The sequence below is a fragment of the Pinus tabuliformis genome, chromosome X (assembly GCF_031772625.1).
Source record: "Pinus tabuliformis cultivar Carrire ecotype Pingquan chromosome X, CPIR1, whole genome shotgun sequence".
NCBI lineage: Eukaryota > Viridiplantae > Streptophyta > Pinopsida > Pinales > Pinaceae > Pinus > Pinus tabuliformis.
This window is the reverse complement of record NC_142308.1, coordinates 1675762532-1675906710: the sequence shown is the minus strand read 5'-3', so window position 1 is coordinate 1675906710 and position 144179 is coordinate 1675762532.

Below are 144179 nucleotides of genomic sequence, written 5' to 3'. Positions count from 1 at the left end.
AATCGTAGCAGAAGAAGGGGTAGGTCTTACTTCAGTTGGCATTCTGTTGTACATAAGGTTCAATCTTTTGTTGAAATCGGACAAAAGCTCACCATCTTCTCTCTGCAAGTTCCCAAATTCATCATGATAAATGACCAGATCTTCATTATTCCCCCAGTGCTTTAAAAACACATCATCTAAGGCCTCAATGTCCGCAATAGACCTAGGGGGTAAATTTCTAAACCATTTTCTAGCTTCCCCATCTAGGCTTTGGACAAAAACCCTCATCTAGACATCATTTTCATTAATATCTAGATTATCAACATAACAATAAAAAGATTCGAGATGCTCTTCAGCTGATACTCCTTCTGCACTAGTAAACTTAGGCATAAATTCTTGATAATCTCCTCCAGGCATGGCATTCAAAGGTGTAGGCAAGACTAAGGGTCCATACCTAGCAGAAACTATTCTTTCTATCTTTGTAAGAGCTTGCTAACTTGCCATGTCTCGGGTGCATGAAAGGATACTGGTGGGATGATTGGTATGAATCAATGAAGAGTATGACATAAATAGAGGAATATAACAGATAGCATGGATGTTTCTTTCAACTGACGTCCGAAAGGGAAATGAATAACAAGGAGCTGACTGAATCTCTGAAGGTGACTGTCACTAACAGAGATACACAGGACTTTCAAAGGCTTACCTAGTCCTGATGCTCCTTACTACGATATTCTCTTCTGTTTAATGGTCTTCTCAGGATCAGGCACTGGTCAACTACTAGTTTCTAAGGATTTCTATGAGCATGCCTCACCAACTGTGCCAGAACTTCAATGTGGAGCCGCCAAAGGATGTTCTTCCACCAGTGGAGTCACTAGATATATGATTACAACCAAAAACTATGTTCAAGCCTTGTCTATCATTAAAGCTTGAAACTGTGTCGTTCTCCTAGGGAAGCTGAGCTTCAATTCTCCTCTCCCCAACAACGACACCAATTAATGTTATCACCCCAAGAAACTCTCCTAGGTTGTATATCAGAGATGCTCAGGAACATTACAAACTCAACAAAATGTTGGATAAATGGTGGATGAATGAAATAAATGCTGCATATTCAAGCCAGATAACCACTTCTATTGTGCTTGAACCCAGACATGGGTGAACACCCCTAGAATATAAGGCTTTTAACCACCAATTACTCACAGTATTAAAGAAAATGTGATGATGGAGAACATTGATCACACTAGCAGATGCACAGGACCCTGTGATGGCCAGCTGAAGCCAATTAAACGGTCTGTAAATCTATTTCCTAATACACAGACAAGATGACAGCTCTCTGGCATTAAAACAACATAAACCTGCATACAAATTCAATGAAACTAACTAGATTCTAACACAGAGGTGGGATGATAGCCCCTCTAGTGCTAAACATCAGCAAATCATGAACAAATTCATAACAGGCACAACGTAGAACAGAGAAGAAGAAGTGGACAGTGAGAAATTAACAGCAAAAGAAGCTTGCATTAGCCGAAAATGAAGACCAGATATTGCAGGTATCACAACAGCCACAATCTCCAGAAGTTGAACCTTACAGCAAAATAACACTCATCAACCTATTACATTCTGTCTTCTGAGTATATATGTAGGTTGAATACAAAAATCTCTTCTATGCTAAGTGTGGAGGTGTCTTAATGGACCACCACCCACATTTACAAACTAAAATGGGCCTCTGCTGCAATCTCAGTGTCTTAATGAACAAATCGGCCTTCCTGATGCTCTGAAGTCCTTCTTTGAGCAGGCGGAGTAAATTATGGAACATGCTCCATGATTGATAAATGTTGTTGACTGCTCGAACTCTGCATTTTCCTCTTCAGCCATGCTTTTCTTTAAATGCAGTTGCTGAGATATTACTGTGCAGGTACATGTAATTGATGGTTGATGTCATTCACGAGCTCAAAACAGTCCAAGGAGTTGAGATTTCATGGTGGAAGTATGAGCAGAAGGAGAAAGATCAACCGTCGGATCACGTGGATCAATGGAAGAGATCAATCTGGAGACGTTATCGAGAGATGGATGATCGAGGTTAACGAGGGTTGTTGGATTGCCGTTGGGGATATCCGATGGTGATTGGGGGTGGAAGATGCGGGGTAGTTAACGCGTGGGAGAATGGCGGTATAGCAGACAGGAAGTTTCCTTGCACGTCCTTTGGGCTGCGGTGGTTTACGTACAGGATGGGTGCGATCGTGTTAAATTGTGCCACATGGCTAACAGTCGAGTGGTTTACGGGAGCGGGGGTTGCAATAACCGTTAGATCTTCGTGGGATAATTGACGACCCAGATTTAATATACATGTTTAGAGGTTGATGTGACAGGTAAATCCGCGGCGCGTTAAATGCCTATGGTCATGTGGATCTAAACCTTGCGCCCAAGGGTTAAAACAAAAAATAGGTTAATACGGGGACTTTAACAGGTTATTGGGTTTTTTAAAGGTTTTAAATAAAAAATCCTGGAGGCTGGGAAAAAAAGATTAGGCGGGGTTATTTATAAATTTAAGTGGAAAAGGGAGGAACGGGGAATTTAAGAGTGTAAGCGAGGGTTTAAGTAAATATGGGTTTACACCGAGCTTAGGAAGAAAACAGAGATTAAGGGGTTACGAGGGAGAACAAGGAGAATGAAGGGGAAGAAGAAATCCACTGCTGCGAACCTCTTGAAAGCACAACCAGCATTGCCAAACCTGCTTTTTGCCCATCAAATGCTGCAAACTATAGCAGAGATAACATTACCAACAACAAGAATTGCTAATTTCCAACAGTTTGAACACCTATTCCTTACTAGGTGGGAAGTGAAGAAAAATCCTTTACAAATATTGGCCGAAAATGAGAGCCTGAAAATAAATTCATGGGAGAGAGTTCAAGAATTCATAGCCATATTCAATAGGATTTAAAATTTGATCTTGTCGGAGATAAAACTACCTCATGGTTTGGCCTTGTTTCACTATCCTGATGTTTTTTATGTCGAATTAGTCTATTAGCTCAGAGAGAGGAATCCATCTACCTTAGAGGAAATACAGAGAAACTCAAATGGGGTAGAAGAAAATTTGTTGGCTAAGAAAGCGAAGATGAAGACTGAAAGAAGAGAGGTATTCAAGGGGGAATCATCTTCCTAACCAGATATGAAATTTGATGTGATGTTGAAGACAATGGAGAATCATAAAAATTGGAACATTGTATTTTTTTTCATCCATATCGATGTATTTGGAGAGGAAAAAGTGGAGGAATCAACTCATAGGACCCTTTTTACCAGCGTGACCCAATTTGGAAAAACGAGGTCTAAAACCTTCAGGGAGTGTTTTAAGGCATCAAATGATGTTTTTCGGGGGTAAAAATTTACCACTCTAGTGTAGCACTATTTAAGGCTATACTACACTCAGATATCTTTCCAATGGTGCAAGAAACACATAAATCAGAGTATTTGTGCAAAATTAATGCCACTCAGAAGTCGACCATTTTGTTTTCACACCTACAGTTCAGGAGGATGTCTCGTCAGCCCCATTATTCATGGAAAATGGGCTCGACACATGATTATGATGTAAAAGACTCTAGAAGAGTCTATATTATAACTCCAGTTAAGATTTGATGTAGTCAAAATTAACCACTAGTAGGTTATCAGGTTGTGTTATATTCAGGCCACTAGGAGGAAGAGGCATTCCATTCTTTCAAGAGAAATTTGTTCCATAGTTGAGCAAAGATTGCCAGAAAAGATAGGAGGTAGAGCACACATAGAGAATATGTACACTGTAGCATCTACATGTCACAGACATTACTTCTTTGTACCTTCAGCCATATTTCCAGACTGAAAAAGAGAGCAAAGAAACCTCACCTTCCAGTTGGGGTTTCTCCCAAAAAGGTTTAGCATAACCTGTGTCTTATGTGTGTGTGTGTGATTATTTTATCATTCTCTAATTTTATGCATAATTTCCATTTGCATGCATGCACTAATTACAGTAAAATATACATATCTAGAAATTAAATAAAATTATAATAGTGTAGAATCTCACATTTTTAATATAATCTTATTAGATCTGTTGTGATGAACTGACCAGTGGAATATCCACAGGTTTACGGATCATAGAACTTGGTTGATAAGCTGACCCCTCCCAAGAGTGAAACTCAACCTCAAGTGTGGAACCCAAATTTCAAGAGACCTCAAGGTTCTCAAAATCGTCGAAGAGAACGAAAAGGTCTTGAAGATTACCAGGCTATTATACCTCCTTTTCCAGAAAGCTTTGTTGATGAAGATGTTACTGGAGAAATAGATTAGCAGATTGGTTGTTTTGACGATAAAGAAATGAAAGTTTTTTCTACCAAGGAGGAGCATCATATTTTTGTTGGGTTCTCAGGAGAAAAAAGACATCATTCAAATTTGTGATTCAATAGTTTACTAGTAGGGTTAAAATAATGTAGTAGAAGATTTTTGTGTGAGATGGTTTTTGGTCCATGGTATTTTGTAGATCCGGTCTAGGGAGCTACGGTTATGTTCTAATCTAGAGTTAATGGATTGGGGTTTATGGATGCTTCGGCATGTATATATATGTATTGTAACATTGAAAGGAACATAATGAAACATCAATATAGAAGTCCCAATTTTGGGATCCAGGGGAAAATCTCTGTGTATATTTGTTTTATGTGGTATGCTCTCACCATTGTTTATTTTCTGTTTTTAGAATTCGTATGCAGGTAATTTTTGTACGAGGTTAAAACCTACATCCAACACAACAAACAACAGTAGAAAAAAAGTTGAACCAAGGAAGGAAATACTAAAAATACCAAAGGAGCCTAAAAAGGATAGTCCAAGAAAAGCAAAAGAAGCTAAGAAGGAAGCAAAAAAATTGGAGAAAGCACAATCAACATTCAATTTGGAGAGTGAAATTGGTAAACTGAAAATTCCTATTCTTTTTGCTGAACTTTTGAGAAATTAATAGTACAGGAAAATAATTTTTTCAATGGTTAAAATTTTAGAGAATAATCAAGTTAATATCAATTCACAAGATTCCCTAAATTTATATGATGAAGCCCCTGAGTTTGTTTTTGGTCCACGTGTAACTAGTATAAATGGTGATGTCCCCCCATTTTACATTAGCCTAAATATTCATGATATGATCCTTCATAATGCTATGTTGGATTATGGAGATTTGCACAATTTGATGCATAAGTCAGTCATTAACCATCTGGGACTTCATATCACTAGGTCCTATAAAGACTTATTTTCATTTGATTTGAGAAAGTTAAATGTTTAGGCTAATAAAAGATCTAGTTGTAACCTTGGCACAAATACCTACAAAGAGCGTGATGATGGACATAGTGGTGGCAGTTATTCTGGCAAGATTCAATATGCCATTGTCTCGGTCGTGGGAAGCAAGACTAGGAGGAACATTGCAAATGGACATGCCTTACAAATCAATTCCATTGTTTGGTGAGTTAAAGAGGTTATATAGAGAATTCAAGATGGCTTATATGGTAAGCAGTAGAACTCAACCAAAAAACCATCCCATTTATGCAGTAGACACAGAGGTTGGATCTTAGATTTTCTTTAAATAATTTTGTGATGATGGGGAAGTATCAAAACATGTTGAGGGCAATGTTTAGCAAGAAAAGATTCAAACATTTTTAGATGAAGGCATATGGAAATTATATTTTGATGGTTCTACTTGTGAGAAGCATTTTGGGGAAGGAATTTGGATTGTTCCACTAGACTGCACCAGTCAGCTACATTCATACAAATTATATTTTGACTGCACAAGCAATGTGGAAGAATATGAAGATTTATTATTGGGATGAATCTGTTAAGAGAGAAGAACATGAAGAAAGTTCATATTTTTAAAGACTCGGAGTTGATTGTGAAGCAGGTCAAAGGTATATATCATACCAGACACCCAAGGATGAGGGCTTACCAAAATGCGGTATGGGATATGTTTACTAATTTCTTTTATGAACGTGAAATTTCTCTTGTTCCTAGGGAAGAAAATGGAACTACGGATTCTTTGGCCACTGTTGCCAGCGATTTTAGAAGATATCAATGTGAGACACGGACCCTATATCCTAGACAATACTAAACATTGGCAGGTTTTTGAAGATGATCAACAAATCATAATATTTCTAGAGAGGACTGATGAATTTCTCAACGACCCAATTGATAAAAATGAGAATGAAACAACGGAATAAAATATTGAATCAATAGCCTTTTTAAATGTTATTTTTGGACAAGATATCATTCAGCTCAATAATAATATAATTCCTTGGGATTTAGTCCCTTTAGAAAGGTTGTTTGACACTAATGATGTGGCTGTAAAACCCAAAATTCTACCAAGTGATGGGGAGATGGAAGATTATAATTTAGGGACTGATTAAAGTCCAAAAATGGTCAAGGTTTCTAATACTTTAAAATAGAATAGAAACCACAAGATGTAGATTTGTTGAAGGAGTTTTCATATGTATTTTCTTGGAGATATGAGGATTTGAAATTTTATGATAAGACTGTCATTCAACACACCATTCCACTCACAGAAAATGAAAAACACTTCAAACACAAATTAAGAAGAATTAATCCTAAGCTGTTGTTAAAAGGTTGTTGGCTTCAAAGATCATTGTACCTCAAAGATTTTAAAATTGGATAGATAATATGGCCCCGATAAGAAAAATTGTGGGGAAATCAGGGTCTGCATTGATTTCAGAAATTTAAACAAAGTTTCTTTGAAGGATAACTACGCTCAGCCCAAGATGGACCATATTTTGTAGAAAGTAGTTGATCCTAAAAGGATTTCTATGCTCGATGGGTTCTCGAGATATAATTAGACTCTTGTCAATCCAAAAGATCAATATAAGATTGCCTTTACTACACCATGGGTACATTTATGTACTTGAAGATGACCTTTGGGCTCATGATTGTTGGGGCCACCTTCTAGAGGGCGATGGATATAATGTTCGTTGATGAAAGAGATAAGTTTGTTTTAATATACTTAGATGATATTACAGTTTTTTCAAGCTCTGAATCTGATCATCTCAAACATTTGAGGACAATTTTCATCAAGTGCAGAAAAGTTGGAGTTTCATTAAATCCAAAGAAGTCTTGTTTTTCCATGAAAGAAGGGAAGTTACTAGGCCATTTAGTATCAAAAGAAGGCAATGAGTTTCATCCTAGCAGAGTTAAATCTATACATAAGAATGAGCAACCAAGAAATAAGAAAGAAGTTCAGTCCTTCCTGGGTAAGGTAAGAAATTACACAAATTTATTCCTAATTTTGTCGAGATTTTGAAAGTTATAACAAATATGTTAAAGAAGGAAATGAGATCAAATTTACTAATTAGGCTAAGGAATATTTTGATGATATTAAAAAGGCTCTGAGTCAGGCTCCTTTACCTACTAGTGCTTATTTTTCTAAAGAATTAGTAACATTTTCCTTCACTTCCGAACAGACGATCTCTGGTGTTTTGCTTCATAAAAATGCAAAAGGTCATGAACATCCCATTTCCTTTTTCAGCAGAGCATTGAGATGTTGAGCTGAAATATGATATACAGGATAAAAAAGCATACGCATTGATAAAATCACTCAAGGATTTCACAGTTTTTGTACTTCACTCTCATATAATTGCCTACGTACCAGATGTTGTAGTAAAAAGTATTCTAATTCAACCTGATAGTGATGGTAGGATGGGGAAAATGGATTGCCAAAATGCTAGAATTCGATTTGGAAATCAAACTCACCAAATTAATAAAAGGACAAGGTTTAGCCAGATTGATGACTGAAGTGAATCTTGGAGCTTTTGGAATCAATCTGACTATGGAGTTATCAGACACAATAGGGGATGAATCAGTTATAGTAGTGGATGATCATTTTAAATATTCTTCATGGTATGGGGATATAGTTTACATCTTGCAAAATTTGCAGGCTCCACCAAGAACAAATAAAACTCGGGCTATATTTTTGAATCTTAAATCAGTTAAATATTGTATCCTATAAAATTATTTTCTTTGGAAAGATCCGCAAGGTACTCTATTGAATTGTTACTTGATGAAGCTAAGCAGATGATAAAATAATTTCACGAGGGAGCATGTGGGGGTCACCATTATTGAAAAGCCACTATTGACGAAATCTTGAGAGTGGGGTTTCATTGGCCTCCAATTCTTTCTTATGTTCGTAAGGAATTTGTATTATGTCATAAATGTCAATTGTTTGAGGGGAAATCTAAATTTATGTCTCCGCCTTTGAAACCTGTTTCTATAGAAGCACCATTTCAGCAATGGGGCCTTGATTTTATAGGTGAGATTCAACCAACATCTTCAACACAACATAAATTGATCTTGACCGGGACTGAATATTTTACCAAATGTATCGAGGCTCCCCCAAGCAAGAAAACTATTGATCTCATTGTCATAAATTTATTAGAAAATATTCTTTCCAGATTTGGTAGTCCAAAAAGAATCATAACTGATAATTCTCAATGTTTTAAATCCAAAATAATGATAAATTTTTGTGATGAGTATCATATAAATCTTAGCCACTCTACAACCTATTACCCTCAAGGTAATGGATTGGCTGAGTCATCAAACAAAAGCCTAATTAGAATCGTCAAGAAAATGTTAGAGGATAATAAGAAGGCCTAACATGCGAAGCTCAAATTTTCCTTGTGGGCAGATATGATCAATACAAAGAGTTGAATTGGTACTACTCCTTTTCAATTAGTATATGGTGTTGATGCAACTTTCCCAGTTTCAATTGGGATACTAGTTATGAGGTATTTACAAGAGCTAGGAGAGGAACCAACTCATCTTCAAAGAAGAACCAATCAGTTGATAAAGGTGCAGGAAAGTAGAGAAAGGGTATATGAGAAGTCTCAAAGTTTCCAGGATCAGATCAAGAAGGTATTTGACAAAAAGATAAAGGAAGATGACTTTAAATGCCTGGACCTAGTCTTGAAATGGGATGCTTGTATTGAAGATAAAGGTAAGCATGGGAATTTCGATAATATTTGGAAAATTCCATATAAAATTTCAGCTTTTCATGGAAAGAATAGCTTTATTTTGGAAGACTTTAAAGGAGAATTGTTCACTTGAGGTGCATTCAACGAGAGGTTTTTGAAGCATTATATCTCCTTAGAAACAACATCTCACTTTTTCATTGTATATATCCATTTTATTTTAAGAACTTGCAGTGTGGATAAGAATTTTAAAGAACTTGAAGCCCGAGTAGAAGGCCCTAAGGTTATGATAAGTGTCTATCAAAGAATATATTTTTTTTTAGTTCAACTATTTTATTTTTCAATTCCAATAGAGTCTGTAAAAAATAGTTTTGAAAAATGATTTCCTTTTTTAGACTCAGTCAAGGTAGTTTTTTAAGAAAAAATATTGTAATAAATAGGCTTTTGGTCTATGGGGTTCTTGTTGCCATCCGTGCTCAAAAACATCCTTGTGGAGCTAGCTGTTATCACATTTTTACTTTATAATTTTTAAAAGCGCTGACAACGGGAGTGTTAGTGCGAATTTGTTATAAATTGGTTAAATTGCTGATAATAAGAGTGTCAACATTAATGTCATTTTGGAAAATTTAAAATTGCACTGACAATCAGAGTATCGATGCCAAACAAAGAAATTCAAAATTTATCTTATATTGTGCTGGCATGATCCACATCATTGAAAAAGAAATCATTGATCCAACACACACTGATGATTTGGATGGTGAGGTCATTTGATTTGTTGATGGATAACGCTGCGGAGAGGTAAAATATGTTAGAGCTCATGATTATATGGTAAGAGTGTTTATAAATTAAGTGTCAGTTTGTTAATCATGATGTACTTCCTGAAATCATTTACCTAATTTGGTAATGTTTGTTTAACCCATCAGTTGATGATTGTATTTCTTATGCCTCATGAATATGATTTGTTAATCTTCCCTGGAGAACAAGTGATTGAATCGCGATCCCATTTCTTGTATTCTCATCTGGAAGTGAAGAAACATGGGAAGGAGTGGGAAAATCAACAAGAGTGAACCCAAGGATCCAGATGTACTCAAGGTGTATCTGGAGATTGATCTGAATTTGAAACTACTTGAAATTTGTTTGCAAGGTATTCAATTCAGAATTAAACATGTTTAAAAGATTTCCATGTCTTGCAGAAAGAAAACACATGAAATTTTCAGCTTTTCATGACCCATTTAAGCATAGCAAAGTTATTTCATTTTACTGTTTAACACATTAAAATGAATTTGATCTGAAAAATAAATCAACCACAAATGCAAAAGAAGTTGATAAAGCAGTTCACCCCCTCCAGGGCTACGTCTGTTGGGCCCAAAGCTCCCAACCGGGCTTGTCCTTGTTTTTATTAAATGCTCAAATTGAAAATACAGCTGAATAGAAGCATATACAGGTGAAATATATGGAAAACATGGATTCAAAACACTTGAATCCTTCAGGATTGACTATTGGATCACCTCCAACGGATACCTGCAACCCTATACAGTCTTCACAAAACTGGGCCCTTGTGGCTCCTAGAACTTTCACGGCTCCAAAACCTCTGCAAATGACCTCAGATGGCTGTAATACCTACACCAATCGCTTCAGAAGGTCGAAAATACCCAAAATATAAAAAAAAACCGTCCAAAACCGACTTTCCTAGCCAAAGTTATGGCCATTTAAAGTTTCTTCAGTTTGCCCCTAGAAAAACTCCAGCTAACTTTAGTTAACTCCAGTTAGCTCCGCCAATTATGGCGGGTCCACCAAATTTGGCGCTCCTGCCAAAATTCTGCCAACTTAACTGTAGTTAAATTTAATGTTTGGTGGTTGCCTCGGATTTCGTGCCCGGCGGAATATTCCTTTTTTAATTTTTTTTTGAAAAATTAAAATTTCTAATGTTATGGACAAATTCTTCTTTTTGCCATAACTTCCTCATATGGCGACCGTTTTTCGAACCGTTTGTGGCGCCGAAATCGGGAAGACGAGCACTTTCCAGTCATTCAACTTTGAACTAGTTCTAAGCACTTTAAATTTTGAGCATTTTACGACACTTAGGACATGAGCACCTGATCACGCCTCCCCATTGGGAAGCTTTTGGACCCCAAAAGCCTTCAACTACTTGTTAAAGAGGTGAGGGTACAACTCCCTCACTCTGTCCACCTCCATCCACTTTTCCTTATTCGTTTTGCTGCCTTTGAAACCAACCCGAACATAATCTACACTGCCCCTTCTTGAAGTGCGTGTCCTTCTGTCAAGGATTGTATCTTCTTTCAGCTCATCTAAGAATTATGGCGAGAAATATTCTATAGATGGCAGCTGAACAACACTTTCATGATCAACAAACAAAGGAGGTTCATACAAAAGTAAGTTCTCCACATTGACAACAGAATACATTTGCATGTAGGAAGGAAAATCTAATTGAAAAGAATTATTTCCAACCTTCTTGAGGATTTTGAATGGACCATAACGAATAGGCTTCAGCTTTTTACCTTCTCCTTGCATCCTTTCCTTACTAATGTATAGCCATACCTCATCTCCTTCTTGAAACTTGTGATCGACTCTATGCTTGTCGTGTCTTTCCTTGTACTTGCCTTGACTCTTCTCAAGCTGTTCTTGAATTTGCTGATGTATTTGCTGAATTATTTCAATGAATGAATGAGCTTTGTCAATGTCACTATGTCCCTCAATGGCAACATCTTTCTCAAGAATGAAATGAAGAGGTGATTTTGGCAAGTAACCAAAACAAGCTTCAAATGGTGAGGTGTTTGTGGAAGAGTGATTGGCACGATTGTAAGCATGTTGTATGTAGTGCAAATGTTCATCCCAAAGCTTGGGATTCTTGCTACAATAACCTCTCAAGAGGTGCACAATGGTTCTATTCACAACTTCGGTTTGTCCATCTGTTTGCGGATGGAAAGCAATACTTTTCTTCAACTTTGTGTCCATCATCTCCCATAGGTTGGACCAAAAATTCCCCACAAATCTGGAATCCCTGTCACTGATAATGGAAGTAGGCAAACCAAAGTGAATCCATACATGATGAAAAAATAATTCAGCAGTTTTTTCAGCAGTTATAGTTTTCTTACAAGGCATAAGTATACACATTTTGCTAAAACGATCAACTACTACATATAAATAATCATGTTGCTTTCGAGATTTTGGCAAACCTCCTACAAAATCCATAGAGATGCTCTCCCATGGTCTAGAAGGTACCGACAAAGGAGTATACAAACCAAGCTTCCTGTTGCTAGGCTTGCTTGTAGCACATAATGAACAACCTCTTATGAACCTTGAAACATAATCTACCATGCGAGGCATATAGCAATACCTCTGTAGATGTGCAACTGTGTTGCTCAAACCAAAATGGCCAGCAATAAGAGAAGAATGAGCTTCTCTTATGACATTTATCCTCTCCCCCTGTGGTATACACATCTTGCCCAAATGAAACAGCAAATTGTTATGCATGTGATAGTCATTTTCCTCTACATGATTTCCTTTACTCGAGTTAGCATACACATCTTTAAAGTCATCATCAGATGCATATTGTTCTATGTAACTATCATGTACAATGGAATCATTCTTAAGTAAAGTAACAACACCAATAATAGGCCTTGAAAGCATATCAGCAACCTTATTCAAAGTACCTTTCTTATACCTTATTACCAAATGGAACTGTTGCAAGAAGCCCATCCATCTGAAGTGTCGTGACTGTTGTAACTTGCTTTGTGATTGCAAGTACTGTAAGGGCTGATGGTCGGTATGTATAACAGTTTCTTTGCCCATCAAGTAGTGTTTCCACTTTTTGATGCTTTGTACCAACGCATACAACTCCTTATCATATGTAAGATAATTTACAACAGCACCATTAAAAGTTTCAGAATGAAAAGCAATAGGCTTACCATGTTGTAGAAGAACTGCACCCATAGCATAATCACTAGCATCAGTTTGTATCTCAAATGGCTGTCTCAAATCCGGTAATGCAAGGACTGGAGCTGAACTAATCTTCTCTTTCAAATATTCGAAAGCTTTTTGCTGCTTGCATCCCCATTGGAAAGCATGCTTCACACTTGTCACTGCATGCATAGGAGCTACTATAGAAGAGAAGTTAGAGATAAACTTCCTCCAATATTGAGTTGCACCCAAAAAACTTCTTACCTCTGTTATGGATTTGGGAGTAGGCCACTTCACAATAGCCTCAATCTTAGCAGGATCAATTCTAAAAAGCACCTCCTCCTACTATGTGTCCCAAATAAACCAAAGAAGTCTTTCCAAATTCACACTTTGAAATTTTAAGAAATAACTGATTATTCTTCAAAACATCAAGTACTTTCCTAACATGCATGACATGATCTTCTCTAGACTTGCTAAAAATTAAGATGTCATCTAAGTAGACAATAACGAAATCATCAAGAAAAGGACGCAAGACATCATCCATTACCCGCATGAAAGTTGCAGGTGCATTGCACAAACCAAACGGCATCACAAGCCACTGAAAAGGTCCTTGTTTGGTTTTAAAGGCTGTCTTCCAAATGTCACTTTCTTCAATTCTTACTTGATGATATCCACTGCAAAAGTCTAGCTTAGTGAAACATCGAGCATCTTTCAGCTGGTCTAGCAAATCATCTATCCTTGGGAATGGGTAACGATTCTTTACCGTTATCTTGTTCAAGGCCCTGAAATCAACACACATACGCCAAGTGCCATCTTTCTTTGGAATCAATACAATCGGTGACCCACATGGCGAAGTACTTGGACTTATGAAACCCTTGTTCAACAAGTCCTTGATTTTCTTCTTTATTTCAGCATTCTCCATAATAGACGTGCGGTACATGCCTATGTTTGGAAGAGGAAAATCTAGATGCAAATGGATTTCATGCTGAATCTCCCTCTTAGGAGGCAAACCTGTTGGCTCCTGAAACATCTCATGATATGCATCAACTACATCATACAGATCTGATTTAAGTTTTGGATCACAATTGTCAAATGACTCATGATTCACATCAACCTTGGGCTTAACCATAAGAAGAACAAAATTCTTACTTGAATTGACCAGCCTTTTTACCTGTCCTGCATTCACCATCGCTATATTTGTCTTCTTGTGATGAGCTCTAACAATGAACTCCTTGCCATCTTCGAACAGATGATATTTGTTTTCATGGCGATGAAAGATAGCTTTCCTGTCAAATGAGTAAGGACTTCCCAAAACAATTCCTGCTATATTAAAAGGTACCACATCAAGTTCAACTGTGTCAATAAAATATGCAGTAATTGCAAAGTGCAATGTGCACTTTCTTGGAACTTGTAAATTTGCATCCTTGCAAATCCATCCAAGTGGATATGGCTTCGGATGTGGAACGGTCTCAAGTTTAAGCTGCTTGACCAAGTCCTCTGATATAAGGTTTGCTTGTGACCCACTATCAAAAAGTGTGTCAATTTTAGTATGTTTTGAAATTACCCTCACATGAAACAATTCAATTCTTTCTTCCTCATTAGGAGCTTGTACATGGCAGTTTGAGGTACTAGTGCTGGCTTGAGTTTCAATTTATTTTTCCTTCAAGTTTTTCAAACCCATGGCTGTAATTTTGGTTTCATCACCTGAATCTTCCCCTAAATCTTGTGATGTGGATGTAGTAGCAGCAGTTTTCTGTTTCCCTTTGGATTTGTTAAATTGAGGTCTTTTTTCAGGATATAATTTCCAACAGTATTTCTCCTCATGACCTGGTTTAGAACAGTGTTTATAGATCACTTTCTCACTCTCCTATTTGACAGATGCATTCTTTTTGCAATTTCCCTTGGAGGTTTTCTCTTTTTTTTTCCCCTTGGGGGGCTTGTTTCTACCCTCTTCAAATGTGTTTTTTCCCCTTGCCTCTAAATGGGTAGCTTGGACACAAACCTCGTCTAGGCTAGTAGGGTTAAACATCAAGATGGTGTGTCTAAGGTAGCTATGCAAGCCACCGATGTATTTCAGCAAGGTTTCTTGGGTCTGTAAATCTACCCCTAACAAGAGAGCTCTTCTCCTGAATTCTTGGGTGTAGTCTTGGACACTCTGACCCTTAAGTTGTCTGAAATTTTGCCAATTCATAATGGTTTTCTGCATGTGAGCAAGAGGATAAAACTGTTTTCTAATGGCTAACATAAATTCAGGCCATGTTAAGGTAACCTTACCAAATTTCTTGATCTCCTCTTTAGTCTTGGCCTCCCACCAGACCAATGCTGCTCCATCCATTCTCAAAGAAGCCAACTGAATCTTTGTGGCATCATCATGCATATTTTGGATCCTCAAGTAAACTTCCAACTGCCTAATCCAGTTGTCAAGCTTTTCTGCATTCACTTCACCATTATACATAGGTAATTCGAATTTTACATCAAGCTTCAAAAAAGGACTTTTTCCAGAGGATCTATGCTTATGAATAGAAGAAGACGAAGATGAAGAGGAAGAAGGTGAAGATGGGGGTGGTGGATCACCATTTCCTCCATGTCCTTTCTTGGAATGATCATCATCCTTCTTACCTCCTGAAGAGCCCTCGCCTTCATGTGGATGTTTGGACCCTTCTCCAGCCAATTTCTCATTTCTTTCTTGGTACAATATCCTCACCATTTCAGTGAGGTCCAAGAAAGCCTTTCTGAAGACTATTTCTTCTTCTCTTAGATCTGTCTATGAAGGAATTTCTCCTTCATGTTCAGACATCCTTGAAGCTTCTGCTAAGACTCTTGAGGTTGAAATTGAAGGTGGAGGTGATGGCTCTATGGCCTTCCTTGACTAAGGATTCTCTCGTTCTCTAGTCAACTGTCCTTCCCCTCTTTTAAGTTTCAACCTGGTAAGCATCAATACTTTGCAAGACATTTAGAAGATCTTTGCACAAAACCCTGAGCTCTGATACCAACTTGATCTGAATTTGAAACTACTTGAAATTTGTTTGCAAGGTATTCAATTCAGAATTAAACATGTTTAAAAGATTTCCATGTCTTGCAGAAAGAAAACACATGAAATTTTCAGCTGTTCATGACCCATTTAAGCATAGAAAAGTTATTTCCTTTTACTGTTTAACACATTAAAATGAATTTGATCTGCAAAATAAATCAACCGCAAATGCAAAAGAAGTTGATAAAGCAGTTCACCCCCTCCAGGGCTACGTCTACTGGGTCCAAAGCTCCCAACCGGGCTTGTCCTTGTTTTTATTAAATGCTCAAATTGAAAATACAGCTGAATAGAAGCATCTACAGGTGAAATATATGGAAAAAATGGATTTAGAACACTTGAATCCTTTAGGATTGACTATTGGATCACCTCCAATGGATACCTGCAACCCTATACAGTCTTCACAAAACTGGGCCCTAGCGGCTGCTAGAACTTTCACGGCTCCAAAACCTCTGCAAATGACCTCAGATGGCTATAATACCTACACCAATCACTTCAGAAGGTTGAAAATACCCAAAATAAAAAAAAAAAATCATCCAAAACCGACTTTCCTACCCAAAGTTATGGCCATTTAAAGTTTCTCCAGTTTGCCCCTAGAAAAACTCCAGCTAACTTTAGTTAACTCCAGTTAGCTCCGCCAATTATGGCGGGTCCGCCAAATTTGGCGCTCCTCCCAAAATTCCGCCAACTTAACTGCAGTTACATTTAATGTTTGGTGGTTGCCTCGGATTTTGTGCCCGACGGAATATTCCTTTTTTAATCTTTTTTTGAAAAATTAAAATTTCTAATGTTATGGACAAATTCTTCTTTTTTCCATAACTTCCTCATACGACGACCGTTTTTCGAACTGTTTGCGGCGCCGGAATCGAGAAGACGAGAAATTTCCAGTCATTCAAATTTGTACCAGTTCTAAGCACTTTAAATTTTGAGCATTTTATGACACTTAGGACGTGAGCACCTGATCAGAGATCCAGCAACGGTTTTGGGCAGCAGAATGAGAGGAATTTTTCAATCGTTGCAGTAGTTTCCATGATGAGGTTTCCAGATCATTTTCTCAAGGATTCGATGGAAAACATGTAGTTGTTGGAGGAATTACCTTTCATGTAATAGAGGAGTTGATTCTTGAGGTTATAGGTATTCCCACAGATAGGTAAAGATCTTTCATAAGCCATGTCTTAGTTGGAGTTGATGTACCTTTCTTCCTGAAAGATGAATTTAAAGAAGAAAATTGGAGACTAGGGGTACAGAGATCTTGGCTAAAGGATGAATGTCAATTTCTCTTGCGAATAACCTAGACATATTTTACCTATGTGGTATGCTACAATCAGGTCAATTTGTACCACTTCAGATTTTTGGCTCATATTGCAGGTCAGTTGAGAATTAATACCCCTTATTTTCTGTTGGAAAGTTTAGAGCACATGTTTGCTAGTGTCTGAGCAAGAATAGATGCATCCTCCCATTTTATCTACCATAAGAGTTTAATAAAAAATTTTGAATTAAATTCAATTAACAAAAGTTGGGAGAACTTGGGAGAATTTTTTGTTTTGGGGAGGGTTTCAACCTCACCTTGCAAAATCAAGGATAGGTAAGAAAAAGGGAAGTCTAAAGAAATTGAGCAAACTCAGAACCATGAAGAAGTAACTTCATCTCAAAAAACCTCTTCTCTACTAACTAGGAGTCAGAAAAAAGGTAGAAATAGTTCCTCCTCTGGTTCCTCAATTATCCAAGGTTTATACTAGAAAAAGTGATAGGGTAAAGAAAACAAAGGATACCCCTCCTCCTACTGAAACCTTACCTTCAGGAAACCAACAGATAGAAAAAGATAAGGGCAAGATGATTGAACCCAAATCTAAACATACACCAGAAGAGAGAGAGCCCACTTTGGAAGAGGTGTTTAGAGGTGGAAAGAGACCCAACACCAGGCCATGGAACAAACTAAGGCTAAACATCAAATAAAGTAGATGCCTAAGCTAGCTAAGGAGGTCATAGACGTAGACAAGACTCCTAATAAGGACTTTATTATAAACAAAGAGAAGGACATTAGTTCAAAAAGACCAAAGAAAACCAAAGAAATGAAGAAAGAGGTTATTGTTGAGGGTCAAAAGAGTAAGAGACAAAGGAGGACGAATGCATATTTCCTACTACAGGTAGCTAGCACCCTCAGCTAGTTGGTTTTGACCACACAGGTTTGATGGCTTAGTTTTGATCTTCAGGTTGATAGTGCATCTATCAACAATTTTCATAGGAAAGGGAAAATAGGCACTAACAATTTCATTACCAATGCATTTTGGCAAGCAACATAGACAAAAGCACTAAAATTTGACTTGTCAACGAAATTGTTAGATTCTAGCTATAAAGGGATGACAACAATATTGTCAATGATATCAGGGAAGGGAGCCCGAAAGGAGGAGCTACTCAACAGAAGACCATTTTTGAAGGGATGACAGAGCACGATTTTCAGTGAAGGAGGCAGAAGATTGATCAACATTTTGGTTCCTAATTTTCAGCCAAATTTATAGCCAGTTGTTATGATGTAGATACAGATAGGCTTGGAGAAAGTTTTATATTCATGTATTTGATAAAGTACACTGTTATTTTTATATTTTTTAATTAAGATATGCTAGAAATACATTGTAAGTTGCAGTCTTTGCCATAAAGACTAGTTCTAAAGAATGAAACAAAGTTAGAAATTTTTGGCAGAACCTTGATATATTTTGTATACATTTTGAAATTAAGATAAACTACTATGACCGGTGTAATTTGTTCAGAATTGCAGAGATTCCCATGTTAGCCATATGTCTTCTACATTTTGGAAATTAAGTTATTAAAACTAAACTTTTTTTATCAACTCATATTTACCATTACCGAAGTGTTATATTTTTCCAGCTTAAATATCTTTAACAAAATTCATCATTTGGTCTGTTTTTTATAGTTACTTCTATCTGCTTCTATCATAGTTAAATGAGAAATTGTCTAAGAAATTTGTTGCTATGTTGTTGATATGAATTTAAATAGGAACACAACAAATTACTGATATAAACATAAGCAAAAAGATGCATAAGAAATAACACTTCATTTCATTAATATGAAATATTGAAAAATTCTTACAAATAGAATGGAAATAAGACTAGCTTGAGTGATGGTGGCTTATATATGAGAAGAGATGTGGTGGCTGCATGCCTCTTAATTGTGTTACAATGAGGCTTGAATGAATATTTATTATTGGGAAATAATGTAAAATTGTAAACATCCAAAAACCTAACCCTAGGAGATGAAGTGCCAAAACTATGGGCCTTGTTTGGGTAAATTGGTACATCAACTTCCCAAGGATGAAAATTTGGCATATAGTCACTGTTTGATGTGCATAATACCTTGTTAGAGAGACCTATCCAAGGAATACAACTTTTCAATGGCCACCATAGGAAGTTGAAGCATGTTTGCCCCCGTTTTCCCAAAAAACATCGTTTAGGGCCTAAAAAAGGCTCCAGAAGTTGAGGGCCTGAAAAACTACCAAAAATAATAAATTTTCCTCCAATTATGGAAAATGAAAATTTGAAAAAGATAGTGGTGGGGGTTGAAGTGGAATAGGCAGGTGACACCAATATCCACCTGGATCACTTGCCTTTGTATTTTTTTCATATATCCTGTAAGTAATAACTTCTTGTCAAGCAAACTCCATGCCCAATGGTTTTTCCTACCCTTTCCTTAGCAATTTTGTTTAAATCCAATCATATCTAGTAGATGTGATGAGTAGATAACTAGTCAGTTTTTATTTATAGAAGGGATCACCCTTCTAATTGAAATGACTAGCTTTCAATTCAAAAGAATGGTTAGAGGTTACCTTATAGTTTTTCCTTCAGCTAGGGTTTTCTCTAAGTGATAAAAATTTGCAAAAAAGGATAATCAAATTATAAATGGTTGTGGAAGTCATGTGGAAGTCATGATACATTATTTGTATGATTATATATTCTTAATCTTGTATTGAGTAAGATGTGGTAGGGGACGTGGTTATTTGCAAACAAATATGTTCAAATTATAAATGATTGTGGAAGTCATTTCTTCAAAACCAAAATGACTTCAGAATTTATGCATAATTATTGGTCTTGTAAAAAGACCTTACCAAGGACCATCAGATGGGTATGAGATCACAATCAATACCTTAAGATGAAGTGCATAGTTTCAAAGAAGAGTAGATGAGAAACCATGGAAATTAGGGCATAGAGGCCTAAATCCATGAAAGATAAATATGTGGAGTCTTAGATATATAATAAAAGGATTAGGGCATGGATTCCTAAATATTTAAAATATCAAGATGTGGAATTGGATCCTTGGAGTAGACCAGGGCACATAGTCTTCAATCTACTAAGGCACAAACATGCATGCGATAGGGATGTGGAATTACTATTCTCCGAAAGAAAAATTCCACTCATTGGTAGCTCAGGGATGAATTTCCTTAATAAATTTTCATTTATGACAATTCTGGAGTGATCTTCTAAAAATAGAAAGTCATTTTTAGCATCTCAAGTATGACTTTCCAAAAATAGTAAATCACCTTGCATCAATTGGTAATCAAGTATAGTCGAAGGAAAATCACTTAACTTATCACTAATCAATCATAATAGTTCAATTTTGACTTAATAATCAATTTTATTAATATTATTATTATCTTTTATGAGACTATGATATTATTGTTAAAAGGAATTACAAGTCACTTTCATCACCTCAATAAATTCACACCTCTCTCTTTGATGACTCTCATGGCTCTACATAACTCTCTCTATTAATGATACATTACACTCTATCTTGCACACTCATCAAAGACATGGTATATTCCTCTTACACTCATTAAACAAGTAATAAAATATTCATCTTATGCTCTCTTTAATGCATATGTTACACTCTCCTTAGCTAAGGGATGCATACCTCTCCTTAATGGCATGAGGTAAACTCCTCTAAATGGAATATGTTACTTTTTCTCAAGACATGCATGTTTCTCCTCTTTTATGACAAGAATTTGTTGCTCCTCCTATATATATGTCTCATGTTTTCTCACTTCGGGGGCGAAAGAGGTTCATTGTGATATCAAGAGTTGGAGAGATTTGAAGAATATTGTGAGAGATAGAGACATGGAGAGTAGCGAAATGCTAATATGAATTAATAAGTAGATCTACCTAATGGAGTTGAACATGAGTGGCATTGAGAGGAAGTGAAACTTATCTTCATCAGCTTTCCTTGTATACCTGATCTCTATATTGTTATAATTTGGTACTACTTATGAGCTCTTACAACTTAAGGGTTCCAGGGGAAGAAGTTCTCTCTGGATATGATTGTGTGGAAAACTGGATGGTTCAAGTGAGTCGGTTAAGGAATAAAAGATGGATCACATTATCAATGATTGGAGTTGAATATCTTATTAGGTGTAATTTTAATTTTTCTAAAATTGTAGTATAGCATTAGTTGATCCAGGTTCAGGTGTGATGAAGGACCCTTCCAAGACCTCTTACTTTCGTGATGTATTAAATTACATTTTTAAAAGAGCATAAATAAATACATCTACATGTTGTAAAGAAGAGGAACATGACAATCATCAACACATAAAAACATAAGCCATTGATAACGGAGTTCGTCGAGGAGGGATTAAGTCTTCAGGCCTCGATGTCAAGACGGTGTAGGCTGTTGCATTAAGTGTTTTCAATAGTGATGATGTACATAAGGGATGGTGTTGCTATCATACAAGGAAAATGCCCTCATGCAGGAGTGGCTCCAAGAGATGTTCCACTATGGGAACTCTCAGTAAAAAAGAATCCTATTAGTATGACATAAACTCATGCATGATGAGCATCCCGCCAACATGGCATAAAAAGGATCTCAATGCAAACATGCATGATGACAACATGAGTATCCCATCAACATAAAAAAAAGGGATCTCAAAACACAACATGACAAATCACGACAACAATTACATCACATAGATGATTCCGCATCACATCAAGCAGGAATCATGAAATCTAGTAAGAAACAAGATCCCACATCAAGCATCAAATAGGTATCTATGTAGCACAATGCATAGCAAAATAAGTACATGAACACTGCATATACCTCACATCCTGAGGCCATCTAAAGAAAAGCATGTCAAGCAGATGAAGCTGTTCGCACGTCAAATCTCACAGCATCGAATCGCATGGAAATGACTGTTCACACATGAATGTTGACACCTGCATTCCACTTAGAAAGGTGGCCGAAAAATAGAATGAGAAAATGGAAAATATGAATGCACCATCAGATTTATGGCATCAAATAGTGCAAAATTGACTATCAAATTTCTCAATTCTGAGAAAGTGAGACTCTGAGGCTCAAGGAATCTTTTAGATTCCCCCTAGATTCCTCAAAGATTCCCTCCTCCGGGTCCTCTATAAATCAGCTAATTATATCAGGAAACTAACTGTGCTATCGGGTTCGTGTCATTGAAAGGTGTAAGATCGACATAAAATTTGTCTAATTTGGATACTGCGAAAATTTCACCCTCCTGGAAATTTTGCTCAGTCATGGTTCCACCTGCATAAAAACTAATTAAAAAATGACTCTACCTCATTTTCCATGCCTACTCATGGTTCCTCCATCTGCCCTGATGCACTTACAAATGACGGGTTTATATAAGTTCTCCGGCGGATTTACCAACAAAGTAGTTTGGGTGGATTGGTATAAGGATCGAATAATAAGGAGGAGGTTGGGTGGTCAAACCCCGACCCCTCCATTTTAAAAAATATTTTGTTTTTTTAAAAACTGCATGTATTCGTTTTGGGGGTTGGGTCCGCCTTAGGGAGCCAGCCCCATAACCCTTTGTAACTCATGGAATTAATTGGGGCGCGTTTGTTTTGCTTTATTAATGTTGCATGGAGGTTGGTTTATGCCTCCATACAAGGCCGCCGAGTGGGGGCTGGCCCATGTGGACCGGGCGGGTTCAATCCCCGCTGGCCTCACATCACTCATGGAAACATAGTGTTAAGAGGGTTGGGGTGTTATGGAGAGGTGTGGGGTGGTGGGGGGGTGGCCCACCCCCCCCCTTGTTTTATATATTTTTAAAATTTTTTAATACTAAATAATCATTTTAGAAAATTTAAAAATTTGGCTGAAGGAGTCAAATTAAACAGGCAACAACTTCGCCTAGAATCTAGCCAAAGTTGGCTGGATTCCATTCGCCGGAAGAAGTCCAAATTGTGTCTCCATTAACTTGCCTAGTCAACAAAGGCCAACTAAAACTTTGACTGCCTCTATCTTCCCCATCCGGACTCGGATTGACGAATCGTTCACACCACCATGATCACGATGAAGAGATATTTAATATGAACCTAGTTTGAGCATAATCCAAGCACTTTGATTTTTGAGCTTTCATAAGCCCTCTTTGTCCTATGTGTGTCTTTGGAGCCACCTGGATCAATCCTCCCTACTGAGGAGCTTTTGGTCCTCCAAAAGCATGAAAAACAATCTGCAACTTTTCTGTACCTTGTCTACATCACAAGCATCCTAAAAGGCCTCGCTTCCATCTCCTTCAGCTTTTTTCTTCGGAGCCTTAAGCGACGAGTCGACACCTACAACCTCTGCAACCTATAATACATTGTTTTGCAAATTACATGCTTGACTTTCATGACCAAATAATGACCCAAGAATCCCACACTTTCCACGAGTTTATAACACATACTCGTTGGTAAAGTTTACAACAAGATGGATGCAATACCACAACTATGAAACAAAGGCCAACATATCATTGTTGCTTCAACAAGTGATGGAAAACACATCATCACTACAACACATGATTTACAATAAGAAGGCCAAACACTATTTTTTCTCTGATAAGTGATGGAAACACGACATCACTTTCATAGTTTATCATGCGACTCAACATAAGACTAGACATCATTGTTGCCTAACAAGTGATGGAAAACACATCATCACTTTTACATTTTAAAATGCAACAAATGATTTACAAAAGAATGACCATGACAAGCTAACGTATCTAGAAACCATTTTTCACTTATCAATGTGAATGGGTCACCTCCTTGTGGCGGTTTTGCTTATTGAACAATCGTTTCACCTGGTTCATGCACTGACACACTGTCTTTAAGGCATTGTTCTAGATGGAGCCTCCAATAATTGGCTCTTTGATGGCCACTTCTGTCACAATGACTGCAATACATCTTCTTTCTCCATATTTTTTTAGCCTACTATTGAGAGGGTCTTTCACACCTCATCCTTTTGTGTGCTGCCATTCTTTTCCAAGACTTAGAAAATGTATGGTTATGTAATCCACAAAAGGTACATGTTTTTCGATGTCTTGATTTATGCCCATCATTAAAAACATAATTATAATCAAAATGAACATTTGAATGTTGAGAGTGGTTATACCTTCCCTTGTTGTCTCTGATGTCAGTACAGTGATGAGAGCTTGCCTCAGCTCTCTCCCTACAATAGGCACTGCCATGGGATGATGGGGATGTGTTCCCATCATTCTCTTTCCTCGATGATTTGGACGATGTCTCGGAAGAATATGACACCTTTGAGAATTCTCCTTTGGTGTATCTCAAGCCTGCAAATTGAGGTCTCTACACAACCTCGAATGGTTGAGTTATGCATTGGTGATTAACACCAAATTTTTCTTCCTCCTTGTGCCTTGTCTTTGTAAGGAGCCTCATGTTTGTCTTTGTAATTGGGATCTCCAAATCTCCAACAGAAATCATACTATGTGATGATGAAACCGAAAGGAAATCAACATCTTTTACCTCCTCTGTTGATTTGGAAAGGACTGATGAGGGTTTCTCATCATCTGTTGTTCATGGTTCACTAGCTGTCTTGGTGCATTCCCCAACTTCTTTCCTGACATACCCAAGTCCTGTTCGATAGGGAAATTCTTCTACTTTGATGGGGTTGACAATTCCTTGTCCATTAATGCCCAAGCCTTTTCCTTCATACCCCATTTTCTTCAATAGTTTGGAGCCAATTCCTGTGGTATTATTTTCAAAAATAGCGAAATCATCATCATGACACAAACATGAATTCAGAGAATTACTTTTTACCTCACATGGGTCACGTTGCAACTTTTCCAAGGCCCTGTCCTTAGCTTGCAGTTGTCGTAGAAAACTTTGTTTCTCATCTTTCTCTTCATGTAGAAGCATCTTCAATTTAGCATTCTTTGTTTGAAGATTATGTTTGTTGTGCTTCAGTTCTTCTAGGGCCTCTTCCATGGCTCGCAACTGAAGCTGCAATTGCTCCTTTTCCTCTATCTCTTTTTGTAGGGTTTCATACATTATTTCCACTCTTTTAGAAATTTTGAGCATGGTCTCGTACATCTCTTTTCATCCTCTGTCGCTGCATGTTCCATTGTTCACGCTTGTAATTCACATCCACGCAAAGACTGCTCTGATACCACTTGATCCAGGTGTGGGTTTGATGAAGGACCCTTCCAAGACATTTTACTTTCGTGATGTGCTAAACTGGATTTTTAAAAGAACATAAATAAATACATCTGCATGTTGTAAAGAAGAGGAACATGACAATTATCAACACATAAAAATATAAGCCATTGATAACAGAGTTCATCCAGGAGGGACTACATCTCTGGGCCCCGATGTCAAGATGGTGTAAGCCGCTGCATTAAGTGTTGTCAATAGTGATGATGTACATAAGAGGAAATGTCATTATCATACAAGGAAAATTCCCTCACATAGGAGTGGCTCCAAGAGATGTTCCGCTACAGGAACTCTTAGTAAAAAAGAATCCTATCAGTATGACAAAAACTCATGCATGATGAGCATCCTGCCAACATGGCATAAAAAGGATCTCAATGCAAACATGCATGATGACAACATGAGTATCCCATCAACATACAACAAAGGGATCTCAAAACACAACATGACGAATCATGACAACAAGTACATCACATAGATGATTCCACATCACATCAAGCAGGAATCATGAAATCGAGTAAGAAACAAGATCCCACATCAAGCATCAAACGCAGATCTGTGTAGCACAATGCATAGCAAAGGAAGTACATGAACACTGCATATACCTCACATCCTTAGGTCATCTGAAGAAAATGATGTCAAGCTACTGAAGCTAGTCCCACGTTGAATCTCACGGCATTGAATCTCATGGAAATGATTGCTCACACATGAATGTTGTCACCTACATTCCACTTAGAAAAGTGGCCGAAAAATAGAATGAGAAAATGGAAAATCTGAATGCACCATCAGATTTGTGGCAACGAATAGTGAAAAATCAATTGTCAAAATTTTGAATTCTGTGAAAGTGAGAATCTGGGGCTCAAGGAATCTTTTAGATTCCCCCTAGATTCCTTAAAGATTCCCTCCTCTGGGTCCTATGAAAATTAGCTGCTCAGATCAGGAAATTGACTGCTCCGTCAGGTTTGTGTCGTTGAGACGTGTAAGGTCGACATTGTCCAATTTGGACACTGTGAAAATTTCACCCTTCTGGAAATTTTGCTCAGTCATGGTTCCACCTGCATAAAAATTAATTAAAAAATGACTCTGCCTCATTTTTCGTTCCCACTCCCAGTTCCTCCATCTGCCCCGGCGCATTGACAAATGACTGGTTTATATAAGTTCTTTGGCGGATTTACCAACAAAGTAGTTTGGGTGGATTGGTATAAGGCTCAAATAATAAGGAGGAGGTCAAACCCCGACCCCTCCATTTTAAAAACTCTTTTGTTTTTTTAAAAACCACATGTATTCATTTTGGGGGTCAAGTCCGCTTTGGGCAGCCCAGCCAATAACCCTCTGTAACTCATGGAATTAATTGGGGCACGTTTGTTTTGGTTTATTAATGGTGCACGAAGGTTGGTTTATGCCACCATATGGGGCCGACCGGTGGGGGCCAACCCACGTGGGCCAGGTGGGCTCGATCCCTGCCGGCCTGACATCACTCACAACAACATAGTGTTAAGAGGGTTGGGGTGTTGTGGAGAGGTGTGGGGTGGTGGGGGTGGTGGCCCACCACCCCCCTTTTTTATATATATTTTAAAATTTTTAATACTAAATAATAATTTTAAAGTTTCGAAATTTGGCTGAAGGAGTCAAATTAAATAGACGACAAGTTCGCCCAGAATCTAGCCAGAGTTGGCTATATTTTGTCCGCCAGAAAAATTCCAAACTGTGCCTCCATTCACCTGCCTAGTAAGCAAAATTCAACCAAAACTTTGACTGCATCTATCTTCCTCATTCGGACTTGGATTGACGAATCGTTCACACCACTGTGATCACGATGACGCGATCTTTAATATGAACCTAGTTTGAGCATAATCCAAACACTTTGATTTTTGAGCTTTCATAAGCCCTCTTTGTCCTGTGTGTGTCTCTGGAGCCACCTGGATCATTAGTATAAAAGAAAAAGTAGAAACTTCAATTGTTGTAAGCATCTAATTTTGGTTTAATCTTATGTTATATGGAATCTTATTGGCTAGTTGAAAATGAAGACTAAGAGCAGTCTATATGTATGGATGTTTAGATCTCAAGATTGGAATTATTATTGATGTAGTTTATGGTACTAACCTTGGTATTGTAGAATTTGGGAAAGGAAAGCTAGATATTGCTGAAGGTAATTGCAATAAGGAATTTCAAAAGGAATTGGGTAAGAGTTTCATGAGTTATGGTTTTGTTTCATTTTAATTGAAATAGGTAATTAGAGGCATGTTTTAGAAAGGGTTTTAGGATATGTTTCCAAGTGTTTGGAAAAATACCTGAATGGGAAATGCTATTTTTTTTAATTATTATGCATGAATAAGTGTTAACTTGTAGCCTACCAGAGAAGTATGAAATCGATGCATACCCAAAATATACCTGGAGGATTCACTAGATCAACCCTTAAAATAAAAATGCAGAAAATAATGGCAGCCAAGAGTTTCAAAGAAAATAATTGAGGTAATTTTTAGTCATTATGTGCTTGCAATCCTTGCAAATGTAGATAACAAGTAAGGATACATAATTCATTAAAAGAATCATCACTAGTTAAATCTTATTTTGGAGTGTTTCTCTATATGTATTACAATAGCTCAAGATGCTTGCCATGTGTTTGTAGGAATGATTAAATGAAAATAATGCTTGATGAATCACAAACCCTTCAATTCACTTACATTAGATGAGATGGTGTAAAAAATAATTTAGACAATGCATAAGTAATTATAGCTTAATTATATATTGTCATTCTTTATGCATGGTTGTATATTAAAGTTTGCATGCCATTTGTTTGAAAAAAATTGTAAATGAAATTCTAGAAGTCAGAATATTTGCTAGTTTAAAAAAATGCATTCATGGGTGGTTTCGTAATGATTCGGGACAACATCAGGGGGTATTTGTACCATATGAATATGTAACCTTTGATTTTATTCCAAAAAAAAAAACCTTTTAGAACTGGAATCGTAAATCTGGGTGATTTTGCATATTACTGATGCCAATTATGTGTGCTTGTTGTCGAGTTTTTAGTGAAAGAATAAGATGATTTAGTCCTTGTTTTAATATTCCAACATTTGAAGAATTGATTTATAAATCTTGTGTGCTAAATAGGTTAAGAAAGAATCTTATATTCATATCAAAATTGCATTAAGAGATTGTGGCTTCCAAGTGTTTGATAAAATGCCTCAATGGTTATAGATTGTATGCTTACAAAGTGTTTGAAAAATGTCTCATTGGTTGTAGATTGTATGCTTGCAAAGTGTTTGTCAAAATGCCTCAATGGATGTAGATTGCATGTTTGCAAAGTGTTTGTCAAATGCCTCAATGGTTATAGCTTTTGTGCATATAAATTGTTAGAGTAAATGTCTTACTGTAACTTTTATTTACTAGAAATTTATGAAGAGATTATTTAATGGATGTAGCTTCCTATGTTTGCAAGTTTTTGTATGAATGTGCAAATGAATTTAATAAGTTGTTGAAGTGTGAATAGTGAATAAGATAGTTGTTACTTTTATTATCTAAACTTATCATAAAAATTAATAGGGTTGTTATTGGAAACAATTTTATAGTGACCCATTTTATAGGATTTAATTAGTTGTGCAAGTGAGCATAATAAGTTGTGCGAGTTGCATGTATTCATGGGTGCAATCTTATGTTTCAATGGTTGTAGAAAAAAACTATTTGTGTCCAATTTTTGCAGGCCCATTGTTTTACTTGTTACATTTTGAAGAATAATATGCTTATGGGTGAAAGCATGAATATGGGTTACACTTTTGGGCTAAATGTGGTGATGAAATTTCAAGTTTTTCCTCTTTTATCGAATTGAATCCCTCAAAGTTCATATAAGCACTGTTAATTTTGATTCGGAGTAAGAATAAAAATTGTGGAGAATTTTGGTGTTGTCCTAATAATATTTTTTGCAAAAATATTTGGTGTCGCATAATATCTCAATTTTCCATTAAATGAAATTTTTGTCCACGCAAATGTTCACACATATTAAGAGGCATGTGTGTGTTCACATAACATAACTTAGTCTAAAATGTGTAATTTTTAAAAAACATATGTATGGGCATGATCTACATAGAGAGAGCTAAGTATTTCACATTAAAAAAAATTATGCAAAAAATATATTTTTTATTATTTTTCGAAGTTGGCGAAGTAATATTTCAATTGCATTTTGCAGACACGTGTTCATGTAAGGTTTTTTCAACTACTTGAATAAATTGAAAAACCACAAGTACTATTTTGTAGAGGACTTGTGAACGAAGATAGTGGTAATTTGTGAATTTTTTTCGTTGTGTATATTTTACAATATTGATTTTTTATTCAACCACTTAAAAAAAATTCAAAACAATTTCAAGCATTATGTTTCAAATAAATTAGATGAAAAATATCATATGAATTTGAAAATATCAAAGTCATATGCCATTGGATAGAGGATTCCTTCATAAATCCAATGTGAATAACCCTGCCACCTGAGGACAAACTTAGCCCTATGTTTGCGAGGGTACAAAATGGAGTTGCAGAAAATTTTGTAGAAGGGGTGCTAAAATTGTTGATTTTAGGACCTAAGAGGCTCGATCAAGTGCCTAAATTTGAAATTTAAATAGCCCAATTGAGGGTTTCGTAAACCCTCGATTGAGCCATTTACGTGGTTAACAGGATCTTGATTAAGCGCTATGTATCGATCTAGCTATGTAGCTTGATCAAGCCTTTATAAAAAAAAATTGAATAATCTAAAATTAAACTTTTACCTCATTTTAAAATTCCAAATCTTATTAGAATTTTTGTTATAATGTCATGTAAAAACATTATTAAATTTAATATTAATATTAAAAGAATATTATTTTTATTATATTAAATTAAATTAAATGATAAAAAATTATGTTAATATTAAAAAATTAATATTAATATATTTTAATATTAATATTAAATTTATTAATTTTGGATTAAAATAATATTATTAACTTTAATATAATATAAAATTTCTTATATTATAATATATACTACCACACCTAGATTAATAAATGTGGCCGATATACACCATAGGCATCAACAAAAGAGTCATTAACACAAAAAGAGTCATACAAGCTGACTTAATATATATGTTACTAATTTTATTTAACCTAATTTTTTTTATAAATCTAACATAAAAATATATATAATATTTTTTAAATCTTGAAGTAATCATAACCTAAAGTTACCTTTAAAGAGATAAAACCTTAACAGTTTCAATTGGAAGACATGCAACACTCTATGTATCTTTGATGGAGGTAGCTGAAACATTAGGAAAGTTCTAGATAATATTTCCATGGAAAATTATCATTTTCCCTCAAGGTGAATGTACAACACACATTTGAAATCTTTCATTTTAAATATGTATTATATAAAAAAATTAAATTGTTGTACAACATATATCTATATATATATATATATATATATATAGTCAAAGTATTTAAAGTTTTTTGAAATATAGAGTGAGAGAGAGTGGGAGAGAAGGATAAGAGAGAGAGAGGAGGGGGACATAAAGATAGAGAGAGGGAAAGTAGGAGAGAGTCTCCAAGAAAGAGAGGGAACTCAAGAGATGGAGTTGGAGGAAAATATACGGAAAGAAGAAGTTCAAGATATATATATATATATATATACATAGAGAGAGAGAGAGAGTATGTTTGGGGTCAGATAAAAAGATAAAGAACTCTAGATGGAGAGAAGGAGGAGAGAGAATGAGAGAGGGAGGGAGATAGTCAACAGGGTGGTAGGACAAAGCGAGAGAGAGAGAGAGAGAGAGAGAGAGAGAGAGAGAGAGAGAGAGTGATGTGGGGGAGAGACAAAGGGTCATGGGAGAGAAAGGAAGAGAGAGAGGACTTAAGAGGGAGGGAGAGAGAGAGAGATGGATTTGGAGTGGTAGAGGGAGGGAGGTAAGAAGAAAGGCATATAGAAAGAGAGAGTGGGAGTGACAATGGAGATGGGGAGAGAGGGAGAGAGGAGAGTAGAAGGCAAGAGAGATAGAAGGGAGTCAGAGGGAGAGAAAGGGAAGAGAGATAGAAGGGGAGTGTTGTAGTGACTACAAACACCCTCCAAAATTTTGCCTTAGCCTGTTTTGGAGCTTCCCTACCAGCCTTGCAAAACACTTTGTCTTGCTTTGTCAAGTACTCAAGCTTGATGAGTTTTCCTCGCACAAAGGAAGCTTGTTGATCATGGTTGATCCATTCCCCTCATAGGCTGCTCACTAGGACTTGGTCCAGTTGCAGGCTGAGCAGCTTCCCCTTAAAAATTGCGCATTCCTGGAGGGAAACTAGCCTTCCCTCTAGGAATTGTGTAATCCTCTCTGACAGCCTATTGGGGTCCATGATTGTGCAATCGTACTAGCCAACACTCCCAGCAGGATTTGCGCAAATTTTCCCAGAAGTAGGCTATTCAGCCTAGGATTTGCGCAAATCTTAGCAGAAGTCAGCTGCTCTGCTCAGACTCCACTGCTAGGACTCCTAGACCAAACGGTCTGAGGTATATTGGGGACTTCTTACTGGGGAGATCCCCTTGACATGTTGGCGGGTCCAACATCATCAACATTTCTAGTGCTAGAAGGATGGCCTAATGATAAGTTATGTCCTCTCATCCAGTTTTGAGCCGTTGCATATCTTTCATGGAATCTTGCACTCTTCTTCCCTCGAGGTGTTTTTCAAATAATGAAGATTTCTCCATCTAGGGGAAGCTTTTCAATCTCTTGTGCACTCACACGTATGATGGTGAAGGTGAAGTGGCCTAGCTTGAGCACTTAAATAACTTTATTTCCATGATTTATGAGGAAGATGAGTTTATTGGCGAACAAGCCGGTTTGTTGCTTACATACACACTTCGTGAATCTCAATTTCATTGGATGCTTAGCCTACCAGTTGACACCATGCACTCATGTGAGAAATTTTGTGATTTTATTGAAGACACGTTCTATCATTTTGATCGAGACCATCTTGGCCGAAAACTGTTACAACAACGGAGGGCTCCGCATGAATACATTATTGATTTTTGGCAGCACTTCCATGATTTGCAGTTTCAAGCTTCGAGGAGCTGGATGAAATTTTCTTACCTTTGGAACCGGTTCGAGTATTGTCTTAAGAAATCTGTCCGTCCCAAGAGAAATTTTCATATCAAGCCTCGCTTGAACTTCTTCAGTGATGGAACTATGCAATCTCATGTGGAAGTAGGCACTGTCCCAATTGATTTTCCGCCTTTCTCTTATTCAATAACTCCACCACTGCCCAGTAATGTCGAGGATCATGCTCACACACTTGTTCATCCTTCACACTCTCCCAACATCACTCCACTCAATTTTCACATAGATTTGGTTGTGAGTCCTTCAAGTCCTCATATGAATTATTTTCTACGACCTTCGTTTTCACACCTGGGTGTTCCTACGGATGATGTTGCCTTGTGTTCATCCTTTCTGGACTCTTCACTTTTTGTGAACGAGGAACAACCCACTGACAAAGTTGGTGTTGCACAACCAACATGCGCTGTCATTCATGAAGAGTATGAGTGGGATCTTGAACATCAAAACTTAACGAAGGATGACTCACTTCCATCCGAGCCCCCTCCGTTCTTTTCTAACATCGTTGGTGAACCTGCCATCCATGATTTCACATGTGTGTCTTCATCCACGGATGGACCCATTGTTGATCTATCACAAGACACACTGTATGTTAGCCCATCATCCAACAACGGAGAGGACAAATCATTCATTTAAAATCCACTTGATCTTTCATCTTCTCTTTCCAGAAACGTAGAGGGTGAACATCCTTCCTTATCATTTACCCCTTTGTGTGATTCATCAAATCACGAGGATGTTGATCAACATCCTCAATTTTCTGATCTTGGTTGTTCTGATCTCTTCACCTCATCATTTGATTATGATGTTGATTCACTTGTTATTAATCCGTCTAAGCCACTTGTATATGAATATCCATTTGTCAATGAAGTCGAAACCCCACAAACCATCAAGGCACTTCCGCTTGAGCTTATGGTTATGTCAGGCCCTCGCTGTCCTGAGGTTGGTTTCGCTTCTAATAAGGAAATTGTTCAAATGCTCAAGGCTCCTCATCACTCATTTGTATGTACTCAAGGTCAATCTCACTCCACTCGAATGCCATGATCCCATTTATCATGCATTGGAGGTGTCTTACATTGTGGGCACTCGTGCGCAACACAGGTTATCTTTGTTTCTTTCGTTTGCTTGCATGTCTCAGTCAAGAGTGTACTTATGCTTCAAAGTTGCACGTAGTGTTACACAACACCATGATAAGTCTATAGACTACCTGTCATGCACATGCACTAACCTATGTCCTATGGACACTTTGAAACATGAAGTGTAGTTTTATTCATTGTTATATCTTTCTTGGTTGCTAGTTCGAACAATTGGGTTGCTCGCGGACCATGCCTTTACCAACATGGGTCTACCAATGCACCGATGGTTGCATTGGAAGTATCACTTCACATGATCAGGTCCATGCACCATTAGTGTAGGGGTAGGATTAGTGCTTTCTTTTAGTTGTTTGCTTGCATGCTTGTTTGATTACATGCCTTGTTTGCTTACATGTTTGTTTACTTGCTTTGCTTTCATTTTTGCTTCTACTCTTGCTTTTCTTTTTTGATTGTTAGTTTGTTCACTTGTTTCGTTCGTAGGTTAGTTTGCATGAAACCATGTGTGACTCATGAAGCAAGCTGGGTAAAGTGTAAGAGGGCTTGTACAACTATCACTACTTGGTTATCTATCATCTTGCCTATGTATGATGAGCTTGTTAGTTTTAGTCCATGATACGTCGAAGGAAAATACGTACTATTGGAAGTGGACCTTGGTGAAAACACAACGCTTGCGTGCCAACTAGTGTCACCTTCTCTAGTCGATTGTTTTTTTTTGGGTTAAACTTTGTTAGCTTAGCACGTCAGAGATACAATAAACCACTTCTCTACTAGAACAACCTCTTCTACTCTCAATAAGTCAAGATCCCTCTTCTGCCTCTGAAATGAATAAGTGCTATGCGCAATGGAAAATGAAAAAAATGAAAAGTGAAAAAATGAAAAATGAAAAATGAAAAATGAATAAGGTGAAAGAAGAGAAAGGCTTCCTGTGGAGGGAGGTGATGTAAGTAAGTCTATCGGGGTACTAACCAGGCTCTCTCGCAGTGGAGCCATGCCTTTTTTCCTATGTGACTCCATCGGGGTACTGTCCAGGCCTGCTAGCAGTGGAGCAACACCATAGATGAAACTAAGACTCCAACGACTACACTGCTTGTGCACCTATATGCCCCTCAACCCCAATCGAAATAACTGTGTTGCCTTGGCTTGGAATGTGTGTCAATCGACCAAGAGTCGAGTGGATGTTACACCTTACATCAAGCTATTGTGAAGCCAAGTTGAGATGAGATCTGAACAATACTTCCGGAGGTGTTAGACATGCTTTTCATAAAAAAGGTCCACTTAGAGAGCTAGAGTTATACCACTGTGTTGCCAAGTGTTGTAGCAGATACAACCACCCTCCAAAATTTTGCCTTAGCCTATTTTGCAGCCTCCCTACCAACCTTGCACAACAATTTGTCATTCTTCATCAAGTACTCAAGATACATGAGTTTTCCTCGCAAAAAGGTAGCTTTTCGATCGCAGTTGATCCATTCCCCTCACAGGCTACTCATGAGGACTTGGTCCACCTACAGGCTGAGCAGCTTCCCCTTGAAACTTGTGCATTCTTGGAGGGAAACTAGCTTTCCCTCCAGGAATTGCTCAATCCTCTCTCACAACCTGTTGGGCTCCATGATTGTGAAATCCTGCCAACTAACCCTCCCAGCGCGATTTGTGCAAATTTTCCCAGTAGCAGGTTATTTAGACTAGGATTTGCACAAATCTGGGTAGCAGTCAGCTGCTCTACCCAGAAATTGTGCAAACCTCCTGGTCAGTCAGCCTAGCTCTTAGCCAGAAATGTGCATTTTCCTCCAGCAGTTGAGCAGTCTCTTGCATGTGCAGCTGAGTTGACTGATTCCCTCTGGGACTGAGCAAAACAAACTTGCATGCATGGGCTGCTACTCCGAGGTAGCATACAAAGGCATCTCTTGCTTCAGGGATCAATGTTTAGTAGTTGGAGGTTACATTCAAGGAGAAATTTAGAAACCTCCCACCAAGTGTTGCTTCCCCTAGATTTTTGGCATGCACGTCACAACCTCATTGTTATCAAAACTCATCAGCCAGATGCTGCAGAGCTCATTCCTCACACCAACCTTGTAGCTTTGACATCCCACATCACCTCTAGGAGTAGTCAGCACATTCAACTTAGCTATTTTGGGGTAATCTTGCTTCCCATGCCTTGTGCTGCATTTCTATCGGTTTTTGTGTCATTGCTTGTGGGAGTGTTGTTTGATTGATTTATTTGAACGCTTGTTGTCATTTACATATATACTAGATTTTCCTAGCTCTGTTTCAGTTTTCATTGCTATCTCACTATCGTCGCATGCATGAAACTGTTTTGCACTGACGTTTGCCCAACCAACGACTTGCCTCACCCACATGCATGTTGACATGTTTGTTGAATCTTTCATTCATGTTTTGCATGCACTGTCAATCACTTATGCTATCACTTAGTGTCGCCATGCATTTATTGTCTTAGTTGCTTTTAGTTTCCAGTCGGTGAGTCGGGCCAACCTTGGCTCAGAGTTTGCCTTCACCAAGGCTGCATTACACAATCTAGGGAAGGAAGGCTCACCTTCCTCTCTATATTTGCACATTCCTACACAACACTAGCCTCCAAAACTATTTTTCACATTTCTGGAGGACATTGGCTACTTGGCCAAAGAAAATTGCGCAAATCTATCCCTGGGCTAGCAGTCCTTCCCAATTGGAATTGCGTATTGCACAATCCCAGTAGTTAGCATCGAGACTAGACTGTGTATTGCGTAGTTCCGGTAGTCAGTCAATATCAAAGCAACCCAGACCATGCCTTGTGCAGTCTTAGCAGTCGGTCTCCTGACTTCCCGGCTGAAATTGTTCAACCTTCATGTTCATTCACCAAGGTATGTTGCAAGTCAATTCTCATGTTCATTTTGGCTTTTGACTCACAGATTTCTTGCCATGAGTGTTGCCATGTCTCTAGGTATCGTAGGTGTTCATCTACCTCTCAGCAGTACAGGTACAATGGTTTCTAGGAGAGCACAGAAGAAGACATCGTTCAGAGCACACTTGGGGATGTAGTCCATCAAGTGTCTATGGACTTGCCTACCCACAGAGACATCAAGTTGTTCCTAGACAAGGACATCAAGGTATACAACAACAACATCACATCGAGCAGAATCATGAACAACAACTGAAGATATCATACCAAATGCAACGAATGCAAGAGGAGGGTTGTTGACAACATGGAGGTAGAACAAGGTTGCAAGCTCAAGTAGGTCCACTGACGATTAAAGCAACTTTGGAGACTCCGGCTATGAAGTGACAATGCAACATGAAGATCGCATGAAGGTAGAAGATGGAACAAAGAAGGAGTTGCATGTGCTGAAGTAGAAACTCAGGAAGAACATGAAGCTGCACAGATAGACGAATGAGTTGCAATAGGAACATGAACAACAGTGGGTGCAACATGCACTCACGGATGAAACTATGCTCGTACAAGTTAAGGATCCATCCCAGTAGCTAACATAGAGAAGACATGGTGAGAAATGTTGTTGATCGCATGCAAGGGATTCAGAAGCATGCATGTCGTTGAGTGCACACATGCATCCAACCCATTCAACACAATCACCAAGGCGAAGACAAGAATCAAGTCCAACTGGGGTGGAACATGTACTTTGGAAAATTGATGCGCATGACCACCAACAGGCACTTGAAGATCAGCACAGACACTATGCATCAGTGTGTTTCTGGTTCAATCGTGCCTAAGAATACCATGCACATGTTAGCAGACGCGTTGGATGAAGGGGCCAAACCAATGAAACAGTTGCAATGGAGGCAAGAGTTCACTACAATAAGATGTCACCATGAGGTGCATGCACACCATCACAAACGACCAAGCATTGGCATCAACTCACCACCTTCACCATCAAAATCATGTCAAAGAGTTGGTCTCACCATAGTAGACCGAGTGTCAGTGATGTCTTGCAAGGCTTGCTCAAGCCATATTGTCTCACATGGGTACATGTGAATTGTAATGTTAAGTCATGTCAAGTGTAAGTCAAGTGTCAACAGTTGGATGTAACAGTCATAGAGTAGGTGAAGAGTCATGAGGGTACTTGAACTGTCACAAAGGGGAATGTCAAGAGTCACCCCACCCTTTGCTATAAATAGTTCCTCATAACTCATTGTATAGGCTTTTGTTCAGCCAAGGTTCTACTAAGACTATTGGCTTATTGGGCCCTGACCCAAGTTCGGAAGAGTTATTAGCCAAACAAATCCCGCAGCTACCAGCCCTTTCAGGAATAGCCCGCGGAGCATAGACTGAGGTCTCACCCGAGGCAGTAGGGGAGGGTGATGGAACTAGGTTTCTGAACCCTTGGGATGTCTTGATGTGGTCTAGAGGGTTTGCAAACTGTTTTGTGGCTTCGCGCTACTTTACTTCCATGTATATCCGGAACAAGGCACTTTTTTAAGAGTTATTATTTATGAGTTGGTTATAGATTAGATCTACTCTTTACCCTATTTAAGCAAACATTTAACCTTAAAACCCTGTGCGCATTATTATAAAGAAATATATAAATCCATATAATAGATCACGCATAAATTCAGAACATAAGCAACAGACAGATCCACAAGAAACCACACAATGATTCAGAAATTCTTATCTTTTTTGATCTTCTCTTCAGTACAACCAGATCTGCCCTGTGCACTCAGCTGCAGCGGCCCACACATATAGTTGCGAACTCTACCAGGCCTCTGCGCACACAGCTGTAGAGCCTCTATCTCTCTACCAACTCCCTTGAATTGGACTTACAGATGCTCCAAGACTTCTTGCCTCATAAACCCATTACATTCCAGATCAAAATAATACTTACCAAAAACTGACTTATAACCATAGAGCCTTGCTCTATTTATACATTCTCATGGTCCACGGACCATGGACAGACCAAGTTATTTTACATTATTTTTGGGTGGACAACCCTTTGAATTGACTCATTACACTTCGCGCTTCACGCATCTCGCGGAGTCTATACCATACCTTTACCCAAAATTACGGGCTTTGAGCCCCAAAACTGTTACACGAGGCCTTTGCCACCCAATAGTCCCCCAAAATAATCATCGTAACTCATCCGGAGTCACTTGGCTAGTGCGAAAATCTTCATGCGGAGGTCGGTCAACAACTTTTGTGCTTCGCTTGTACTTGCAACAAACTCTTCCGCCATCTACTGTACTATTCGACGCGGGTCGCCGACACCTCAATCTCTATTTCAGTTGCTTCACTGGGTACATATTCTGCCTGCATCTATGCCACCTTGCGCTCAAGGGCGGTGGAAACAGTGAATGCCTCGCCTTCCATCCTTGCCCTGCGGCAACGCAACCCCTTGTACATGGATGAGTTCTATGCATTTGACTAGCCTTGCACACCACAACCACATCGCGTAGCATTCTTGCAGCCTGTTTTATAGTCCCGCGTCCTCTTTCAACTGTGTGGAGTGATGAGACTAGGCCTCCTACAGATAATCAGGTGGTCGTACCCTTCGTGCGAGCCTTTCTCTTCCCTGCTAGCCTGAGCTACAGGCACCCTTCACGTTCCTTGGAGTCTGGTAGCGTATTGTGGTTCATGATCCCTTATGCCCTAGGGTGCAGTTGCAACCATGATAGTAGGATCACAACTTGTGCTAGTAGTGTAGGAGGATCAGCCAAGTCCAGTTCCCTTAGTGGCTCTTTCGCGCAACCCGTTTGTGTGACTCCGAATTTTATTTTGTCAATTTCTTCATCCAACCTCACACTTTTCCTCCTAAACCTGATCCCCGCTTCCTCTAACACGTGAAGTCTCATGTTTCCATGTTGAATGGCTTCCCACGACTGTCGGATCTCTTCGTCCAAGTATTCTTGTTCAGGTTGAATTGCAGTGACTGGGGAAATATTCCTAGGGCCCATGATTTAGCGTGTTTATTCACGGGTAGAGTTCTCTGCACACGGCCTGCTTGGTTTGTGGTTTTATCAGCCCAACAAACCTTTATGATGCGAAGATGCCATTGGGTCGATGGTTGCATTGCATACCGTTGTGGACTCCATTGTAGTCGGGTACTTGAACTGCTATATTGTGGCTGCCCTACTCGCCGGGGAAGTCCTCTAACCCGTAACCACCTTCTACATCTGTGCTCACTCCACCTCATCTTCCTACACCATACCGGTGTGCGCGGTGCTTCTTTCATCGCATTATACCGCTCTTGCTCTATGACTAAAGTGCCAGGGTTGACGGACTGCTCCACATTTTTTGTGTTGTTATCCGCTGGCCATTGTCTTATTTTAGTGTTCACGCGTTGTAATGATCTAATCATCATATCATAGTGGAGTGTTGTGACTTCATGCAATCAGTTCCGCCATTGTTCAAGTTCCTCATATGAATTCGATGTGCAAGAACTATTGCGCTCCAATGAGAGTCCTCTATCCACTGAGGGATTCACCCGATCCCGGTCTTGCGCCGTTATCTAGTAAATTCAATCTAATTCATCATCACTGTCTTTGTCATGCACCAGCTCGGTGTAGCACACTCCTTCAGCTAGGTCCAGTGGAACTATGACACAGAGTGACTTTTTCTCGAATGTCATTTTCCAACTTTTTAAGTTGATAACCCCATTCATGTCCGTGGCCCAATCTATTCCTAATAATGCCGGGTATGGATTACTGTCATCAACAATTTCTATTACCTAAAATTTGGTCTGGGTACTTACTCCTTCAATGTCCACTTTCACCCCTCGTAGTCATCCCATCAATAAGATATTTTGCTGATTAACCATTCGTAATTGAATAGGAGACCGTTGTAGTGCAGGCGGGCCTACCCATGCGCTCCCATGTTTGCTTACGCAACACATTTGCGTCTAACCTTAGATCTATAATGACCCGCTCCATCTTGTACACACTGATTTGTGCCGTCATTCACATCTCCCATCCAGTGCGCAGGGCATGTTTCCCTAGTTTTCAGACTATGCACAGTTCCCTTGATACTATGCACCTAGTGATCAGCTCTCGCAGTCCTTTAACTGCTCTATTGTCACGTAGCAACTTCATACATGTCTCTAAAAAGTTGGTAAGCATAGAGGGATCCATTCCTAGCTCAATTGGATCCCTATTACCTGGGGTAGAGACTTCCATGAAGCTCTTTTGAGCTTCTTTAGACGTTCCTTTCGCCTATTCTATTTCCAAGTCAAGTTCCTTTGTCAGATCATTGTGACCCTTCCCATCTTCTCTTGTTTGTTTCCTCGCATCTCCTCTGGGGGTTGTGCCACTCCTTAATACCATGTTTATGCTGGGGTCCTCTTCTCAGGGTTCCAACTTCATCATTTGGACATTTTGAGTTAGAGTGGGCTGCAATACCCCCTTTTCATGCATCTAGGCAATAAGCATTGGACAGTCTACTATTTCATGGTCAAATTTCTCACAGTATGAACAAGATATCCTCGTTGGCCCCGACCCTCCATAGTTATAACATATCAGCTGTTTGTGTTGTCGCCCAAGCCCCATTCCTCTTCCCTGTTCGGGTCCTTGGAATCCCCGTGTGGCCCGACAGCTGGGTTGAAACCTCGTGCTTTAGTTTGCACTCGATAGGCTGGGGTTCTTTCCATCATTAAATCGTAACTTCGACACGTTCGCAAGTCGTGACCCACCGATCTACAAAAGTTGCAATACAACTACTGCAGGGTCTAGGTATACTTCTGCAATAGGTGGTAGTTGTCTGTTGCATGCTTTGCCCCCACTTGAAAAATTGCGCACTAGAGCAGGGGTGCCGCACTTGGCCCTACTTGTACCTCCAGCTTTAATGGCATTAGCCCCCCTCCCGCCAGATAGTTTGCGAAGATGGGGTAGTGGTCCTTGTCGTGTCCTTGACCTTTTTACTTAATGCACCCTACCTCTATACGCGCATTCGGTTGGGGAGCCCTTTCTTGCTTCAAGCTTTGCATTTCTAAGCACAGATTTTGTAGTTTCACATGGAGTTGCTGAACTTCCAACCCCGGATCCTATATTGGAGTTTTGTGCAACCTCATTGTTGTCTCTAATGCTTTAGATTGGCTTGAGATCTTTTGCTGTGATAGTACCCTCCTCAGATATGGTGTCAAAGACGCCATAAACCATGCGCAGTGATGCGCCTTTGTTAATGTCATGTTAGCCTCGCGGATTGTGCTTTTCAATCTCTGGTCTAGATCCCATGGGGTTTCACCAGGTAACATTGCGATCTCCTTGAACCCAATGACTGATTTCGTCTCTGATTTTGGCCGACTAAATTCTCTATTCAATGCAGCTTAGATCACCGCTATTCTTGCATTCGGATGATCGCTTGAGTAATTTATATACCATGTCAATGCGCAGTCCTGCATCGTGCTAACCAGAGTAGCCTTTTTGATGTTATCATCCATTATGCCTTGGGCTTCCCATACAACCCTTACCACAAACTAGAACTGACCTGGTTCCTCATTTCCTACACCCTTAAATACCGGCAACTTTACTGCACTCGCCATCCCAACCTTCGGTGGTGGTGGAGGTGGGGTTGGTGAAGATGGATTTGATGTAGGTGAAGTAGGTGATGGTGTAGGCAGTGGTGGTATCAGTGGAATGCACTACTTAATCAATTGGACTACGCTTCTGGGAGAGAACCCTATGAGTTCTTCCTTTCTTTCTTGTGAAATAGAAATTAAATAACTATTCTGTAATCCATTGGTTCCTCAGTAGCCTCTTCTGCTCCGTGTTACACCAGACATAAATAAATACGCATAATCTCATTTTCACATAACAACATTTTAATCCAACTATTCAACGATTTAAAGTACTTACCCTGTGGTCCTTGGAGAAAATGCTTTCCTGCTTCACTATAACTCACAGTTGTGTCTATCACGAACTCAGTGATGAACCCTCCTATTATCCGAGCCAACCAGTGATCTAGTGCGCGTGCGATTTTATTTTCATATGCTTCTAGCCTGCTCACTAATTCTGGAGTCCACACAATGGGTTGATCTAGTCTACACCTTCCCACACTTTTAGCTAGCCTCGCGATCCACTCGTACAACTCTATCAAGAATGACGCATAGAAGATCTCGTGGATCTCTATGTATATGTAATGATCCAACCACCTTTCTTTTGATATCCATGAATTTCTGTTTTCCTAAAGCATGAACTCGTGAAGCTTCTGATCCAACCAATCTTCAAGCTCTTTCTTTGTAGGGTTCCAGTGTTTCGACATCAGACATCCCTTAAGCAAATCCAAGTCCTGGAAATGGAACCATTTGTTGGCTTATTGGGCCCTGACCCAGGTTCAGAAGAGTTATTAGCCAAACAAATCCTATAGCTACTGGCCCTTTCGGCAACAACCCATGGAGTGCGGACTGAGGTCTCACCTGAGGTAGCAGGGGAGGGTGCTGGAACCAGGTTTCCACACCCTTGGGATGTCTTGATGTGGTCTAGAGGGCTTGTGAACTATTCTGTGGCTTCGTGCTACTTTACTTCCTCGTAGATCCGAAACAAGGCACTTCTTTAAGAGTTATTATTTATGAGTTGGTTATAGATCATATCTACTCTTTACACTCTTGAAGCAAACATTTAACCTTAAAACCCTATTTGCACAATTATAAAAAAGATATAAACCCATATAATAGATCACACATAAATTCAGGACATAAGAAACAAACAGATCTGTAAGAAACCACACAATGATTCAAAAATTCTTATCTTTATTGATCTTCTCTTCAGTACAACTAGATCTTCCTTGTGCACTCAGCTGCAAGGGTCCACACACACAACTGTGAACTCTACCAACTCCCTTGACTCAGACTTACAGATTCTCCAAGACTTCTTGCCTCATAAACCCATTACATTCTAGATCAAAATAATAATTACCAAAAACTGACTTCTAACCATAGAGCCTTGCTCTATTTATACATTTCCATGGTCCATGGACAGACCGACTTATTTTACATTATTTTTGGGCGGACAACCCCTTGACTTGACTCATTACACTTCATGCTCTAGGCATCTCGCGAAGTCTTTACGATACCTTTACCCAAAATTCCGGGCTTTGAGCCCCAAAACCATTACGCGGGGCCTTCCCTACCCAACAAAGACTCTCTTGAAGAAGGCTTGGACAGTATTGTAACGCGCCTTGGCTTCTCCACTGCATGAAGCTAGTACATATATTTGGAGGAGTAGGCAGATGTGGCTGTAACATTTCACTATTGGGGCTATCAGGTTTACATGGATGTATTGTATGATTGTGACTTACACTTCTTTATATAATAAGAGCTTTATATAATAAGAGCCAACATGTTTTCATGAAAATGTTGTTATTGTAATTGGACTTCTCTGATTTCTTTAATGATATATGTTGTTTAGCATACATACTTGTGGATGAGCTGATTCACATGCAATTATATGAATCTTGATGTTAATGTGTTACATATGTGGTTAATGTTGTCACCATCCATGTCGATTGCTCTGTCATACATCAGATAGAAATTTCACTTGAACCTTGCTATAACAACCGTCACACTCGCCTCAGACTGATTCGTGGGTGATCTATGTGTTATCTTACCTTGTATGATGTGACTGCCGCATTCGAGTGGACTGCTCCGCCGAAAGCTGTGCATGTCCTTTGTGTTGTGTGTTCCTAGTCGAGTTGGGATTGATCCCTTTCAACCTGGAACTCACGTTCACCTCCTTCCCCTTTCGAAGTGTTGGAACCTCTCATACCCCTTCCTTGAATCACTGCATCAGTCACACCCTTGCTACTAACAGAGTTATCTTACTTTCCTCTATGCGACATCGCGGTCAAGGGATTACCTTACGATGCACTGCTGGGACTCCTACACCAAATGGTCTGAGGTCTAATTGGGACTTCTTACTGGGGATATCCCCTTGACATGTTGGCGGGTCCAACACTGTCAACAGGGTGACAGGGGGAGAGAAGGGGCAGAGAGAGAGAGAGAGGGAGAGGGAGAGGGAGAGAGATATAGATAGATATGGAGAAACAATGTGTATTTTTTCGGGGTGATATAGAGAGATGAAGAAGGAGAGATAGAGGGAGAGGGAGAGGGAGAGAGATATAGATAGATATGGAGAAACAATGTGCATTTTTGTGGGTTGATATAGAGAGATGAAGAAGGAGAGACAGAGGGAGATAGAGATATAGATGGAAGGGGGAGAGAGGGAAGAAGAGAAATTACCATCATATTTGAGTTTTTAAAAATTGAATATAACTTAAATTTCCATCATAAGGAATTGATTGAAATACTTGGATGACCACTTTTAACTTTAGGAAGGTTGATACCATTATATAAAATTATAGAAATGTTTCCATATATTGTTGTTTGACATTTATATTAAATTTCATTACAATTGACTTATATCATATAATGACTAAGCTCTTGTAGATAATCTCAAAATAAATAATGTTGAATAAAACCTATTTGTTGTTTACATGACATCTTTTAATATTAAAATTGAATAAAACTTATTTCAATCATATTTGTGTGTTGTAATTGAAACTTTAGATAATAAATTGAATGAAATACTTTAAAAATTTGTCCATGCAATGGTATTGGTGAGCCCTGGTATTGCACCAAGAATGTTGCAACTCCTAAGGGCTCCTCAACTCAAATTATCAACTCAGGGTTCATAAAAACTTTGAGGTGATAGTGCTATATGCATATTAGATAGGATTCCACTCATGCCACCCTCAGTTATGAAATTAGATCAAAAGTGCTCAAAGACCATTCCTCCTACTAAATTAGAATGAAAGCTTGTTGATAAAGGTACAATTGGAAATTACTTCTAGCTATGAAAGTGGAAGTTCCATTGAATCAGCTTGTAATTGCTAACTAATCAACTCATGAAAGGACAAAGGTTAATCTACTTGCAGAAATAAAGTTATTTTATCTTGCAAAATACATCAAAATACCAAATCTACTTGCACAAAGGAAACTATTTTTTCTTACATAATTCATCAAACTATCAAACAAAATTGCATGTACCATCTACCTAGTTCACACTTTCTTTTAAATCAGTAACCTACTTGCATGATAAAGAAACTAACTCTATTGTTCTTGCAATGAAGAAAAGGAAGGGTTCGAGTGGCCTAGGAGCTTTCCCATAACATAAAATCATAGTTGGGAGTCATTATGAATCTAGGCTAAGTCAAAGTTGCAGTGGGGATCAAAATTGATGAAGGAAAGTGATGTTACAGGTTTTCTATATGTGATTACTACAGGAGGCCTGTAATGTTACACGAGGGCTTGTAATGTTACATGAGGGTATTTGAGTGGTTTTTTAAGGTGAAAATGATGTCTTGAGGGTATGGAGAGATGGATGGAAGTGGGAGCAAATGGAGGGGGTTGGTTTGAGCCCCTAACCAAATTTAGGACCCCTTAGAGACCTGTCTTGCACTAGGATGAGTGCTCTCAATGCACTAGTAAAAATGACTTATAAAACAGGGTTTTGGGACAAAGTTTGGAGGTGGAAAGAGAAGATGAAGGAGCTCAAGAAAGAAGTGTTAAATATTCCCTTCCCTACAGATCGATTAGCCCTGCAATCGAACACATGCATGCATCCATTTATCATTAACAAAATGAAACAACTTAAGATGGAAAAGATGACTTGAATTAAAATAACATCTAATTTATGCCATAACACTTATCTAATCAATAAACTAACTTCTAAGGTAAAAAAATCAAATGTAAAACATGACAACTATCACTAATCTAATTCAATAAATCATAAACATAATATTTTTTACTGTGGTTGTGAATCCTTCCACTCATTATCCCACAAGAGAGGTGATATAGAGGTTGCAACCACATGATTTGATAGATTAATATCTACTAAAATGCAAGAAACTATGCACTGCTTGGAATTAAGAAGAAACATAAGGATAGGAAGAGGGACCAAAGCCTCTGTGCTGGGCCCAACCCCAAGGGTCTCAGTCCTCTAAAAATAACTTAGATGCATCTTAAAATCCAACTTCTCATTATCAAAATGTGTAAGTCTAATATATCACATAAAATTTTAAAGTAACCATGTCAAGCTTGAAGCTCAATAGCTACTCCTAGCTGAATAAAAACTTTCAATCCTAATGAACTCTTCTTCTAGTTTATTTATACAAAAGGGAAGCTGAAGAAACTCCCTTGAAAGTAGGAGTGGTTCCTTCCATGATCTCAGAAATGGTGGATCTTGTCCCTCTTGGTCTTCACATGGACTAGGAGTCACTCAGTTGCCAATGAATTTGAACTGTGAGAGAGGATATTGTGATCCCAAGCCAAATTTAGGGAGTTAAGGAGGTGGAAAACCCCCCTAGATTCTCTCATAGCTATCTCCATCAAGCCCCTGCATAGTAATATCCTAAAAAATCCTTCATTTTTTTGAAATTAAACCATATTATGCCACATACTATGAAAAACACCTTTTACTCCTCTTATTAATCATAATATAACAAAAAATGTGAATTAATGTAAGAGAGGGATAATTTTAAGGTTGGAGGATGGCATAATAATCTTCAAAATGTACCTATTGATGGGAATCATCAGTAGGTATCCCAAAATAGTGAAATATATCCCAAGGAATGTACATGGATACCAATGCAATCTCACATATCCCAAGGTAGTATCATGGATCCACTACAAGTACATAAATATCAAATCATATTACACATATCTCAAGGAAAGGATGTAGATTTTGATGTCAGTACATAGATCAAAATGTAGGGCGCCCACTCATAATTATCATTCAAGCCTCACTATACATGTCATTATGTAGTATACACCAGGTGATATCTTCTATCCACACCATAACATTTGTTTAATTTATATAATTTTCCTAAGCTTTTACCACGATGAGGACAACCTTAACCTTTATTAATTTTGAAAAGCTCAAAGACTAACAGGTATTTCCGAGGACACTAAGTTGGGAGAATTAATATGATGGAATATGATGTTTAAGGGAGGGAAAATTCATGAATTGACTTACATAGCCACATATGAGTTCCTTTAAAGATGTTCATCCAGATGAGTGTGCTTAAATTAGGAATGTCTTTAGCATTGAATTACAATTTCCTTGATATTGTTTCTTACTATCCCTTTTTTGCCTTTATCTTTATTTTACATAGTCCCTTTCTTTATATATGTATTGTGAAGCATAGGACATGGGGCATTGAACTCATAACAAGGTGGCATAGGTTAAGATTTATTATTTGGATTTTGTTTTAGTTTCTTTATTATCAAGCTTATAGCTCTTAAGATGATGATTTCCTCATGGGAATATTAAAGATAGACCTTGGTGTATGAAATATGACAAGACAACTGTATGTGGGATTATGATGAATGTGTATGGTATGAATAGCAAGATGGAAAGTGTTAAGTGTGATTTGGGGTATGAATGTGCTACACTTGTCTAGGTCTCTAGTAGTACAAATTGATTGAAGAGACGATGACACTTGTATAAAATAAAATTGTTTTCCACATGGTACAACGAGTGAAATAGTACATTTGGAAGTGCCATAATGTTTTTTTTCCCAAGGAAAAAAAGTAATTCATATTAAATTAGAATAAAAATTACAATTAGAAGGTGCCCTTAGCACTATCCAAGAAGGTCCTTCCAGAGAAAAGTAAGAAGTACCAAAAATAAAGCTAAACAAAAAATCAATTAATAGACATAATGGTTGTCATATCCAAATCCATAATTGACATATTACAAACAAGTTCATAACTATCGACTTTAGATACCTTAAAATCTACCTTATCAATTATATCATAGTAGATCATAATAGACAACATTAGATTAGGTCCATATTACACTACCTTATAGTAGCATAATAACCATCATGGCTTTTAGTAAAGACAAAGTGATTTTCCATTACATCCATGCCTTCTTTAGAGAGTTTGTTAGCAATTTATTTCTATTCTCTATATATATGGATGAACCACATATCTCGGAATGGTCTAGCAATAAGTATCAATTTCTCTGTTATCACAAGTAATCACACTCTTTTGAATATGCATCTACCCACACATCTCGTTAATAACTAATAAGGAGTAACTAAATACCTAGAGAGTTCTCATATCCTTGTCCATGGTGAGTTTCAGGATATAAAAGAGTGTCATTAATTATCCAATGTTTTTGGTCCCACTAACAAGATTTTCCTTGAATAGAAAGCACTATGAGTTAGAAAGAAAGAAAGTAACAAAAATACAAAATCATTTTTTTACCTTGATAAGCACCATCAAAACATACCCAAGGAACATATTTATCCACTTGAAGTTATCCTAACCCTCCAGTGACATTATGTTGGGGATCTCTTCGTAAAATGGTAATAAAACCCATCACATAATACAAGACTCCAATGGTTGGAATCTCAATGTATCTGGCAAAGAGAGATTCCTAGCAAGCTAAATTTCCCATGGAATCAGATAAGGCATTACTAAAAAAATTCAATTCTTTCCTTGAAAACCAAGATTGAAAAAAACTTCAATATTGAAATCATTCCATAGAGAGTCAAAACAAAGAAACCTATTCAACCTTTCTCTAAAACTGACAAAAATAAGTACATTGAAAAAATACATGGGAGTTAGATTCATCATGGAGTTTGCATAAGGGTAACCCACTAGGACCAACCTTTCCTCTTCTTTGTAATATATCCCAAGTTATGGCTTTTTTGAGAAGGCTAAGCATAGGAGAAATTTCCATTTAGGTGGCACCTTAACCTTCCATGCAACTTTCCAACACCACTAAACTTCCACCTCACCAACTAAGAACATAGCATGATACCCCATCTTCACACTATAGTAACCTAATTTCTTATTAAATCCACCAATAAGCTCATTAAAATTTTCACAAAGTTTGATGTAACCCTAATAACTTCAAATAAAAGAAGTTCCCAATGCCTTGTAAGCTCTCCATCTAGTCCTAGATCACTTGAGTTTAACCAACCTTGTTTCCACATTATATTTCTTGAAATGTAGGTTTTTCTCATAAATCTCTTAAATTTTGGACCAAGTCTCTAAAAGGAAAATATTCCTATTACAAATCATTATTTCATTTACCTGAATTTGTTCCATCTCCCAACCACTATGCCAGATGAAAGGCTATGATAATAAGTGTTATAATGTGTTATTAGGTCACTTCTAATGCTTTTCATAATGTCACAAGCATATAAGAAATAATATCAGTATGTCTAGCAAGAACCCATACATGAAACCATAGTAAAGAAACTAATGTGAAGAAATGGAATAAATCTCCATGACCATCTGTATGAAGGCATAACGTACCGTTTGCATGTGCATGTACTGTCTAAGGTGTGTGTGAAATGAGCTAGTATAAATGTGTCAATTAGGGTTGACTAGGAAATTCTATTATTAGATGAAACCATCATGTAGCAAAAGGTTGAATGATATCATCAATTTGAGCTCTAAATGACTAAGTAGGAGTGCTCAAATCAAGTGTGAATTGGAAAACAATACTACTAGAGAGGTGGCTTTGGTACCAGTTTCCCATATCTAATCACCATCTCTTCATACCATATGAAGGGGTAATAGGTCCTTCTCTAAACATGTCACAATTTCGTGGCTTTGTCTATAGACCTTACCTCCCATCTTAATTTTGAAGATAGTAACCATCATAGCTTAGTAGCCATGGCTTACATCCCCAAATTGCTTTTGATGTAGATAGGTCTACTGCACTCCATCATAGCACTTAGATATGTATATTTTCATTCAAATATAAGCATATAAGTATCACAAATTTCATAAGTTCTCCAATGTATTTTTGTTTAGGATTTTGTTTTCTTAAAATTTCCCTTTATTGTCCTTGATTTGTGTCTAAGAATTATATTTTTTGTAGTAATCAACAATTTGGATATTTCAAGACACACGTTTAGTGCCATTTTTTTGTTCTCTATTATTGTTGTTAAAATGTTTGAGTCTAAGTTTGCTGACCTAATAACTCCCCATAATTGTCACACCTACAAACTCAATATGCAACAATTCGATACTCAAAATATTTATGGAAAATGTTCGTCAAAGATCAACACACATTTACAAAGGAAATTGAAATATTTTCCTATAGGAAAAAACTTGATGAAGTCATTGGCTTGATTGGACCATATATTTCATACAATCTATTATTTAATATTTCTAAATGTACAACACCAAAACAAAGTTGACACAAATTGAATTCACCATTTATCAAAGTCAATGAATTTTGACCATTATAGTTGGAAGTTGAATTGTCATCCCTTGTACTAGATGAGCATATTTTTTTTTGAATATTTTCTTTCCAAATTCAATTTATTCCTATCATAGTTGAAAGGCTGTGGAAAAACTAAAATAAATGAAGAATATTTTTCTAATTTTTTCCAAGTTGAAAGGTCCTTTTCAGGAATGTTCCTTTACATTTTATGCCACAATGGAAGCACTGTTATAGCTCCAAATCTCACTCTTATGGTTTGTGATGCTGTACTCATGGCCTAGGGCAACCCCTCCTTCTAGACTTGGTCCTAAAATTTAAAAAACATCGTTTTATCCCTTATACGTGACATTGCCCTGAGTTAAACGCGTGTATACGCGGGTCTGTGTATACCCAACCGACGTATATGTATTAAAACACTTAAAAAAATATAAAATTCCTTATTTTCGGGCGGAGATCGCGGGTTTTACTTGTTGATCACCTGTTAGTGCCCGTGGCCCAACTATTCCCAACCAACTCCCAACTAAAAAACTACTTTGGGAGAGGTATAAAAAGACCTCAAAGGGAAAGCCTAAAGGAGGAGAGAGGAGAGAGAAAGGTTAGTATGCATCGATTTTAGGGACCTAAACAAAGCTTGTCTGAAAGATAATTACCCCACACCATTCATTGATCATATTATCGATGAGTGTGTGGGTAATGATATTTTTCCCTTGATGGATGGTTTTTCGGGTTATAATCAAATTTCTATCCGTCCTGAAGATCAACATAAGACAGCCTTTATATGTCCCTGTGGTACCTTTGCATATAGAAAGATGCCTTTTGGTCTTAAAAATGCTGGAGCCACTTTTCAGCGGGCCATGTCATATGATTTCCACGACATCAAACATGTCATCGAGGCTTACTTGGATGATCTCGCTACTCATTCTCGAAAGAGAATTGATCACCCTAGTCATCTTCGATTGGTTTTCGAGCGATGTGTTTTTTATAAAATCTAGTTGAATCCCAATAAATGAATTTTCGCGGTTACATCTGGTCGGTTGTTAGGGTTCATCGTGTTCAATGAAGGGATTCGGGTTGATCCCTTCAAGGTTGAGGCAATAGTTCAGTTGCCTCCCCCGTCCTCGATTCGACAACTTCAAAGTCTTCAAGGGAAGGCTAATTTCTTAAGATAGTTTATAGCAAACTATGCCGAGATCACTAAAGGGTTCATGTGTTTGCTCCGGAAAGGTGTTCCATTTGTATGGGATGACTTTGCGCAGCGATTTTTTGATGCTTTGAAAAAGGCATTAGTCTCTGCCCCGCTTTTGAGTCCACCGGATTATGGTAGAGACTTCTTTTTTATATCTCGTTGCAGCAGAATCAACCATTGGTATGGTTCTCGTTCAGGAGGATGATGCTCTCACTGAGCATGTGATTTATTATTTGATTTGAGGCTTAATAGGTCCTGAACTTTGCTATTCTCCAGTTGAGAAGTTGGCCTTGGTAGCTGTCCATGTTGTCCAGCGGCTCCATCATTATATCCTGCTACGCAATACTTTTGTCTTAGCGGCAGTCAATCCATTTCAATTTGTCCTCAGTAGGCGAGTGATTGGGGGCAAATATAATCGATGGATAGTCAATTTGCAAGAATTTGATCTCGAGTTCTTGTCTGGCAAGTCTAAGAAATCCATGGTTTTCACGGAGCTAATTTCTGAGCTACCTTGTGGAGAGGATACTGTTTATGAGGAAAATTTTCCTGACGAACATTTATTCCTCATCTCTCCACTCAACCCTTGGTATGGAGATATCATTGTTTATCTCTAGACTTCAAATTTTCCCTCTACTTTCTCCAAGGATGAACGTCGAAAATTACGTCACCTGGCTAAAAACTATGTTATCATCGGTGACACGCTATATCATCGAGGGGTTGATTCAATCCTTCGGCGCTGTTTAACCTTAGAGGAAGCAGAGTCTATGCTCAATGAATGCCACAGAGGAGCTTGTGGTGGTCATCTATCAGGGCTTGCTACAGCCCAGCGCATCTTACGTGCCGGCTGTTTTTGGCCTTCACTCTTTAAAGACTGTGTGGAAGCAGTCAAATGTTGTCACCCTTGTCAAATGTTTACTCGGAAGATGCACGCGCATCCAGCTCCTCTTTTTCCCGTTGTCACCATCGGTCCCTTTACTAAGTGGGGTATTGATTTTACGACTTGTAATCCACCTTCAGCGGCGAACCACAAGTACATTATCGTGGCTGTAGACTACTTTATGAAGTGGGCTGAGGCCATGCCTACTTATAAGAACGATAGTGACACGACAGATTTGTTTCTTTTCAATCAGGTTATCTCAAGATTCGGTATCCCGAGAGAGATTGTCACTGACCATGGCAGTCATTTTCAAAATCAACTGATGTCCGAATTGGCTCTCAAATTGGGTTTCCTCCAAGAGAATTCATCTCCTTATTATCCTCAGGCCAATCGACAGGTCAAGGCAGTCAATAAAACTCTTAAGACGATACTCCAATGGAAAATCGATAAAAATTGGTCCAATTGGCACGTTATGTTGTATTCGGCTCTTTGGGCATATTGAACCTCCATGAAAACGACTACTAGTTTTACACCTTTTAAGTTGGTTTATGGGATGGAATCTATCTTTCTGGTTGAATGTCAAATTCCATCTCTTAAATTGGCTATTGAACTCCTTCCAGAGACTTCGAGTCTCGAAGAGCACCTACTTCACTTGGAACATCTCGATGAGCAGCATCGAGATGCTGCCACGATGAATGAGGCTCATAAGAAAAGGGTTAAAACGTAGTATGATAAATCTGTCTATCCTCGAGTCTTTTCTGAAGGTGACCTTGTCCTGGTCTATGACCAAGATAAAGACACCTTGGGGGCAAGAAAATTTAAGCCTATGTGGTACGGTCCTTTCATTATTAAACGAGTTTTAGAAAAAGGGTTGTATGAGTTAATCGACTTTGAGGGAAACAAGCTGGCGGAGCCCCGAAACGGGCTCTACCTAAAGAAGTACTTTTCTTAGTTTTTGCTAGGAAATGGCTTCTTTGTACTTTATGTATATTTGTACATATATCATCGAGAGTTTTCTGATATCAGCACTTTTTGGCCTGCTGTGGTAGGTGTTGATGGATGATTTGGTCTATTTTGGGTTTGTCGATGGTGCTAGTCGGCACACTCGAAATCTTGCTTCCGCAGCTTGGGTACTCTATTATCCAACTGGTCAATTTATGGCATCAAGAGGCGTGTGTATCGGTCCCGCTTCAAACAATATGGCCGAGTATACTGCCGTTATTAATTTATTATCCGAGGCAATCTCTCATGGGATCGACTTGTTTGTAGTATATCTTGATTCTCAATTGATAGTGTCTCAATTAAATAACATTTATCGGGTACGGGATCCATCTTTATATTGCCAGTATTTAAGGGTGAGGTTGTTGCAAATATCATTTACTTATATTAATTATTTTCATATTCCAAGATCTCATAATTGGTTAGCTAATTCTATCGCTAATCAGGCATTAGACTGGCACACCAATCATTCATCATAATAAAATCAAGCATAAAAAAGTCAAACATATATATATATATATATATATATTGTAAAGCATCTCGAGTGTACATATGTGTGTCCAAAAATATACAAAATTGGGACTCAAATGCCCATAATCATGTCCGACATACCATCTGGTTGTACCGGCCCAATGTCTGGAACATGATCATTATATCAGTCATTTGAATCTCATAAAAAATATTTTTCAAAATGCATCATTATATTTGAAAAATCCAAAAAAGTCATAAAATTAAAAAATTCTTACCAATGTCGCCCCATGCTGCATTCGGTGGTAACACTAGATCAGGATCTCCTCGGAAATCCAGCCTAGCATAGGGGTAGTCATCCATGGCGATGATCTGCTGATCCCACCAGGTGAAGAAATCATCGTCGAAGGTAGTCCTTGGGACCTCCCCACCCCCCAGACGTTTCGTTAGATCAACCTACCAGCCCATGCGTGGATCGCGTGGGGTGCTGATGGAAACGGCTACCCTCGGGTGGAGTGTGGGAACCTTCTCGAAAAATAAAGTACACAGGATAGTCCCATATCCAAAGTTCTTGGTCTGTCCCCTGTTAGAAGTGAGCTGGCTCTTCATGTTGGCCAGAAGAGGAGTACACCAGTCAAACACAGTAGTGAGGCAATCAACTGCCACGCTCATGATGACCCATGATGCCTAATGCAGAGAGGATGATCCGTTCACTCGAGCTATGGTGAATAGGATTATCCTAAGTGACAAACTCGCCACATGTGTGATGGAAGTTTGGCTCCCAACCTTCTTGGGATGTCTCAGGCAGTATATTTGTACATAGTCCTCTATCGTGAGGCTACTCCGTGTCCTACCCCCGGGAATGTACTACCTCTCCCCTTCGGGAAAGGCCTGTGATAAAATAGATATCCTCCAGTTCTACCCTGAGCGGCATCTGATCGATCATAAAGGCTTCCTCCTCGACATCCCAATAATCAATGAGCATCTCAAGCAGACATGTGTTAGCTTTCATATTTGGCAGTTTGAAAAATTTAAGCAAATCGCATCCTCGTAGGGCATCTAATGCTTCTAGAATGTTCATAACTTCATTATCTACCGCTGCGTGCTCTCTTTCATGCCACGTGACAGGCATCCCGAGAAAAAATCAATTTATAACCGTTAGTTTTTGTGTAAAAATGGTTCGCGGCATATATGTGGGTCCCTGTGCACACAGTCGCATATAGGGCCCGCGTGTACGCGGGTTCAATATTATCAACCCGCGTATACGCCGCGGAGAAATTTTTGACAAAAGTTCAACGGTGAAACATCAATCAAAAATCTTAAAACCTGTCACAATCTATTGCAAGCTAAGTATAAGAGTTACCTGGAGGTCTTTGATGAATTTGAACAGTTGAATATGGCTGTGGGAAGTTTGCTCCTTTTGCTCCAAATCCTTTGCTCTCAAACTCAAATGGTAAAAATGGTGAGTCCAAAATGATTTTTATAAGTTTTGAAAATGCAAAATTTTTTCAAAACTTTATTTTGTTTGGCCTCATGTGACTTTTAACTTGGGAGCTTGGAATGTCGAGAATGGTTTGTTTTTCAGGACATTTTGGACGTTTTTCAGTTTCGTGACGGTTCCATGACTGCTGACCCGTCATGGCAGGTATTGTTTTCTCACTGGCATATAGGTTAGGGACACCATTTTTCCGTTGCATTATGCATACTAGCCTCCATTTTCCGATACATCTGCCATAGGGTCGATCCCATTGTGTTATGGTTCGTAAGCCATCTTCACTCGCCGATTCTCTAAATCATGACACGATGGTAGAGCCATCCTTTACATGGGCATTGTAGTTAGCACCTCACTGACATTTGTTTCCCATGCTACTCCATTGAGTAGGCTCGGGAGTCCTCTGTAGTCCCGCCATGACTTACGCGTTGAAGACTCATTCCTCTTAGCTTCTCCACTTTGTTCTGACCTTATACCCTAGAGGCCCCTTTGTGTTGAGTTGTACTACTGCATTGCATGTTGACCACTTGCACCTTTTGGCCTAGAGATGGCTTCACTTGGACTCGTGTTTAAGCCAACTTTTGACCATGACGACGGCAAAATCAACCTTGCATACCTTTGACTTCTGCAGCTTGACACACCTTGACCCGTGGAAGGAGCACACCTTTGAGTGTCACTGACCAGTTTTCACCTCCCTGCATTGAGCATAGGAATGTTCCATTCCCAGGAACTAGATCATCTGTTTCACCAACACTCATTCTTTCCACTGTACCATAGCATTCTTTTATTCTTTTTCCAGCTTAACAGAAAAAGATAAAAAAATTAAATATTCCAAAAAAAGAGCGGGAACGGGACAATATTTCCATTTATTGTTGGTAGCTAGAGTCAGTCGTGTCGCCCTTGAACAAAGCACTCAAAACAAAGTCTCCTCCGCATGGGTGGGATTTAGTTTGACTTAGGTACGCCATAACCTTGTTATTGAGTCAGTTCTCACCTGATTGGTTATCTCTTCCAATCATATGGAGGGTTCGTTCGTGCCTCCTACATGGCGAACTTATACAGAGTCATCATATGCTGCCACATAGTCACATTGAGTCGTGCTTTTGTTCAAGGGAAGTTAACCTGAGTCGGCCTCTCTGCGGTGTCCCTTGACTCATTTTTCAGTCAGCCATCCCTGGTTGTCAGTATCATGTCTATCATCACATCAGCTATATTGGTCCTTTACTCGTGCTGGTTTGAGAAGGTCCCCATTGACTTCTTGCTAGCGGGTCTTGTCCTTATCGACGATGACACCTTGCTCTGAGGACAGGCCTAGAGCTTCACCCTGGCCCTATTTTCATTATTGATAGGTCACCTTGTGCTCAACATCGATCAGTATCATGGGTCTTTGACTAAGTGGTTTGACTTGTGTTTGACATCAGCTTACATTATCACACATTGGGATTCGTGCAGTACCTTGGTTTCCATTTGACCCTATTGGAGGATACCTCGCCTCTGTGTCAGCTTTCATTATTGGTTGGTTCAGAGGGTTTCTGTTGTGCGCTAGCCACATCTTGTGTACGTCGGAAACGTACTTCGGTTGGGTTACTACATCTTTTTCGTCCGATTCCTTCCACATTATTGGCCTACGGGTTACACTCACGCTAGATTGATGAAGGATGCCTTAATGCCTTACTTCTAGCGGATCTTTCCCTATCGACTCCGACTCATTGCTCTGGGGCAAAGATCTAGAGTCCATTTGGCAGTACCTTGGGGTTTACAGTCATTAGTGGCAGATCCTTCGCTATCGACAGTGGGAAACCATCATTGTCTCCTGATCCATAGATTCTTACAGGTGTTCAACTCCAGCTCATCTATTCACACTTGTTAGATTGTACTGGGTACCTTGACGCTCATTATCATTATAGATGAGTAGTCTCGCGTTTGTTAACATTATACATCAATGACCAGTAATCAAATGATTTCTCACATGGTCGACTTCAGATCATTTATTCCCATGGTGTAGAAATGTACCACGGCGGTCTGTGAAGACCTCAGGTTGTATCAGCATTCATTGGTTCACTTGACAGTTTCTCCTATTGCTGCTAGTTGATACCACTCCACTTTATATGTTGCAGTCAGTTATGGCGACATTCTATATGCTGGCACCCGAGTTTACAGTGTAGTACCATCCTATTCCATCATGTTCAGTTGGTACCTTTTGGGATCAATATTTGATATCAATGATTCGTTGCATCTTTCAACATCATTGACAGTCTTATATGTGATATTCAGACATGTACTTGTTCATTATGATCAGATGATCCATTATGTATCTTTCAGTCATTTATACTTGTATACTTAGTGGATCCGCTTGTACTTGATATGCGGACATGCTTACTTTTTCTGAGCATGGGTATGCCCGCCTCAGACAGTGTTTCTTTCTGATCTCCTTTAGTGGCTTGGCAGGCTGAATTCTGGTGAAGTCCTCCTCGGTTTTTGACAGACTTCCTTTCCATGTACTCGCATAATATATTTCAGCCATCATGTACCCCTTCTGACCTCATATATTAGGGGGCATCTGTTATAGCTCCAAATCTCACTCTTATGGTTTGTGATGTTGTACTCATGGCCTAGGGAAACCCCTCCTTCCAGACCTGGTCCTAAAATTTAAAAAACAGTGTTTTATCCCTTATACGTGACATTGCCCTGAGTTAAATGCATGTATACGCGGGTTTGTGTATACCCAACCCGCGTATATGTATTAAAGCACTTAAAAGAATATAAAATTCCTTATTTTCGGGCGGAGATCGCGGGTTTTACCTGTTGATCACCTGTTAGTGCCCGTGGCCCAACTGTTCCCAACCAACTCCCAACTAAAAAACTACTTTGGGAGAGGTATAAAAAGACCTCAAAGGGAAAGCCTAAAGGAGGAGAGAGGAGAGAGAAAGGTTATTATGCTGAGATTTTTCCCTTGACCAGGTCTGAAGTCCCTTGTGCCTTCTGCAGTTCCCCCATTTGTCCAGGAAACCTTTGTTTCCTTGTGTGTTGATGTTCATCCACCATTTATGACATCATGGAGAGAGTCATGGAAGGAGTTTGTTAAAGGCTTCAGGCTGGAATGGATCTAGAAGGAAGCTTTGCTTGGAACCTGTTGAAGGTGACTCAGGTGAAAATATTCCTTTTATGTACTTTATTTGTCTATAATAAAAGAAACACATGTCTTGGTTCCCGAAATGAATCTTCTTTATGTTAATGATATTCATGTTTAGAATTCATATGTAGATGGTTGTTTGGATTTCATAACTAACTACCTTTATTTATAACATGAAGATGTTTTCTTTATAAGGTTTTGTCCATATACTATTGTGTTCTTTGGAATTGCTTGTTTTGCAGGACAAAAGAGAAGAAGGGAACTCCAAGAAGGGTTTGGACCCTAAGGGCCTTCTCGAACGTAGGACCTAAGGTACGTACCCTTTACAATAGAATTTGCTTATAATAGCATAATGGATGTGTGAATGTGTGCTTCTTTGAATAGACAACTTTCAGTCTGCTAGGGTTTCAACCCAGAAAGCCCTAGGGGAAGATTTCCCTCCATCAAGCACTTGTATCATAGTTTAAAATGTCATATTTTTAGCTTTTCTATGAAATTTTCACCTAGAAACAATCTAATATTGTGCAATTAGATGGTTTCTTTATGGATCTAAGAATCAAACATTTGTGGACTAAACCTCCAAAAGTAAGCATAGAGATTGACACAAATAGAAGATTGATCCTTCTCAAGCTAGTAAGTCTACTTCCAAGACTCATTTGATACAAGAATCCTTTATTTCTCTATCCTCCAAGACCATTGAATCTTCCTCCAAGGCAAAGTATCAAACCTATAGTTTTTGTAGCATATGTGGGCATGAAGAATCCAAACGCCAGAAAAAACTAGAAGCAATAAATAAAGGCATGCATTATTAAAAAATTTAAATGCCTAAACCTTTTTTTGGTAAACGACCTGCATTGTCTACTCAAGCCATATATGCATCTTAAGATAGCTATATACTTGACTTTGGCATGCCTCATCATATGACTCATTCTCATGATTTTATTCCTTCTTTTGAAAATGTACCTATGGTTGATCTTCATGAAATATTTATTTTCATTGTAAATTGAAAAATGAATTATTTTTCCTTCTAGCATGTTCTTCATGGTCAAAACAATTGTAAGAATTATTTTACATGGCATTGAAAGAAGGTGTTAGACCAAGCAGAAACTCCTCAAAAACAATTCATTGATGTTCATTCAGGTTGTTGTTTATTATATACATCAGGGAGAGACTGTTCATTTCATCTCCGAGTGACTATTCATATTTCTTATTATTTATTTACATCAATTTCAGTTATTCACCCAATCCTAATGATTAGGAGTCAACATTCCCCCCCTTAATCTGAAGGGATGTTGGTGAGTCCAAGCATCGTTTTGAATCTTTCAAGCTTTTCTCTTCCAAGCGCTTTGGTGAAGATGTCTGCAATTTTCTCATTAGTGGAACAATGGTGAAGATGGATTGTTTTGGCCTCAACATGATGTCAAATCAGATGATATTTAGTATTGATGCGCTTCGTTCGATCATGGAACTTTGGGTTTTTGGCCAACTTTATTGCCGAGGTATTGTCAATCATGAGTGGAGTCAATTGTACTTGTTTTACCTGCAAATCTTCAAGAATTTCCTGAGCCACACAATTTCTTCTGTTGCCTCAGCTGCTGCCCCATATTCTGCTTCTTTTGTGGAATCTACTAGAACTAATTTTTTGCGTGATCTCCAGGAGACAGCTCATGATCCAAGACTCATAGCATAACCTAAAGTATATACCCCAGTTTCTTTGTCTCCATCGAAGTCTGAATCAGAGTATCCAATCAAGCTGAAGTCATCCACTTGTGTATACTTGATTCCAAAGTCTTGAGTTCCCTTCAAGTACCTTAGAACTCTTTTTGCAGTAGACCAATGTCCCTAACAAGGATTTTGCATAAACCTGGAGAGGATTCCAACAGAAAATGAAATGTCTGGTCTGGTAGTAGTTAGGTAGTTGAGACTTTCTACAAGCTGTCTATACTTTGTTGCATCCTCAAATTCTTTTTCTTCAATGGATGTGAGCTTTAAGTTTTGTTCCATTGGAGTAGTAAGAGGATTGCATTCTGTCATGCCAAACTTGTTCAACAGATCTCCAATGTACTTCTTTCGAGAAAGGAATATGGACTTCGGATGTTGAGTTACTTCAATACCAAGATAGTAATGAACATAGCCCAAATCAGTCATTTCAAAACCTTTTCTCAATTCCTTCTTTATGGATGCAATGTATCTTTCATTGTTTCCTGTCATCAAAAGATCTTCTACATATACCACAAGATATACAACCTTTCTTCCAAATTTGTTGACAAATAGAGTTGCATAATCAAGATCAAAATGTTTGAAATTGAGTTTCAGAAGATGCTCAGTTAGTTTTTCATACCAGGCTCACAGTGCTTGTTTGAGGCCATACAAGGATTTCACAAGTATGCATACTTTATGTTCATGTCCTTTCACAACAAATCCTTTAGGCTGGTACATAAATACATTCTCTTTTAGATCTCCATTCAAGAAAGAATTTTTTACATCCATTTGATGGACTTTCCAACCATTCTGAGTTGCTAGGGCAAAGAGTGTCCAGATGGTAGCCCATTTTGCTGTGGGGGAAAAAGTCTCCTCATAATCAACCCATTACTTCTGTGCAAAATCTTTTGCCACAAGCCTGGCTTTGTGCTTGTCAAGTGAGCCATCTGATTTATACTTGTTCTTATAGACCCACTTGCACCCAATTGTTTTGGTTCCTAATGGAGGATCAACCAGCTTCCAAGTGCCATTCTCTATCAGGGAATCATACTCCTTTTGCATCGCTTCTTTCCATTCATCAGGAGAAGCAACTTCTTTGAAGGAAGTTGGTTTGAAATCTGTAGACAAATTTAATTCAAAATCATAAGAAACATCCATATCAATAGGTGAATCAAAGTCATATACATCACCTCCATTTTGCCGGTTTGAATTTCTAGTTCCTGTATTTCCAACCTCATCAGGATGAACACTTTCAAGTGTCTTTGTCAGCCACTTTGGGGGACCTTTCTCAGATGGTCTAGGCTTCTCCGTTGATTGAGTTGGGACTAAATCAAGATTGAGTCTCCCAATTCTATCAATCACATCACTTAAAGCATCATCTGTTGTTGGAGTTTCATGCGGGGGAGAGAGTTCTTCAGAAGAAGATTCCACATGTTGATCTAGTATAGGAATCCCCCTTCAAGATGTGGAATCTAATTATCAAATTCTTGAAATGATTTTTCATTTGCGAATCTATCCAAGCAATCAAATTTCCACTCAACAACATTGTCAGTTTTGGATGATTCAAGAAAGATTACATCTCTAGATACAACAAACTTTTTATTGACTTCATCATAGAGACGGTATCCTTTGGAGGTGTTTGAATACCCTAGGAAGATACACTTATGACTTCTTGCACCAAGTTTGTTTCTACGTACCTTTGGTATCAAGGGATAACAGGTGGAACCAAAGACCCTGAGATGCTTTACCGAAGGAACGTGCCCATACCACATTTCATATGGAGTCTTGTTTCTAATAGCGTTAGATGGACATCTATTCTTTATATATGTAACACATAGAACTGCAACAACCCAAAACATCAACTTTACATTTTTGAAAAACATCATGGAGAGTACCATATTTAAGATTGTCCTATTCATTCTTTCAGCTACACCATTATGTTGGAGATTATAAGGCACAGTTGTTTGATGTTTGATCCCATGTTGGTGAAGATAGTTTTCAAATTCATTTGAAGTATATTCTTTTCCATTATCAGTGCGAATAGATCCAATATGAGATTGTGCATCATTTCCAATCCATGTATGAAAGTTCTTTAATGTTTGAAAAGCATTAGATTAGTTCTTCAATAAATAAACCCAACACATTGTGGTGTAGTCATCAATAAATGTCATCATATATTTACTTCCATTTGCATAAGGAACAGGCATTGGACCACATAAATTTGAATGAATGAGTTCAAGTTTTCTATGTGCTCTTGAATTTGAATCATGAAAAGACTGTTTATTATGCTTTCCTAGAATACAAGCATCACATTACTTAAGTTTCCTAGGAATTGTAGGCAAACCAACAACACCATTTTTCTTCAACAAGTGGAGGTTGTCATAGTTCAAATGTCAAAATCTAGCATGCCATAATAAAAGTTGATGGAAGTGTACCTTCTTCATAATGAGAATTGTATGAGAAATGTTGTGCATGAGCAAAGTTACCTTGCAGCTTGAGAAGCCCTTGTTCTTCTATTCCCCTCATGACAAGTGAGTGGTCGGATGCTTTTCTCACCTCAAGCTTGCCATAAAAAATTTGAATGGAGTGAACTTGCTGGTGGATGTGGAATAAGGACAAAAAGTTTCTCTTCAGCTATGGGAGATATAGAACATGATGTAGAAGAAAGTCTGGAAGACCAGACAATTTAAGCATAATTGTGCCAAGCCCTGATGGCTTGATTTTTGATTCGTCTGCAAAGTATACTACTCCATCAACATTGTCAATAAATTCTTCAAAAAAATATTTTCTATGAGTCATGTGGCAAGTTGCTCCTGAATCATGCAACCAATCATTTTTCCAAGAAGCAACTGAAGCATTAAATAAATCTTCATTTACTCCGATATTACATTGTTCCACAACATAATGAGTGGAATCAGGTGCTTTACCTTTGTTTGTGTCATTAATTTTACCTTTCTATTGGTTTCTTTTTTGCTCAATTTTGTCCTAAGGTAGCCTGCATGTAGAGGCATCATGTGATCCATTCTTTTTGCAGCATATGTAGTGCAAATCTGACTTTTCTCCTTGAGAGTGTCTGCCCCCCTGCCTCTGAAATATCTTCCTCTTCTTCTCCAACCACCTCTTCCTCTCGAAGAATCTTGGGCAAGATTCTTTTCTTTATGAGCAAGGCACACAGCCTCTTCAGAAGATTCAGGGGTTGTCCTCTTTCCAAAAGCTTTCTCTCTTTTAGCAAATGTTTTCACAAGAGAGTCAAAGGTAATATCTTTGAGATTTCCATTTGCTTGCAATGACTCAAGATAATTGGAGTAAGTAGGATAAAGTGCCTTGAGAAAAGTGATAAGAGGAATATCTAATTCAACCTTAGTGGCTTTGATGCATTATAGATTTTACTTCGGATGCAAGATCAAGAGGATCATTATTTTGCAATTCAAGAGTGAAGAGTTTAATCATGAGTTGAACAACTTCAAGTGCAAAATGTGAGTCATAGAGTTCTTTCATCATTTGTAAGGCTTAGAAAGCAATTGAAAATGGAGAAAATGGTGACTCACCTCTTCACTTAGAGATGCTATAATTAATTCATAGGCTTTGTTGTTCTTATTTTCCCAAATGGCGAACTCTTTGAATGAGGTAGGTTATTCTGGCTCTTTGTCTCCGTCTCCAACACATACTCCTTTCCACAACTCATTGAAAATAAGGGTGTGTTTTATCATCCGGGACCATTCAGGATATTTCTCCTTGCTAGTGAGAACTATTCCCACAATGGATATGATTGAATGCATTGTAAAATCTATAAAAAAATACTTCTGCTAGAAAAAAAATCTGTACATTAAAATAATACATCCTTATTCTTCCTTCTTGATTAGGTAAGAAATTGATTTAATATACAAAGAGAAAAAATATATTCTATCCATATAGAATATCATCATTTGTATTTTCAACCTTATTTTATATGATATATCAAGCATTCATGCCCTTGACAAACGCAGAATGACTAATCAAATAAGGAAAAAATATTAAGCAAAATTGTTTCTTTCCAATATATTATCATGATCAACACATTTTTTTCTTTTTAGTAATACCGAGGCTTACAACAGTGATACCGAGGCTCTCGGGCAATCTCAGGTAATCTCATACCATGTCAAAATACCATGTCATCACACTGATAACAACTGCCTCCACCACCATTGTCATTGCCACCAGCACCATCTTGGGAAATCTCGGATAATTCAATGTTCCACTGTTCTTTATTACCCTCACTACCGAAGCAATTGGAATGTTACCACAGTTGAACACAACTGTGGGAATATTACCACAGTTCAACGCAGCTCCGGGATTATACACAGTTGTTGACATCAATATAGTGCAAACAATGGTCACTTATTGTAGAGAATTGCTTGAAGAGAGCTTGGAGACCGAGGCGATCTAGCTCTCATATGGAGCTTGGGTCAGCTTTAGCATCAATATTGATGTCAAGGAATCCAAATACTTGTAATGGAACGTGAGCAGACTGGTTAGCTGAGGTCTGGCAGCTTTCTTCCAGGAAGTGTCATACATTTTAGAGAGTAAGGGAATGCGTGAGGCTGGCTTCACAGAGCAGAAATGGAATGTTGGCCAACTTGGGAGCCAAACACAGTGGTGATGTCTCAGGCTGCATTGGATGGTTTAGTGGACACTACTGGGTCAAGGTTGATACCAACTGTCACTACAACGGATACAACAATGAAATCCTCACCACTAAACGGAATTCTCAACAACGGAACTACACCAGATTCTCGAGTTGGTCTAAGGCACATATATGACAGTGGGTCCAGGCCTCAGGTGCATGGATTCAGATTAAGGTTCTAGTCTGGTGCATGGCTTCATATGCCATAGCTGTCACTACGATTTCAGCGAAGCAGGCGACTTCTCAAAGGAAATATAAAAATTCATATGACACTGTATGGATGGCAGACTGTTCAAAAATGTATATGACATTGTATGGAGCATGCTTCAGGAAACTGACACCAGGCAGAGGTGTGAGTTCTACAAAATAGGCAGAACATGGGCAGGAAACTGACACCAGGAGTTATACAAAAGCTAATTTTGGGAGCTGGCTCCGATACCATGTCAGACCAGGTAGTAACTCCTCAAAAATAATTCATTGATGTTCATTCAGGTTGGTGTTTATTATATACAACAGGGAGAGACTATTCATTTTAACTCCTGGTGACTATTCACATTTTTATTATTTATTTACATCAATTTCAGTTATTCACCCAATCCTGATGATTAGGTGTCAACAGAAGGAAAAATTATATTTTGTAATTTACAAAGGCTTCATTAGTACAAGTCGACCCTTATAGATAGTGAAGTTGACTTTCCCTCAATGGCATCCATTTGGATCACCTTAATGACTATATAAAGAGGCTACTCACTCGCATTTCTATGCCCTCGCCTCTCAAGAATAATCTATTCATCCTAATCAAGCTAAGATGTTTTAAGGAGAAAACTACTATCTATTCAAGCAAGAAATTTCTCTCTCTTTCGTTCTCTCTCTCTCTCTCTCACTCACACACACATGCACACTCACACACACACACACACACACCATCTCTCTCTCTCTCTCTCTCTCTCACACACACACACACACACACACAGACAAAGGTCTAATTCATTAATCAAGTGCTCATTATTTAGCTCAAAAATAAAAGTTATTAGAATCACTCAAAACCTAAACAAACACGTCCATCTCGACGAAATGATCCCAACGAAACTCATTTCACTGAAAACCAAGTTTATATGAGGAAGATATCACGTTCTGTTCACTTTGCCAAACAGAGGAATTTTTGAAAAAAAATGTATAGTCACTGCACAATTAGCAGTCCGTACTGCTGATGTGGTAGATGACTGGGTAGGGTCAAAGGTTGGTCAACATCCAATCAAATTATGCCAAGTGTCAAGTTTTGGTTGGTTTGCAGTTGTGGTGACTTGTCATGTTTCTATTGGTTGGAAATGGACTAATGAGGAGGGGACAAGTGGTAAGCCCGGAGGCCGTCACCTGTCCCTCCCCAAAGGACCACATATATCAACGCACAATAAAATTTTATGGTAGGCCAGTGGGTCGAACCTAGGACCTACGCCATACAAACCACATGACATACCGTTAGACCATTGCATTGTGAATTAACTGTTATAGGTCACTACGTATATTTATTGTTTAATGTATTTGTGGTTGGGGGTTAGGAGGGAGCCAGCCCGCAGGCTACCCCCCTCCCATGTGAACACAACAAAGTAACTCCGATGGTAATGGCTAATGATTACAATAGAATAGACGGCCAACATAAGCTATAATCGCCAAAAGAAACGGCTCTCATGTGACTCGACCACCTAAAATATTGATTAACAGTTACCATAACCACGCTTAATGCGCTAACTATGGATTAGTCCATAATTAACTCAGCTTAACGTTAATTAACCTCCAGTTTAATTTGGCGGAAATTTCGGCGGTACCTCCAATTTCGGCACTGACTCCATTTTTAGTGGAACTAATTGGAGTTCCTCCAATTTTAGAGGAAGTTTACTAGGGAAAACTATTTTGACCATAACTTGGGAAAAATTCAACCAAATTAGGATCAGGAAAAGGTGTTCCTAGCTGATTTGGATATTTTGAGCACATTGAAGTAGGTTTCAGGAACATTAGAGAATTGTAAACATCATTTTTTTCCATATTGAGCTAATATATAGGCCCAAGCCATCAAAGCTGGACCAAGGAGATGTAGCCCAGGGGGTGAACTCCTTCATCAAAACACTGTGTTAAATATTCAAATTGATGGTTTGCTATACATTTTGATTTTTGTTGTTAAACACTTGTTTTTCATGTTATTTTTCTCATGAACTTAACTTAAAACTTGATAAAATTACTTGTTTTAATTCACAAACACCGTAAGGGAACCTATGCACATGAAGCAATTGACAAGCATTTATTTATACATCTGAAGTTGAAATTAGCACAACAAAACTAACATTCAATAAAAATAATTCATTGTGTGGCACCTATAGCAATGATCTGAGAGTTTTATTTGAAGCTCTTTAGCATATATTTGAATTTTGGTGGCTTGATCTAAAATTTTTTGGTTGCAGATCTGACTTCTGGTGGCTTGATCTAAAAATTTGTGGTATAGATTTGATTTTTGGTGGTATATCTGAGTTTTGTGCTAGTAGATCCAAACTATGTGACATATATCCAAGATTTGTGGTGGCATATCTAAAATTTGTGACATATATTTCAACTCTATGGTGGCATATCGAAGCTTTGTGACATAGATTCCAGCTCTAAGGTGGCAGATGCTATCTATGTGACATAGATCTAAGCTTTGTGGTGGAAAATATGAGCTCTATGGTTGCAAATATGAGCTCTGTGACAAAGATCTAAGTTCTATAGTGGCATATCCAATATCTATGGTGGAAACTTCGAATGGTTACTCTCTAATCAATCCGAGATCTATTATTGGTTGAAGTCTGAGCTCAAGGACGTGTACATTTTATTCTTGTGGGAGAATTAACCTCTCCTTTATGATCTTTGTTAGACATTCAATTGTGGAAACCTTTCAATTGTGGAAGTCTTCTTGGGTCAGTATAGCCCTTGTCTTGATGTATTTTGAAGGATTTTTCTAAGAAGGATTTGTTGGGTTTTCCCCTTGTGGGGTTTTTCCCTAGTCTTGGACCTAATTTTTGGTGTCTCTTACTGTGCATTAGGATCTTTGATTTCTCTTTATCACTGTTGGTTAATTTATAAAATATATTTGTTTTTTGATGGAAGAATAAATTTAAAAATAGCACTAGTAACCTAAAAAATAATTATCTTAAGTTCAAAAAATATTGATTGTACTGCATTGTACTTGAATTTCTAATATGGTATCAAAGCTGGAGTAAGGGAAGAAGGTTGGAGATTGCTTCTTAGAAGAAGCCCTTGAAAATAGCTCTTGAAATGAAGCTCCTGGAAAATTCCTTGAGAGAAGCCTGAAAGGTATTATTTCTACCCTAGCTTGAGGATGCTCTTGTTATATGGCTCTCCTCTACAAAAGTAAAATATTCATCATAAATGTTATGGGGGATTTATGACTATGGACATAAATATCTCCCCTAGGTCTGGTGGACTAGCCTAGATAAATAGAAAGATAAATGACCCAATGTTTTCCTTAAAGTAAGTAGATGAGGGGATGAAAGATACTTGGAATATGTCGTATGTTTCACTCCTTCTTTAGCTTGAATGCTCCAATCCTAGATCAAGCTACCAAAATTAGAACCTACACAACCAGAAAACACAATCCAAGAAACTACGAGATCTATGTAGCATCATCTATCTACTTTACTCAACATATCAACATCGGATTGAAATACATGAAATAACCACATCACATATAGGAAAACAAAGAAAACTTTGTATTGATATAAATGGAGTGAGTTACAACCATAAATAGGTGTTGATCTTGTAGAAGAGCTCCTCCAAGTTGTTGACTTTTCCTTTCTTTGTCACAAAATCCACCTCCAATCACCTTAAATGCATGAAAAGATAACTTTCACAGCAACAACATAAGGGAAGAATTACTCTCCAAAAGCCAACCCCTTGCATATGGAAGGTTGTAAATATATAAAGGAGTGAGGTAAGTTGGGAGTTCTTATCCTCTTACTATTCTTGGGATTGAGATCCACGCTTGATGGGAGGATGAGATATAAGGATAAGGGATGGAAACTACAGGATAGGATGTGTGTTATAGACATTTTTGTGCCTTACAGCTCTAAGCATGAAATGCCCATAAACCAAGGGATCCTAAGTCCCTAAAAGTGTTGTTCTGACCCCTAAAGGAACAGGGTCAACAAATTACAGCTTCTCCCAGAAGTTCTCCACCAGAAACTGCTCAGAATCAGTCAAATCAGGATCATTTCAGCTGCTCCACTGGCTAGCTGCGTTGCATAGCACCCAAATACACTAGCTAGGTGCATTGCAACGCACCTAAATACACTACCAGGGTGCGTTGAGCGGGAAATGACAAATGGCAGTGTCATTCCACGAGGTGGACAGACAATGGAAGCTTCCATAATCTTCCCCAATGACACTTTCCTCACTGAGTTCGACCAAGGATGAGTAAGAGGCTCTTAGTCTCCAAGTGGAAGCAAGAACTGACAGAGAGAAGACACTAGTCAAATCATAAGCTGACTCATCCTCTTTGCATACATCTATATATGGATCCCTCATCCCAGAGATCCAGAGGCTGGAATTTTGTACATTGCAGAGAATTGCTGTTGGTTTTGAGATAGATATCAGAGTATTGGGTGATTTATGCTTTGTAGGAGGTGAAGAGGGGCTTCTTTGCTGGGAGGTTGATGCTGGATCATGAATCATTGGTTGTAACTCCTCCTGGATCTTCTTGCTATATCAATAAAACTATTTGAGTTTCTCCTACATGCTTGTGTATCATTGATGTTTGTTACATTTGTATGTTTAGCTTAAATATGATCCTAAGCTATTTATGAATATAAATCCATGTCTTTGTGTAGTTTTCTTCTTCTGTGATCTTACAGGAACTTGGTGAAGCTGGGCAAGTAAGGGAGCAGGTAGCTGGAAGCTGTCAATGGGGAGAGAGATTGGATCAAAGGACTAGCGCAAGACACAGGTTGGTTCATCCTATTCCTCTTCATTTATAGTTCATAAATAAGAATACGAAAGTAGTTTTCTCTGTTTGTTTCTAAGGTCACCGTCACACCTTAGTGGGATAGGGTCGTTCTGAATAGGCACTTTTCCCGTTAACAAAATGGCGACTCCACTGGGGATCATGTCTAATTAGTTTGTTTGTGTTTCTCTTGTTGTTTGTTTCATAAACTTAGAAGTAGCAATCGAACTGCATTTGCCATTAACAAATGCCAAGTAGACATCTGCTACTTCAATCCATTCACTGGATCTGTTTATGATTTGAACAGCTGATTCAAAAATGATCTTATTACCCTTTGTGATAGCTCTTAGACCACCTTTAAATTTACCCTCTGATTATGCATTGCTGAGTGCTTTTACTCGTGCAAAAACCATAGATTAAACTGCAAACCGTGACCCAGAACCCGGATAGAATTCTCATTTCTGCCCTAGCGCAGGCTTTGTGAAGAGGTCCTGTATTTCAACGCAGTTCTCGAGAGGGCTACCTCCGCTGCAATCCAGTTTCTCTGTGTAATAGGTGTGCTGATCAGCCTAGCCCTGTGCAACTTAAGTTCTTTGCTTCATTTTTTCAGTTTTGTCTCTGATTTTTGCAGCCTGTGATCAGTATATGTGTCTGTTTAAAAAACCCATTTTCTTTGCCTTAATTCTGCCTCCTTTGTACAAAAAGACTGTATATGTTTTTGTGTGTTTGTTACATCATTTACAGTTTTCCATTGCAAAAGTAGAATAGTCATACTGTCGTCCTTTGATTTAGATCTATCGTAACTGTCGATTTTTATCTTAGGAGAAAGTTTATTTGCTTTTGACAGTCGATTATGCTTTTACTTTTGCCTTTGGTTTGAATTTGTGATTTTCTAGTGTCGAAACGAGTATTTATTTCAAAATCATAAAGTGTCGTAATCATCTCTACCTTTTGATTTCGAAAAGAAGCTTGTTTGTGTTTGTCACTTGAAAGCAAATTCAGATTTGTACATCAACTTTCTTTTTAGGCATCAGTATTAAGAAAGTGAAAAAAAAAATACATGCACATGTGCATTTGCATATTGGCAGTCTGTTTGGCTTGATTTAGGAAAGTGCATTTACAGTGTGCTCTTTGCTCTTTGTGAAAATATTGTGTCTTTCTTTTCCCCTTGTAGCAAGGATTTTGATTGTTGAAAAGAGATAAAAGTTTGCTTATCATCTTTAGATTGCATTTTAGGAATTACATCTACATCTCGTGGTGATCCCAAAAGGCAAACTTCTAAGAAAGATCAACTTAAAATAAATTGAATGAATCTAACAACACTTTGGAACTTAACGCACAACATTTAGAGGTCTAGGCTAGAGACGTATTCCGGCGTCGTAAAGCCTGGTAACTATTGTCCTCACTAATGGTTGGGTGATTCCTCCACTTTGAGACGATAAGTGCCAGTATTGACTTGTGTTCCCACGTACCGTCGAGTATATATTGGGAGACCCCTATAGGATTAAAACCTTTTATCCATAGGAAGCCGTGTCGGCCGCCCTACTAATCGTAATGCAGCGAACACAACATTCGGGAAGATTGATTGTCGTACCGTAAAAAGTATTCTGCAGTTTTGCGATTGGTTTGGTACTCCCTCTACCTAGATCTCCAGAGCAGTCCCTTTCGTTCCTTTTCAGACTCCTTAATGGAAAAGGTCCATCTGAGCACTTGTCACTTCAGGCTCATTAAAAATCGAAGGAGACTAGAGTCATCTTTTGTCTTTTCTCGACTCTTAAAAATTGAAAAAACAAGTTGTGTCAAAGCGTCTAAAATTTATTTTAAACGGAATATTCATTACCCTTTTCCTACGTTGATCTTAGGTTGAGAAAATGGAGTCTACCAACCAAGGAATTCCCCTTGGTGGAAATCCTAGTCCCTTCTCCTCTTGGGGAGATGTTGGTGCACCCCATATGGCCACATTTTCGCTTCCAGGACTGACAATTGGCTTGCCAGTATGGCTCTTCTCAACCAATGTCGTTCAGAACACCACTATTCCTGAACAATCGAATCAGCAATTAGACGAGTCCAGAGTTGCCCACCAGCCTTCTACTTCCTCTAATTCTTCCTCTCCTCCTTCCTCTTCGCTTGATGGAACTGGTAAAAGTCAAGTTCCTAAGGAGAAGAAGGAAAAGAAGAAGAAAGAGAAGAAGAAGAAGGAGCCAAAGGCGAATGGGGGAAAACGAGTGTCGTCTAATGAAAATCCACACACTGCACCGACCAGGCCTAAATCGCCATGTGTCATTTGCAAAGGAGGCCACTTTCACAGAGATTGTCCTTGCATCCCTCAGATACTAAGGGACTCGTCTCCTCGTTTGCACAATCCGGTGTCATCAACCTCTGGTGATCATGTTGAAAGCACACCGTCAACTAGTGAAAGTGAAGCCCCAGGACAAAAAGGGAAAGCTAGATTTCCCTGTAAACTGTGTGAAGGCAATCATGCCGTCCACTGTTGTCCCTTCTTAGAAGAAGCTAAAAGAGTTTTGGATGATCGTCCGGTTTCACCGTTACGACTTCCTCCTGGATATAAAAATCTCTTGCCGAGTCCGTCGCTAGTTGAGAATCCAGCTGGCCCGCTCAAGTGGTCGGCTGAAGCACCTATCATTGAAGATAAACCAACTGAATCCATACCAGACGAAAGTCAAAAGGTCGAGGCGGCAGTTGACCCGGTCTTGCCTTCAGAGATTTTATCTTCGGATGATACAGTCACTGAAGAGAACAAGGATGACACCATCCAGATTCTCTTCATCAACCTAGACTCCGACGAACATGGGGGCAATCTACCCATTCCCTTACCATAGGAGGGAAGTTCGTCAGAGCCGTACCCGACCGTCTACTTGGTCCCACCTCCAAGCAACCTAGTTGTCTCCTTCGACTAGAATCAACTAAGCAGACCCCGTTTACCAGCAAGTGTACCATTCCGGATTATCGTTCAAATATATAGAATGGTCATGGCTGGTACCATCATAGATGAGGGGGCTTCTGTGAGTATCCTTTCCTCTATTGCTTGGAAAGCGCTTGGTTCGCCATCGCTTTTTCCTGAGATGAGAAATCTGACAGGCTTTGATAAAGGAACCAGTCGACCTTTAGGAATCCTTCCCGATGTGCCCATAACATTAAGAGGGAAGACAGTTCGCATGAACGTAATGGTAGTTTAAGGACCCTTGGATTATAACCTACTCCTTGGACAAGACTATATTTATTGCATGGGAGCCATCGTCTCCTCACTCTTTAGAGTAATGTGTTTTCTGCACGAAGGAAGAGTGGTCAAGCTCGTGGACCAGCTTTCATTTCCCGGATCACGCATAGCAAATAGTCATATACCATCCCTAAATGGTATCTTCAAGCAAGAAATGTCTCAATCCCCAGTCTGTCCTCCCGATAAGTGCGAGTAATTCGGAGGGATATGACTGAAACCCAGGGGGCATGCATCCTGGTCTGCTTCGGCATGAAAACTTCGGGTATAGGGTAGGTTTCCGTGGGAGAATATGACTAGTCTGTACCCCGTCCGTGATTGGAAGAGGGGCTATTCTAGAATAAGATTCTCTTGTCAAAGTTATGTGAGTTGGGTAACCTGTAAGAGGTAGGCCTTTTCTGATAGAACAAATGTTTTGTCTGCAAATTGAGGGGTAATCTTGAAACCATATTTTATACCTGGGGGCATGCAAACCTTTTGGAGTGCAAGCGAGGGGCGGCTATTTATTTTTTAAATTTTTAGGACCTCTAACCCTTTAAACTCGTAGGATTAGTCGTCACCTAACTTGCATAAAGAAAGGATGTGGGGCAGAAATCTAAAAATTGTCGTTTTTATATGAGACTTTCTTATAATATGACTGGATTAATCGAGAAGTTTTAGCACATAGTTCAAGCTCGTTAAAAAATAAACATAAGACATGAGCAAATGTTTCCACCCGCGTTTAAGCTCGTTAAAAATGAACTATTCCCTGGTAAATAACCACCGTGAATATAGCATTTCAGCCATTAAAGCCTTGGTCGTGTTTGCACCATCACCTCCACTTTTCCATTGGATGGTCATTCACCTCCATTTGATTGTTTACCCATTTTGAGGAACAGCTGCGAAGAGTGATTTCACTAGCCATCCTTATGACACTGCCATGATTGGAAAATTATAACCCTTACCTGGAATCAGCTGCTACCCATTTTATCACTCGTTCCTCAAAAGACGAGTCTTCTTTAAGCTCTTTTCAACTGACTCGTAAAATATGAAAAGATTGCCGAGTTTTGGCATTCCAGCTCGTTAAAGCGACCGAAAGTGCTATCCCTCCTCTAGATTTTAATCTTTTCGGACCTGAGGGATTATTGCACAAAAAGATCGAGCGCTTGTTTTGTTCGGCTCGTTAAAACTATCGAAATTTCATCCCTTTTGTATTGTTTTATACTTTTTCGGACTTAAGGGATTAGATGACGAAAAATGAATTTTGGAGTTAACTTTACATACCTTTTCAGACTCTCTAAAAATGAAAAGGACCGAGTTATCTTTGTTGTTAGACTCGTTAAAAAGATTAATAGCAACAAACTTGTCTTTAGACGAGAACGAGTTTCACTATCGCTAGGCTCATTAAAACGTACCGATGGGTTTGCCCGAAGGGAAAATTATAGAACAAGCATACGTTATCCTCCTCAAGCTTGACAAAAATAAAGAGGTACTTGTCAGCAATGACTGGGGAAAAATTGGGAAGAAAACTCAAAGAATCTTTATTGGTAGCAAGTCGCTCTTGAACATGACACTTCCACTCCGTGTCCGAATCGGGTTGGGTTGTTTCATTCACCGGTCACATCACCATGGTCACGCCATACCATCCACATTTGGGGTAAATGCTACCAATCCATCACATAAGTGTCACCGACATGTTCAAGAGAAGTCATTCAGAGAAGTCTCCTGTGTCCCATCCACTACCATACATTATACTTCATTCTTTCATGACCGCCATCCTGAACCATATATCATCAGATTGTTTTCACCTCCATCAAAATCATTTGCTCCGTTCCATGTCATTGATGCGGGATTCATTAAGGCCCTCCTTTGACGGATCACTTCTTGTCGACATCAGCTCATTATCCAAGAAGTTGATCTAGGAACACCCCATTCAGTACTTTGAAGCTTGCATGCCTCAATGGCAAGTTTCTCACTTCCTGCGACAGGCATACATCAATGACCTTCGACCGAAAGATTTTGCGTGGTGTTCGACGCCAAGTCCTTTATTCACACCACGTGAATTGTACTGCAGTACCTTGAGGGTCATCATCATTATCAGTGATTCCTCTCGCGCTTGTTAACGGTTTACATCATTGACTGGTAATCAAGCGATATCTTTCCATGTTTGACTTCAAAACATTTCTCACATGGATCGACTTGTACTTCAACTGAAGATCAGACGAGATTGAAGACCCCGGATCTAGTTTCATCCATCTGGGATGCGATATATATTCAGGAAAAATAAAGACATTGAAATGTACAGCATTGCAGCACAGATAATCATCCTACCAAAAGGATGATGGCTCTATCAGAATCATTAGTCTACCATCAGACGATTGTCTGTCCTATGCACATGAAAATGAATTTATAAAGCTAAGCATGGGAATGCCCGCCTCAGCTAGATCATGAAAAATAGTATGAAGATAATGTATTGTATTGTATCTTATTACAGGTCTCCTCCCAGCATTGAAAGAACTTCGGATCCTCCTCATAAAGCATTTCACCCAATAAACTGCCTCATACTTTAGGGGGCAACTGTTATAGAAATTTTTGTGCCTTACAGCTCTAAGCATGAAATGTCCATAAACCAAGGGACCCTAAGTCCCTAAAAGTGTTGTTCCGACCCCTAAAGGAACAGGGTCAAGAAATTACAGCTTCTCCCAGAAGTTCTCCACCAGAAACTGCTAAGAATCAGTCAAATCAGGATCATTTCAGCTGCTCCACTAGCTAGCTGCGTTGCATAGCACCCAAATACACTAGCTAGGTGCGTTGCAACGCACCTAAATGCACTACCAAGGTGCGTTGAGCGGGAAATGACAAATGGCAGTGTCATTCCGCGAGGTGGACAGATAATGGAAGCTTCCAGAATCTTCCCCAATGACACTTGCCTCACTGAGTTCGACCAAGGATGAGTAAGAGGCTCTCAGTCTCCAAGTGGAAGCAAGAACTGACAGAGAGAAGACACTAGTCAAATCATAAGCTGGCTCATCCTCTTTGCATACATCTATATATGCATCCCTCATCCCAGAGATCCAGAGGCTGGAATTTTGTACATTGCAGAGAATTGCTGTTGGTTTTGAGATAGATATCAGAGTATTGGGTGATTTATGCTTTGTTGGAGGTGAAGAGGGGCTTCTTTGCTGGGAGGTTGATGCTGGATCAAGAATCATTGGTTGTAACTCCTCCTGGATCTTCTTGTTATATCAATAAAACTATTCGAGTTTCTCCTACATGCTTGTGTATCATTGATGTTTGTTACATTTGTATGTTTAGCTTAAATCTGATCCTAAGCTATTTATGAATATAAATCCATGTCTTTGTGTAGTTTTCTTCTTCTGTGATCTTATAGGAACTTGGTGAAGCTGTGCAAGTAAGGGAGCAGGTAGCTGGAAGCTGTCAAAGGGGAGAGAGATTGGATCAAAGGACTAGCGCAAGACACAGGTTGGTTCATCCTATTCCTCTTCGTTTATAGTTCATAAAGAAGAATACAAAAGTAGTTTTCTCTGTTTTTTTCTAAGGTCACTGTCACACCTTAGTGGGATAGGGTCGTTCTGAATAGACACTTTTCCTGTTAACAATGTGATATGATTCGAAAGTTTTATCTGAGGTAAATGGTTACAACTGATTATGGAATCTTCTAGAAATGGAGGCTTCGAGATTCACTCTCTTTTTCCTAAATTTCTAGAACCATCACAGGTGCAAAGGGGATCAACCTGTAGGTGATCAACGTAGGCCACAGTGGAGAAACCGGTAGGTGAACGTTCAGCAAGAGGCCAGGGAGAGTTGGTCCTAAAACTGGCTCAGATGATGCAATTTAGGGAAGAAACTCTAGGGAATGAGAGAGTCATGCATAAGTCTTTGTGAAATAATGATGTAAAGGGGGGATAGGATGTTGATTGATCCCATTAGGAGTCTTATTGATCATATGTGACAAAATATCCTATAATAGAGTTCCCCTTAAAGCGCAAACTTAGAGATGACGACATATGACTGAATTTCTTTACCTTGTAACAAGTCGGGAGAAAAATCAAGAACAATCAATGAGATCATCTTCTATTACAATACATTTACATCATGACATCCTTTTTCTCAGGGAGGCATACCCATACTCAACACATAAGCTAGCATTACATGTATAATTATCAAAAGACATGTCCACTGATGACTAATGGTGGACTCATGACTGAATGACTGTCAGTATGATCATAGCCATCATACATAGTGATCTTGTATAATCCTGAAATCACAACCTAGATGGTGGAAACTATATCTGGGGTTTTTATCTCATTCACATGAACAACCTGTTGGCATTATGATTTTGGTATGGCTCTATGTTACAGATGTTGTACTTGATGGCAACACCCGTGGCAATGCTCTGGTCAGGCTCTCAAAATGTTGAAAATCAAGAAGTACGCAGGAGAACAGTTCAAAAGATGTGTACTCGCAGGTACACCGTGAAGGGACCATGGCCAGAAACGCAGGTCACCCGTTCAGGAGGTGCGTACCCCCAGTTTCACTTACTTCAAGGCAGAGAAGCGTGTTCACATGGGGTTTCCTATGTTTGGCCCGTGGTATTTATTCCGCCGCTCTTGATTCTATGGTTTTGGTCCGTGGTATTGTTTTATATTATTATTATTATTGAGCCCCATGTTTTTGGGCCCCTGGTATTGGTTATCTATGGTATTGATCCATGACTTTAGGAGGAGCTTGCCTATATAAAGCAAAGGAGATCACTTGGCTAAGTATCTTTTGCAATTGAATATCTTAAGATCTGAAATATTGGGTTATTGTCTTAAAAGCTTGATCTATATGAAAGTGAAGTTGAAAGCGAATCTGTGAAGGGTGATCTCTCGAGCGCATGATCAGATCTGGGCATCCGACTAACTGTGGCACACTGGTGAACTGCCAATTCGGCCCTAATCAGAAGTACGCAGGTGATTAACGATGCAAGTGAGTGGGTACGCAAAGCAGAAGAAGAAGAACTATGTGGGTACGCAGAGGAGAAATAGGAGAGCTGCATGGGTACGCAGAGCAGAAGAAGCAGAACTGCATGGGTACGCAGCGCGACAGAGGTTCAGGTGCGTACGCATAGTAAACGTACGCAACGCGATAGTATCTATGAGTGCGTGGCTTCAGTAGCAGTACGCGGCACGATAGTGTCTCTGGGTGCGTACCTACAGTAACAGTACACAACGCGATTGAAGAAGAAGTGCGTGGGTACGCCGTGCAGCAGAAGGCTCTCTGCGGGTATACACAGGGAAGCAGAAGGTGAAGTGCGTAGCGACGCAGGCCAGAGAAAAAACAACTGCGTAACTGTCTTAAGATCTTCTGTTGACTGAATTTTTCTGTTGATAAGGTGTTCTAGGTGTAGTTCTGTTATTGGTGATCTGGTTGCTGCAGTTGACTGTGTAATTTACATGTACTTGATGATCATTTGATGCTTATGGATCTAGTTTGAAAATTTATGAAAAGTGGTCCTTGTAAGAAAAGAAGTAGGGGGTTGTATCTCTCTTCCAGGAAAGATTGAAAACGAGAGAGAGTTGTAGCTCTCTGCAGGTTGCAGCCTGTGTACTAGTAAAGGACTGCACCAGTACAAAATCATTGTAAAAGGAGTTTCTAATTTGAAAGAAGATAGAGACATATTGCAGAAGGTAGTTTTCACCCACATTGGGTTTCCACCTTATATCTGGTGTTCTTTGGTGTGACTATCTGTTTTTCTTGTTCATGCTCATTATTTTATGGTACTGATATGAAAAAATAATTCAAAGTATAAATAAGGAGGATTTGTTAAAAGAACTTGATAATACTGATTCACCCCCCCCTCTCAGTATTATTTCCAACAATTGATATCAGAGAAGGTCCTTCGGAGAAGCTTGATCGCTTGAAGGAAGATCATTCATCATGAGCAACTACGAGAGGGAAGCATCAATCAGGCCACCAATTTTTGATGGGACAAACTTCAATTATTGGAAGGTAAGAGTTACTGCCTATCTTCAATCTCTTGGTACAGAAGTTTGGGATATCATAGATACAGGCTAGACTTTTCCTTCAGCTACTCCTATAGATACGGCCGAAAAGAAGAAATATGAAACAAATGCTAAAGCAGTCAATACTTTGCTGGGATGCTTATCTCAAACAGAATTCGTAAAGGTTATGCAATATAAATCCGCAAAAGAAATATGGGACAAGATTGTCTTGAGCTACGAAGGAGATGAACAAGTAAAGCGTGCTAAACTTCAAACTCTTAGGATTCAGTATGAGAATCTCAGGATGTATAATGATGAAAGTGTGGCTAACTATTTTCTTCGGGTAGATGAGATTGTTAATTGCATGAAAAACTTGGGTGAAGAAATAAAAGAGGCTATTGTGGTTGAAAAAGTTCTAAGATCATTGTCCCCCAAGTTTGAATCTAAAGTGTCTGCAATAGAAGAAAAGGAAAATCTACGAATTATTACTATGTCTCAGCTTCACGGAATTCTAACTACTTATGAAATGAGAAAGGGAGGTCCTTCAAATAGAAGAGAAGCTGCTTTCAAGGCTTCAGGCAAAGGAGATTATTATGAAGCAAGTCACGTGCCAGAAGAAGAAGAAGAAGAATCAAATTTTGTCAGAAATATTCAAAGGGGTTCTGGAAGGTTCAAAGGTAAGTTACCTTTTAAATGCTTTGCTTGTGGAAGAGTAGGTCATTATGCTGCAAAATGTCCTTATAAGGATAAAGGAAAAGAACCTGCTAGATGGAACAAGAAATAGAGTGCAAATAAGAAAAGCTACTACACTCATGAAGATAGTGATGGTCTATCAAATAGTGATGAAGATGAACGAGGTAATGACTATAAACTGTTAATGGCATTTGAAGATGATGATTATATGGATGCTATAGATGTGGATAGCCTTTATGAAGAAATTACTAGACTCAAGAGATGTATAGAAGAAAAGAATATGATCATTGATACTCTACAATTTCAAATTGATGAAAAGGAAAAACATCTTGAAAAATTAGAAGGTGAAATTTTTGGTCTTAGAAAAGAGATTGAGAAAACAAAAACTATTAATGACAAGTTTGTCAAAGGATCTGAAACCTTGGATGAGATTATCAATGTACAACGTTCTCCACTAAACAAGACAGGTCTGGGCTATAATGGAGAAACTTCTCAAGCATCCACCTCAAAAAGTTATCTTGATGCATCAAGAAGGAATGAGCAAAAGCACAATGGAGACCATCAGGTAAAGCAGGGACGAATTGCAAACAGAGACTATCAGGGGCAATCTGTCTTAAGGGTGAACAAAAGCTACAACTAGCCACAAGTAAAATCTTCTCAATTTGGTTCAAGAATGGATGACAATAAGAATTACAATCATTTGGCCGGTAGATTTGATAACCGCATAAGTTTCTTCAATGGAAAATGTTTCTCTTGTCATAACTTTGGTCACAAAGCAGCTCAATGTGTTGCATATAAAACAATCATGACTAGAGAAGCTCAAAAACAAAGAAGTATGACCGGGATTACAAAAAGGACCTATAACAACTTTTCAGCTCTTGAAAATCAAGTTGAATGTTCTATTTGCAATAACTTTGGTCATGAAGACTCTGAATGCAGGAGCAGGTTTCAACAGACAAAGGAACAAGCCTCAAGCACCAAAACATGGAGAATAAAGGAACCACAAACAGAAAGATGTGGGATAGCATTTTATGCAGAGGGATAGGAAAATCTATGGTACATTGACAGTGGATGTTCGAAGCATATGACAGGTGATAAAGAAAAACTTGAGTCATATTCTGCTCTAGAAAAAGGAAAGAAAGTTTCTTTTGGAAATGATACTCCTGCAACTATAAAAGGAAAAGGCATTGCTCAGTTAAAAGAAAAGGTCAAGGCTGGAAATGTTTTGTATGTTGATGGATTGAAACATAATCTTCTAAGTGTCAGCCAGATGTGTGATCAAGGAACCGAGGTGATATTTAGAACAAATGGATGTCTTGTTCGTGATCTTGATACAGGTAAAACGGTGATCAAAGGTAAAAGAACTCCAAATAATCTATACATATTTGAAGAAGGAAAACAACAATGATATCTAAGCAAGGATGATGAACACTGGTTATGGCATCAGAGGTTGGGGCATCTAAGCTTTTCACAAATAAGGAAAGCATGCAGATATCAGGCAGTTCGCGATCTTCCAGATATCAAAATTCCAGACAACACCATATGCAAATCATGTCAGTTTGGAAAGCAAACCAGAACTAACTTTCCAGAGAAGGAAGGATCATCTAGCATGCCTCTTGAGCCAGTTCATACAGATACATGTGGTCCATTCAAGAAAAGGACACCTCGAGGAGAAGAATACTTGATATTATTCATTGATGATTTCTCTAGGTTTGTCTGGTTAGGACTTATGAAGCACAAAGATGAAGCATTCAAAAAATTCAAATCCTTCAAAGCCTTGGTTGAAAATGAATCAGGATACAAAATTAAGTGCCTCAGATCTGACAGAGGTGGGGAGTTTACCTCAAATGAATTTTTCGATTTCTGTGAAGAACATGGGATAAGAAGAGAATTCTCTACAGCTAGAACTCCTCAGCAAAATGGAGTTGTGGAAAGAATGAACAGAACAGTCCAACAAATGGCTCGTGCTATGCTTGATGAGTCAGGAACTCCCGCAACTTTCTGGGGTGAAGCTGCACATGCTGCGGTTGTTATTCTCAACAAAACAAATGTCCGGGTGAACAGCACTCAAACCCCTCATGAGCTCTGGTGTGGTGAGACTCCTTCGGTAAAGCACTTCAAAATCTTTGGGAGCAAATGTTATATTAAGAATATTAATTAGCAACTTGGCAAACTTGAACCTAGAGCAGATGAAGGCATTCTTCTTGGTTATTCTCCACATAGCAAAGCATACAAATGCTATAATAAAAGACTTGGCAGAATTGTTGACATCATTGATGTAGTGGTTGATGAGAAGGGATACATTCCTAGGCAAGTACATCATGAAGACATCGAAGAAGATGAAGGCTACCCTCAAAGACAGAATGATGAGGAAGAAGAACCAGAGGAGCAGACAAGAATAGAAGAAAAGACTCCATCCAAATATGTTCAGAAGAATCATCCAGAATCTCAGATTGTGGGGCAGAAAGAAGCAGGTGTACAAACAAGAAGAACAGTTGCAGAAGCTTCAGGCTATTTGGCATTACTCTCCTCCACTGAACCACAAAATGTGAAAGAGGCATGCAAAGATGAATGTTGGGTGAAAGCAATGGATGAAGAACTTGAGCAGATCGAAAAGAACAACACTTGGGAGCTGGTCCCTAGACCAAAGGATAAGAATGTTATCGGAACAAAATGGGTCTTCAAAAATAAATTGAATGAAAATGGAGAAGTAATTAGAAACAAGGCCAGACTTGTTTGTAAAGGGTATGCGCAGCAAGAAGGAATAGACTTTGAAGAAACCTTTGCTCCTGTTGCAAGAGTTGAGGCCATCTGAATGTTCCTTGCTCTCTCAAGCTTTCAAAACTTCAAAGTATTTCAAATGGACGTGAAATCAGCCTTTCTGAATGGAGACTTGGAAGAAGAAGTATACATTGAGAAGCCAGATGGGTTCATTCTTGGAAATGATCCAAATCTTGTATGCAAATTGAAAAAGGCTCTCTATGGTCTCAAACAAGCTCCAGGGGCTTGGTACTATCGTTTGGACAAATATCTTCATCAACGAGGTTTTTCAAAAGGATCAGCAGATAGCAATCTTTATATAAAAGTTGAAAATGACAAATTGCTAATACTTTTTGTGTATGTAGATGACATTATATTTGGCAGCAATGAAGAAGCTATGAGTCAAAGCTTTGCCTTGGTCATGCAGAAAGAATTTTAAATGTCCTTGCTGGGAGAACTGACATATTTCCTTGGTTTGCAAATCCAACAAAAAGAAGGAGGAATCTTTTTGTCTCAAACCAAGTATCTCAAACAGATTTTGAAGAAATATGGCATGGAAGATGCAAAACCAGTATGTACACCCATGGTCACAGGATGTAGCCTTAGTACAAATGATGAATCTGCAGCAGTAAATCAACCAACCTACAGATCTATGATTGGAAGTCTACTTTATTTGACAAGTACCCGACCGGACATCATGCATGCAGTAGGAATAGTTGGAAGATTTCAGGCAAATCCAAAGGAGACTCATCTTCAGGCAGTGAAGAGAATTTTCAAATATCTTCAAGGGATACAAAATTATGGCTTATGGTATCCTAGAGATACAGATCTCACACTTCATGCTTATACAGATGCAGATTGGGCCGGAAGCGTAGATGACAGGAAGAGCACAAGTGGTGGTGCGTTCTTTATGGGTTCCAGATTAGTATCTTGGTTCAGCAAGAAACAGAGTTCGATTGCCTTGTCTACAGCTGAAGCGGAATATGTTGTTGCTGCATCTTGCTGCACTCAACTCCTTTGGATGATGCAGACCTTGTAGGATTTTCAAATCACTTGTACAACACCTATCTCCATCTTATGTGATAACACAAGTGCAATCAGCATCTCAAAGAACCCAGTCATGCATTCAAAAACCAAGCACATACCAATCAAGTATCATTTTCTCCGAGAACAAGTGCTTGAACAGAAGGTCAAGTTGCAGTATGTTCCTTCTAAGGAACAAGTTGCTGATATACTCACCAAACCATTGCCCAGGGAGACTTTTGAATACCTCAGGCAAAAGTTGGGGGTTGTTGATGCATCATCATATTGAAACTCTTCTGATTGATGGTTGTATGCAAGGCTCATCTGGGGTATATGCGTACATGTGTTGGGTTGCGGTTTGATTGAAGATAAAATGGCACAGGTCCAGGGGGAGCATATAATGCATTGTTGGCATTATGGAGGATGTACAGGAGGAGATCATGGATGTTGGTCTAAATATAGCTGCAATATGTCTCTATCTCTTTCATGGTTCATATTCAGGGGGAGCATGTTCTTAGGGGGAGCATAACCCTTTGCCCTTGATGTCAAAGGGGGAGAATGAAGCTGAAGATTTTGAGGTTGCCATCAAGTCCAAAGGGGGAGATTGTTGGCATTATGATTCTGGTATGGCTCTATGTTACAGATGTTGTACTTGATGGCAAGACCCATGGCAATGCTCTGATCAGGCTCTCAAAATGTTGAAAATTAAGAAGTACGCAGGAGAACAGTTCAGAAGATGCGTACTCGCAGGTACACCGTGAAGGGACTGCGGCCAGACACGCAGGTCACCCGTTCAGGAGGTGTGTACCCCCAGTTTCACTTACTTCAAGGCAGAGAAGGACGTTCACGTGGGGTTTCCTATGTTTGGCCCATGGTATTTAGCCCGCCACTCTTGATTCTATGGTTTTGGCCCGTGGTATTGTTCTATATTATTATTATTATTGAGCCCCATGTTTTTGGGCCCCTGGTATTGGTTATCTATGATATTGATCCATGACTTTAGGAGGCGCTTGCCTATATAAAGCAAAGGAGATCACTTGGCTAAGTATCTTTTGCAATTTAATATCTTAAGATCTGAAATATTGGGTTATTGTCTTAAAAGCTTGATCTATATGAAAGTGAAGTTGAAAGCGAATCTGTGAAGGGTGATCTCTCGAGCGCATGATCAGATCTGGGCATCTGACTAACTGTGGCACACTGGTGAACTGCCAATTCGGCCCTAATCAGAAGTACGCAGGTGATTAACGGTGCAAGTGCGTGGGTACGCAAAGCAGAAGAAGCAGAACTGCATGGGTAAGCAGAGGAGAAACAGGAGAGCTACGTGGGTACACAGAGCAGAAGAAGCAGAACTGTGTGGGTACGCAGAGCAGAAGAAGCAGAACTGCGTGGGTACGCAGTGTGACAGAGGTTCAGGTGCGTACGCACAGTAAAAGCACGCGGCGCAATAGTATCTATGAGTGCGTGGCTTCAGTAGCAGTACGCGGCGCGATAATGTCTCTGGGTGCGTACCTACAGTAACAGTACACAACGCGATTGAGGAAGAAGTGCGTGGGTACGTCGTGCAGCAGAAGGCTCTCTGCGGGTATACGCAGGGAAGCAGAAGGTGAAGTGCGTAGCGACGCAGGCCAGAGAAAGAAAAACTGCGTATCTGTCTTAAGATCGTCTGTTGACTAAATTTTTTTGTTGATAAGGTATTTTGGGTGTAGTTCTGTTATTGATGATCTGGTTGTTGCAGTTGACTGTGTAATTTACATGTACTTGATGATCATTTGATGCTTATGGATCTAGTTTGAAAATTTATGAAAAGTGGTCCTTGTAAGAAAAGAAGTAGGGGGTTGTAGCTCCCTTCCAGGAAAGACTGAAAACGAGAGAGAGTTGTAGCTCTCTGCAGGTTGCAGCCTGTGTACTGGTAAAGGACTGCACCAGTACAAAATCATTGTAAAAGGAGTTTCTAATTTGAAAGAAGATAGAGACATATTGCAGCAGGTGGTTTTCACCCACATTGGGTTTCCACCTTATATCTGGTGTTCTTTGGTGTGACTATCTATTTTTCTTGTTCATGCTCATTATTTTATGGTACTAATATGCAAAAATAATTCAAAGTATAAATAAGGAAGATTTGTTAAAAGAACTTGATAATACTGATTCACCCCCCCCCTCTCAGTATTATTTCCAACACAACTAACATACGAGTCTAACCATGTGAATCAATGAGCTGAAGTCGAACATCATAGAAACCATCTGAATACTGACCAATGATGTAAGTCATTAACAGAAATGAGAAAAACCATCGATGATGTTAATGGCTCTTAAGGTACACAAGTACAAGTTGTATGGTGTGAATAAATGAGTTGATGTCAAACACCACATAGAATCTTTCGGTTGAAGGCCAATGATATAAACCTCTCACCGAGAGAGAGGAAACTTTCCATTTATGTATGCAAGCACCAATGTACTGATGGGTGTTTCTAAGTCAACTTCCTAAGTAATGCACTGATGTCGACAAGAAACAACCCGTCATAGGAGGGCCTTGATGTATCCCTTATCAACGACATGAAACAGGTGTGATGATTGAGACAGAATGATTAGAATGATGTTCATATTAAAATGGATTAGGAAAGGAAAACATGGAATGAAGTCTTAAGAGTATTGGAATAGATATAAGTTGAATGACTTCTCTTGAACACATTGGCGACACTGAATGGAGTGTCATCTTCAAGAGTGAATCAATACCATTAACAAATGGAGGACCTTGTTTTACCAAGTTCCCCAACCATACTGGTCAACATCTCTTTATTTTTTAACAAGCTTGAGGAGGATAATATATGCGTGATCTATAAGTCCATCCTTCGGATGAAACCCTTTGAGAATATTTAATGAACCCAGAGAAGGAGTGGTTCAGCCTCGTCATGATCGACGAGTCCATCAATGTTTGATGTTTTTACGAGTCCAACAAGGGTGAAAACTCTATTTCTTTTTCATGTTTAGAGAGTTTGAAAAAGAGGTGAAAAAGAAAACTCCAGATGTTATTTTTAGTAGGTAGTCCCTTAGGTTCGAAAAGGAAAAAAACAATACCCAAGAGAACCTCTTAGCCATGTTCGACCTAGGTATTCCTTTTTCGTAGTTAGTTTATCTTAGCCTGGAAAAGGGGTAAACTTATATTGATTATACATCTTTTCATTTACTTTTATGAGTTCGAAAAGACAAGTGCTTGGCAATATTTTCATATTTTGGGAGTCTGAAAAGAGTTAAAAGAGGACTCCTCCTAGAGGAATGAGTGGTATAAAGGGTATAGATTGGTTCTAGTCATGATGGAATTGCTCAAATAATGCAAAGGTCAAGAGGTTAGCTAATAAAACCACTCATTGCAACAATTACTCAAGAAAGGGTAAAAATGAAGTGAAAGTGTATGATCGACCAAGTAGATGTTGACGATGGAATATGAAAACCAAGGCTCATTTAGAAAAATAGGCTAATAAAAATGGCAATCACAAGGGATAAAATGGGAATGGTTTCATTTTTACATAAGCTTGAAACATGGGAAACTATGCTTGAAATTGGTTTCATTTTTACTCAAGCTTGATACATGGGAAACTATGCTTGAAATTGGTTTCATTTTTACTAAAGCTTGAAACATGGGAAACTATGCTTGAAATTGGTTTCCTTTTTACTAAAGCTTGATACATGGGAAACTGTGCTTGAAATAAGTTTGCATTCACCCAACATACTTTGGTCATCTAGTGAGAGACTACATGATGCCTAGTTCTTCAAGGATAATACATCAAAAGTAGTAGAAGGTTCAGAGGAGCAAGTAGAAAATTAGAGAATAATTAAAAGAAGAAACCCAAGGTCATGTGGAGAAAGGAGTAGCAGCCCATGAAGTAGAGAGATCAACCCCCTCTGCCATCCATGGTTACTTCATGCATATTTGTAGATGACCACAAAGGTTCATGAGAGGTACATAGCCTCAGGGGGAGCGTATGGTGGCAACATATGACAACATGATTAGTTGGTGGATATGTCTATCATTTGTAGCAGTAGTAGAAAGTTTGATCATGAGTCTACTTACACATTCAGGTCCATAGGATCAACATTTCCATTGGAGGTATAATGAGCTCAAGGGGAGCTATGTTTTCACTCATAGCTTCATTCATTTGTCTCATAGCAGATTTATTTTTTTGTCATCATGATTTGGAAGCTATAAATTAGCCTTGTATGTAGTTTTTTATGATCATCATTGTCATTGGTTGTTTCTCCATATAGTTGGTCATGCATTGGTGTGAGAATTATAGTGTGTTCTAGCATCATGCATGGGATGTAGAGTAGCCTAATTTAGCGATGTACTTGTTATAGATTTGTATGGTTTTTGTTGAGTCATGTCTTGGTAAGAGTGATGATGTTAGGCATGCATAGGTGTGGATGTATATTTCATCCATGTATACATTTTGGTATGAAATCATTGTATTGGATGAGTATGAGAGAGAGAGGTATTTGGCATGAATTGAATTAGATAATCTATGTCAACCATGCTTACTCTCAAGTGAGCAATATCATCCCTATACCATTGTTGCATTCATATTTTTGTCTAGTTGGTCATTGGTCTTCGTGTCAAGCATGCCTTGAATAGAGTTTTGAGATGGTGCAGCCATGTTTGGGTTGAAGGATTTATAGTGTAACCATGATTCTTATTGATTGAACCCTGCATCTCATGTAATATCCTTGTAATTTCATGATGTATCATTTGGCCATGCGGTGTATGGTGTTTTGGTTTGGTTGGTGGCCTCCTTCTTGCTTCAAGGAGGCATTCACAACAACTAACGATGATGTACAATAGTATGGAGAAGATGGTTGTAACCCTATTACATGTTTAGGGGGAGCATGTTCAATAAGAGAGGATGCATGGATGCATAGATACATGTTTTGCAGTTGATTCTATTGTTTCACATGTTTATCTTGCTTAGCCAAGGATCAATTTGTATTAGCCTTTTAGTCAAAATGGTGTTGAACATTTTAGGGGGAGTATTTTCCTTAGTATGTTTTGGCATTTATTTCCAATGTTGGTATTTCCCTTTTCCATTGATGTCAAAGGGGAAGAGAGAATGAAAAATGGAAGAGAATGGAGTATGGAGAGTGCAAAGAGATCAACCTCAGAGTTTGAATATTAGGTTGAGGTTGTACTGGGTAGAAGAGGTCCCGCGTAACAATTTTGGGGGCGTAGAACCTATAAATTAGGATAAAAATACTATAAAAACTCTGAAATATGCAGAGCATGAAATGTAATAGATCGATTCAAAGGGTTGTCTACCCAAGAAATAATATAGAAGAATACAAAGTAAGTCATCTTGCCTATGGTTCGCGGACCATGGGAATGTATAAATAGAGTGAGGCTCTATGGGTAGAAGGTCAACTTTCGATATGTACTTTTGGATCAAAACTGTAATGGGTTTTTGAGGAGTGAAGTCTTGAAGCGTCTATAAGTCTGAATCGAGGGTATTGGTAGGTAGAGAGAGGCTCTACAGCTGTGTGAGAAGAGGCCTAGTAGAGTCCGTAGCTGTGTGTGCGGACCCCTGCAGCTGAGTGTGCAGGGGGGACCTGGATGTATTGGTGAAAGAATTGAATAAAGATAAGAAGATTCTGAAATTCTATGTTAAATCTGAATTATTACAGATCTGGCTAATTTGTGGTTAATATAACTGTTTGATCTATGCGCGTATGCTGATGGTATGAGTTTATGCAAATCTATATCTTTTCTAAGAGCATGAACTAGTTATCTCTGTTAAATGTTTGCATAAAGACCATAAAAAGTAGATCTAATCTATAATGACACATTAATAAGTATTAAGGAGTTTCCTGGATCTGCATAGGGCAGAGTGGCGCAAAGCCACAGAACGAGGGGCGAACCTTCTAGACCACATCCAGACATCCTAAGGGTGTGGAAACCTGGTTCCAGCACCCTCCCCTGCTACCTCGAGTGAGACATTAGTCCATGCCCCGCGGACTATTTTTGAAAGGGCCAGTAGCTGGAGGATTTTTTTGGCTAAATAACTCTTCCTGTGATGCAGGAAAGTGTTCCCTCTACGGACAGAGGCAACCCCTCTAGCCCTAGAGTGGGTCTAGTCACAAACAAGGATAGATCAACAATAGCATTCCTTAAACAGTCATATTTGGAGACCTACCTCAACCGGTGGTCGATGGAGTTCCATTGCGCTACTCCAGCTTCCTTCTCCTAATGAGTAATCAACTTGAAACAATGCAAAGGAAATACAACAAAGCACGTAACTGGAACAACAATGATCTATTTACTCACAAAGTCAAGAAGTCATGAGCTATCAAGTACATTACATACAAGAAATAGGAAAACATCATTGAATGAATTTGTTATCACTAAAAATTCTAACGCCAAAATTTCTCAGACTAGCTTGAAGACAGTTTCACAGCGCAACATCTTCTAGGTGATTTAGTAGCGCATAATCCATATTTTGCACTGGCTGCGCTACGAAATTGGGGATTTGTTCGAATCCATAGCATCTGTCATGCAAAATAGCTCTGGGGTGGATGCATTTTACAGGTGGCATGTTCTCAAGCTCCTGCATGTATGCTTGTCATCAGTTCTGAATCTGAAGGGAAATATTACAGGTGAAGGAGTGTTTTGAGTGGGATGGTAACTTTTATGCTTTGCATCCACCACTGTTGCCAAGCAGAGACAAAGGAAAAGTCTGAGGTATTGCAGCTGCAAAACAACCTAATCCCCAAAGGTGCAGATATAACAAGATACAGGGACTACATTAAAGATCTTGGTAAGAATGAAAGGGTTGAAGTGATTGTACTGTCGAGTTCCTTAGTGCAGCGTTCTGTTTTTTCATAATGCACTAGATTTGTTGGTTTCTTTAGATGCTCTGAAGGCACCATCTCATCATAGGGGAAAGTGTGAACCAACATTATATGGCAATTTGCTTGGGAGTCTTCCCCTTTCTTTGGAGGCATCAATGTTTGTCATTAAGTTTGGTCAGTGTGAGTTTCTTAGAGAGGGTGCAATAATTGGTTTATTGATGGATGCACGACCAATGCTTATCATACAGCCATTTGGGCAGCAATCTTTGTTCAATAAATATGTGGACAGCTATTATAATGATGCTAATGGATCTGTTGGTTCTTCATATCATACAAAGACTCTTATGGCAAATTTTTGTGCAATTCTGTTTTGGCAACGGATTTTGAAGGACAAGCATCGATTGCAACGACTCATTCAAGTGACTGGAAATGAGATCTTCACAACTCAGACACATGATTTTGCTTCAACTGCTCCCAGGCTTGAGCAGGAGTGGTCTTCTTTCCACCATTTGGTGCCATCATCACTTCGTGCTATTGCTGAGACATGCCCAAGTTTCTCTGCATTTTGGAAGGTTCACAATTGTATTACAATGATTATGATTTCAAGCACACATGCTTTCTCTCTCCAAGACAACGTGAAGCAAACTTGAGTTTTGACCGTTGGCACTGAACTAGCAGATGATATTGTAACAAATGTTTGCATTCAGGCTTCATGTGTTGACTCAAGGTCCTGTCATCATGATATTGAAACAAGGCAAATAAGGCATATTTCTCTGTTTTAAGTTGTCAACTTCCAGGAGGTATTTAGAGAAGATGAAAGCGTATTTTCGAAAATTGAAAGAGGTTTTTATTCCTAACATACAGAACTAGAAAAACCTCTTTCAGTTTCTTCAAATTGATTATGAGCTGGGAGAAACGAGTGACTAAAGTTGCGCTACGAAACTGCTGTAGATGCAGTTTTTAATTTCCTGTTTTATACATAGTCTTCAAGGATCGATTCTGGGCAGCTGGAGTAAGGTTTCAAAAAACTAAAAGAGGTTTTTGTTCAGCACGGATTGGTTCACAAAAGCCTCCTTCAGTTTTTCCAAATACGTTTTCTGTGAGAAGTTATGAGCTCTGTCCCAAGAGCTATTTTTCAGGCAGAATAACAGTTTCGTAGCTGTAATGAAAGGTAGCAAAAGCTTTGCTAGTCAGGTAGATGCAGTGGCTGAGGTGTACACCTGGACGGTTTCAGCCATCAAACAAGCCAAACATGTCAGAAAGATGAACATGAGCCTGAGATCAGAAATCAAAGCATTAAAGGAGGAGGTTAGCAGTTTGAAGAGGAAGCTAGCTAGGTAAACTAGCTCATTGAGGTAAAAACAAAGGTGCTTTCCAAGTTTTGGTAAATTTTGGTTCAAGCTCCATCTTTTTGAAGCTCTTGAGGTTCATCACATCCATTGCAAGTGTCAGAAGAGATCATGAGTTTAAGTAGAAAAATTTCAAATACATATGTTATGTTTTGACATCTACAGCAGTTTCGTAGCGCGCTACGAAACTGCTGTAGATTGCTGTTTTGTAAAAAATAATGAATTTTGATGATGAGGTCAGCGAATGTTAAAAAGAAGGTCTCAAACACAGGAGGGAGATCATACATGGATTTCATAGCAGCTCAAATAGTGACAGGTGTAAGTTTTGAAGGGAAAGTGAAATATTTTGTTCTTTGATAAAGTTTTCTAAAAGGCACTTTATGACCGAGCTACTAGGGTATTGGTAGGGTTACCAGAATTTTCGGTTGGTACACCTGTTTGGTCCACGAAGCATCCAGATCATATGGCATATGGTGATTATGCGTTGTCATTAAAGGTTTAAAGAGCTTGGAGCTTGGTTTTTTTAAATGATGAAGAGGAATGGAAGACATGGGACCGTGGATATAGGGTGATCATCTTTATCAATTAATAAGTTGTCTATACAGCTAGCATCCGAGACCAGCTTGCTCGGTGAATGTTCCCTCAACATATCTTAGCCATAACAGAAATCATACAGCTGTCCAGCATCCAAGAAGAATCATATTACGAGGAGAAAGGAATTAGTGTTTTAGTTTGATTAGGACTTTATGTAATTATAGCTCAGTACTTTTGTAATTAATTAGTTTGTTTAGATATGGATAAGGCAATTAATGATAGAATTTCGAGCTCCCTTCATGCTTGTTGAGGAGTCTCAAATAGTTATAGTTTGGTTTTCCTATATATAGAAATGACTCTGATGTAAAAAGGGTTGGACATTTTATACAAAAACAGAGTTATTTGGGCCAATGTGAGACTTGTTACAGTAATAGTAAAATAGTGGTTATTTCTTCTCAAGATTCTCAATGGATTATTTTGTTCAAATATGATGGTGGTGTTTTATCTTATATGTTCTTTTACAGCCTTGTTATAGCACAATCACTCAGAATTCATATCTTATGCTCTGACTTCCTGTGTGTTTGGCAAGCTGTGGTTTTTGTGAAATATGTCTGGACATCTAATGCAAAGAGCCTTGACTTCCATGAAATGACTGTGCTTTTGTTTATTAAATGTGTAAGACTCCATAGCCCAATGAAGACCAATTTGATATGTGTTCAACCAGCTGTTGTTTACATGAATGAGTGAAGAGTTAGCCATCTTTTATTCTAATTGATTTCTATTATAAATCTGTGAGAGAGCCCTCTCTGATTAGGAAGGCTAATTCCTAGTCTAAAGTTTGGTTGAAAGAGTTACATAAAATCTTACTTGGTTGCAGCCCTTAGTAGTGATTTTGTGATAACAGAATTAATATGAAATAAGAGTAAGCTTAAAACCAAAGTCTTGACGTCACAAGCCTCCTCAAAAGGGTCTAGCCAACATGTTCCTCAAGCATTCACTCTTTAAAGATGGATCTACCAACATACAAATTTCTCTCACTCACAAGTTTTACACAAGCTTAAGGGCACTTCACAACCTTCCACAAGCTATCAACAATCCCACACTTGTCACACTCACACCAGCTATCTAGCAAACTCACAAACACTAACAGCACTGCTCCACTAGCCAACTATCAGCAACCATTCCAAAAACTAGCAGTGCATAGAAATGGTGAGAGTTTAAATAGGAGAAGGAGTCTCCATGAAAGGTGGAAGAGTGAGCTTATCTCCAAGGAAGGTAGCACAAATGATGAAACAACCATGCCAGAGAAAGGAGGGCAATACAAACTATGCCAACAACTAGGTCTGGAGTCATCTGGAAGGCCGACTGTTGGAACAAATTTTCCCAATATGGATCATCGCAGGGGCATAACTGATATTCAGCGCTGACATCGCTATTGAATAACGTAGCTAGTCAGATCATTGATGAATATTAGAAAAAACCTCGCGCTGGCACATAAAATCAGACCATTGTGGAAATCATGTGTACTTCCGTGATGGCAGCACTTCTGGACTATTTAGGAGCACCCTTCAGCGCGTTTATTTAGCCAACAGACACGATGAGGAAGATTACTTAGGAAAAGTGGGTCATTTGGCAACATCAGAGATCATTTGTCTTAGATGAGCATGTTAGGCTTGAACACATGACACAGTAGGAAGACTGGGGTGAAGACAGTGACAAATTACTGTGTAACAGATGCCCACTAAAGTATGAAGCCCTAGAAAGTGGGAGGGGTGAAATGCTTTATGAAACTGGCTGAGTTGTAACACCATCTAGAAGAACCTGCACGCAAGTACAACTGATATCTCTAACAATGAAGTACATGTAGTTTAGGCATGGGGCGCATCCATCCAAAAGACATACGAAATAGGTATGTGGTATGGACGCAGCCATCCAGCTAATGAGACCATGATGATAATAAAGGTATGGTCGCAGCCATCCATGAAGACTCAGGTATGGTCACAACCATCCATCAATGAGTCATGTAATCATAAACCAATCCACACAGCCCGAACATATGTAATCTAAGTTCGGGGTCTTGAACCCATCCGATCATAGTACAAATTCTAGCATGCGAATAGATGTGTTGAGGTTGAGCATGACAGAAAGTCGCTTGATTACCGGCCAATGATGAAAGCTGTTAGCAAGTGCAAGAGAAACCACCAATAATGCCAATGGTTCTCAAGGTACTAGCTAGTACAATCCACGAAGTGTGAAAAAGGATCTGAAGTCAAACACTCGTGGAATCACCCAATCGACGACCAATGATGAAAGTTGACTGTCAGGTGCGAAGAACTTTCCATTGAGGCATGAAAGCTCTAAGGTACCAAAGGGGATCCCTAGATCAATCTCCTGGATAATGAGCTGATGTCGACAGGAGATGACCCATTGTAGGAGGGCCATAATGTTTCCCCCATCAACGAAACGAGATAAGGAACAAGCGGTAGATGGTGAAACAGAGTATCAGAGGAGAAAGCGAGGGTGTAAAATACAGAAGGATTATACTCTTGAACATGTCGGCGACATGACTCCTGAGGGTGGCAGCATTCAGATACCAAAGGATCAAAGGAACGATGGAGATGGCATGAATTAGATGGAATGAGGCTAAATGATAAACCAAACCCGCAGAAGGCCAAATGACAACGTATGGATGTCCCAAACTGACAAGAAGCAAAAGTGTCGATGTTCAAGAGTGACTAGCTGCCATAAACAATCAATGATAAACCTGTTGTTGAGTCCAACCTAGTAATAATTTAACGAGCCCTAGGAAGGAGAAACTCAAGTCTCATCATGGCGACGAGTCCAATGTCATCAGGGTTTAACGAGTCTGACATAGGTAAAACTCGGAGTCTTTTTCATGTTTAGAGAGTGAAAAAGACACGGAAAAGAAAACTCCAAGGGGGGTCCCTTTTCGTGAATTTGTGTCTCTCGAGCCTGAAATAGTATAAACGATACTCGAAAGAACCACCCGACCATTACGATCGAGGAGTACTTTTTGTAACTAGTGACATCGACCCAAAAAAGTAGAAAAGCGGTCGGAATCATGTTGTTTCGGAACCAATAACGAGCTTGAAGCAACAAAGGCCCAACAATATTTTCGTTTTTATACAGTTGGAAAAGAGCTTAAAGGCGACCGCCCCCTACTTCTTTTAACAAGTCAAGAGGAGAAACTCAGCTATCTTTTCATTTTTCAAGTTAGAAAAGAGCTTAAAGACGACTTTTTCGGATCAAGTGCTCATGAAGCTGACATAATTCCACTACCTGAAGCTCTGCACAAAGCACATCAAACGTGAACCCATTCAATATAAAATGAACAATAATTGTAAAAACATAGTTAGAAACCACATTTTGACTCACCATGTGACAAAAATGAGAAAAAACCCACATTTACAAAATATAATTTTTAAATTTCCAAAAAATTACTATAAAAGGGGTTAATCCAACCATTTTAACCATAGTTACTGTTCATTTCACTGTGGAACATTTGGTGAGCTAAATTTAACCTTGTTTGTCCATCATTCACCTTGAAACTTGTTCCAGGTAATTAGTCCTTGTCCTGCGCTTCAATTCCATACCTTTTCCATGCATTCTGAACTTTAAATGTGTTACTTTAGGCGGGTTTTTGAACCGAGCTCTGCCGCTCGGTCACCGTGGGTATAGCCTTCGGGCCCGCGATGACCGAAAAAATTGACACATAACGTGCTCTGGTCATAACGGAAAAGTGATGTATTTCCGCGATGACCGCGAAAAAATACAACTAGTGACCTTGCGTCATCACGTCTGTTTTAAAAATAGACGCGATGATGATGCGAACTTATTTTTTATGCAAATTACACGTTGAATTCAGTAAATGAAGTGCTAATTCAACCTTTCTCGTCATGCAGGTGACAATGGCCTTTGTCTGGCAAGAACGAATGGATGATGACAATGACATAGAAGCTTTTGCCGATGTGGGGTACCGGAATGCATTACGAGCATGCGGATTGCTCAAATTCTTCCTGACTCCACACCCTCAGTCCCATCCTGGTTTACTAGAGCTATTGATCCGGGATTGGAATCCCACAGATGGGAAATTCATCATCTGAGGCTAGGATATCGATTTTGACACTACAGACATATATTTTTGACTGAGCTATCCCGTCGTGGTGAGAGGCCCATTCTGGAGGGGCAGTGTCCCGGGGGGGATTCCTTAGAGATGCTAATGGCTCAAGTGTGCCCACAGGCACACAAGACGAGGAGTGGGAAGGTGGCAATCCCAACAGGGAAGACGTGGTTCTTCATGCAATGATTTTCATGGTGACACGGGTATTGGGCTCCCAAGCCCAACACAAGGCTTCGAACACCCATCTCCAGTTGGCTCTCAAATGTCTCAATCCAATCATGTTTAACTGGGCAGAAACGGTGACGGCGAACATGAAGAGGCAACTTACCAACTGTCGTTGAGGAGAGATGAAGCAGTTTGGTTACGGATCCATTTTAGTCCCGCTCATGCTGGAGCGGGTGCCAGCATTGCAGTTTGAGTACATGGATTTGGATTTGCCCAAGCCATGTGAGACTAGGGCCACACGATGGGCACATGTCATGCCACGAGGAGGTGGCAAATGACCAGTGGCGTGGGGGACACTGTTCCGAGAGTGGCTGGAGCACCAGACGATCTTCATGGAGGACTAGCCATATGCTGGCATGGACTTATGCGGAGATCCTGCCATGCAGCTGCCCACTAGAGAGCAGTGGGATGATGGTGGTAAGACACTTGATCACATTTTTTGCATTATTATTTTATATGATGTTTTTGAATTTTTCATGTATATGTCCTAATGATGAACGCTATGGTATACAGATGTAGGACTAGTGAGACCCATCAGGCTGGCTCCAGAGGCATGGAGGGATGCGTAGGGCATTGCAGTACTAGCCTTGGCTCCTGTGGCTGATGATACAGTGGAGACAGTGGCCTGGAACCTTTAGGGCCTAACATCAGGGATTCCAGATTACATGGGGATCTAAGAGGTCACCATAGCATTCCAGATCCACACAGTAGGAGTGGAACCCAGGGTGCACCGCCTGTTGAGGAGGGTGGCACGAGCGATAGTGTGCTACAGAGAGCACAACCCACCTCAGTAGTCGCCTAGATTTTTTATTTCCTGCTGGTGATTTTTGAGAGACATGTGTCTCAAATGTATAGATAACACAGGCTCTATTTGGACATGTACACTTATTTTTTGAGTGCCTCGGTGCGCCACACAAGATATATATATATATATATATATATACATACATATTCCTATGGTTTATTATTGTGTTTTACATGCTTCTTATATGTTGTTTTGATTACATGTTACGCAAATGTATGTCTAATACATGATTATCCAATGCATCAGTTAGCATGTTTAATCGTTGTGGAATATGCTGATATGTAATGAAATCAAAATTCCTCTCTAACAATTTAACAGGTAAATACAACCTTAAAATCCAATGGTCTCTGACGGAATATCGCCCATTGAGCTGGTGGACGACAAGTTGAGAGTCCAAGTTCACAACCAATGTACGAATACCAAGATTAATCGCCTCATCCAGTAACTCAATAACAACACTATATTCAGCGACATTGTTCGTGGTACAACCTAGACAAACACCTTGAAGGTTTATTAACTCACCATGAGGATCATAGACCACCCATGCCGCATAAGACAAATTGCGAGTACTGTGGCAGGCACCATCAGCGAAACCAACGTAAGGTGCACCAGACATCTGCACAAGAAGCAAAAGACACAATAAGCAGCAATCATGCCCTTAAACCAAGCCAAAATCATGAAAACACACACACAACACACCTGCTAAAAACACACGTATGTACAAACCAAAGTGCATGAAATTCACGCTTAATACTTTTTCAAGTAAAGCCCGTTTCGGGGCTTATCCAGAGGATTCCCTTCGTAATCAATTAGCTCGTAGGCCCCTTTTTCCAAAACTCATTTTACAATATAAGTCCCCTGCCACATGGGCTCAAATTTGCCTGCCCCCAGCTTATCATTTGCTTGATCGTAGAGCAGTACTAAATCTCCTTCAACAAAAGAATGAGGCTGGACAATATGATCGAAGTGAGTTTTCACTCTCTTCTTTTGTGCTTCAATAGCTAGAGAGGTTAGGCGACAAGTCTCGTCCAGCTGTTCTAGGTAAAGAAGGCATTCTTCTATCGGAGTAGTGTTGGGGAGTAATTCGACGGCTAATTTCAAAGAAGGGATCTCACACTCGATGGGAAGGGTAGCCTCCAGTCCATAAACTAATTGAAATAGATTGAAACCAGTGGCATCCTTCACAGAAGTTCGATAGGCCCATAAGGTAGAGAACAACATCAAGTGCCAGTTAGACTTGTGCATGCCAATGGTACGTTGAAGCAATTGTAACTAGAACCTTGTTGACGGCTTCTACTTGGCCATTAGCCTGAGGATAGTATGGAGTCAAGCTATCATGTCGCAAGCCTAGCTGGGTTGTTAGCTCAGTCATCATGTGATTACGGAAATGCTTACCGTGATCAGTGACGATAGCCTGAGGGACTCTGAACCATGAGATAACATGATTAAACAAAAATTGTGTCGCTATGTGACCATCTTCAGATAGTGTGGGCATCGCCTCCGCCCATTTTGTGAAGTAATCAACAACAACGATGATATACCCATGTCCCTCAGCCGAGTGAGGGTTACAGGTCATATAATCAATGCCCCATTTTGCAAAAGGGCTAACGGTAACAACAGGGTGCAATGGAGCGGGAGGCGCATGCATCTTCCACTGGTAGATCTGGCACTCGTGACAGGAACAAACGACAAGAATGCAATCCTTGAAGATGGAGGGAAAAAAATAATCGATGTGGAGGATTTTTTGGGCAGTGGCATATCCAGACATGTGACCACCACAGTCGCCAGAATGGCAGTCATTCAAAACTCACTTAGCTTCCTCGAATGTTAAGCATCGGTGGAGAACAACGTCAGTGCCGAGACGGTACATGGTGTCCCCAATAATACGATAGGGCTAAGACTGATGATGAATCTGTCGTCGGTCATCCCTAGACACTTCGGAACAAAAAGAAGACATCTGCAAATAGACAATTATATCCCCGTACCAGGGATCGAGGGTGCTAATTAGGAACAGAGTTTCGTCCGGGATATGGTCCTCTGACTGAGAGGGCACGATAGAAGATGGAAAAGAGCAAAGTAAGTCAGCAAAGACAAGGGATTTCTTAGACTTGGAGGTGGTGAATTCCAGGTCAAATTCTTGGAGGATAATAATCCACTTCGAGTACTTGCTTCCCAGCAACTGACGTGACAAGATGTACATCATCGGGTTGCAATTAGAAACCACTGTCGTAGTACGTAACAAGATATAATGGCAGAAACGTTGAATGGCACAAATGGTGGCCAATGCCAACTTCTCGACGTAAGCATATCGAGTTTCCATATCTAGAAGATTGTGGCTGAGATAATAAACGACATGCTCAGTGTCATCGTCATCATCTTGAACAAGAACCATGCCAATAGTGGTATCGGTAGCCGCCAAATACAAAGTGTAGTCACGATGATAATTCGGAGGACGCAACAACAGAGAAGAAACAAGGAGAACCTTGAGATGATCGAAGGACTCTGGAGCAACGGTATCCCAATGAAAATGGGTATCCCGCTTCAATAACCGTGTGAAACCTTTAGCCACTTCGGCATAGTTCGGAATGAATCGTCGTAAAAAATTCGCTTTGCCCTACAAACACTGAAATTGTTGCAAAGAAGCAGGGAGAGGAAGATTCAGAATAGCCTTGACTTTAAGGGGATCCAAACGAATTCCCTCTCTAGAGACGATAAACCCGAGAAGTCTACCTGACTCAACGCATAAGACACACTTATGAGGATTAAGCCTGATGAGGTAGTGTTGAAAGCGGAGAAAGATTTCACGATGATGAGAGGGATGGTCCTGGTGTTTAGCTGAATGAGCTTGTAGATCATCCAAGTATGGTTGCACAATGTGTCGAATATCATGGAATGCATAGGACATTATGCGTTGGAAGGTAGCACCGTCGTTTTTCAAACCGAAAGGGAGCTTTTTGTAGGTGAAAGTGCCCCACGGACAGATAAAGCCAGTCTTGTGCTGATCTATGGGCACAATATTGATCTCGTTATATCCAGAAAAACCGTCCATGAATGAATACATTTCGCTCCCAACACACTCATCAATGAGCTGGCCAATGAAGGGTGTGGGGAAGTTATCTTTGGGACAGGCCCAGTTAATATCACGGTAATCAACACTGACACGAATAGTACCCTATTTTTTAGTCACAGGGATGATATTGGAAACCCAATATTGAGTGGGATTGGGTAAATAAAACTAGCCTTAAGAAGCTTTATAACTTCTGCTTTAATGGCCGCAGCCTTTCGGGGGTGCACGGGGCGTAGACGCTGACGAACAGGCTTAGCACTTGAATATGTAGGTATCTCATGCACCACGATGCTAGGATCGATATCGGGCATCTCTTCATAAGACCAAGAAAAGACATCACGAAACTCGCGAAAAAGATCAGTATAGATCTAAATCTCCTCTGGAGTACAAGTGACTTCGACATGGATATCCTCGACAATCCCTGGTTTCAAAGAGATGTCGATGGGCTGGGTCTGCGTGATGTTTCCCATGTTTCCTTCAAAAGACACTTGATAAACTTGAACGGGTGTCTGAAGGGGTTGGGATGGGAGACAAGGAGCAAACTTCTCGAGACAGGTAAGCATTTCCCAGTGGGTAGGGAGAAACGAGGAACGATGGTGATGATCGGACCAAGGGGGGTTCCTCGAGAGACATGGTATCAATAATGGCTTCATCAGAAGGAAATATTTCCTTTAAAGGGTATGAAGAAGTGTCATCTCCAAGCTAAGGGGTATGGGCGTATGAGTCAAGAGTTCTACTCGAAAGAGTAGGTTTGGAAGGTGGAACCGATGTAGTAACAATTTCGACGTAGTTGAGCTCGGCAAGACTCAATGGCATCTCATTGCCCCATGAGTCTATCTGATCGGTGGGCAGAAGAACCCAAGGATCAGAATGAACAGAAATCATGGTGATGGGAGGGATGTTTGGAGGTGGGAGTGAGAAGACACACATAAGGGAAAGATCTTAAAAATTCCAGCTCCCACACTCTCACATGGGATTGAGGTATGCTCCACAAAAGGCACGTTGCCTTCAAAAGAGGAGGTGAAGAAAGACAGCTGGTCTACTGTGAAAATCTTCCCTTGATGAGGGAAAAAAATGACACGAAATAGAGATGAAGCCACAGCTCGCATGGCGTATGTCCAGCTGCGTCCTAGAAGGAGGTTGTAAGTAAGATTAGCATCAACAACTTCAACTTCCACTTTGACCATCTTCCCTTCCAAAGTAATGGGAAAACGTTGGAGGATACCATAAGGGCGAGACTCTCTCCCATCAAAAGCTTCCAAAGTCATAGGAGACTGGCTCAAAGTTGGAGAACTAATAGCCTTCCAAGGAGCAACAGACATGATGCAAGTTGAAGCGCCTTCATCAATGACGTTACGATGAATCATTTTGGAATTGATGATGACTTGAATAAGGAAGGAAATTTGGTGAGGCAGTCTCGGTATATGGCTCTCTAGGTCAAAAGTAATCAAATCTGAGTCTGCTGGGTCTATGCCACCGATGGTCAATAGCGAGGACTTCCTCTGAGAGGGGAAACTCTAGAGCACTTCTAGAGCAGACATAGCGGATGGAGCCTAGGCTAACTCCTCAATGATGCTATAGTGCTGAGCAGCACAAGCATTAGGGTTGTAAGAAGATTTCCGGAGTACACCTTTAGGAGGGGGTCGGACAGGCGCCTCAGTGCCAGGTCTCTCGATATGGAGTGGACCAGAACTGGGTGGAGGAGCGCTAGAGGGAACCTTAGGCTCTTTCCTAGAAAGTGACGGATACTCTTTTGCCTGAGTACTAATGTGGATTGGAATCGTCCCAACCATAAATACTTGAGAACAAAAGGGAGAAGAGGATTGGGATGGATCAGCCACCATTTGCGTTTGCTGCGAGGGAAAAGGCTCTTTGAGCATGGCAGGAGTCCCGGGAGCACCTTTCAACAAACGACTAACTTCATACTGCCTTGGGTAGTCTTTGGTATAGTGATCCTTGTCACCGATAAGACAAGGATACTTAGGCTTGCGTTTGGCACCTTCCTTAGGTGGAGGTTTAGGGGAATCCTGCTTAGGTTGATCAACTTTATTCTTTCCTTTTCCCTTCTTCTTTCCTTTCAAGGCTTTGTCTACCATGGTGGACTAGACGGCGTTAACCTTAGAAGTACTACCAAAATTGGATACAGCCTGAGAAGTATTTTCATTCGGAGCATTCGATTTTTGCTTCCCAAGGTTCGTGGATGATTTCTTATAAGGTGGATTGACAGAACCAATGACATTGTCAACATATGGTGTTGGCATGGCTTTGGAAGTTCTGGGTCTTGGGGCATCAAGCAAATAATCATATAGTGTACCGGACTGGGAGTAAACCAGGTCAAGGTACTGAGCACGTGCAATAGCCTGCTCTTCAGTTACACATGCCCCCATAGCAATGTCCCGTGCTATCAGACTGACGAATGAGGTCGTGAACCAGTCAGTGAGAAGTTAATCGAGAATCCAAAACTTAATCAAACGGCGACACCGTCTCCATTCATGGATATGACCGGAGATATGTGTAGCCATTGTTTGTTTTAAGGATGTCAGGAGGTGTGTGCCCATTTCATATCGAATCGACAACTGAAAATGAGTTAAAAATTCCATAGCCAACGAGTTAAAATCCTGAAAAGATTTGCGAGCTAACTCAATATACCATTTAGCAGCAGAGCCAGTGAGAGTCCTTTGAAAGAGGCAGAACCAGATTGAATCATCAAGCCACGAATTCGACGAACACCATAAATGATAAGCCATGACATGAACTTGGGGATCTTCTCTAGCTTTACCATCGAATTTGGGATAGTCACCGGGAATCTTAGTTGGAACCGGGGGCCAATACAGATTATGAAGAATAGGATCATTGGTCAGTTTGGACACATCCGGTAATTCCAACATTGCTAAAAAGGGTAGTTAAGGGTTAAAGGACATCTGAGGCTGTGGGTAGGAGGTAGTACCAGAGTTCCAGCCAACTGCTTGTTGCTCCCATTGATTTTTTCCGGACGGATTTGGCCCAGGAGGGCTTTGTCCATAGGGATTTTGTCCATAGGGGTTATAGGATGGCTGACCCTGGATTTTCCCCCCAGCATTCCATTGATTACCAACTTGGCCTGCAGGAGCAATGTAGGGTTGTTGGTAATTCTGATAAGGACTCACCTGCAGTTGTTGATAATTTTGATATGGGGCAAATTGATTTTTCCCTTGGGATTGCTGGAAATCATAAGGCGGTTGGGCTCCAAACTGAGCCTGGGAGCCAGGTTGCGTTTGATAGGTAGGTTGAGATTGAGACCCAACTTGCATTTGAAGACCAGATTGGGTCTGAAGCTCGGCCTGGGGCTAAAACCCGGGTTGAGCTTGAGAAGCAACAATCATTTGAGTGCCCGGTTGAGCAAGCCCAAATGAATGTCCTTGAGAGATTTGAGGTCGAGCCATCTGACTAGAAGGTTGACCTAGTTGAGATTGAGATTGACCCATTTGCCTAGAAGGTTGAACTTATTGGGTGTTGGGTTGTCCTTGCATGACTGAGGGCTATCCTGATAGACCGGATGGCTGAGCAGACTGGACAGTTGGTTGACCTGACTAGATTTGAGGCTAACCAACTTGTCCAGATGGTTGACCAGACTAGACAGTGGGTTGGCCTCGCTGAATGTAAGGTTGACTGACTTGCCCAGAAGGGTAGCCTTGCTGGACACCAGGTTGGCCTTGTTGCATGTAAGGTTGTCCTGGATTACTAGAAGGTTGCGTGAAAAAGGTAAAAGACAAACCACTAGAGGCTAAAAGTTGTCCCTGGAAGGGTTGTCCTTGTGGGCCACCAGGTTGCCCTGGATAAGACTGTCTGTAATACTGCTGCCTATAAGAGTGCTGGCCTTGATAAGGTGGTCCTTGAAAATTCGCAAGAGATACTTGGCCACTGTCGTAACCAGTGGTGGTCCAAGCAACCGATAACAGGACCGTGACCTCAACCGCAGGCTGAGGTGGCAAAGGTCCGTGGTGATAGATATGAGCCCCTCTAGAATCGTAATAATGAAACAGATTTTGAGAATCCGGATTTTGAAGAGCATGCAGATATTGATCGTATGCTCCCCTGATGGAATGGAACCAGAAGAAGGTGAGGCACTAAGTGTAGGATGAACAACTCCGGGTACAGATACTAATGGGCCACTATTTGCTGACGCGGAAGAAGGTCCAGCAATAGAGGTCACAACTATGGATGCAGTAATGGCACCAACAATAGGGGTTGAAGAAGCCACACAGACAGTTGGAATAGTCGGGATGGAAGTGACAGACACATTGTGAATTTGAGCAATAAAAGACTCCGAGGTCAGAGTGACATTGTGTTGAGGCCCTGAAAATCGGGTCGACAACAAGGGGGATACCCACCCGGCCCAGACCTTGGTTGGCAGCTCCTTATTCGTTTGGTATAAGGGGTCCGACCGGGGATAATGGGACCAGTTTCCCAATCTAAGGGTGTATGTGTGTGTGTGCAGAGTTGGATGTTGCTGATCTAAGAATACTTAAAGCTAATTTAATTCAAACTTTTAAACTAACTCTATGCTATTGTAATCTAATGAGAAACAACACATCTAAGCTATGCTAACCCGGGGTGTATTTCTTCTATTATGCGATCTAAAGAGATTTCAAACAATAACTGGTAATAAAGATCATTCAGCTATCATAAGAATAGAAATCAATTAAGATAAACCACTTTGCATAAAAAGTTAGGCAAAACAGTTGTGAACATCATATCGCATAATAAGTTATTCATATATCAAACATAAATAAATGGCTACACAGTACAGAAGTGCCAAATGGTAACTCATACATTCATGCAGTAACATATAAACAACTGAAAACTGTATATCACTTTAAGAATATAAGCAGAAATGGCCAAGAGATAAAAGTACCATTTATGACTAATCCTACTCATAAGCTTCAAGCAAAAACGATTTATCTCTACTTGTTCTAACATCTACTAAGAGTACAAAAGTGCAACATCAGTAGCAGACATCAAATGCAAACATTAATAAATCTCGATCCATCCATTCATCAAAACCTCCTCTGAGGGTGCAGAAGTGCATGTTCCGAGGACAAGTTTTTGACAAATTTCTGGACCCTTCTCCAAATGCAATGAGAAGGGTTAAAATACTACTTCCTAATTCTAATAATAGTGTATTTACAAAATTTAGGATGTGGTTTTCAAATGACCGTCCTTTTTCTAACCTAATTTTAAAGAAAAAACAACATTCTAAAATAAGGCTACTTCTGAATTTGGTCTTTAAAGCTGCAAGTGTTCATCATGGGCTTGAGGAGAGTCGGCTGGCTGACTTCTGCGCTGAGCTGGGCTGCGAAAACAGAATCTATGAGAGCTGGCACTACTTTTTCGGCTGCGTTTATGATGCATTTCACATTCATCCATTGACTATGTGGCTTGACCAAGTATGCCCAGTAACACTCCCAATTTAACCTGTTTAATGCTTGGATCGTTTTTCCCTTTTCCTGTGCCTTCTGCTTCCATTCTGCTTCGAGTCGTAGTTTATTTGGTAGGTACCCCGGGGTGGTCTCTGCTAGGTTTGGGTTCTCTGCCACAAATTTCTTAACGAATTGTGCATTGTAAGTTGCCTGCGGTTCAGGAAGATGATACATAAGCTTTAAATCTTGTGTAGCGAATGATCCGATGAGCCCATGTCTTTGAATCTTGAATTCTCTGTTGTTCATCTCTGCATTGTCAAGTATAAACTTGATCATATCCGTATATGGTAGAATTTTGGGCCTTGCTGCTATCCGGTGAAGAAATGAACATGCTAGCTCCTCTAAGGACGCCTCGGAAGAGCGTTGTGAGCCCACGACAGCAGCAACCTTAATTATTCTGGGATTCTCTTCTTCAGGCAGTCTCTACATGCTTTCCCATGTCGATATCCCTACGTCTCTATTACAGGCTGTATCTGTATACAAAGGCGCCATCTCCTTCGACTTTTCCTTCACCTCAGAGCCTTGAGCTTTATTTTTCTTTCCCATTTCTTCCTGCGTTTGTCTTTGAATCGTCTTTAGTTCTTCGTTCCTGCAGCTTACGAGTGAAATGGAAATGACTGATCAAGAAAGGTGATGGGAGAGTTTTAAATGCAAATATGCCACCTTACGTGAAGTAATTATTTACAAAAGCACGCGTCTTCATTTCATTTAATAGCTGACAACTAATTCCTTTACTATCATTAAAAGTGCATGATCTTGAGTCAGATTATGGTAAGTGGCTTTTCTTTGAATAGCGTGCCCGAAGGATTCGTGATGAAGTGATTTATGATTTGCTTACGTAACATCGTAGATCGTGCCATCGCAAATCGCACCATCGCAGATCGCGCAAACATACGAATATAATATCGCAGCGATCGTAACATCGTAGGTCGCAGAAGTTTAATGTTTGCCGAATCTTGTCAACTCATTTCTGCGATATGTGTTCTTGCGATTGGTGTTATCGTAGATCGGTAAATCTTGAAGTTTTTTCCTTATGAGTATTACTTTATTGCGATGCGATATTATGCTTAACACGAGAGTCTTGCGCATACCGATATTATAGAGAAATGGAGGCATTTCCTATCTTTTTTGCAACGCGGCTTTAAAGATATTTCCCTTATCATAGACTTAGGTTAAAAAAAATATTCAAAAGACCTTCCTCAGCTTACGATGGTAACCTTATTTTGAAGAAAGGAAACTCTTGCTTTTTTTCTAAAATTTAACTAAGGGTCCCCATTCATTTAGTATTTTGGACAACACTTAAATGAACAAGGGGGGGGTGTTGCTGGCCACAACAGCTGGCGATTCACTTGGGAGAACCAGTTATCTCTGATCTTCTATTGACGTTTTCAAACTTTCGAAACAAAAAATTTTCTCAGAAAACTTAAACTTTATTATAAAAAGATAAAGCATATTATACTTCAAACTGTCAATGATATTTTGTTTCAACCTCTTTCTATTTTAATTACTTGTATCCTCAGCTTGTCCTTGCATTTACATCAGCCATTACTTGGTCTTGTAAAAAATAAAATAAAGTCTTCCCTGTGTAGCAGCCTTTTAAATATGCTCCTTTGTCGCAGGTAGAGCCTCTGCTGCCAGCAGGCATCCATAGCCTCGACAGGGTTACCTATTACCCAGTAATGATCCTTTATCCTACTTAAGGTGATCTAAAACTCTTAAAGAAAAAACCCAGATTGATACTTTTTCCTTTTTTTATTCTTAAAGAACAATGTCTTGGTTTGGTAGCCAAATTATGACACAGTCATTCACTTGATTTACACTTTTGCTGAACAAGATGGCTCGCGATGAGACTCCTTGTCTTGTGATTTCAATAATCTTAAGTCGTTGCCCTGTTTTGGTGGAAAGTAATGGCAAAGTCAGCAAGTTATAATATCTGTGATCATGATAAGCCGGCTCGTGATGAGACCTCTTATTCTTCAAGATATAGTGTATCCTTGGGTCTTTTTCTAAATGCTGCGATTTTCTTTAGCGGGGAGGAAGTCAATTTTTTTCCTTAAGAAAGTTCTGGACGACAATAATAGAGGTTTTTGGAAATGGCTGTTTCTACAGGGAATCCTTATTTTGTTATTGATGCCTTTCATTGTACTGACATAAAACAATTTCTTCACTAAGATTGCTTTCTTCAAATTTCTTGGAGTTGAAACTAGTATCATATCTGGGTTAAAGTTCTATTGATAATAAAGATCAAGTTTCCAAAAGATTTGCTATTTATAGAAGCAGAAGTTCAAAATCTTGATAGAGAAAAGGTGTCTTTAGTAAATGTCAAATGCTATTAACCATAGCAAATTTTATTATGGAGAAAAATATTTAACGAAATGAGAGGTAGACATTCCCTAGGATTATGTATAGAATAGGGATAATCTCTTCTCTTATTTTGCCTACCAACTATTAAAAGTAAATTATAAACCTAATAACCTAGCTAAATTACTCCTACTCCTATTCTAACTATATACAAAAAATTAACTAGGTGAAATGATATTTACAGTGGAACCATCTTTTCATTTTTATTCCTACACGTATGTAACTTTCAAACATCAGCGTTAAGAACAAAACTTTTCTTGGACTGTTAATGTTGGATGTGGAATAAGAACGTGTAACTTCAGTTGGAATTCTGTCTGAAATTTCTTTCTTATGAAAACTTCTTTCCAACTGGATACCTATTGGATCATAAAAATCAGGATGAATTTCTGTTATGGATTGATGATCTTGTAATAGGAAAGATGACAAGCCAGGTTGTGAATATGATTTTTTAGTTTTAATGGCCTGTAACCTACTGTGCGTTAAAGTCAAGCTTTTAGCAATTTATTGTAAAAGGAAAGTTTCGATATATAAATCACTAAATAAATCAATGAATAATGGATGGAAATTTCTGGAAAGAGATTTATCAATTGGCGCGAATTGCCGACAAGTTTCGAAAGTTACTTTCCTTCGTTGACGGTGTTTTGGATGCCAAATAAGTTTTTTAAGGAAGTTTGATATTGATTGATCTTGGAATTGAAAAAGTTCTATACTTCCTTGACACAGTTTAGTTTTCCAAAATGGTAGCACATCTTTCGAATGTTCTTTGATAAGGTGCTCAACATACCATAGCAATCTATCAAAAGTCTGAAAATTTAAAACACAATCCGATTTTGTACAAAATGAGTGCAAGTAAGAAAGAAAGAATTGATTATCTGTACAAATAATGTTACAACACAACTGGGATTGACTTGGAATATCTTGTTTTTCACAAGAACTGGCCAAAATTATGGGATCCGAGCAATTTCGAATTCCGTCTTGTGAATCAGAAGACAAGTTATGATTGTGAACAGGCATGGGGGTTTCCTCATGATATGAATCATAGATCGGGGTATTGTCTTGGATAGTAAAATCATGCAAATGATCTTTTACTTTGAAATGAGGATTGACTGATATGATTCCTGAATTAGAATATCTCTCATTATCTGAGCTTTGTTGAGTTACTTGGGATAAATCAACAACATCATCGTTGTCAAAGTAGCTATCATAAATGATTTCACAGGTTTCCCTAGATTTCTCTTTTTCGTCATATATTTTCAGACAAGGAAGGTCAAGTGGTTCTTGTTTGAAAATGATCAAAGGATGTTCTTTTTGAGATATCTTTAATATTGAGAGGGGAAAATTATCATCACTAAAAACATCAGGATAAAGAGAAAAATGTGATTCTGGAACAATGCATTTGAAAATATCATCATGGAAAAAATTTTGTTCATCAGATTCATCATAGACATCAGGCTTTAGATCATACCTTTGTGTACTAATACTTTTTGAAAGAGAAATAGTTTGCTGTTCTAACCTTGGCATCTGCATTTGTTGATTTGCAACGATATTATCTGACCTTGTATCAAAGTCATCTCCTGGTTCCAAGGCAGGCTTTCCTCCAGCATTCTCGCTTTTGTCTTCTCACATTAGAGCATGCATGTCTCCTAGGCTTTGGGAACTTTCTTCATCATGGCTGATTTGTATATTCAAATCAGGGAAAATTTTAAGAACCCCCCCTAAATTTATAAATATAATAAATGAGCGAATCTCTATGGTATATAGGAAAAATGGAAGGCGATTTTATCAATAATATAATATGTATATATAATTTTTTGGCGAATCTCTCACAGGCATGGCGAATATTTTACTCAATTATAAAATCTTGTAAGATCTTGGCAAGTCTTTCACTAAATAATAAAACTTTGTATGGATCTAAGACGATATAATTTCCCCTTTAAATAGTCTATGCTCACATGAATACCATGGTATTACCATGGGTCAATACCATGGGTTATCATAAACCTGGAGCTTAAAAATTACTATTAGTAATTTATAAAAATTAATAAAATTAATAGTTGATTTTTATTTTATTTTTTATTTTAACCAAGCTAAAATGTTTAACCTACATTAAATTACAACATCCATTTTTACTCTTGACCAAGCCCCAAGAGGATCAAATATTTTTTCACTCTATGCTAGTTTGCATATCACGATATTTGATACCTCTCGGGGGTTAGTAAATCCAGAGATGGATCTATGCTGGTTTAATTAATTCCCCCATTTAAATGGGGTTAGTAGATCCAGAGATGGATCTATGCTGGTTTAATTAATTCCCCCATTTAAATAGGTTACATTCCAGGTGAATACCATGGGTCAATACCATGTGCCATTTTGGTGAATACCATGGGTCAACACCATGTGCCATTTTTATTTTTATTAATTCTAATATTAGGGTTAATAATGGTTTTTTGCATGGTATTAAAAACAATCTAGTCCATGGTATTTGTCCCATAGTATTTTGCCCATAGGTTTCACCTAAATATAACCCATTTTTTGAGTGTTCGTAAATATAAGGTGACTTATGGAGTAAATATAAAAAAATGTTTTATTTGTTTACCATACCTCTTGTTTATTTAAATTTTTATTAATTTACCATACCTCTATTACAAATATGGTATTTGGCCCATAGGATTCACTTAAATAAAACCTCTTTCTTGAGCCTTCATAAATAGAACGAGGGTTATGGACTAAATATAAAAAGAGGTTTTATTTATTTACCATACGTCTAGTTTATTTATATTTTTATTTATTTACAATACCTTTTGAGTAAGTATAAAAAGACGTTTTATTTATTTACCATACCTCCACTTTACTTATATTTTTATTTGTTTACACCAAGTGACTTATGGAGTAAATATAAAAATGTTTTATTTATTTACCATACCTCTCATTTATTTATATTTTCATTAATTTACCATACCTCTTTTATAAATTTGGTATTTGGCCCATAGGATTCACTTAAATAAAACCTATTCTTGAAAATGGGCGAATGGAAGGTTGTAACTCCTAATTTCAAGGGCTAAATTTACCTTTTTTACCCTCTCCCTTAAAATAAGGTGGGCTATTTGAGGTGATTTGTAAAAATGTACTATGATACAAAATATTCGCCCACTAAAAATTTAAAACCCCTTAATTTCGCCAAAGGGCGAACATTCGCCCCTAAAATTATCCTTGATTCAAATTGGAATTCTCATTCACATTAGAAGAAAATGACACAAAGCTTGGACTAATTTCTACTTGATCAGACATAGGAGGCAAGGAATTCTCAGTATAATCTGAAGATTCTTCATCCATGAGTTCACTTTCAAGATCATACTTTAGACAATTAAGATGATCCCTAACAGATTCGTCTTGTTTCCGTAGATAATCAATTTCATCATATACCTTGCCATAGTCATAACAATCAAATTCACAAATGAAAGTCTTGACGAATTGGTTCTAGCTATGAATTGAGGCAACTGGGAGGGTTCTGCACCATTTTCTAGCTTCCTCCGTGAATGTAAGAGTAAAAATTCTGCATAAAACGCCTTCATCAATTCTTTGAACATCCAAACATGAAACTCTTTGAATAAATTGAAGAGCATGATTAAAAGCAGAAGAATTATTCTTACCATTGAATTTTACCTGAGACAAGAGTCTTACCACTTCAGGTGGAGTGTTGGAAGCGGTAGGAACATGGATCCAACTCCAAATGGGAAGTTTGTGAGCAGCCATCCTGATTCAAATGTTACAATTGAAAATCATTCCAACAGACACTATGTTCAGGCCCTCCTTCTAGCGCCAAATATGTTGAAGCCCCGAAAATCGGGTCGACAACAAGGGGGATACCCACCCGGTCTGGACCTTGGTTGGCAGCTCCTTATCCGTTTGGTATAGCAGGTTCGACTGGGGATAATGGGACCAGTTTCCCAATCTAAGGGTGTATGTGTGTGTGCAGAGTTGGATGTTGCTGATCTAAGAATACTTAAAGCTAATTTAATTCAAACTTTTAAACTAACTCTATGCTATTGTAATCTAATGAGAAACAACACATCTAAGCTATGCTAACCCGGGGTGTATTTCTTCTATTATGCGATCTAAAGAGATTTCAAACAATAACTGGTAATAAAGATCATTTAGCTATCATAAGAATAGAAATCAATTAAGATAAACCACTTTGCATAAATAGTTAGGCAAAACAGTTGTGAACAACATATCGCATAATAAGTTATTCATATATCAAACATAAATAAATGGCTCCACCGTACAGAAGTGCCAAATGGTAACTCATACATTCATGCAGTAACATATAAACAACTGAAAACTATATATCACTTTAAGAATATAAGCAGAAATGGCCAAGAGATAAAAGTACCATTTATGACTAATCCTACTCATAAGCTTCAAGCAAAAACGATTTATCTCTACTTGTTCTAACATCTACTAAGAGTACAAAAGTGCAACATCAGTAGCAGACATCAAATGCAAACATTAATAAATCTTGATCCATCCATTCATCAAAACCTCCTCTGAGGGTGCAGAAGTGCATGTTCCGAGGACAAGTTTTTGACAAATTTCTAGACCCTTCTCCAAATGCAATGAGAAGGGTTAAAATACTACTTCCTAATTCTAATAATAGTGTATTTACAAAATTTAGGATGCGGTTTTCAAATGACCGTCCTTTTTCTAATCTAATTTTAAAGAAAAAACAACATTCTAAAATAAGGCTACTTCTGAATTTGGTCTTTAAAGCTGCAAGTGTTCATCATGGGCTTGAGGAGAGTCGGCTGGCTGACTTCTGCGCTGAGCTGGGCTACGAAAACAGAATCTATGAGAGTTTGCACTACTTTTTCGGCCGCGTTTATGATGCATTTCACAGTCATCCATTGACTATGTGGCTTGACCAAGTATGCCCAGTAACACTCCCAATTTAGCCTGTTTAATGCTTGGATCGTTTTTCCCTTTTCCTGCGCCTTCTGCTTCCATTCTGCTTCGAGTCGTAGTTTATTTGGTAGGTACCCCGGGGTGGTCTCTGCTAGGTTTTGGTTCTCTGCCACAAATTTCTTAACGAATTGTGCATTGTAAGTCGCCTGCGGTCAGGAAGATGATACATAAGCTTTAAATCTTGTGTAGCGAATGATCTGATGAGCCCATGTCTTTGAATCTTGAATTGTTTGTTGTTCATCTCTGCATTGTCAAGTATCCACTTGATCATATCCCTATATGGTAGAATTTTGGGCCTTGCTGCTATCCGGTGAAGAAATGAACATGCTAGCTCCTCTAAGGACGCCTCGGAAGAGCGTTGTGAGCCCGCGACAGCAGCAACCTTCATTATTCTGGGATTCTCTTCTTCAAGGAGCCTGTACATGCTTTCCCATGTCGATATCCCTGCGTCTCTGTTACAGGCTGTGTATGTATACAAAGGCGCCATCTCCTTCGTCTTGTCCTTCGCCTCAGAGCCTTGAGCTTTATTTTTCTTTCCCATTTCTTCCTGCGTTTAGCTTTGAATCGTCTTTAGTTCTTCGTTCCTGCAGCTTACGAGTGAATGGAAATGACTGATCAAGAAAGGTGATGGGAGAGTTTTAAATGCAACAGATATATCAAATATGCCACCTTACGTGAAGTAATTCTTTACAAAAGCATGCGTCTTCATTTCATTTAATAGCTGACAACTAATTCCTTTACTATCATTAAAAGCGCATGATGTTGAGTCAGATTATGGTAAGTGGCTTTTCTTTGAATAGTGTGCCCAAAGGATTCATGATGAAGTGATTTATGATTTGCTTACGTAACATCGCAGATCGCGCCATCGCAAATCGCACAATCGCAGATCGCGCAAACATACGAATATAATATCGCAGCGATCGCAACATCGCAAGTCGCAGAAGTTTAATGTTTGCCGAATCTTGTCAGCTCATTTCTGCGATATGCGATCTTGCGATTGGTGTTATCGCAGATCGGTAAATCTTGAAGTTTTTTCCTTATGAGTATTACTTTATTGCGATGCGATATTATGCTTAACACGAGAGTCTTGCGCATACCGATATTATAGAGAAATGGAGGCATTTTCTATCTTTTTTGCAACGCGGCTTTAAAGATATTTGCCTTATCATAGACTTAGGTTAAAAAAAATATTCAAAAGACCTTCCTAAGCTTACGATGGTAACCTTATTTTGAAGAAAGGGAACTCTTGCTTTTTTTCTAAAATTTAACTAAGGGTCCCCATTCATTTAGTATTTTGGACAACACTTAAATGAACAAGGGGGGGGTGTTGCTGGCCAAGACACATTGTAAGACCACATATAACTCATAAGGGAGGTCCTAGAACCCATAACATCCCTTAAACCCTTATAGTGTAAAGGCAACGTAACACCAAGAGGGGTGATAGAAAAAGGTGTAGTTTCCGTTGAGATGGGAGTTTCACCACTCGTTGCAACAAATTCTTCACTCGTAACAGGGGATGCATCCTTCATATCAAAAGAAGACATTGGGACCAAAACATTAGGAGGAGTACCGGGAATATCTTCTTCGGAAGGCTCCCAAACGGGGTTCCAGTGAATATCGTAAGTCTCGTCCTCTGGAGCGTGAGAGTTAATCGGTTGGATACTCAGAATAACAAGGAGAGTAACACTGACAACCTATACCTTAGGAGCAACAGAAGAGGGAGACCATTGGTCACTTGGAACGGGAGACGGATCGGTGATTCCGCTAGGATGATGTTTCAAAAAACCCTAGGAAAACTAACGAGAAAGGACCCTACTGAAGCTAACGCAAACAAGATCTAATCGAGTAAATGTGAATCGTGGCCGAATAAATTTTAAGACACAGGAACATAACTTGACCTTTTCATCTTTAAAGAGTTGAGAAAAGGAAAAAAATATGACTCTAGTCGCCTTCGAATATTTAATGAGCCTGAAGTGACAAGTGCTCAGATGGAACTTTTCTTTTAGGGAGTCCTAAAAAGAACGAAAGTGACTACTCTGGAGAACTAGGGAAAAAGGTTTACTAAACAAATCTGTAAAACTGCATATACACCTGGGCAATGATATGAAAACTAAGGACTTTCCATATGGCAGTCAATCTTCCCGAATGTTGTGTTCGGTGCTTTATGGCTTATAAGGTGACAGACATGGCTTCCTATGGATAAAGGATGATAACCTAGTGGGTTCTCCCAGCATATACTCGATGGTACATGGGAGTGCAATTCCGTGCTAGACCATTATTGAGTCACAAAAAGAGGAATCACCCAACCTTCAGTGCAAACAAAAGTGACTAGGTTTAACGACGCTGGAGCACGTCTCTACCCTAGACCTCTAAATAGTTTGCGTTATGTTCCAATGCATTGTTAGATTTATTCAATTCATTTTAGAGTTGATCTTGGATTATGTTTCAGTTTTCAGGCCTTACTGTATATATATAACAAATCCTAGGATGCAACTAGAATGAATGAAATATCCTTTTCTTCGATGAACACCCACCTATGGGAGGGTAGAGAGATCATTCCCAAACCAAGAAAACTAAGACAACAAAGGCAGTCACTCAATGCAAGAAGACATCAATTCCTAAAGTGCACGGATACTACTAATGAGAGATTTAAACATTCGCTTTCCAATATGTAAACTTGAAATGCAAATTCAGTTTCACTTTCGTATACTAAATGAATGCAATTCTTTTCATTTTGATGTCTCTAATTCTAGAAGAAGCAAATAAGCAACAAGAGAGTTTGGAAAAACGGTTGATCCAATCAATTGTAATCTATGTTCGGGTAGTGAAGAGAAATCGAATCAATGTCAGAGATTGGTTCAATAACAGTCACTAAACAATCAACCAAAAACAGGCAAAGGGGAAGGCTCAATCAAACCAACAGCAAGCTGCAAATGAATCTTTGAGCAAACAAGCAACCAAGCGAAACTGGTCCAAGGGACATGAAACAATGAAACTAGGTCACAAAAGCAAGAAAAACAAGATTCATTCAACAAAGCTCACAAGAGAGTGCCTCAACCTATAAACAGTGAAAAATGAGTTATCAAACAAGTGAGAACAATAAGGGACTAGCAGTATTGATGGACTCAGGAGGCAGAATTGAAAAAATCAATTCTACAGCAATCAGCACGGGTAATACACAAGCAACAAGCGCTAATAAAGCACTAGTCACAGCAACAAAGCGATGTCAGCATGGAAGTACACGAATTTCCCGCGATGGCTTGATTTTCAGAACCGTCGTGACTGTTATGCGTAATTACGTGATGAACAGAATACTACAAAAGGGTGAGTGCGATGATAGCGCGACTGTTAAAATTAAATCCGCGATGACTTTCAAAACAAGAACGGGCAAACCAAAACTCCCAAATCAAAAACAGTCAAATATTCAATCAAATAAGGGCATTTCTCAGATCAGTCCAGAGAACTCAAAAGACCAGTAACTAATCCCCAAGATGTCAAAAGAGACCAGAACAAAAAATCAAGACAAGAGTAAACAAGAAAAAGAACAAAGGCCAAATCTCCCCAGCGGAGTCGCTAATTTTTGATGCAGGAAAGTGTTCCCTCTACGAACAAAGGCAACCCCTCTAGCCCTAGAGTGGGTCTAGTCACAAACAAGGATAGATCAACAATATCTTTTGTTAAAGGGTCATAGTTGGAGGCCTACCTCAACCGGTGGTCGATGGAGTTTCGTTGTGCTACTCTAGCTTCCTTCTCCTAATGAGTAATCAACCTGAAACAATGCAAAGGAAATACAACAAAGCATGTAACCGGAACAACAATGATCTATTTACTCACAAAGTCAAGAAGTCATGAGCTATCAAATACATTACATACAAGACATAGGAAAAAATCATTGATTGCATTAATATGAAACAAGAGTAAGCTTACAACCAAAGTCTTGACATCACAAGCCTCCTCAGAAGGGTCTAGCCAGCATGTTCCTCAAGCATTCACTCTTTAAAGATGGATCTCCCAACATATAAATCTCTCTCACTCAAAAGTTTTACACAAGATTAAGGGCAATTCACAACCTTCCACAAGCTATCAACAATCCCAAACTTGTCACACTCACACCAGCTATCTAGCAAACTCACAAACACTAAAAACACTGCTCCACTAGCCAACTATCAGCAACCATTCCAAAAACTAGCAGTGCATAGCAATGGTGAGAGTTTAAATAGGAGAAGGAGTCTCCATGAAAGGTGGAAGAGTGAGCTTATCTCCAAGGAAGGTAGCACAAATGACAGAACAACCATGCCAAAGAAAGGAGGGCGATACAAACTATGCCAACAACCAGGTCTGGAGTCATCTGGAAGGCCGACTGTTGGAACAAATTCGCCCAATCTGGATCATCGCGGGGGCATAACTGATCTTCAGCGCTGACATCGCTATTGAATAATGTAGCTAGTTAGATCATCGCTGAAGATTACAAGAAACCTCGTGCTGGCACATAAAATCGAACCATCGTAGGAATCAGGTGTACTTCCACGATGGCAGTGCTTCTAGACTATTTAGGAGCGCCCTTCTGTGCGTTTATTTAGCTAACAGACGCGATGAGGCAGATCACTTAGGAAAAGTGGGTCATTTGGAAACATCAGAGAGCATTTGTCTTATATGAGCATGTTAGGCTTGAACACATGACACAGTAGGAAGACTGGGGTGAAGACAGTGACAAATTACTGTGTAACACTTCCGAACCTGGGTCAGGCCCATATAAGCCAACAAATGGTTCCGTTTCTAGGACTAGGATCTACCTAAGGGGTGCCTGATGTAGGAATGCTGGAACTCTATAGAGAAAGAATTTAAGGATCGAAGGGATTAGGAACAATAGTAGTTCAGAGTACACCGACACGCAAACTAGAGGTTAAAAATGACGAGCATGATCCATCTATTGGTATTCAAAGGAGTAGGAAGCGAAGATCCAGAGCAATTTTGTTTCGTGGTGACATCGGTATGGGATGCACACATAATTATAGATGATAATATCAATAAGGTTACCTTAGTTAGCACGTTGCAGGACCGAGCGATAACATGGTATATAAAGTACTCAAGAAATCACCCGAATGTGGGGACAGTAGAGATCCAGACTGAATTGAAGAAATAATTTAGCCAGCCAAAGTTAGAAACACAGTCGATCATAGGGTTCAAGGAGATCGCAATGATGCATGGTGAAACACTGTGGGATATGGATCAACGACTGAAAAGTACCATCCGTGAGGCGAACATTATACTGTCGGATACACAACACTGCACTTGGTTTGTGGCATTGACACCACATCTAAGGACAACTTTGTCACAAAAAATAATCTCAACCCAGGCTGAAGCATTGGAGACAGCGATGAGGTTGCACGAATCTCCGTTATAGGACCTGGGGTTGGGAGTTCAACAAATCCAAGCACATATACAAAACCTGTGTTTAGAAATGAAGAAGTTAAAATAGAAACAGGCACCTCACCTAGAAGCCTGGGAGGAAGTATGGTGTATAAGGTGTAGCATCCAAGGTCACGATAAAGATCTTTGTCCAGTCTTTGTGAACCATGTGGTAGCGGGGGGACCAACTCCATTGCAACCAGAGGTACAAGTAGGGCCAAGTGCGATGCCCACACTCTGGTGTGTGATATGTCAGGAGGGAGGAAAGCATGCCATGGATAACTACCATCTATTACAGAACATGAGACAACCCTCCCCCCGTAGCTATTTTTCAAATTTTGTAGATCGGTGGGCCACGAGGAACAAGACTGCTGTAGTTATCAATTATTGATGGACCAGTCACCTGCCTACAGAATGCAGATTGAAGTGCAAGGTTAGGATCCAACCGTGGCGATAGTACGCAATGGGTTCCAGGGATGTGGACAAGGACAGGGAGGAATGGCACCAGGAAGGGGTTGCGGGCTGCTCATTTGTTACAACTATGGGGGACCAAGTCACTACGCACAGGACTATACCAATCTGACCAGAATATCGTGCCCTTACTGCAAACAATTCGACCATGAACTGATAGATTTCCCCACATTGATAATGCAGATTCATTAGAAAATGGCAACACAATCTACGATGACACAAAACATCCAGATGATGAGGTCCTAACTATGCAAAGAAGATCCAAACGTAAATATGGTGCTCAAGAGTGGCACGGTCACAGGAGATGATAAGGGGAAACCAACCAAGGAGGACTTAGGAGTTCACAAGGAGACAAAGTCTGGAAGCTAGGAAGAGCTTCGCAGAGGTCTCTACCCCAGGTAGTAGGGATCAATCTGATCTAGAAAGGGATCCCTCAATGCTGAATACCTTTTTAGAGACATGCATGAAATTGCTTCACAAAAATAGAGTGGTTAAGGGCTCGCAAGAATTGATAAATAGGTGCGTAGGGTAAAGTGAACGTCGTGTGATCCAAAGATTGGGAAAACATGCATCGCAGACTGGGTGGGAAATGTGGTTAACAGTGCAGATTGGTGATGATGAGATGGATCAGATCATTCTGGACTTGGGTTCAGACGTAAATGTACTACCTAAACAAATTTGGGACTGCATGGGCAAGCCCACACTGCAATGGTCTTCTATTCAGTTGAGGATGGTGAATCAATAGAAGACCCTGCCCATGGGAAGACTGCAAGGGATTACAATAGATATAGAAGGCGCAAGCACCCGAATAGACTTCGAGGTAATCGAAATTGTGGATGAAAGTAGCCCTTACCCTGCATTATTAGGAATAGACTGATCCACTGACATGAATGGAGTTAGTTATTTAAAGAAGCGAAAAATGATCTTCGAGAAGAAGTCGCTCTGCGTAGTCATTCCGCTAGACCTGGATGAAGAACCACGTTACACTAAGCCCATGCACGACGGAGGTAGTGATGATGAATTATATTGTATTTATAAAATCACTGCATGACATCAAGTATGGGACAATTCGATGGCGGAAGTAAGATTATCGTGGGAGCATGTAGAATCCTGCATCGAAGATTCAGATGCAGAAGATGAGTGATGGCGTAACCGGCTGAATGGGGTAACCACGTTAAACTACAGTATGGTGACTATATCGTTGTGTTGCATTAAAGAACAGGATCGTGAACTACCAATTTATGAAGGGCTAACAATAGTAGATGAATTCCTGATCAAATTTGAAAGCACGGTACCAGAGCACCAGCAGTTCGATGCGTTGAAATGGGCATTGCACATGATGCCTATGCCTTGGTGGGGTACACATGAAGGAACCTTTGAGAATTTGCACGACTGTAGGTGAATGATGCATATAACATTTCGGAGGTCAGAACTACGCAAAATGGAGAAATATGATGGACGTGACGATCCGCGCATGCACTTGACCAGATGGGTCCAAGCCTATGGAGAAGAGCCTCAACAAGAGTGGGTACACTTATTTTATCATACCCTGGACATCATCCCAAGGAATTGGTATACTGAAATAGAGCTCCGACATGGCATAGGCAAATGGGATATCCCGCGCGAAGGGTTTCTGTCAATGTTCCTCTTTTAGGATCAATGGATTGATACTATGGACGATGCGTTACAAGTGGTAAAGGCCACTATTTTCAAAATACCATCAGAACCAGAAGAAATTGTGCAGCTAGATTGGTCGCGACAGTTGAGCCAAGCCCTGGAATGTTACAATGTGCAGGCAGAAGATGATGAGGATGACCCTAGAAACATCAATATTGCAAAAATGGAGGGGAGTCACGAGGTGCGCGGACCAAAAATCAAGGATCCAGACATCATTGTGCCACTAAAAATGAAACAAGTAAACATCAGAATGGAGGACGAGCCTAAGTATGCAACGTTGCGAAACTATTAGGACGATGCCACGGTGGAAAAGGTGGTTGATTTGCTTCAAGAATATCAAGATTTATTCCCCACAAAATCATGGATTTAAAAGGGGTCCTCAGTGACCTGGGAATGATGAAGATAACCATGAAGCCAGATGCAAAGCCAGTTAAGCAGCGGCCTTACCGGTTGAATCCAAAATACAAAACGAAGGTCTGCGAAGAGTTGGACAAGATGCTTGCAGTAGGAATAATTGAACCGGTAGAAGAGTCCGACTGGGTAAGTCCTATGGTTGTGCAGGAGAAGAAACAAAAGGGTGAAATTCACATCTGCGTTGATCTCAGAAAGCTCAATGATGCCTGTGTCAATGACCCCTTTCCAACGCTATTTATAGATGAGGTGCAAGAAAATGTGGGAGGATAGGAAGCCTAGTCTTTCACGGAAGGTTTCTCGGGTTACCACCAGATTAAGATCACGCCAGAGGACAAGAGTAAGACAACTTTCGCCATCGAATGGGCTGTTTTCAGTATATGGTGATGTCCTTTGGACTAAAGAATGTGCCAGCGATATTCTTCCGCGTTGTGGTAGCTACATTCAAGGAGTTTATACACAAGTTATTAGAGGTATATCTTGATGATTGGACCATATTTGGGCTAGTTAAGAAACATACCGTGAGTTTACGGTTAATGTTGGATACTTGCCGACGGCACCAGATTGTGCTTAAACTGAAGAAGTGTACTTTCCTCGTCCCCTTCAGGAACCTGCTTGGCCATGTGGTGTGTAAGAAAAGTCTGATGGTGGATCCGGTAAAGGTCACTATCATACTCAATCTGCAAGCACCATGAACTATCAAACAACTACATGCTACACAGGGACACACTGGTTACTATCGGAAGTTCATAAAAGGCTACACGCAGATCATGGCAGCAATGGAACAGTTGCTGAAGAAGGATGCTACATATTTTTGGAATGAGGAATGCAACAGAAGTCTGGAAACGCTTAAGGAAAAGATGGCATCAACCCTTATATTGGTCTTTCCAAAATGGGACATCGAATTTCATGTGCACATTGATGCATTGTGTATCGCATTGGGCACAATACTCACTCAAGAAGGAGCAGAGGGAATTGATCATCTGATCAAATTTGCAAGTCGACGATTGTCAAAAGTCGAGAAGAACTACTCCACTGCTAAGCGAGAAGGATTGGCGATGGTATACGTGCTCTAGAAATGTCGCCACTATCTGCTTGGAGGACATTTTAAGATGTACACTGACCACTATGTGCTAAAATAGCTAGTAAATGAGCCTGTGTTGGGGGGGCACATTTTTAGGTGGCTGCTATTATTCCAAGAGTATGACTTCTAAGTCATCATAAAGCCCGAATGCCTGCACGTAGGCCCATACCACCTATCTCAAAAAGAGAACAACAAAGAGCCCACAAACTTGGAGGAAGGACTACCAGATGCACAGTTGTATGCAGTGCGCATCGTGGATGGCCACTTTGAGGACATAATCCACTTCTTAACCACAGGAATTGCGCCACAGGGATATTTCGTACAATAGAAGAAAGAATTGGTAATACGTACAACCGACTTTACTGTTATTGTAGGACACCTCTATAAGATGGGAAACGATGAAATATTATGTAGATATATACTTGAATTCGAGCGAGGATAGATCCTGGCCGAAGCACATGGAGGGGTTGCTGGAGGACATTATGCGGGTCGCGCCACAACACAGAAGATTCTTCGTGCAGGACTGTGGTGGCCAACTCTACATCAAGACTCGAAAGCATACTGTCAAGCTTGCGACATATGTCAATAGACTGGGAAACCATCGTGAAGGGATGAAATGCCACTCAATCCAAAAATGATGCTGTAACCATTCGAGAAGTGGGCAATTGACTTTGTGGGACCTATTGCACCTCAAGGGAAGATGGGTGTGAGGTATATCATCACCGCAATAGAATATTTGACTCGGTGGGCAGAAGCACAGTTGGTTAAGGACTGGACAACTACTACAGCAGTGAAGTTTTTGTTCGCGAACGTGTTGAAATGGTCTGGATGTCCCAAAGTTCTAATGAGTGATCGAGGAATGCACTTTCTGAATCAAACAATCAGTGCACTCACTAAGGAATTTCAGATTTATCACAAACAAAGTATGCCATACCATCCGCAAGTGAATGGGACCGTCGAAGCGTTCAACAAAATTTTGGAGACTGTGTTGACTAAGGTCTGTAACGCACAGCGAAACGACTAGGACTTGTGCATCCCCGCTGTACTATGGTCTTACCGAACCACGTACAAGAATTTGATGAGCCAGACACCTTTTCGGTTAGTCTATGGTAAGGAAATTGTTATGCCCATGGAATATATTGTACCCAGTTTGTGAATTACGGTAATAACAGGCATGGCCGACCGCGGGGCTTTGCAAGAACGGCTCGTGCAACTGGAGGAACTTAAGGAGGAATGGTTTTTGGCCAGATTCCATCAGCAAGTACAAAAACACCAATGAGTGACTCGGGATGAGTCACGATGATTGTGTTGGGGGCCTGTTGGGTAGCAGAGGTCCTTTGTAATAGTTTTGGGGGCATAGAGCCTATAAACTAGGTTAAAAATACTGTAAAAACTCTGAAATATGTAGAGCACGAAATGTAATAGATCGAGTCAAAGGGTTGTCTGCTAAAGAAATAATATAGAAGAATAGGAAGTAAGTCAACGAGGCTCTATGGGTAGAAGGTAAGCTTTGGATATGTACTTTTGGATCTAAACTATAATGGGTTTTTGAGGAGCGAAGTCTTGAAGCGTCTGTAAGTCTGAATCGAGGGTATTGGTAGGTAGAGAGAGGCTCTGTAGTTGTGTGCTTAGAGGCCTAGTAGATTCCACAGCTGTGTGCATGGACTCCTGCAGCTGAGTGTACAGGGCGGATCTGGATGTATTGGTGAAAGAATTGAATAAAGATAAGTTGATTATGAAATTCTATGTTAAATCTGAATTATTGCGGATTTGGCTAATTTGTGGTGAATATTACTATTTGATCTATGTGTGTATGCTGATGGTATGAGTTTATACAAATCTGTATCTTGTCTAAGTGTGCAAAATTGTTATTTCTGGTAAATGTTTGCTTAAACAGCATAAAAAGTAGATCTAATATATAATGACGCACTAATAAGTATTAAGGATTTTCCTAGATCTGCATGGGGTAGAGTGGCGCAAAGCCAGAGAATGAGGGGCGAACCTTCCAGACCACATCCAGACATCCCAAGGGTTCAAAAACTTGGTTCCATCACCCTCCCCTGCTACCTCGGGTGAGACCTCAGTCCGCGCCCCGCGAGCTGTTGCCGAAAGGGCCGGTAGTTGCGGGATTTGTTTGGCTAAATAACTCGTCCGAACCTGGGTCAGGCCCATATAAGCCATCAGGTTGACATCAATGCCAAAGGGGGAGTATGATGGCTTTGTAATGTTGGAATTGATGTCAATAGGGACTTAGTATTTTTTGTCTTATTATTGATGTTAACCTAATCTTGGTAGCCCTCATTATTTGTGATGAGTTACCATTGGTTTGATGTAGAGATGTTGATTCATGCTGAAGTGGTTGGCCAACTAGGCCTTCATGTTCCTGGCTTGATGCAAATTATTTTGGGATGTTAATCCCCTTGTGATGGTGTTATTGATGATGCAAAGGTGTTGGAGGAAGTTTGTTAGGGTATAGAGAAGTTGTAGGAGGTAAAAAGGCCTTAAAGACAATTACAGATGAGGTTTTAAGTAGATCTGGGAGTATGTACAAAATATATGCTACTCTGGTGTGGAAAAGTCACATACATACTCTACTTTCCTTCAATTAAGTCATGTATACATCTTGTAGGTGAAATTCTCGAAATGTGCGAGAACTCTGATTAATCTATGGGTTTTTAATATGGTTTTTGCTCTTGGTTTTTAGTCAAAAATTTCAAGGAAGGTCACCTCTCATCTAGAAGTTGATTAAAACTTAAAAATCTTAGTTATTCAATGAATATAGTGGCATATCAATTCAAGGTAAAAAAATTTCGAAATATGAACATGAATGTTTGGCTCTCCATATCTGTGTGTCATTATATTTTAATCACTTCATATATTTTATTTATAGGAAGAATTTTTGTAATTATTATGTTGGTTCCTTTGGGAGAGTTAGTCATTGGAGAGCTTTGAGAGCCAATGTTGAGAGGAGAGACATAGTTGTGGCAGATTTTTGAAGGATACTAGTTTATTGCGCAATTTTGTGTGCACCCTTCAATAATTAATTGGTGCAACTTTGTGAAGGAATTTGATGGAGGAGATTGTTGTTATCATAAGGATTTATTGTTAGCATGTTGTTGATGATGCTGGACCCACCAACATTTAGGGGATCTCACTGGTATGAAGTCCCAACTAGACCTCACACTATTTGGTGTGGGAGTCTCATCCAGTATGATGGCCTGATTTCCATTATCTTAAATGTTTACCTTAGATCTTACTTGTGAGCACATGAGAGTGGAATTCTTCTCTAAGAACAATAAGGTTCATGTGCCTGGTGAGTGTAGGTGTTACCTGTATCAAGGTTCTTTCACCGCAGAGAGAGAGGGTGGGAGTGAGTCTCCAGTCAAAAGGGAGTAAGTACCAACTCCGTCAGAGGCACACATCACAACTGGACATGCACAACTTCTATAGGAGAAGTCCACATGGATGCGACAGTCACAACACACAAGGGAAGATATCACATACAACAACCAACGGGACAATCTGCATGAGTGCGATGGTAGTTATAACAAGTTCACGTGAAAGGTTCTATCTGATGTGTGGGGAGGTAACCAACACAGGCAGGACAACATTAACAACTTATACAATACATTTTCATAAATATATGTATTAGAACAATTGAATGAGTTCAATCGTTTAACACAGGTTAAATCAACATGTATTACAAGTGTTCAAGATTAATCTTACAAATAGTTACAAAACATGTGTGAGATCATACTGGCCTGTTATCCGGCTTCTGAATTAAGTGAAAATTCCAAGACACATCGATACACCATACATCACTAACCCACGTACGTGGGGAGTTGGAGCCCCTACTCGCTCCTTAAAGAAAAGAGTACAGAATCTCAAGGCTATGTGGGAGGAGCCAAGGTGAAAATTCATTTGCATTTACAAATGAGTGGTATTTATAGCCAAGGGTAAAACTAGCCCTTATGATTGTTCGTCTTCCCTCATGACTGTTTGACTTTCATGACTTTTCAACTCTACATGACTCTTCAAATTCTAAGTGGGTCTCTTAGACTTCAACATTACATTACATTGATTTACAACAGTATGGCCCACAGTAGTGATGTGGCTGATATAACTCATGACACGACTCGACACAAAAGTGCTAGTATGTACATGTTTTTGGTGGTGTGCATGTCAAGCTAAAGTGCTGCTGAGTGAGGGATATCCTCTTGGTGTATCACAGCTTCACCTCTATATGGCAAGGTGTGTGGAGTCTTTGATGGTCATTGGTGTTCTCTTGATGTTGCATGTGCACGTCGCTCCTTTGCTTTTACTTTTGCATGCTTGACATGTTTGTCTGTTTGTGAAGTATTCTCCTCGCATGCATCATCCATTCAGGAGAACATCTCCTTGCATGTACTCTCCTTGTTCATCCCATCTATCATCGCGTCATGTCTTATTCATGTAAATGTATCTACAGTTTCATGACGAGACAACATCAAATCCATAAAGCTCCTAGTCTACCATGATGCATGGTCGTTCGCTTTCGGATGTAGGTGACCGGGAGAGAGGACAAGGCTATGAAACTGCGCAACACAAGTTTCAAGCTGGGATGCAGGCTCTAGATACTGTTGGTGAAAATTATGTAGAGGTCACTAGGAGACTGCGATGGAAAATCCGGATTAACAGTGACTATCCGCGGGATCTGGCTCAGCTATTGGGCATATCTATGCAATCTTTGGAGGGAGGAAATGTGGGTAGCTGAGGGGCTTGGTAGCAAAAACTGCGTAATTCTTAGAGGGAGCTGGTTGCGGTCTTCATGATTGTTGGAGACAAAAACTGTGCAATTGCTGGGAGGCTGACCTGTTGAACACCTCTACATGGTTTCTAATCTAAGCATAATGTTGGGAAGTTAAGGGCTTTCTCATGAAATCTTCATAGTTTTCTAGGTGAGAAGTCGGTCGTCTGACTAGGTGGCTGGCTAGAAAAACTACGCAATTTTTTGATGGAGACAGGGATGGGAACTTAGTGCCTATCTGCGTACTTCCTCAGTCAGTGGAGTGGGAAAGGTCTGTAGCTTCTGATCAAATTTTTAGGGGAGTGAGTCCCAGGGTCATTGCTCGGTCAAACTCTCTAGTTGACCAGCAAGAGGGTTGGTTGATTAGCTTGCAGGAAGCACATGTTGAAATGGATTCTTGGACACTTTTGTGTTTTTCTAGGTGACAGTCGGTTGAGTCAATTACAGGGTGGAGGTTCGGTTGTTAGAGGATGATCTAGTTACCAGAACTTCAGAGAAATGACTAAGTGTGTGAGTGAGTGAATTTGTGCATACACGACCTTGCAAACACACATTCAACATGACTTGACGACAAGACCCCTCAAACCACCATGACAACATATGCTCAAGATGACTGACTGACTGTGTGAGTGACAAGCATGATGCTTGTGATAGATCATTGAATGACCGTGACAATGCTTGCGTGACAGTGCATACAACTTTGTGTGTGAGTGCGACGAATGTTCACATAGCGACCATAACATGGATGCAAGTGTGGAATTGAGACCAACATGAAAAAATTGTCTGTTGAATGATCAAGCAAGGAGAGTGAAAAGACTCACACGAGCCCATGGGGTGAGATCGAGTGCTTTCAAACATCAAGTAAAAATCTAAGGGAGGCTCTGAAATTGGATGCTTGCAAAAATTTTGGAGGGTGTATTGAATGCTTGAAAATGTTTCTCTATTTTCGTTCATTGACAACACAAGGTTGTGGTATTTTAGGGAGTATTGAATCATTGTACAGGTTACTTTGGCTTTCCCACTTACCCCATGGACAAACATGGTTCACCTTTTGCTAACTCAGTCAAACACAACAAAAGATTCAGCTTTATCATAGTGTTTCAAAATTGGGAAGGGTAGTTTGGCTCGCAAGTTAAAAAATTTCAGAGTATAAGTTTTCATCTCTGGTGTTGCTCCACTGCTAGTAGGCCTAGAATGTATCCCAGTGGAGTCACGTAGGAACACACACATTTCTCCACTACTAGCGAGCCTGGTCAGTACCCCGGTGGAGTTGCATGCTTCACCTCTCTACATAGGAATCCTTTCTCTTCTTTCACCTTTGTATTTTTTTGAGAGGACTGTGCATAGGCACTTGTTTATTTTTTGGGGCGGAAGAGGAATCCTGACTTATTGAGAGCAGAGTAGTTTGTTCCTTCAGAGAAGCATGTAAGACCTATGACATTGGTTTGCTCATTTATATTTTCCCCTTCTCTATTTCTACCCGTTGGATGAGCTTGATCACACAGAGCAGAGGACTGAGTACAAGCATGGGGTTTCCCAGTGTGGACACAGGTTCATGGTTGGACCCAAGCTTCCCTTGGAGATGGCTCTTATTTTCTATCAAGACTTCATTGGCCAAAGATTACAACCGAGCATAGAGAAGATGGACACAAGACTAGCCAAGTGCTGCAGTGTCACAAGTCTCTTCAAATCTCAGCCACATACTCATTCAAAGTCCACAACTCAGTAGAGGGCAACACTTATTTACAAAACTAAAAGAAATAGAAGGATACTAAGAAAACCAAACAAAAGAAACATAAATTGTAAGAAAAGAAAAGAAAGATAAAACAACAAGCAGTAAGAAGACTATGTACATGGTGCAGGGCACGGCTCGGCCTACTAAAAATAGTGCTTGAGATCTTGTCCATTGACAGGAAGTTTGTCAATCCTCTCATCAAGTGATTGTAGGCAATATGTGTGTGGTCCAAGCTTCTCATGGAATGTGTACAGATCAATCCACAGGGACTAGAACTTTGTATGCTTGGCTTTGTCTTCATGGGGTTTATCCCATTTCAAGACTAAGTCACCAACATCAAATTTAGCTTTCCCTACATACTTCTTGTTGAACCATCTCTTGATATGGTTCAGGTGGAGTGTAAACTTTTATTTTTCATTCATCCTTTCTTCATTTAGTTTTTGAAGTGTATCCATCTCGCGCTCTACTAGCCTGCAAGGTTTTCCTTGGGATTCTTGAGACAAATGAAGCACAGGCAAGTAGATGTTGGGCAGTAGGATGGCCTATTTACCATAGACCAGGAAGTATTGTGAGGTATTCAAAGAGGGTTTGGGTGTTACATGGTCATCCCATAAAGCATTCATCAAGGCAGAGTGTCAATTATGCTGCTCAGAGTAAATAGCCTTTTTTATTATACGGATAAGGTTTTTGTTCGTGGATTCTGTGAGACTGTTTCCCTATGGGTAGTAGTTGGATGAGTGTTTCAGCACAATACCATTTTGTAATGAAAAATCATAAAGATTTAAAGATGAAAATTACATTGTGTTATAAAAAAAAGTGATATCGGAATGCCAAAGTGTGAGATGATGTTCTGTTGGAGGAAGCTGATGACCTCCTAGTCATTCACTTTCTTTAGCGGAACTACTTATATCCACCACGTGAAGTAATCAGTTTCTATCAGAATGTAGCAGTGGTGTTTTGAAAAATGTGGGAAATTTCCCCGATGATGTCCAGGCCCCATTGTTGGAATGGTTTAGTCACTACAATAGGGTGTAGTGGGGCTGTTGACCTTCACGTTCTATCAACGCATCGTTGGCAGACTAGGAACTTGTGGGTGTAAGCATGTGCATCCTTGAATAATGTGGGCCAGTAGAAACTAGCTCACATAACTTTGTGCGCAGTGGTATTTCCCACGAAGTGACCCCCAGCTGGTCCATCATGCAAATCTTGCAAAACCTTCTCTAATTCATGTGCCTCCAAGCACATGAGCAAGATTCTATTTCTATGATTTCTATAAAGCACTCCATGCACCAACTAATAAGCTAAAGATTTTAGATGCAATGCCCTCTTCTGTCAGATGCAAAAGTGAGAGGGTATGGTGTCATTCTCAAGGTACAGGCACACATCTACGTACCAAGAATTCTCGTTTATAGTGGGTGGTGTTCGCACTACATCATACATTTCAATTTCCTGCTCCCAACTGACAAGCTCTTCTTCTTCCACTTATGCATGTATTGCCTCAGCTGCGAGTCTGTAGAGACCATGACCCTTGATAGTGTGAACTAGCTTGATGTCAAGATCATACTCTTGCAAGGTTGTCATTGAGTTCACATGTTGTTCACCTAGCGCTTGTTGTAAAAGCACTTAGCGGACTGCTAAGTGAGGCACATACACTATGCAATGTTTCTTCAACAAGTAGGGTCTGAAGTGTTTCACTACCTTGTATACAACATATGTTTGTTTTTCAATGGCGGGGTAGTTGAGTTTGGGTCCCTACATGCTTGTGCTCATGAAGGAGATGGGACGTTCATCGTTCAACTCATCCTTCTGAGTGAGTAATGCAACGAGCGAGTTATCAGAGGTGAAGCTGTATAGCAGGAAGTCTTTATTGAAGTCTGGGATGTAGAGTGCAGGTGCTTCTGTAATATCTTACTTGATACAGGTGAATGTGTACTTTTCCATCTTGCCCCAGCTATAAACTACATCCTTCGTAATCATATCGTGCATTGGTTTGACTATCTGCCCATAATCCGAGATGAACTTCCGGAGGAAGTTTATCTTTCCCGAGAAGGACTGCATCACTTTCTTGTTGGTTGGGTGAGGGATCTGTGTGATAGTTCGGACTCGGTTTAGATCAACGTTGATCCCTCTCTTGGAAACGATGTGTCCAAGGAGGTTCCCCTTAGACACTGCAAATATGATCTTTTTTAGATTCAAGGAAATCCCATATTTCCAGCATCGCTGAAAACTTTTCTTTAGATGGCGTATGTGGTCTTCCCGTTTCCTTGAAAACATAGTCACATCATCGAGGTACACCACTACGCTCTGTCTGATGAGTTCATGAAAGGTGATTTCCATGGCACGCTGAAAATTCATGCCAGCATTCACGAGCCCGAATAACATTTTTTTGTATATGAACGTATCCCACTTGGTACGGAAGGTAGTTTTGAGTCTATCAGGTTCTGCTATTAGGACTTGATTATATCCTAAAAACCTGTCAAGTAAGGAAAACATATGTGCCCTAGATACTGTTTGAAAAAAGTTCTCCATAGATGGCATGGGGTAGTTGTGTTTGTCTGAGGCATGGTTCAAGTTCCAGAAATCAATAGACAAGAGGATTTCCCTGGACTTCTTTTGTACAGGAACAAGATTTGAAAACCATGTAGAATGACAAACTCTACATATGATCTGTGCATCCAACAGTTTCGTGAGCTCTTTCTGTATGAGGGGTTCAAGTGACGAATGTACTTTCCTCAGCTTCTGCTGATATGGCTTGACCCCTTCTCTGATCAGAATGATGTGTTTGATTATTCGTGTGTCGTAAGTTTTCAAATCATCATATGTCCACATGAACAAATCCCAGTACTATTTGAACAAGCAGACAAATTCTTGTCATTCCTACTGAGTGCAACATGTATCGAGATTGATGAAATTTGGATCTTGTTCTGTTCCCAAGTTAATTAGTTTGTGCATCATGGTAGAGCTGTGGGTTTTGCTATTCTGTGGTCCCTGAAAACATTCTTGCAACTTATATAGCTTTTCCAAAGATGCCACACCCTTAGGGATGAGGTGCCCTTTCTTATTACCAGCTTCAACTTGCAGAGACTGCTCGTGCTCATCTTCGTCTATCGTTGCATCCTTGAAGGTATCAGTGTTAGCCATGAAATTCAGTATCCGTTGATCATCATCAAACACACGTAAATTAGTTATGTTATCTGGGATAGACGTTCTATACAAAATTTCAATAGTAAATCTATCCCTAAGCAGTGACATTCTAGAAGTTGCATTTGCCAAGGCAATGGCAGTTGCATTACACGTTCTTGGTACAACAGTGATATTAAATTCTTGGAAGTTAGAGATCAGTCACCATACCTCTTGCTGGTAACTTTTGAGATGAGGTGATAAATATTGAATGGTGTTACATACCTATCGTACCACTATTTCTGAATCAGCTACCACTTTGAGCACAACCACATTGAGGCTAATGGCCTTTTGCAAGCCCAACATGAGTCCTTCGTATGCAAAAATATTGTTTGTGCACTCGAACTCCAAGCGGCTTGAAATCAAATTTTTCCTGTTGTTTGGGTCGATCAAGACACACCCGACTATAGAGCCATCATGTGTCTTTGATCTATCGAAATACATGGTCTACAACTTGTCTGTATGTTGACCATTCGACGCACTTGCACTACTGCTACTACTATCGCTGCTGCTACTGCTACTACTATTACAATGCACTATACAGGTTTCATTTCCATTAGTTGGCCAAGGAAGGAGACCCAACTATGTGTCTAGTGGGGTTGAAGCTGGTCATGCGAGATAACACCCTAGCATTGTTTCGAAGAGGTAGTTGCCAAACATGAGCTCAATGAAGGCCAATGGTTCATTCTCGCCATTGATGGGAGTGACATTGTGCCTCATGTATCTCTCAGATAACACTCAAATTTGATTATTTTTTCCCTTGTATAGAAGCCACAAGTGTGACCAATCTATATCAAATCATTCGTTCAGCTTGCTAGACTGGTCCCTGTTGAGCAATAAGCCATATGCTTCCAGTCTGTCCACAACAATGATTTTAATGCACTAGTGAAATCGGTCGTCATGAGATAGTCTTATGATCATGTCGTGAATTTCACCAATGGATGGCATGCATGTGTGATCAATTTGGATGTCTTGTTCCATTGCGCATTGATCTTCTTAGCAATGGAGAGCAGCATGATGTTGGTTGATGCGGCAAAATCAACCAAATAGTTGTAAACATTACAATTGAATATTTCAAATGATAACAAGAATGGAGGGCAAACATAGTTCACTTCTTCCATCTGGAGTGTGTTTAGCATAGTTGTGAGTGATCTGGGAGATATGCTTACTCCCTTGTTGTTAGAGGTTGTGTTGTTTGTATATGAATTCCCCAATGCGTGCAATAAGATGTCCCACTGTCCTTGAATCTTAGCCAACTCAAACAAACTGATGTTTGTGCGAGTCTTCTACATATCTTCCACAGTGTTATAATCAAGGACAAGTAGACTCATCGAGATGTTTGGGGTTGGATTTATGTTCGTGTTGTTTGTTGGAGTGCACTACAGCTTGCTACTCATGGACGTACTCTTTTTCGTCGTTGTCTTCCCAATCTTGTTTTGTGTTTTCTGCTTTTCAATGGCTAGTGGATCAACCCTCCTCAGCAGTTTGAGATTTTGTTTCATTTCACCAATTGTAGGGGGACCCCCTTTACTTCTAAGATTGTAGCGCTCATTCTTCTTTGGGGGCTACTTCTTGGTGCTTGTCTTATGTGCTACTTGCACGCACTGATACATGTTAATCACTCGCCCAGTGCTTGAGGTCTCATCAGGTGCAACATCTTCATCATCATTTGTGTCTCTCACTGTCCCTTCAAAATGCTCGACATGTTTTTCATTTGGTCGCATACAGAGCCTACAACTCGTTTCCAGTTCGAACAAGACCCTTCTGGGTGCTTATCTTCATGAAATGAACAAAATTCACTGTTCGCGCATTCTTCGACCTGGAACACTGAGTTGGAGCTCTATGCAGTTTTAGTCTAGAAGCAGTTGTTACATGATGACACATTTCCTTGTCTTTTTCTGGGTAGGAATTTGCTCGCAGATGTGTCCATTATTCGTTGTTTAAGCTCAGACACTTCCGTTGTCAAGTTCTTGATAAGGTGAGTAAGGGTTTCAATATCACTTGTTCCTTTGTCTCTACTCTTGCTGCCACAGCCTGGGGCTTCTTGCTCGCATCTCTGGAGTCCTTCATTGGTTCATCATCCATGATGACTCCAATCATGCGCAGGTCCTTTTCAACTGAGATTGCCTCTTTGCAGTTTTCTAACAATGTTGGTTTCGCATCTCGCTTGACGAACTAGGCAATGTTGGTTGGAAGTGCGGATGTGTAGTAGTTGACAATGATGGAGTCATGAGGCTTCATTTCCACTGCAAACTTATTCAATATGCACAGAAACCTCTTATATTGAAATATTTTACCTTTTCTTTCCCCTCCATCTCAAGGCTTCCCAATTCTTTGAGTATCATGGTTGGGGCCTTATCATTAGCAAACTTTTCCAAAAACATGTGTTTGAATGTACCCCAGTTATGGATGGAGTTGACAAGAAGGTTGTGATACCATGTTGTTGTGCAACCATCCAAGGTACATGGAAACAATCTACATGCAACGTCATCGTAACATACCTCAAGGGTCTACAGCTGTGGGTATAAGTTGTCTAAGTGATATTTTGCCTTCATTGTGCTATTAGGGTCAAAATTTGTGATCATTCTCTCCAACTGCTTCAGCATCTTGTGCAAAGCACCCAGGAGAGCCAATGGTCTCTAAGTCGTCCATTCCATATTTTGGTCGGTCGTGTCTTCTTGCTCTTCATCCTCCTCCTCTTCTTCAGAATATGATGGTTCCAGCTCTGAGTTTGTTGGTTCGTCTCCACCTCTACCTCCTCATTTCCTTCCCCTCTACCTCTTGTACCAGAGTCTGATCCCAAGATCATAAGGGTGTCTCATTCTCCCTATTGGAAGACCAAAGGTTCCTCTCCATTCTCAACAACTTCTTCCAGACCTTTGAGTGTGGCAAGAACTGCTTCTACCACCGATGATACAACAACCCTTGTGGGATTGGTTTTTGGCTTCCTTAATGCATATGGAAGATGATGTATTCCTGGGATCAGTCTGACTGCTTTCACAAATTGACCAGTGATGGGATAGATAGATCAAAGGAGCTGATATGAAATTTTGTGTTCACATCTAGGAGGTGAGGAGTAACCAACTTCAGGGTAGCACGCAGGTGAGAGGGAGTGCAAGTTACTGCCTTGACCAGATGATTGATGAGTGGGCATGAGAGGACATTCAACCATAAACAACTGGTGGCCCTCCTTCTAGCACCAGAAATGTTGATGGTGTTGGACCTGCCAACATTCAGGGGATCTCCCTAGTATGAAGTCCAAACTAGAACTCACACCATTTGGTGTGGGAGTCCCATCCAGTATGATGGCCCAGTTACAATTATCTTAAATTTTTGTCTTAGCTCTTGATTTTCAACACACAAGATTGGTGTGCCTGCCTAAGAATAGCGAGGTTCGTGTGCCTAGTGAGTGCTAGTGTTACTTGTGTCAAGGTTCTTTCACCATAGAGAGAGAGGGTGGGAGAGAGTCTCCAGTCGAAAGGGAGGAAGTCCCAACTCTGTTAGAGACACACACAAAAAAATAGGACATGCAAAGCTTCCAGAGGAGTAGTCCACACGGATGTGACAATCACAACACAAAAGGGAAAATAGCACATAGAACACCGAGTGGGACAATCCATGTGAGTGCGATGACCGTTATAATACATTCACGTGAAAGGTTCTACTAATGTCTAGGGAGGTAACCAACACGGGAAGGACAATGTTAACAAATTATGCAAAAAAATTTCATAAATATATGTATTAGAATAGGTGAATGAGTTCAATTTTTTAACACAGGTTAAAGCAACATGTATTACAAGTGTTCAAGATTAATCTTACAAATAGTTACAACACGTGTGAAACATGTTGTCATGTTATCAAGCTTCTGAATTAAGTGAAAGTTACGAGATAGATCGATACAACATACATTACTAACCCCATAAGCGGGGCTTTGAAGCCACTGCTTGCTCCTCAAAGAAAAGAATACAGACTCTCAAGGCTATGTCGGAGGAGCCAAGGTGAAAATTCCTTTGCATGTAAAAATGAGGGATATTTATAGCCAAGGGTAAAACTGGCCCTTGTTACTGTTCGAATTCCCTCATGATTGTTTGACTTTCATGACTTTTCAACTCTACATGACTCTTCATATTACAAGTGGGTCTCTTGGACTTCCACATTACATTACATTGATTTACAACAATATGGCCCATTGTAGTGATGTGGCTGACATGAATCATGACACGAATCGACACAAAAATGTTGGTATGTTCATGTTTCTGGTGGTGTGCATGTCAAGTTGCAGTGCTGCTGAGTGATGGATATCCTCTTGGTGTATCACAACTTCACCTCCGCATGGCAAGGTGTGCGGACTTTTCAATGGTCATTGGTGTTCACTTGATGTCGCATGTGCACATTGCTCCTTTTCTTGTACTTTGGCATGCTTTCAATTTTCGTCCATTCGCAAATTATTTTCCTTGGATGCATCTTTTGTTTGTGAGAACATCTCCTTGCATGTACTCTCCTTGTTCATCCCATCTATTGTCGCATCATGTCTTCTCATGTACCTGTATCTGTAGTCAGTTATGATGAGATGACATCAAATCTATAAACCTCCTAGTCTACCATGATTCATGGTCATTCGCTTTCGGATGCAGGTGACCAGGAGAGAAGACAAGGCTATGAAACTACGCAATGCAATTTTCACGATGGGATGTGGACTCCAGGCAATGCTAGTGAAAAATGCACAGAGGTCACTGGCAGACATAGATGGACAATTTTGGATCAACAGTGACTGTCTGTGGGATCCAGCTCAGCTATAGGGCAGATGTACGCAATTTTTGGATGGAGGCAGTGTGGGTAGCTGAGGGGATTGGCAGTGAAAAATGAGTAATACCTGGAGAGAGTTGGTTGTAGGATTTAGGATTTCTCGAGACAAAAATTGCACAATTGCTGGGAGTTTGACTTGTTGAAAACCTCTGTGTAGTTTTTGAGCTTAGCGGGATGCTGGGAAACTGAGGGTCTTGCTCATGAAATCTACATAGTTTTTTGGGTGAGTAGTTGGTCGTCTGACTAGGTGGCTAGTAGGAAAAACTACGTAATTTTTTGAGGGAGACACAAACAGGCACTTGGTGTCTGTCTAGTCTGTTTGCTCAGTTTCCTCAGTTAGTGGAGTAGACAAGGTCTACAGCTTTTGCGCAATTTTTGAGGGGTGTGAGCCCTGAGGTCACTTCCTGGTCAAACTCTCCAGTTGATCAGTAGGAGGGTTGGTTGATCGGCTTATGGGCAACACAGATTGAAATGGCTTGTTTGACACTTCTGTGTTGTTCTGGGTGAAATTTAGTTAAGTCAATTGTAGGGTGGAGGTTCGGCGATTAGAGGGTGATCCGATCATCATAACTTCAACAAAGTGACTAAGTGTGTGAGCGAGTGAATTTGTGCATACGTGACCTTTCAAACACATACTCAAAATAACTTGATGACAAGATGACTCAAACCATCAAGACAACATATGCTCAAGATGATTGACTGACGGTGCGAGTGACAAGTGCTATGCTTGTGATAGATCATTGAATGAACACAACAATGCTTGCACGATAGTGCATACAACTTCATGTGCGAGTGTGATGGATGTTCACATAGCGAATACAACATGTACACACAAAGCGAGGACCTTGTGCATGACCAAAACATGGCCACAAGCATGGCATTGAGACCAACATGCAAAAATTTGTTCATTGAATAGTCAAGAAAGGAGGGTGCAAAGACTCACATGAGCCCACAAGTTGAGTCGGGTCCTTGCAAACATCAAGTAAAAATCCAAGGGAGGCTCCAAAATTGGACACAAACCAAAATGTTGGAGGGTGTTATAGCCGCTACAACACATATTTTATACAACACACTTGTATTTATAACATGGTGTATGAAAGGGCTTATAGTTGAGTCGATCGTGTGTTTTTATTGCAGAAATTTCATATGGTTGTAGCATGGTATTTATGTCTTGTATGGCTTCTTGTTATTCATGGTTGATTACTTTTATTCAAATGTGTTATGCTACTGATGAAGATGTATTGACAGTGTGTATGTAGGAGATTTGATGTGTGGTGATGTTGTAAGTGTTTTGTGTATGTTTTTGGTTGTATTATGAGAAAATTTGTATGTGTGAGAGATTATGCATTGATATGGCTGATTGTATGAGAGCCATAGCTTGTATTTATGTTGTTGGTTGTTGTTGAGAGTTGAGTTGTAGTGTGATGATTTGTTGTTGATGTATTAGGTATTTTTGATTAAGTTGTTGAGCATATAGTTATTATGAGACCAGTGTGAAAAATGATGAAAAGAGGCTCGTAGTTTGTTGTATGCATAGTATATGGGTTGTTATGCGGGATTTATGATTGCGGACAAAAGTATCTCCCCTAGGTTTAGTGGCTAATCTAGAACAACAAAAAGACAAAGGACATAATGTTTTCCCTAAAGTAAGTAGATGAAGGGCGTGATGCTCGAAAGTGTTCCCTCTACGGACAGAGGCAACCTCTAGCCCTAGAGTGGGTCTACTCACAAACAAGGACAGATCAACAATAGCTTTCCTTAAATAGTCATAGTTGGAGGCCTACCTCAACCGCTGGTTGATGGAGTTCCATTGCTCTCCTCCAGCTTCTGCTTCCTTCTCCTACTGAGTAATAAACCTGAAACAATGCAAAGGAAATACAACAAAGCACGTAATCGGAACAACAATGATCTATTTACTCACAAAGTCAAGAAGTCATGAGCTATCAAGTACATTACATACAAGACATAGGAAAACATCATTGATTGCATTAATAATGAAATAAGAGTAACCTTACAACCAAAGTCTTGACGTCACAAGCCTTCTCAGAAGGGTCCAGCCAACATGTTCCTCAACCATTCACTCTTTGAAGATGGATCTACCAACATACAAGTCTCTCTCACTCACAAGTTTTACACAAGATTAAGGGCAGTTCACAACCTTCCACAAGCTATCAAAAACCCCACACTTGTAACACTCACACCAACTATCTAGCAAACTCACAAACACTAAAAACACTGCTCCACTAGCCAACTATCAGCAACCATTCCAAAAAAAAACTAGCAGTGCATAGCAATGGTGAGAGTTTAAATAGGAAAAGGAGTCTCCATGGAAGGTGGAAGAGTGAGCTTATCTCCAAGGAAGGTAGCACAAATGACGGAACAACCACGCCAGAGAAAGGAGGACGATACAAACTATGCCAACAACTAGGTCTGGAGTCATCTGGAAGGCCGACTGTTGGAACAAATTTTCCCAATGTGGATCATCGCAGGTACGTAATTGATCTATAGCGCTGACATCGCTATTGAATAATGTAGCTAGTCAGGTCATCACTGAAGATTACAAGAAACCTCGCGTTGGCAAATAAAATCGGACCATTGCAGGAATCAGGTGTACTTCCGCAATGGCAGTGCTTCCAGACTGTTTAGAAGCGCCCTTCAGCACGTTTATTTAGCTAACAGATGCGATGAGGCAGATAACTTAGGGAAAGTGGGTCATTTGGCAACATCAGAGAGCATTAGTTTAATATGAGCATGTATGACTTGGACACATGACACAATAGGAAGACTGAAATGAAGACAGTGACAAATTACTGTGTAACAGATGCCCCCTAAAGTATGAAGCCTGAGAGAGAGGGAGGGGTGAAATGCTTTACGAAAATGGCTGAGCTGTAACACCATATAGAAGAACCTGCATGCAAGTACAACTGATATCTCTGACAATGAAGTACATGTAGTCTAGGCATGGGCATAGCCATCCAAAAGACATACGAAATAGGTTTGTGGTATGGATGCAGCCATCCATCTAATGGGAACAGGATGATAACAAAGGTATGGTCGCAACCATCCATGAAGACTCAGGTATGGTCGTAGCCATCCATCAATGAGTCATGTAATCATAAACCAATCCACGCAGCCCGAACATATGTAATCTGAGTTCGGGGTCTTGAACCCATCAGATCATAGTACAAATTCTAGCACGCGAATAGATGTGCTGAGGTCGAGCATGATAGAAAGTCGCTAGCACTATCTATCATGAAAACCGTTAACAAGCGGGAGAGAAACCACCAATAATGCCAATGGTTCTCATGGTACTATCTAGCACAATCCACGAGGTGTGAAGAAGGAGCTAGAGTCGAACACTCGTGGAATCACCTGATCAACGACCAATGATGAAAGTCGATCGTTAGGTGCGAAGAACTTGCCATTGAGGCATGCAAGTTCTAAGGTACCAAAGGGGATCTCTAGATCGATCTCCCAGATAATGACCTGATGTCGACAGGAGATGACCCGTCGCAGGAGGGCCATAATGTTTCCCCCATCAACGACACAAGATAAGGAGCAAGTGGTAGATGATAAAATAGAGTACCAAAGGAGAAGGTGAGGGTGTAAAATGCAGAAGGATTATACTCTTGAACATGTCAGTGACACAACTCCAGAAGGTGGTAGCATTCAGGTACCAAGGGATCAGAGGCTCAATGGAGATGGCATGAATCAGATGGAATGAGGCTAAATGACAACCCAAACCCGCGGAAGGCCAAATGACGATGTATGGATGTCCCAACCTGACAAGAAGCAAAAGTGTCGATGTTCAAGAGTGACTAGCTGCCATAGACAATTAATGATAAACCTATTATTGAACCCAACCTAGAGATAGTTTAACGAGCCCTAGGAAGGAGAAGCTCAAGTCTCGTCATGGTGACGAGTCCAATGTCATCAGGGTTTAACGAGTCTGACATAGGTAAAACTCGAAGTCTTTTTCATGTTTAGAGAGTTTGAAAAAGACACAGAAAAGAAAACTCTAGGGGCGTCCTTTTTCATAGATTTGTGTCTCTCGAGCCCGAAAAAGTATAAAACGATACTCAAAAGAACCGCCCGACCATTACGATCGAGGAGTACTTTTCATAACTAGTGACTTCGACCTGAAAAAGTAGAAAAGTGGTCGGAATCACGTCACTTCACAACCGATAACGATCTTGAAACGACAAAGGCCTGGCAATCTTTTTGTGTTTAAACGGTCGGAAAAGAGCTTAAAGGCGATCGCCCTTTACTTCTTTTAACGAGTCAAGAGGAACAACTCAACTATATTTTCATTCTTCGAGTCAAAAAAGAGCTTAAAGACGACTTTTCGGATCAAGTGCTCACAAAGTTGACATAATTCCACTACCTGAAGCTCTGCACAAAGCACGTCAAACATGAACTCATTCGATATAAAATGAACAATATACATAGTTAAAAACCATATTTTGACTAGCCATGTGACAAAAAATGAGAAAAAACCCACATTTATAAAAAAAATTCTTTAATTTCCAGAAATTACTATAAAAAGGGGTTAATCCAACCATTTTTACCATAGTTATTGTTCATTGCACTGTGGAGCATTTTGAAGCACCAATGTTGGCGAGCTAAATTCGGCTTTGTTCATCCATTATTCACCCCGAAACTTGTTCTAGGTAATTATTCCTTGTCCTTCAATTCCATACCTTTTCTATGCATTTGAACATTAAATGTGTTAGTTTAGGCGGGTTTTTGAACTGAGCTCTGCCACTCGGTCATCGTGGGTATAGCCTTTGGGTCCGCGATGGCGGAAAAAAAAATACACATAACGTGCCCTAATCATCGCGGAAAAGTGATGTACTTCCACGATGACCGGGAAAAATACAACTAGCGACCTTGCATCATCGTGTCTATTTTAAAAACAGACGCGATGACGACGCGAACTTATTTTTATGCAAATTATGTGTTGAATTTGGTAAACGAAGTGCTAATTTAATTTTTCTCATCATGCAGGTGATAATGGAATTTTTCTGGCAAGAACAGACGCATGATGACAACGACATAGAAGCTTTCGCCGATGTGGGGTGCCAAAATGCATTACGAGCATGAAGATTGCTCAAATTCTTCCTAACTCCGCATCTCCGATCACAACCTAATTTGATGGAGCTACTGATTCGGGCCTGGAATCCCACATATGGGAAATTCATCATCTAAGGCCAGGATATCGAGTTTGACACTACAGACATATATTTTTTGACCGGGTTGTCTCGTCGTGGTGAGAAGCCTATCCTGGAAGGGCAGCGACCCGGGGGTGATTCCTTAGAGATGCTAATGGCTCAAGTGTGCCCATGGGCAAGCAAGATGAGGAGTGGGAAGGTGTGAATCCCAACAGTGGATGAAGTGGTCCTTCATGCTATTCTTTTCATGGTGACACGGGTAGCGGGCTCCCAATCCCAACATGAGGCTTCGAAGACCCATCTCTGGCTGGCTCTTGAATGTCTCAATCCAACTATGTTTAACTCGGCAGAAACGGTGATGGCGAACATGAAGATGCAACTTACCAACTGCCGTCAAGGAGAGACGAAGCAGTTTGGTTATGGATCCATCTTAGTCTCACTCATGCTGGAGCGGGTGTCGACATTGCAATTGCAGGACATGGATTTGGATTTACCCAGACCACGTGAGACTAGGGCTACACGATGGGCACATGTCATGCCACGAGGAGGTGGCGGATGACCAGTGGCGTGGGGGACATTGTTCCGAGAGTGGCTGGAGCACCAGACGATCTTCATGGAGGATTGGCCTTATATCGGCATGGACTTCCACGGAGATCCTGACATGCAGCTGCTCACTGGAGAGCAGTGGGATGATGGTGGTAAGACACTTGATCATATTTTTTGCATTATATATATATAGATATATATATATATATATATATATATATATATATATATATATATATATATATATATATATATATATATATATATATATCTATTATGATGTTTTTTTTTTTTTTTCATGTATATGTCCTAATAACGAATGCTATGGTATGCAGATGTAGGACCAGTGAGACCCGTCGGGATGGCTCCAGAGGCGCAGGGTTTCTAGATTACATGGGGATCGAGGAGGTCCCCATAGCATTCCAGATCCACACAGTAGGAGTGGAACCCAGGGTGCACCGCCTGTTGAGGCGGGTGGCACGAGCGGTGGTGTGCTACAGAGAGCACAACCCAACTCAGTAATTACCTAGGTTTCTTTATTTCCTACTGGTGATTTTTTTAGATGCATGTGTCTCAGATGTGTGGAGAACACAGACTCTATTTGGACATGTACACTTATTTTTGAGCACCTCAGTGCACCATACGATATATATATATATATATATATATATATATATATATATATATATATATATATATATATATATATATATATATATATATATATATATATATATATATATATATATATATATATATATATATACATATTTCTATGGTTCATTATTGTGTTTTTCATGCTTCTTGTATGCTATTTTGATTACATGTTACACAAATGTTTGTCTAATACATTATTAGCCAATGCATCAGTTAGCGTGTTTAATCGTCATGGAATATGTTGATATGTAATGAAATCAAAATTCCTCTCTAACAATTTAACACATAAATACAACCTTAAAATCTGATGGTCTTTGACGGAATATCGCCCATTGAGCTGGTGGGCGACAAGCTAAGAGTCCAGGTTTACAACCAATGTAAGAATACCGAGATTAATCGCCTCGGCCAGTAACTTAATAATAGCACTATATTCAGCAACATTGTTCGTGGTACAACCTAGACAAACACCTTGAAGGTCTATCAACTCACCATGAGGATCGTAGATTGCCCATGCCGCAGAAGACAAGTTACGAGTACTGTGGCAGGCACCATCAGCAAAACCAACGTAAGGTG